Source organism: Capricornis sumatraensis, chromosome 8 (assembly GCF_032405125.1).
Source record: "Capricornis sumatraensis isolate serow.1 chromosome 8, serow.2, whole genome shotgun sequence".
Classification (NCBI taxonomy): Eukaryota; Metazoa; Chordata; class Mammalia; order Artiodactyla; family Bovidae; genus Capricornis; species Capricornis sumatraensis.
Window position 1 is genome coordinate 76,901,401 of NC_091076.1, and position 136,869 is coordinate 77,038,269.

The following is a 136,869-nucleotide window of genomic DNA, read 5'->3' on the forward strand; positions in this document are numbered from 1 at the left end:
CAAGAGCTACTGGACTGTTTAATGAGAATGTAAACATTTCCCTGACCGATAAACTTTCTTGTTCTGAAAAAATAGACTATTCTTTCAAGTTTTACATCTTGGGTATCCTAAATAGAAATGAATCTCATTGTGAAATACAAATGTATCCCCAGCAGGGTCCAGCCTGGCACAAAGTTGTCTGGCATTACTGCAGTGAATTTTCACTGTGCCCATCTGGCACATATGTGTCTGTCTCTACCCTACCTTTCCTCCCAGTCTTCTGCTTCTCCATGGAGATCAGAGACAACCCCCAAATTAAGGAGGCACAAAAGGAGAGGTATTTGAGTGGGGGATCCCCCACCCCTTCCCTCGTCCCTCTTCTCCCCCTTCCATCTCCTGGCGCCGATAATCACCAGGCGGTCTGAGGCTAAGTGGTAGTTTTGCCCACAGTGGAGGGCCTTGGAAACCACACCCCTCCTGGGGCCCTCCTGGCCATTCTCAGCATCTCCGTCTTCTCCACTGTTGAGATGGGTCTGAAGGGGGCATGGTGTTTCCCATGGTGTGGGTGCCGGAGACAGCGAAGGACTGACAGAGGAGCAGGTATGGGGGAGACAGAGGAAAAGGTGGGCAGACAGTCAGACAGACAGACTGTGCTGGAGAGAAAGGTAGATGCTCAGACCAGGGAAGGGAAAGGATGGTCTCTCTTCCTGGGTGGGAGGTGGATCTATCGCTTCACCACAGGACTGGCTAAACACTTTGCAGGCCCCATTATGAAGTGAAGAAGTGAGACCCCCCCCTTATTAAAAAAATTATCAAGAATTTCAAGACATTGATAGCAGAGCATGACACCAAGCACAGGAGCCCTTCTGAGTGTGGCCCCTTGTGCCAGCGCACAGGTCAAGGGCCAGGGAAGCCGACCCTGCCACCAGCTTCACCTCTCCCTTTTGCCATCTGATGCTGGTGACACTCACCCCTCAAGTCCCCAGCCATCTTCCCTGGCCGCTTTTCCTCCTCCTGATCCACTGTGCCCATCTTCCCCCTCCAATGTCCCTTTTAGGCCTGGATCCAGCTGCCCCTCCAGATCCAGACGGCAGCCCGGCTGTAGCCCCGATTGCCACCGAGGGAGGGATACCATCCCCAGGGTCTGGTGCCTACTTCAGCAGGAAGGCCCGGCTCTCCTTCCGCCACCAGCTGCATGATGTAGCGTCAGCCAATGACTCCACCATCTGATGCGGGGCACCGGGGGCTACACCTCCAGGCCTTGGCAACCTTCCTTCCCCACCTTCTCATCTGAGCCCAAGGCCCTTCCCACAGGACCCTCATGACCTTATTAAATACATTGAGAGTATTGCGTGCGCGTGTGTACGTGGTGTGTTTTGGAGAGGAGATGGGGACCACACCAGGCCTGTGTGATGGGGCTGAGGTGGGAAGTGCAGCAGGGTGGGAGTGAGGACACGGGAGTGGGAAACAGGAGGCGCCTGATCTCCAGCAGAGCCCAGGTATGCCCAGCGGGAAGTAGGTTTTCTGAAACCAAGCTTCAGAGCTAAAGGTGGTGAAACCAGTTTGGAGCGGTTAGTGGGTAGGCAGGACAGCAGATTGGGCCAGGGAGCATATTCATTTGATAAATATTAAATGTTCACTCCCTGCCAGGTATTGAAAATATATCAGTCACTCAAGCACAAGGAATCTTCTCATTGAATTTGCTTTCTGGTAGGAGGAGGCAGATAATAAATAAGCATGGTAATGAGACACTAAAATGTACTGCTGTGAAGAAAATAAACAGATAATGTGAGAAAAGGGTGGTGGTGTTTCTTAAAATTCAGGTTAGGAAAGGCCTTTCTGTGGAGGGATGGAGTTTGCAGGGTTGTGGAGTATAAGGGAAAGAGCAATCAAAGATGCTTTGAGACAGGGAAGACCGGGAGAACAGGTTTTACAGAAAATCAAAACTTCTGCAGTGGTTATTTTAAGCTTGAGATCAGAGATTCTTCACTTAATCCAGGACCTCACCACATCCTTAAGAAGATTCCTCTGTACCCCCTGAAATCTCCCAGGGCAGGACTGTGTTTTTTTTGTTTGCTTTTGTTTTTTTGGCCATGGCACTTGACTTAAGGGATCTTAGTTCCTAACCATGGGACCACTAGGGAATTCCCCAAGGCAGGATTATATTCTAGTACCAGGTTTCCAAATGTGGCTTTCACAGTTCCCTTAGCCACTGAGTGGAGAAACAGATGAGGGAAGACTGTCAGTCATTGTCAATGAGCACCACTGAGGTCTCTGGGTCCAGCCAGTCTTGCAGGGGCCAGAGTTCACTCCCGGTTTCCCATCCGAGGGACTGAAAGCTGACTTCCCATCACCCTCCCAAAGGAAAGGTGGTCGCTGGAGCTGACCCACAGCACTCCCAGTGGCCTTAAACTCCATTTGCATCAAGGTCCACCTTCCACCCAAGAGCTGCTTCTGATGAAGTGACAGAGGTGAGTGTGAACACAGGGGACCATGAGCCTGGGTCGGAGATCTGGACTCCTTCTGGCCTCACAGCCAGTAGCCTCCCAGGGGGCAGGCTGAGGGGAGGTGACTCCAGTCTCCGTCAGAATTTTGAGTCCCACCTTGGGCTTGAATAGCAAGGAGAGTGGAACACCTGTGGAAAGCCCCCACATCAACCACACTCCTGTCACAAGTGCCTGGATGTGGTAAAGAAAGTGTGGGGGCTGATGGCCTGGAGAAGGGTCCATTCCAGCTTGCTCAGGACAGTGATTTATACAAACAGGAATGGCCCAGACAGAGGTCAAGGAAAGAACCTCAAAGCACACAGATTCTCACTGATGAACTGTTTATTGACTTTTGAATGGGGTATGTATGGGGTGTCTCATTATATCTTAGGATCTCAGGATTCAGAGAGGTGGTAAAGTGGCAATGGTGAATTTGGGAATCTGGTCTCCCAGAAGTACCTGCCGCTCTACCCCTGGTTCTGCAATGGCTGCCAGGCGGATCACCCCTCCACTAGAGCCATCCCGCTCCATTGCCAAAGCGAGAGCTGTGGATAAAAGAAGAAAATTAGGTTAAGAGAAGAAAGTTAGGATCACAGTCAGATGCTGGGATCATGGCAAGGGAAGAGGAACGTTGACCTGGCTTGGCTAGGAAGATTTAGGCTCACAGACCCAGAAGCCCAAATTCTCACCATTGGCAGTGAACTGCAGGCATTCTTCCTTGGTCATGCCTTCCCGGTAGGTAGCATCCACATAGCCATAGATATAGGAGCTCCCAGAGCCCCCGATGGCAAAGGGCTGTCGTACCATCATACCCCCCATGGGCACCGAGTACACCTACCAGACAGAGAGAGAAGAATGTCATCATTTGTACATATACAATCACCTGTCCATTGTGGGAGTGGTCTGTGTAGAGTTAATAGTAAGTGATGTAGAGACTGGAAAAAGAACTAGAAAATGGCTGGGGTGGGGAGAGACTGAAAGGCATGGCTCCAGCGTTCTGAGGGTGGTGGTGTCTGACCTGTCCCCCTTCTTGGGGGTCCCAGCCGGCAATGATGATTCCTGCCATCAGGTCTTCTCGGTATCGGTAACACATCTCCTTAAAGAGACTGGCCGCTGTGTGCACCAGCGGAGGCTCATTCAGCTCAATGCTAGATGATGAAGAGAGTCATAGGGAAGACAGTGTCAGACCATTCAGGCCCTCAGGTCCCAATTCCTTTCAGATACTTGTTCTTCCCCTGCCCACAAGTACCTGTGGAAACCAAGCTGATAAGTGACCGCATCAGCTACTGCTTGGGTATCAGCTGCTGAGCCTGAGCGGCAGCAGAAAATACGGTCGTGAATAGGGGTCAGCTTGTCAGTCACTCGATTGGCAATGTACGACCTGCAGGATGGCAGAATAGTGAGGGAAGGAGCCCACCTGTCTCCCACTTCCATCTTTCACTATCCACTGCCTCAATAGGAATTCCAGTATTCCCAATCAGTCTTCATCTAAACTGAAACAGGCTGGAAAACAAACTTTTGCAAGTATTTCACCAAAAGGTTTAGAGAACTACAAAGTAGTAAAAGATGGCAAATCCTAATCTCCCAGGAGGGAGAAATCTCCGTTCCCACAGCAGCCCAAGGAGGATAAGGATGGGCTGGCAGGCAAGGAAGGAAGAAAGGGGAAGATGGGAAGAAGATCTTTCACATAGCTGTCCTGAGCTCACCCAGTGGTTGTTCTGGAGTCGGCTCCTAGAACCACGCCCCCATCAAATTGTACGGCCATGATAGTGGTCTGGAAAAAAGGATAAAGGGCGAGTCGGCCTCTCCATATTCTCCAGCACACACAAACCTCAATGATCCGTCTATCCAGTCCACAGAGTACGAGTTAAGTCCTGCACCACCAAAGAAAGTGACAGTGAAGTCGCTCAGTCGTGTCCAACTCTTTGCGACCCCATGGACTGTAGCCTACCAGGCTCCTCTGTCCATGGGATTTTCCAGGCAATAGTACTGGAGTGGATTGCCATTTCTTTCTCCAGGGGATCTTCCCAACCCAGGGATCGAACTTGGGTCTCCCTCATTGTAGACAGACGCTTTATCGTCTGAGCCACCAGGGAAGTACTAAACCATCATCAAATCTCATGGCGGGGGGGCGGGTCTCAATACCCCGCAGGGTATCATAATTCCAATCCTCAAATTCCCAAAGGGCCATCCTGGCCTTAAGCTTTCGTCCTGCGAGATTCCAGAATCCCACGCTCAGCCTACCTTCCACCTCCCACCACATCACTCCTGCATCCTTAGAATACCTTTCCCCCGGCCTGAGTGCATCGCACAGACCACCTCTCTCCTCCCGCCCCTTCAGTTCTCCCAACCCACTCCAGCGTTATCCTTCTATCTCTTCAAGCCTTGCGCATATCTCCTGAATCCCGAGTTCTTCCTTACCCCTGTGGAAACTTCCCGGTTCTCCCAGTCGGGGGCAATAGCCTCAGGCCCCCAAGCTGGTGCCGGCCTGGTTCCCCAAGCTGCTACTAGGGTGGCCGCCATCTTCCTCGAGGCTCCGGTATTGCCGCAAAGCAACTGTCGTAAAGCGCTCTGTCACTGTCTCGAGTCGTGATCTGAAGACTTCTGGTTGACGGCAGAAGGGAAAAAAATGCATAGGGAAAGTTCTTTTGCGACAGGGAGCGCTTGATGGCAGCGTGGCTGGCAAACCAAAAAAAATCAACAGAAAAACCTGCAAACCGTATGGAAAGACTACTTTCCTCTCGGTTCGGGCGGGACTGATAAATCTGATCGGAATTGCGGATCAAAGAACCTTCATGGTAGACTTGTGCATCTCCGGTTTAGAGTGACCGCACTATGTTTTCGTTTATCTTAGTTAGATCAGATCAGATCAGATCAGTCGCTCAGTCCTGTCCGACTCTTTGCGACCCCATGAATCGCAGCACGCCAGGCATCCCTGTCCATCACCATCTCCCGGAGTTCCACTCAAACTCACGTCCATCGCGTCGGTGATGCCATCCAGCCATCTCATCCTCTGTCGTCCCCTTCTCCTCCTGCCCCCAATCCCTCCCAGCATCAGAGTCTTTTCCAATGAGTCAACTCTTCGCATGAGGTGGCCAAAGTACTGGAGTTTCAGCTTTAGCATCATTCCTTCCAAAGAACACCCAGGGCTGATCTCCTTTAGAATGGACAGGTTGAATCTCCTTGCAGTCCAAGGGACTCTCAAGAGCCTTCTCCAACCACAGTTCAAAAGCATCAATTCTTTGGCGCTCAGCTCTCTTCACAGGCCAACTGTCGCATCCATACATGACCACTGGAAAAACCATAGCCTTGACTAGACGGACCTTTATTGGCAAATACCTAGGAGTATATAGTAGGAATGAAATTGCTGGGTCATGTAGTAAGTTTTTATTTAACATTTTAAGGAACTTACAGCTTTTGCACAGCAGCTGCCTCGTTTTACATTCCCATTAGCCGTGAATGAGGATTACGATTTCTCCACTTCCTAATCGTGACTGAGCATGTTTAACTTTAGCTCGTTTAGAGGGTGTGAAGTGATAGCTTGTGTAACATTGAGCATATTTTCATGTGCTGAATGACTATTTGCATATCTTTTTGGAAAGTGCTTTGTCCATTTTAAAGTTGAATTTTTTTTCCTGTTATTATTTTAAGACGGCTTTTGTTTCGTTTTGTTGTCTTCATAAGAAAAACATCAAACTTTTAAAAATAGGCTTTTTAATTTACTTATGTATTGGCTGCACCTCAGGATTTGCAGGATCTCAGTTCCCTGACTAGGGTTCACAGCAGTGGAAGCCCCAAATGCTAACCACTAAGCCACTAGGGAACTCCCAACATCAAACTTCTTAAAAATTTGAAGTATAGTTGATTTACAATATTGTTTTAGTTTCAGGTGTATAGCAAAGTGATTAAGTTTTATATATATATATATATATATATATATATATATATATATCCATCATAGACTATTACAAGATATTAAGGATACTTCCCTGTGCTATTTACTTGTATTTTGGCTGCACCGGGTCTTAGTTGTGGCATGCAGGATCTAGTTCCCTGATTAGGGATTGAAAGCAGCCCCCGCTGCACTGCAAGCACACTCTTAGCCACTGGACCACCAGGGAAGTTCCCTTCATTTTTCCCCCTTCATTTTTAATATAGGTATATATACCTACACATTTTCTTCTGAGCACTTTTTATGCTATATCCCAAGTTTTGGTGTGCTTTGTTTTCACTTTCCCTAGTCTCAAAGTATTTTTCTTGGAGTGGGGGAGAAAAAATATTTTTCTGGTGATTTCTTCTGTGACCTAGTGTTTGCCTAAAAGTATGCTTTTTTACTTTCCACATATTTGTGAATTTTTCAAATTTCCTTTTACTATTGATTTCTAATTTCATTTCAGCTTAGTTGGAGAAGGTTTCGTGACTTCAACCTTTAAAAATATTTTGAGACTCTTGTGGCCTACTCTGTGGTCTACTCTGGGGTTGCGTATGTGCTTGAGAAGAATATATATTTGACTGTTATTGTGTGGAGTGGTCCTCCTATGAACTTGCCATACTATTTCTACATACTTCAGCTGAGCTGGAGCTGGGGTTTGAATTGAAAATATGACCCTGACACACCCTTGCTTAAAATTAACTCTCAAGATACAGTCTCCCATCTCTGTAATAGTTTATAAGGGCCTTTGTGAACTTGCTCCTGCCCACCTGACTGTAATCACATCTTAGCATTTTAACCATTTTTGGTATACAATTTGATAGCATTAAGTACATTTACATTGTTGTGCAATCCCCTCTTCTTTTTGACACTCTTGACTGCAATTATCTGAACTATTTTTAGTGTTTCCTCATACATTCATTCATCAAAGAGCTGTTGAATGTCTGCTAGGTGCCAGACACCGTTTGAGGCACTGAAAGTACATCTGGGAACAAAGTAGACAAATCCTAGCCCCATGGAACTTTCTATTGGGGGAGACAAAAAAAAAGTACAATATATAGTATGTTAGATAGTGAATTACACTAAGAAGAAAAAGCAAGGAATGGAGATAGGAAGTGTGTGTGTGTTGAAATTTTAGAAAGAATAATCAAGGCAGGTTTCACTCAGGAGACATGTAAATGAAGACCAAAAGGAAGGAGGGAAGTCATTTGTATATATTGGAGAAAAGCATTCTGGACAGACAGATGAGCAAGTACAATGGTCCTGAGGCAGGATATTGCCTGACATATTGTTGTTTAGTCGCTAAGATGTATTTGACTTTAGCGATCCCCAAGGGCTACAGCATGCCAGGCTCCTCTGTCCATGGGATTTCCCAGACAAGAATACTGGAATGGGTTGCCATTTCCTTCTCCAGGGGATCTTCCCAGCCTAGGGATTGAACCCGAGAATCCTACATTGGTAGGCAGATTCTTTACTGCTGAGCCACCAGGGAAACCCCTGCCTGACACATTCAATGGATATTGAGGTCAGTTTGGCTAGTGCAATCAGTTCACAGAGGACTTTTGAGAAAATTTCCAACCTTCTCAACTGAAGATATGATCCAGAAAATCTTCTGCTTAAGTTTTTAAAAGTTTTAATCTAAGTTCAATAGGAAGCCATTGGAAAATGTTGAGCAGGGAAGTGACATGATATGCTCTACATTTTAAAGATCACTGTGGCTGTTTTATTGAAAATATGCTGTAGGAAAGCAAAGTATGGGAGAGAGAAACAGGAGGCTATTGAAACAATCCAAGTGATAGATAAAATTGACTTGATAGGTGGGTAGCAGTGGAGATAGTAAGAAATAGAATTTGACAGATTGGAGGTGGGTATGATGAAAGAGAAACCAGAGTCTGGATGACCACAAGGTTTTCTAGCTTAAGGACGTAGAAGAATGGAATTGTCATTTACTGAGGTAGTGAGGACTATGGAGCATTTTAGGAAGAGAGGATATCGGAAGCTCAGCTTTGGACTTAAGTTTGCTATGTTTAGTTGAAATCCACATGGAGATGTGGAATAAGGATGAGTATACATAGTATTCTGGAATCCAGGGGAAAGCGGGTTGGAGTTATAATTTGGGAGTTATCAGTGTATAACTTTGTTCACTGGAGTCAACAAACAAACATTATTGAGCTGGCACCTGCTTGACGTGAGTCAAGAAGCACAGGTTTTAGCCTTGGGTAGCTGACGGGAAAGGGTGTCATTTACTGAGACAGGAAACATAGGAAGAGGTGCGGTTCTGGGAGGAAGTGACTGGATCCGTGTAGGATGTGTTGCATTTGCGGTGTCTGTGGAGATGTCCGGGAAAGAGTTGGCTTTATGGGGGCTGGAGCTCAGGGGACAGGTTTGGACTGGAGACGTGGCATGTAGTGGACAAGTGAAGCTGTAGGAATGACTGAGACAGGTCAAGGGTAGCGAGTCTCTCGGCGGCGGGGGATAGGAATAGCACATCTTCATCTTCCCGCATCTATTTTTTCTATTTCCCTTAAGCGCCTGCCATCATCGCACAAAACGCCCTAAGTCGACGGCTATCAGAGAATAGCCCCACTGTTTTTATTCCCCACTGTTCCTCTCTCCTCCGGGAGATTGCAGATAGAGGAAGAGGCTAAACCCCCACCCACGCCTGGTTGGTGACGTCACCACGGAGGCGGGGTATGTGGTGACCACGCCCCTGGCGGCGAGAGGCCAGCCGAGGGCTCAACCCCAGCTGTACCGACGCCTCCTCGGTGTGCTTCCTTCCTTCCGTCAGCCAGCTCGAGCAAGCCGCGCTCAGCCAATAAGCCCTGGGTACGGTTGTAGACGTCCTCCAGGGTGCCCGCGGCCCGGGCCAGCGCGGCCCTCGCCTCCGTCTCTCTGGCTCCGGGACACATCAGCTGGAGTAAGCGGCCGCGACTCGGGAAAGCGAGGAATGCGAGGTGGACAGCCTGACGGACGAGCCAGGTGTGATGCGGGGCCAGGGCCGTACCATAAGCATCGCTGCACTGAACGCCGGCGTCCGGGCCTCCGAGCATCCCGGTCGCCACCCGGTGGAGGCAGAGCTGGGACCAGCGTAGCGCACGGTGCAGCAGGAGCATCGTTACCGAGCCCGAAGCCTTGGCCGAGGGCGGTGGAGCGATCTCGGGCCGCTCCCACGCCACCATCGTCCCCAGGGACGTGTAGTGCGCGGCTTGTGGGCCGTGCACCAGAGCTTCGAGGGCTGTCACTTTTGCGGAGGCCTCGCTTGTGGCGAAGGCGAAGATGGAGCCGAGGGGAGTTAGGAACCTGTGGGTGTGTGATGGTGGGAAGGGTAGGAAGGTTTGCGAGAGGGCGATGGAGCCACCAAGAGGCGGGGACTGGATGAGAGGAGAGAGCTCACTCACCTGACTAGCTCCCTCCATCCTGCCAGGTACTGTGATAATTCCACGTCCCCTTCCGTGTTCAGACTGGCGCGGAACGACCTCATCATATGGCCCAGCATCCCCTGGGGGCCCAGACACCGAGGTTCTTCCCATTCCGGGCTCTCTAGGGGTCCCGACTGTTGCTGGACCTGCAGGTTAGATTTGAGGGCATCGAGATGGGAGCAGAACCCCTAGCTTGCTGGGCTCGCCAAGCAGCCCAGTTGGTCTCTGAAGAAATTATTCCTTAGATCTAGCTGGTGTTTCTCTGGCTGGACTCTCAACTTCTGACGGGAGAGGGGAGAGTAGGAGGAGGGCCTGCTCTTCATCAGATCCTCAGACTGGTCCTCTCAGGACCACGCCAGGAGCTCCCAGTTCCAGCCCTGCCGGTAGCGTACCTGGAAAGGCGGCGGCCCCACTCCAATGCAGGACTGCGTCCCAGATCCGCAGCCTGAGGGGGGAGGCGGGACAGAGCACTGAGGGCCTAAGGTGAGGTCTTAGGTCCCCAGGGCCTGGATTCCCCGGTTCCTCCCAGAGCAGGTGAGAGAACGGGCTACTCACGAAGGTTCCGAGCCCAGAGATAAACAAGCAGTAGCGCGAAGACAGCAAGAGGAATTGCGCTGTGCAGCCACCGCCGCGGGATCTGCCCCGGCAGTGCGACCCCCATGGCTGCGGCAGGGACCACCACCCCCTTGCCAGCCGCTAGCCGGGCTTTGTCCCTCCGCCTCCAGGAGGGGAGGGAAGCCGCAGTGCCTGAGGTGCAAAGAGTTAATAATTAACCTACCAAGTCCCCTTCCCCTGTGCCCTTTGCCCCAGAGGGCAGCATCCGAGGGGTGAGGGACTGGAATGAGGAAGGCTGGGTGGTAGTAAGAGGCAGCCTGGGTACTGTGAAGAGAGGCTGAGGTCAGAAGCAGGTCCCCCAAGGAACAATGGTGGGCCTTAGGCTGACTCTGGGGCTTGAGTTCCTCCACTGTAAATTGAGGATAACAATAGGTTCTTTTGCAAGGCCTCATGTGAGGATTAAATGATATCACATGTGCAAACACTGTAAATGGAAAAGCTTACCACAACTGCTCCATAAATCTTACTTTTAAAGTTCAAGCATGGGGCACCTGGGACCCAGGGAACACCCACTTCTAAATTATCCTATCCTCGTGCATGTGTGCTAAGTCACTTCAGTCCTGTACGACTCTTTGTGACATGATGGACTGTAGCCCACCAGGCTCCTCTGTCCATGTGGATTCTCAAGGCAAGAATACTGGAGAGGGTTGCCAGGCCCTCCTCCACGGGATCTTCCCAACCCCCAGATCGAACCTGCCATTCTTATGTCTTCTGCATTGACAGGCAGGTTCTTTACCACTAGCATCACCTGGGAAGCCCCATCCTCTCCTCAGGGGAACTTGTCTTGAACTGGAAGCCTGATGTCTCAATTATATACTTTAGGCTGTCTCCTTTTACAGTTGTTTAATTCTTTAAACCTCCAAAATGATTCCTCAGTCAAACCAACCTTTATAAATACCTCCACATGCCAGGCCCTGTACTAGGCCCCAGGAATAGAAATGTGCCTTTACAGAGCTCAAGGTGCATTGAAGAATTTATCATCTGTCTCTCCAACTGGGATGTGAGCTCTGATGAAGACAGGGGCTTTTTCATGTTTGCTACTCTATTTACAGCATTTAGAATATTACCTGTGATACAACACATTGTTTCTAAATAAGTATGTATTGAATAAAGCACAGGAATATGCGTGAGGGGCAGGCCAATGAGGGTTGGTACTACTCCCCATTGGTGGCTTAGACTGTAAAGCCTCTGCCTGGGATTCAGGAGACCTGGGTTTGATCCCTGGGTCAGGAAGATCCCCTGGAGAAGGAAATGGCAACCCACTCCAGTACTTTTGCCTGGAAAATCCCATGGACGGAGGAGCCTAGTAGGCGACAGTCTATGGGGTCCCAAAGAGTTGGACACGACTGAGTGACTTCACTTTCTTTCATTTTTCATTACTCCCCGCAACAAACCTGAGCGGTTTTGTTGCTGTTGTTGTTGTTTCCAATTAGGAGTCCCCCTGGTGGTCATAGGTGGGAAAACATTGAGGGAAAGGATACAGGAAGAAATGGAATAAATGGCATCTCCTGTCTTCAGTCATCCATCCGTAAACTTATTAGACTTCTTCCCTGTCTCTGTGTACAGTTTCTTTTGAGAGAGAGAGGTGTCCCAGATTCTCAAGGAGTCAGGACTCCAACCACTCACACGATGCTTCCTAGCTCCCATACTCCATGGATTCTTTCTTACCCTGTCTCACTCTGATGCTATCTCACATCCTGGAGGTCCCTGGGGTCCCTGTCCCCTGGGATTCTGGAACCATCACTTCCATCCCTAGCCTTGGGTCCCCCATTTCCCAATGCTGGAACGTTCCCCGGTTTGCTGCCTGTGACCTTAGGCAAATTGTTTGCCATTTTGCAGCCCCAGTTCCCTCATCTGCAGAATAGGAAGGGTAATTTCCACCGCCTAAAATTGTTTTGTGGATTAAATAAAATATGCCTGCAAAACGCGAACCATGATTCTTGGTTTAAAGTTTGTTAACGTTGTGTAAGTGGGTAGTTTTTCAAACTCGTGGCTTCTTGCTGCCCCTCCTCCCCTGGCGCTGGGCTGAGAGTCAAATCTGTAGGACCGGATTAGTTTTGAATTTCACTTAATCTGGGTGGCCCTTCCGCAATCCAAGCCCTCTTAAAAGCAAAGGTTGCTTTTAAGCCTGCTAAGGAGCCTGGGCTCACGGAGGCTGCGGGATGGAGCTAGAAGCAGGAGCCAAGCTGCCGCTGCTGCTGCTGCTGCTGCAGGCCACTTGCTTGGGGTACGCAGGAGCAGATGGCTACATGTCGGTCATCGAGGTGACCAACGGGGGCCCCTGGGGCGACTGGGCCTGGCCCGAGATGTGTCCTGACGGATTCTTCGCCAGCGGGTTCTCGCTCAAGGTAGGGACTCATGCCTCGGTCTCGGAGGGGACCCCGGAACCGAGGGTGGCAGTCTTCTGACTCGTCGTCGGTCGCCCAGGTGGAGCCCCCACAAGGCATTCCTGACGACGACACGGCCCTGAATGGGATCCGGCTGCACTGCGCGGGCGGGCAAGCGGATCTCAACGCGCACGTGGTGGAGTCCCAGTCTGGAAGGTGGGGGGCAGGGGCCGAGGATCCCCTAGGGTCGGGGTATGCCCCTTACCCTCGGTTACACACATCCCCTCCCCTCCCGACGGGCAGGTTCCTCCAGGAGGTTTAGAAATGGGAAGCGGGTGGGGGACCGCCCCCTCCCACCCCACACCACCCGCCCGCATCTCTGTGGAGGTCAGGTGACTGAGCGCCTGGCGGGGAAGCCCCCGAGGCCTGGGTCGGGCTGGAGGTGGGTAGGGGGCGCCGCGGAGCCAGTGCGTCTTCCCTTCCACCCCAGGTGGGGATGGTGGAGTGAGCCGCTGTGGTGTCCCGTCGGCGGCTTCCTGGTGGCTTTCTCGCTTCGCGTGGAGGCACCCGTGACCTTTGGGGACAACACAGCTGCGAACAACGTGCGCTTCCTCTGCTCCGACGGCACGGAGCTGCAGGGGCCGGGCCTGACCTGGGGAGACTTCGGAGACTGGAGTGAGCGTTGTCCTAAAGGCGTATGCGGCTTGCAAACCAAGATCCAGCAGCCTCAAGGCCTCCGCGACGACACCGCCATCAACGACGCACGCTTTTTCTGCTGCCGCAATTGATACCATCGTCGTCCTCTCCCAGCCCCAAGCCTCATCCCACCTCCGCTATTAAAGCTTCTCTGTCTTGGCTTTTTGGTCTGGCTTGTTTTAGGGATGGGAAACTGCGTCGCCTCGTGTTCCTCTTAACCTGGCATTGGGCCAGGCCCAATTAGGGGTTGGTCTCAGAGGTCTGGGCTTCCCTGCTGGCTCAGACAGTAAAGAATCCGCCTTGCAGGCGGGAGACCTGGGTTCCAGCCCTGGGTTGGGAAGATCCCCTGGTGGAGGGCATGGCAACCCACTCCAGTATTCTTACCTGGAGAATTCCCATGGACAGAGGAGCCTGGTGGGCTACAGTCCATAGCGTTGCAAAGAGCCAGACACGAATGAGGGACTAAGCAAACTCAGAAGTCTAGGGCAAGCAACTGAAAGTTACCGACTCCATAGTTCAGGGGAAAAAAAAAGAAAGAAACAAACGCATTGAAACAGATTTTGCTTACAGGTTGAGGAAGTCCTTGCTTTTCTGCCAGCCTCGGCAAACACGTCATCCCCATTAAGAGCCCAGGTTGTTTCCTTTCTGAACCACCAGTGACCCCAGATTAAGAAACTTCTACCAAATTAGGTGACAATGCTATATTGTCTTAAGGCTTCATTATCTAGAATTTAGGAGACTAACATGTCTTTTCCACACGTGCCTGCTCAGTTACTCAGTGGAGTCCGACTCTATGACCCCATGGGCTGTAGCCCGCCAGGCTCCTCTGTCCAAGGGATTTCCCAGGCAAGAATACTGGAGTGGGTTGCTATTTCCTCCTCCAGGAGATCTTCCCAATCCAGGTATAGACCCTTATCTCCTGCTTTGGCAGGCGGATTCTTTACCACTGAGCCACCTGGGAAGCTCGTCTTTTCCATATGTTTCCTTTTCTTCCCCCTACAAAACTCAAACAGTGGCTTTTCTGTACATTGAGTCCTATGAAGTGTCCTTGTCCTTGCCTGGACTCTCCCAACAGTCCAGATGATTAGCCCATCCACCAGATTTCAGGTCCAATTTTTCTTTCTTGGACTTTGTCTTATGAAAAAGGCCATGCGTCAGTCAATATCTATCCCCATTACCTCCATGTTTTTAAAAAGTGCTTATCACCAACTGAAATAATCTACTGCCTCTTTTAAAAACTGTCCATCTTCTAACCCCTGGAATGTTAAATTCGTTAAGAGCACAGAACTTGCCTGTCTTGTTTATACAGTACTTTCAGCGCACCAACAGCTCAGTAACTATATATTAAGAAAATAGCAAGCAAGGTGTAAGAGCCCCAAGCAACAGTGTACCTGGAGGCCTTCCAACACTCTTTGTATAAGGGCACAGTCTGAGACGTCTGAGACGCGGAAGAGAACTCTAAACACTCTAGTTTATTCCAGGGTAGGGGCGGGCCAGGTGAGTATCCAGGAGCGAGGGACCAGGTGGATGGAGCCTCACTGAGAGGAGCCCTGCAGAAAAGATAAAGTGAGGACAGGACACAGCCAGGGAGCAAATAGGTTTCCTTGCCAGCTCCATCCCACACCGTCCCACCTGCTTCTTCCTGCAATCGCCACAGAGGACACCAATGGACGCGTTCACCAGCTGCACCCCACAGAGCAAGATCTCCAGGCAGGATGCGGCCACCAGCAGCGAGAAAAGCGTCAAGTTCCAGAGGACCACATTGGGGGGCTCCACGCACAAGTTCCATTGCGTGCGGTTGAGCAGGTAAGAGCCTCTGCGGGTGGGGCAGGGTCACGCAAGAGCAGGAGGTCACGCGGAGCGCGCCCCCCGCCCCCCGCCCCCCCGCCCCCAACCTGGGGCTTCCCGCCCCGCGCAGGCGCCGAGGGGGATATGCACAGAGCTCGTTTGGCCCACGTGGAGGAAGATGTCTCGAAGCCGAGTCCGGCCTAGGTTCCCTGGTCCACGTGGAAAAGGCAGGTGGGCAGAGACAGAGAATGGGGCAGGGCCGCGAATACAGGCTAAGCCTTACGCGGTGTCTTGGAAGTGGTAATCCCAGGAGCCGTTCATTAAGCACTGTGGTCCAATTCGGAGCCCGGTTCCCGAGACCGAGAGGCAGTAGATGGCACCAAGCAACCCGATAGCTGAGCAGAAGACTGAGCGCAGCATCTACAGGCACAGCGCGAGCAGAGTTGTGTTGGGCCGCCCTTCCTCCTCCTGGGCGAACCGCGCCTGGCCCCGTGGCCCCCATTTTTCCCAGTGTCGTTAAAAATACACTTCCCATCAAACCCCGGGGCTGGAGTTCTGCTTAATCCTAAGAGCCGGTGGCCACGGAGTTTCAAGGGGGTTGTAAGTCCCCTCTGGTAAGGCCCACTGAAGCCTAATATTTGTCGGTGCGAGGGAGGGGTGAGATGGAGCCTAGGACTCTGCAGAAGTGCTCATGAAGCTGGGAATTCAGTAGAGGGACCATGGCTTTAGATGTGGTTCTTCGAAAACCGGTTCAAAGACCGAAGCTGAATCCTGTCTTTATTATTTTTAAAATGTATTAATTTTTTAAAGTTGTGTCCTATGGCATGTGGGATCTTATTTTCCCCCCACCAGGAATCAAACCTGGGCCCCCTGCGTTAGGAGCACAGAGTCTTAGCCACTAGACCACCGAGAAAGTCCCTTGAGCCCCGTCTTAATTTGAATCTTACCCTGCAGCGATTCCCACAGCAGCCTGCACCGCAACAGCCTTTGCCCCCGGCCCGGACAGCAGAAATTCCAGGACAAAGTACCTATTGGAGGAGAGTTGATATAAAAACAAGGCCATGATAGAATGCCATTCTCCCAAATCATCCCACCTTCTCCCTCTCTCTCTGAGTCCAAAAGTCCGTTATACACCGCTGTGTCTTTTTTCCTGTCTTGCATACAGGGTCGTCTTTGCCATCTTTCTAAATTCCATATATATGTGTTAGTATACTGTATTGGTGTTTTTCTTTCTGGCTATGTCTGACGCAGGATACAGCATGCTTGGGGCTGGTGCATGGGGATGACCCACAGAGATGTTATGGGGAGGGAGGTGGGAGGGGGTTTCATGTTTGGGAACACATGTAAGAATTAAAGATTTTAAAATTAAAAAAAAATATTAAAAATAAAAAATTAAAAAAAATATTAAAATGAAGTTTGAGGTTCTGATATCTTCAGTTTAAAAAAAAATAAAATAAAATAAAAACAAGGCCAGCAGGTCCCCATCTTGCATCAATGCTTACCTCCTCCTGGAAATTTACTGTGATGCCTTCAGCCCTTTGAACTACAAGGAGACCTTATCTTTACTTTTCCTGCAACACTGTGGGGCTCTGCTTTAAGTTTATCTGTATTTATGTGCCTTCTTATCTCTGTCCAGATTGTAGCCTCCAGGAGGGTAGGGCCCCAATATCCTTATATCCCCCATAAGTCTCAGTATATAGTAGGTGCCCAAGTGAATGGGAATCTGGAAGCCTGGGTTTAATGCCAAACTTGTGCTCATTTCACACTCATGAATTGATTCATCTCTCTGGATCTCAGTTTTGTCCTCTGTAAAATGGGTCTGTGTACCTCCCATGGCTGTTGTCAGGATTTAATGAAATAACAGGTTGACTTGATGTGAAGACTAACTCAGAATAAATGGTCAGTAAGTATAAAGTCCCTCAGCAGCAGGAAGGAATAGTGGTGTTGGAGTGTCTGGTGAACTGGGATTATGATGGAGGGTGGAGGAGTATGTAAGTGAAGACTCTGATGGGAAGGATGGGAATCCTCAAGATACAACCCTGATCCTGTCTTTCTTTCTCCTGTGGTCGTCCACAGAGAGCCCACCCCCTCCCAGGGTGTCTGCTGCTGCTTCTAACAATAATCAATTGTTAGAATCAATTCTAAATCAATCCCTTCAAATTCAGATCTGACTGCCTGAAGGGTCTGTTCATTTGTCTGTCTTGGCTTTAACTCAAGTTCATCCAACCTACTGACTTCACAGTTTATTCCCCCCAAAATTTATCTCCCTTTGGCTTTCTTGTCTCCATCAGTGGAAATATCCTCCAGGTCACTCAGTCCTGAAAACTTGAATCCTCCATACCGAGCCAGACCTCAAGTCCTTCAGTAGCTCTTGAATCAGTCCTTTCTTCCACCCAGTCAGTCCCCAGTCACCTCCCATAAGAAGGATGTGCTCATTCTCCCTATTGGGTTTCCATGTCTCTTGCCCTGTGCCCATACGCAATCCTACATTGCTATTACCAGATTTTTTTTTTTTTTTTTTTACTGCAATGGGTATTAGTTTCAGCAAACGGATCTTTGATCTTTGCTGAGGCATGCAGAATCTTTAGTTTCAGCTTGATCCCATCAGGGATCAAACCCAGTTCCCCTGCATTGGGAGTGCAAAGTCTTAGCCACTGGACCACCAGGGAAGTCCTGCTACCACCAGATTGAACTTCGCTTTCAATTGATCTTTTCCCTGATCCAATCCCTTAGAGTCTCCTCAAAGAGTCTCCTGTCAAGACTGAACTCTATGAAGGTGTCTGAGGCACCCTCCCTTTGGGTTCAGCCTTAGCTTTGTTGCACCCAACCAGGTTCTTTGCTTATTTCCCATCTCTATAATTCTGCAGCTGTCTGGATCTTTGCCTCCCTGTCTTCCTTGTCTGTCTCACACCAATTAAGCAACATTTGGGTCTTCTCCAAGGGAGAAGCTGAGAGCTTTAGTTCCATTACGTCATTCACAGCAACCTTACAGAAACACCTGCAGAGTTCAGTGAACTTTTCTCTAGACGCTCTTCCCTCTTCCTTGTCTCGTGGGAGGTCTGGGGCCAGAGGTGGCCCCCTTGCTTAGCCTGTCTTGTTATATCACTTACTCAGAGGCTCTTGGACCCAGAGACACCTGGATTTATCTTTTGGATTTATCAACTTCAAATGACTTCCTTGTTTGTGATTTTTTAAAAGTTTGTGTATTTATTTATTTGGCTGTGAAGTCTTAGGCTTCCCAGGTGGCAGTAGTGGTAAAGAACCTGCCTGTCAATGCAGGAGACTATAAGAGACATGGGTTTAACCCCTGAGTCTGGAAGATCCCCTGGAGGAGGACCTGGCAACCCATTCCAGTTTTCTTGCCTGGAGAACCCCATGGACAGAGGAGCCTGGTGGGCTATAGTCCATAGGGTCACGAAGAGTCGGACATGACTGAATGACGGCATGCACGCCAGGTCCTAGTTGCAGCATGCAGGATCTTTTAGCTGCAGCATGTGAACTCTTTAGTTGTGGCGTATGGGATCTAGTTCCCTGACTGGGGATTGAACCTGGACCCCATGCATTGAGAACACAGAGTCTTAGTCACTGGACCACCAGAAAAGTCCCTAATTTTTGCTTTTTTAGCCAAAGTGTTTGTTTCCTTTTTTTCTCTGAGCTCCTCTGTCTCACTCTCTGCTCTTTCTTTGTCTCAATGGAAAGAGGTAATTGAAGAAGCTGGAGGAAGCACTGAGTTTATAGCTTGGGTCTGTTTACTTTTCTCCATCTCAGTGGCCACTGGACTTGTCCACGCCACTGTTATCTCTCCTGGACAACTGTAGTAACCTCAGTTGGTCTTCCTACAGCCACTGCTGACCTCCTACTGTCCACTGTCCACCCAGCAGCCAGCCATATCCAACTGGATATGGAGCAATTAGAACTCTCATACTTTACTGATGGGAATACAATTGTTATAAGTACTTCAGACAACTCTTTGGTGATATCTGTTAGCACTGAATATTTGCATACCTTAAGACTCAGCAGTTTTACTCTGTAGGTATCTATCCAATAGACATGCAAACATACATTCACCTAAAGACATTTATAGGAATGTTTAGAGAACGTTATTTGGAATAAATCCAAGTTTGAAACTATCCAAATATCCATCAACAGTAGAATGTTTAAATAAATTGTGGTAATATTTATACAATGGAATGCATAAGAAATAATAAACTACAGCATTGTATACTAATATGGATGAAACTCACAAACGTATGTAATTTTGATCTGAAGGAGTCAGAACAAAAGTGTCCATAATGTAGGATTCCATTTATATAAAGTGCTAAACAGACAAATCTAACCTCTGGGGTAGAAGTCAGGATAGTGGGGCCCTTGGCAGTGTGGAGTAGGGCCTGGTAGAAGGCCTGTCTGAGATTCTTGTAATGACCCAGATCTTGATCTAAGTACCCAGAACATAAGTGTGTCCCCTCTATAAAAATTCACCGAACTGTATATTAAGGATCTGGGAAGTTGTCTGTATGACTTTTGAAAAACTAAAAAGTCCTTCAGTAGTTTATTGTGCACTGATAATAAAATTCAAATTCCTCACTGTGCTTTTTCAGGGGTGTAGATGCTCTGGCCTCTGCCCATCGCTGATCTCACCTGCTTCCCAGAAGCAGGCTGGTGAGATTGTGAGGAGATGTTGTTGGTTTGGGCTGGCAAAGGGGTGTGATATGACAGAGAGTGAGTGAGTAGGGCTGGGAGGAGTGTGATGTCTTGAAGAGGGTTGAGGTCAGAGGTATGGAGTGGAGTCCAACTGCCATAAATCCATGCGAGAGGGAGAGCAGGAGAAAAGGCCCTGGGGTGGGGGGTGAGAGGGGTGCTTAGTTGCTCAGTGACATCCGACTCTTTGTGACCCCGTGGGTTGTAGCCCGCCTCACTCCTCTGTCCATAGGAATTCTCCAGGCAAGAGTACTGGAGTGGGTTGCCAGGCCCTTCTCCAGGGGATATTCCCAACCCAGGTCTCCCTCATTTCGGACAGATTCTTTATCATCTGTGCCACCAGGGAAGCCCTGGTAAGAGGAGATTGTTGTATAAAGGAAAAGCTCAGTTCGTTCCCCATTTAGCGAACAGAGCTGTGGTCAGCAAAAGAAACAAAGATGAAGCATTCCCCTAGAAGAATTTCATCAGTCAGCCCTCCTGAGAAGTGGGGAACAGTGCCGGGGGATAAATCTTTTGCCTTCAGGCCATAAGGATGTTAAACTCACTTGACAGTCCTAAAAGGTCCCCTTGGAACTTCCCCAGTGGCCCAGTGGCTAAGACTGTGCTTCCACCACAAGTAGCACGGGTTCAATCCCTGGTCAGGGAACTAAGATCCCGCATGCCATGCGGAGCACAAACGAAAACGTTCCCCTACACAGGGAGGGGTTGGCAAATAGGGGTTAAGAAGTCCGGGAAATCTGTGTCTCCCCTTCCCCCACTTCTCCTGACAGGTCCTGGTCTCCAGAAAGCAACGGGGACCCCTTCTCCACCACACTGACCTAGGTTCTGAGTTTAGCGTTAGTGCCCAGTGCGTGGTGGGCATCCAGAAATGTTGGACAGGGAGGTGGAGGAGGTGACACTGAGCTGATAGGTAGAATGACTGATCTGCGACATCGCTACCTGGCTCCAGACACTATACTATCACTGTAAACCACCTCCCCCCGCAACACACACGCACTGAGCCCATTATTATCTTAACCCGATAACCGCCCAGGGAACCAGCTGTTCCTTCTGTCTCAACCCTTGTCATGAGGTGTTCCCAGCATCTGCTCAGCAGTGGGGATGGGGAAGGGCTGGGAAGACAAACTCCCTACCCAGGAGGGAACAGTTGAGAGCAGTGAGGCTCCTTCCTTCTCGTTCCGCTCAGACATTCAGCTCAGGACCCTGGGGCTGAGCAGCAACCCTCTGCAGTGCTTAGCATTTGGGGGCAGGCTGGGTGGGCTCCCAGTCACCACCAAGCCACCACCATCCTTTCTCCCTCCCTCCACTCCCTCCCGCTCCTGGTCAGGACTCCAGCGAGTGGTGCCCCCTCCCATGGCCCATGCGCCCCAGCCAGTCCTCTCACCATCAGGCCCCCACCAACAAAGCCAGCCATGAGCCAGACTTGCAAGCTGAGGTGGTCCTTGGTCCAGGTGGTCTGCCCATTGGGCACCAGCAGGAGGGCGTTGGCCACGATGCAGACCAGGGAGAGGGGGATGAGAGACAGCCCCACAAAGCGGGCACACTTGCCGGTGCACATGGTGAGGCTCTCGCAAAGGACAGGCGGTGAGTGAAAGTGAACCTAAGGTTCCCGAGTCCAGAGGGAAAAACAAGCCAGGAGCAAAGGTCGGGGAGGAGGTGTGGTGAAGCTGGCAGCAGCTGATAATAAAGGACAGGGGCAGGAGACGTGGGGCTGCTGCAGAGACGCAGGCCAAGGGGAGGATGTGGTGGACGAGCTAGGGGAGGCTGACCCACAGAGGAAGTTGCATGGAGTCGGTGTGTTCCTCTTCTTCTGCACACACCTCTCCACAGACCCTCCGTCAGCTCCTTACCTGCTTTGTGACTTACCCAAGCCCCTTAATGTCTCTAAATCTCAGTTGCCTCATCTGTATAGAGGGCATAGTGATGCTCCTGGGCTCTTGGGCTGGTGGTGAGGATTAAATAGGGAATTCCCTGGTGGTCCAGTGGTTAGGATTCTGCACTCTCACTGCCAGGGGCTCGGGTTCAGTCCCTGGTTGGGGAACTATGATCCTACATGCCATGTGGTGCAGCCAAAAGAAAAAGGGGTGAGGGTGAGAAGAATTTTGTAACAAAGAACACACTAAGCCAATGTGTGGTAGCCTCATTGCTTCTTAGCCCCACAGAGAAGCTTCCTCCTGGAAAGAAACCAAGAAGATGGTGGTGTTTTTTCTGTTTCTTCTTGTCAGTTCACTTCAGTCCCACAGTGTCTAACTCTGTGACCCCATGGACTGCAGCATGCCAGGCCTCCCTGTCCATTACAAACTCCTGGAGCTTGCTCAAACTCATGTCCATTGAGTCAGTGATGCCATCCAACCATCTCATCTTTTGTCATCCCCTTCTCCTCCTGCCTTCAATCTTTCCCAGCATCAGGGTCTTTTCCAGTAAGTCAGTTCTCCACATCAGGTGGCCAAATTATCAGCTTCAGCTTCAGCATCAGTCCTTCCAATGAACATTCAGGACTGATTTCTTTAGGATTGACTGGTTTGATCTCCTTGCAGTCCAAGGGACTCTCAAGAGTCTTTTCCAACACAACAGTTCAAAAGCATCAATTCTTTGGCACTCAGCTTTCATTATAGTCCAACTCTCACATCTGTACCTGACTACTGGAAAAACCATAGCTTTGACTAGACGGACCTTTGTTGGCAAAGTAACGTCTCTGCTTTTTAATATGCTGTCTAGGTTGGTCATAGCTTTTCTTCCAAGGAGCAAGCGTCTTTTAATTTCATGGCTGCAATTGCCATCTGCAGTGATTTTGGAGCCCCCCAAAATGAAATCTCTCACTGTTTCCACTGTTTCCCCATCTATTTGCCATGAAGTGATAGGACCAGATGCCATGGTCTTAGTTTTCTGAATGTTGAGTTTTAAGCCAACTTTTTCACTCTCCTCTTTCACTTTCATCAAGAGGCTCTTTAGTTCTTCTTCACTTTCTGCCATAAGGGTGGTGTCATCTGCATATCTGAGATTATTGATATTTCTCCTGGCAATCTTGATTCCAGCTTGTGCTTCCTCCAGCCCAGCATTTCTCATGATGTACTCTGCATGTAAGTTAAATAAGCAGGGTGACAATCTACAGCCTTGACATACTCCTTTCCTGATTTGGAACCAGTCTGTTGTTCCATGACCAGTTCTAACTGTTGCTTCTTGACCTGCATCCAAATTTCTTAGGAGGCAGATAAGATGGTCTGGTATTCCCATCTCTTGAAGAATTTTCCACAGTTCATTGTGATCCACACAGTCAAAGGCTTTGGCATAGTCAATAAAGCAGAAGTAGATGTTTTCTTGGAACTCTCTTGCTTTTCTGATGATCCAGTGGGTGTTGGCAACTTGATTTTTGGTTCCTCTGCCTTTTCTAAATCCAGCTTGAACATCTGGAAGTTCATGGTTCACGTACTGTTGAAGCATGGCTTGAAGAATTTTGAGCATTACTTTGCTAGTACGTGAGATGAATGCAATTGTGTGGTAGTTTGAACTTTCTTTGGCACTGCCTTTCTTTGGGATTGGAATGAAAACTGACCTTTTCCAGTCCAATGGCCACTGCTGAGTTTTCCAAATTTGCTGGCATATTGAGTGCAGTACTTTCACAGCATCATCTTTGAGGATTTGAAATAGCTCAACTGGAGCTCCATGACCTCCACTAGCTTTGTTCATAGTGATGCTTCCTAAGGCCCACTTGACTTCACATTCCAGGATGTCTGGCTCTAGGTGAGTGATGACACCATCATGATTACCTGGGTCATGAAGATCTTTTTTGTATAGTTCTTCTGCGTATTCTTGCCACCTCTTCTTAATATCTTCTGCTTCTGTTAGGTCCATACAGTTTCTATCCTTTATTGCCCCTCTTTGCATGAAATATTTCCTTGGTATCTCTAATTTTCTTGAAGAGATCTCTAGTCTTTCCCAAACAAAACATTCTATTATTTTCCTGTTTCTTTGCCTTGATCACTGAGGAAGGCTTTCTTATCTCTCCTAGCTAATGACTGGAACTCTGCATTCAGATGAGTATATCTTTCTTTCCTTTTCTCCTTTGCCTTTAACCTCTCTTCTTTTCTCAGCTATTTGTAAGCCCTCCTCAGACAACCATTTTGCCTTTTTGTATTTCTTTTTCTTTGGAATGGTCTTGAACACTGCCTCCTGTACAACATCACAAACCTTTGTCCATAGTTCTTCAGGAACTCTATCAGGTCTAATCCCTTGAATCTGTTTGTCACTTCCACAGTATAATCGTGAGGGATTTGATTTAGGTCATACCTGAATGGTCTTTGGCATTCTTTGGCATTGTCCATTGCTGAAGAATGCTCAAACTACCACACAATTGCACTCATCTCACATACTAGCAAAGTAATGCTCAAAATTCTCCAAGCCAGGCTTTAATAGTATGTGAACCATGAACTTCCAGATGTTCAAGCTGGTTTTAGAAAAGGCAGAGGAACCAGAGATCAAATTGCCAACACCCACTGGATCATAAAAAAGCAAGAGAGTTCCAGAAAAACATCTATTTCTGCTTTATTGACTATGCCAAAGCCAAAGTTTATTGTAGATGACAATAAACTGTGGAAAATTCTTCAAGAGATGGGAATACCAGACCACCTGACCTGCCTCTTGAGAAATCTGTATGCAGGTCAAGGAGCAACAGTTAGAACTGGACATGGAACAACAGACTGGTTCCAAATAGGAAAAGGAGGCTGTATATTGTCACTCTGCTTATTTAACTTCTATGCAGAGTACATCATGAGAAATCCTGGGCTGGATGAAGCACAAGCTTCAAGCACAAGGAATCAAGATTGCTAGGAGAAATAGCAGTAACCTCAGATATGCAGATGATATCACCCTTATGGCAGAAAGTGAAGAAGAACTAAAGAGCCTCTTGATGAAAGTAAAAGAGGAGAGTGAAAAAGTTGGATTAATGCTTTTTCACTCAGAAAACATTCAGAAAACAAAGATCATGGCATTTGGTCCCAACACTTCATGGCAAATAGTGAGAGATTTTATTTTCTGGACTCCAAAATCACTGCAGATGATGACTGCAGCCATGAAATGAAAAGATGCTTACTCCTTAGAAGAAAAGTTATGACCAACCTAAACAGCATATTAGAAAGCAGAGACATTACTTTGCCATCAAAGGTCCATCTAGTCAAGGCTATGGTTTTACCAGTAGTCATATATGGATGTGAGAGTTGGACTATAAAGAAAGCTGAGCGCTGAAGAATTGATGCTTTTGAACTGTGGTGTTGGAGAAGACTCTTGAGAGTCCCTTGGACTGCAAGGAGATCCAATCAGTCCATCCTAAAGGAAATCAGTCCTGAATGTTCATTGGAAGGACTGATGTTGAAGCTGAAACTCCAATACTTTGGCCACCTGATGCGAAGAGCTGACTCATTGGAAAAGACCCTGATGCTGGAAAAGATTGAAGGCAGGAGGAGAAGGGGATGACAAAAGATGAGATGGTTGGATTGTATCTCCGACTCAATAGACGTGAGTTTGGGTAAACTCCAGAAGTTGGTGATGGACAGGGTGGCCTGGCGTGCTACAGTCGATGCGGTCGCAGAGTCAGACAAGACTGAGCGACCGAACTGAACTGAACTGAATGGTCTAGTGGTTTTCCCTACTTTCTTCAATTTCAGTCTGAATTTTGCAATAAAGAGTTCATGATCTGAGCCTCAGTCCACTCCCAGTCTTGTTTTTGCTGACTGTATAGAGCTTCTCTATTATTGACTGAAAAGAATATAATCAATCTGATTTTGGTATTGACCATCTGGTGATGTCCATGTATAGAGTCTTCTTGTCAGTGTCTGTTTATCAAACCCTCCTGTCGAAGCCATCACCTGTGTCTCCCAGGTGGGCTCTCCACTGAAGTCTCATTTTTTAAGCCTCCATCCCCCTGGTCTCCGTTGTTTGATTCAGTGATAGCCCCTTGATCTAGGCCAGTCCCATGGGAATCTATTTCTGGTTCTTCTTTTTGGAGATCTGAGGTCAAAGAATTCCTGATGTGGTTGTGCTGATGGAGTCGCCGGTGGCATATTGTTGCCTGCCTGCTGGAGAGTGAAGAAAATCCAGAGGAAAGAACAGTGAAGAGATGGAGAGACTAAGTCTCCTCCCCTCCCCTGTTCCTTGACTTGTGGGATTTTTTTTTTTTGCCAGTAAACAACTTAGTCTTTTATTTGCCCAAGGCCAGCTGTTGCGGGCACTGAGGGCCGAAGACTTCCAGGAGGGATGGAAGGAGTGGGGGCGAGCCATCCTGCTTCCCAGTCCTGCCTGCCCCATTCTGCTTCCTGCAGGAAATGGGAGAGTAGATAAAGTATACACTTGAGCCATCAAGTATCTCCTCAATTTTGTGTGTCAGTTGCTCAGTCATGTCTGACTCTGCGACTCCATGAACTGTAGCCCGCCAGCCTCTTCTATCCAAGGGATTCTCCAGGCAAGAGTAATGGAGTAGATTGCCATTTCCTTCTCCAGACTTGTGGGATTTTAGTTCTCATTCCAGGGATCAAGCCCATGCCCCTTGCAGTGGAAGTATAGAGTCTTAACCACTGGACTGCCAGGGAAGTCCTATTTGTGGATTTTTTGATGGTGGCCATTCTTACTGGTGTGAGGTGATACCTCACTGTAGTTTTGATTTGCATTTCTCTAATAATGATATTGAGCATCTTTTCATGTGCCTCTGGGCTATCTGTATATCTTCTTTCGGGAAATAACTGTTTAGGTCTTCTGCCCATTTTTTGATTGGGTTTTTTGTTTTTTGATATTTAGCCTCATGAGCTGTTCATAAATTTTGGAAGTTAGACTCTTGTTGGTCGTATTGTCTGCAATTTTTTCCCCCATTCTGTGGGTTGTCTTTTTGTTTTGTTTGTGGTTTCCTGTGCTGTGCAAAAGCTTTTGAGTTTAATTAGGTCCCATTTATTAATTTTTATTTTTATTTCCATTACTCTAGGAGAAGGTTTGGAAAAGTTATTGCTGTAATTTATGTCAGAGTGTTCTGCCTGTGTTTTCCTCTAAGAGTTTTACGTATTCCATCTTATATTTAGCTCTTTAATCCGTTTTGAGTTTATTTTTGTGTGTGGTGCTAACGAATGTTCTAATTTCGTTTTTTTTACATGGAGCTGTCCAATTTTCCCAGCAGCATTTACTGAAGAGACTGTCTTTCCTCCATTGTATAGTCTTTCCTGCTTAGTCATAGGTTAATTGACCATAGATGTATGGGTTTATTTCTAGGCTTTCTATCCTGTTCCATTGATCTATATTCCCATTTTTGTGTCAGTACCATAGTGTTTTGATGACTGTAGCTTTGTTGTAATGTCTGAAGTCAGGGAGCCTGATTCTTCCTCCTTCATTTTTCTTTCTCAAGATTACTTTGGCTATTCAGGGTCTTTTGTCTCTACATAGAAATTTTAAGATTTGTTTGTTCTAGTTCTGTGAAAAGTGCCATTGGTAATTTGATAGAGATTACATTGACTCTGTAGATTTTGGGGGTGAGGGGATATTGTGCAGCTTGCTAAATCTTAGTTTCCTGACCAAGGATTGAACCTGGGCCCTCGGCAGTGAAAGTTTGGAGTCCTAACCACTGAAATTCCCTAAAGAGTCTTTTTTGACACAGAATCCATTAAGCCCTAGCTGTGGATTCTCCCTTTAGAAGGACCTCCACTGGTCAAAGGAGGGTGTAAGATACAAAGAAAAAGCCCTGAACAGATCCCAGCCTACGTCAGCAGACCTCCAGTGCATCCATACATGAATGAGTAAAATAAATGCTTATATTTGTAGGCCACTAATACAGTGGAAACAGTGTCAGACTTTATTTTTGGGGCTCCAAAATCACTGCAGATGGTGATTGCAGCCATGAAATTAAAAGACGCTTACTCCTTGGAAGGAAAGTTATGATCAACCTAGACAGTATATTAAAAAGCAGAGACATTACTTTGCCAACAAAGGTCCGTCTAGTCAAGGCTATGATTTTTCCAGTGGTCATGTATGGATGTGAGAGTTGGACTGTGAAGAAAGCTGAGCACTGAAGAATTGATGCTTTTGAACTGTGGTGTTGGAGAAGACTCTTGAGAGTCCCTTGGACTGCAAGGAGATCCAACCAGTCCATTCTGAAGGAGATCAGTCCTGGGTGTTCATTGGAAGGACTGATGCTAAAGCTGAAACTCAAATACTTTGGCCACCTCATGCGAAGAGTTGACTCCTTGGAAAAGACTCTGATGCTGGGAGGGACTGGGAGCAGGAGGAGAAGGGGATGACAGAGGATGAGACGGCTGGATGGCATCACGGACTCGATGGACAAAGATTTGTTTGGGCTTGCAAGAGTTGGACACAACTGAGTGACTGAACTGACTGAACTGAACTGAAGACCTTGTGGGATTTTTTTGTAACACAGCAATAGCTGACTCACAGAGATCCTGTCATCTAGGCCACAGCTGATTGATCCAAGAAAATGTAGGCGACCCAAAATCAGACGTGAAACCAGAGACCTGTATGATTGCCGAAGGTAGGAACTCTGCCCAACAGAGAGAGGTACCCTCACTGAATGATGACTGATCAACAAGTTGGATCTTCATTCTTGAGAAAGTTGGCTACAGACAACCTGAGAGTCATCAGACAGAGGGGTGGCCCAGAACTAAGAAAAGTATAAAAGAAACTGAGGAAAGTATGAAAGCAGGGAGTGAACAGAAGCCACGAAGCAGCTGCATCCATAAATAAACAGAAACCATAGGAAGAAAAGGACTTCCTGGTGGTCCAGTGGCTAAGACTCCAGTCTCTCAATGCAGGGACTCTGGGTTCAATCCCTGATCAGGGAACAAGACCCTGCGTGCCACAGCATATCCAAATATATATATATATAACAGTACAGGAGGAAGAAGCACAAGCACTGAAAAGTAGAGGCAGATGAATGACCAGTGTTTCTGCTGAGTCACTGGAAGTGATGTTGAGCCACCAGAGAAGCTGTGACGCCCGCCTGGCAGGTGTTCCCACTGTAGCCATTGTTCCAGTGGACTGGGAACAGGGACGAGAGCAAGCTGAATATTTGTCTACGAGGTCATCAGTCCTGAGTCTGAGAGATGATTCTGCTTTTCAGGATAAGTAAAGAGAAAAAAAAGAAAAGTTGTGTGGTTTACAGGTATTTATTTATATTACATTTTGTGCAATTTTGTGTGCATGAAATAATGTTAAAAACATTATAGGGATTCTGAAAATTTTCATCAAAACGAAGGAAGGGCATGTTTTCCTGAAGACTGAAAGAAAGAAACAGAATTCTTGAGAAATATTTACTGTAGTATTTGAAAGGAATTTTCAGGAAGGTTTTCACTAAAAGTAGGAGCAGAGTACTTTAAGAAACAAAAGGCTGAGATGAAAAGGCATCAGTGGTTCTCTTTTGGGAGAGACAGAGAATTGCCTGGAAACTCAAAATGTACAAAGATAGCTAAAGTCCATGTGAGAAGCACTAAAGAACGGGACTGAAGGTGGGACAGAGCTGGTGAGGGATACTAAGGCTTAACTTGAGCAAAATGCACAAGTAAAGGACCGGAAGATTAGGAAAGAGGACCAGCAACAAAAACTGTAAGGGAACAGGAGTGAGAGAACAGAGGTGGAAGGTCAGGAAACCAGCTGCTCCCAAAGATAAGAACAGAACTGGTGGGAGTGACGTCACAAGTGACAGATCTGTGCTGGGAAGTCTCTCCAGGGTGTGGTGCCACTTAAGTTACTGGGCTGGAGGGTGTACTATATCCCAGGCGAAGTACTGAAAGTGAACAGGGGCTTCCCTGGTGGCTGAGTAATAAAGAATCTGCCTGTCAATGCCAGGAGACTCGGGGTTTGATCCCTGGTCTGGGAAGATGGCACAGGCTGCAGAGTAGCTAAGCCCGTGCACCACCACTATTGAGCCTGTGCTCTAGAGCCCAGGAACCGCAACTGCTGAAGCCTGAATCCCCTAGAGCCCATGCTCCGCAACAAGAGAAGCCACTGCAATGAGATGTCTGTGGACTGCAACTGGAAAGTAGCCCTGGATTGCCCCAACTAGAGAAAAGCCCTTGCAGGACCAAAGACTCAGCACAACTCAAAGTAAATAAATAAATATATAAAATTATATTCTTTTTAACGTGAACTGAACCCAGATTCATCCTGACTAAATATCTGAATTAAAGAATACATCTCAGCAAAGTTAAAAGGCTTGCTAGACTTACTTCAGTTCAGTTCAGTCGTTCAGTCACATCCGACTCTTTGCGACCCCATGAATTGCAGCATGCCAGGCCTCCCTGTCCATCACCAACTTCCCAGAGTTCACTCAGACTCACGTTCATCGAGTCCGTGATGCCATCCAGCCATCTCATCCTCTGTCGTCCCCTTCTCCTCCTGCCCCCAATCCCTCCCAGGATCAGAGTCTTTTCCAAGGAGTCAACACTTCCCATGAGGTGGCCAAAGTACTGGAGTTTCAGCTTCAGCATCATTCCCTCTGAAGAAATCCCAGGGGTGATCTCCTTCAGAATGGACTGGTTGGATCTCCTTGCAGTCCAAGGGACTCTCAAGAGTCTTCTCCAACACCACAGTTCAAAAGCATCAATTCTTCACTGCTCAGCCTTCTTCACAGTCCAACTCTCACATCCATACATGACCACTGGAAAAACCATAGCCTTGACTAGACGGACCTTTGTTGGCAAAGTAATGTCTCTGCTTTTGAATATACTATCTAGGTTGGTCATAACTTTCCTTCCAAGGAGTAAGCGTCTTTTAATTTCATGGCTGCAATCACCATCTGCAGTGATTTTGGAGCCCCTCAAAATAAAGTCTGACACTGTTTCCATTGTTTCCCCATCTATTTTCCATGGATTGATGGGACCGGATGCCATGATCTTTGTTTTCTGAATGTTGAGCTTGAAGCCAACTTTTTCACTCTCTTCTTTCACTTTCATCAAGAGGCTTTTTAGTTCCTCTTCACTTTCTGCCATAAGGGTGGTGTCATCTGCACATCTGAGGTTATTGATATTTCTCCCGGCAATCTTGATTCCAGCTTGTGTTTCTTCCAGCCCAGCGTTTCTCATGATGTACTCGCCATAGAAGTTAAATAAGCAGGGTGACAATATACAGCCTTGACGTACTCCTTTTCCCATTTGGAGCCAGTCTGTTGTTCCATGTCCAGTTCTAACTGTTGCTTCCTGGCCTGCATACAGATTTCTCAAGAGGCAGGTCAGGTGGTCTGGTATTCCCATCTCTTTCAGAACTTACTTCACTGCAAATATCGTGCTGTGATGTGCTCCGTTGCTTTAGCCCTGTCTGACTCTGTGATCCCATACACTGTAGCCCGCCAGGCTCCTGTGTCCATGGGGATTCTCCAGGCAAGAATACTGGAGTGGGTAGTGATGCCCTCCTCTAGGGGATCTTCCTGACCCAGGGATTGAACCGGCATCTCCTGCATTGGCAGGCAGATTCTTTACCGCTGAGCCACCGGAGATCTCAGATATAGCTGATTCTCGAATATAGCTGTATACACATAGCTGATTCACTTTGTTGTACAGAGAAACTAACCCAACATCGTAAAGCAACTATCCTGTGTGCTTAATCACTTAGTCGTGTCCAACTCTTTGTGGGCCTGTGGACTGTGTAGCCCGTCATGCTGCTCTGTCCATGGGATTCTCCAGGCAAAAATACTGAAATGGGTTGCAATTTCCATCCTCCAGGGGATCTCCACGCCCCAGGGATTGAACCTGCAGGGGGACTCTTTTACCTGCTGAGTCATAAGGGAAGCCTATACCCCAAATTAAAAAAAAAAAAAAAAAAAAAAGAAAAATCTTCCTAAAAAGTAACAAAAAGCAATCAAGCCTGAGACTTCTCTGTGCCACTCAATGCCCAGGAGACAAAGGAACAACGTCTACATTTATGTCACAAGTTGTGAGTCAATTATTTTATATGTATCCAAGTTTCTTTTTGCATGTGAGGGGCAACAGAATTTCTGAGAATGTCTGGGTTTGGAAATACCATTGTGACTCCTTCTTCTCCTTTTTAAAAAAGATATTTTAACTTACCGAGACATGAAGTGAAATGAAAACTCCAAAATGGGGAAATCTTGACATAACTAAATACTTTTTATAAACCTAGTTAGAACACAAAATAAAAGTTTCAGAAATCATTTTAAAGAGAAAATATATAGAGTGAATTCTAAAAATTATATTAACAACAGTATAGATGTCAATCACATATTGCCTGCCATGACCAGAGCCCATTTTAAAGAAATGTATCAGGTCACAGAAACTCAACTCTACTGAAACAGAAAGCATTTATTGGTTCAGGTGGCTGTATAGTAGGACCTTATTGTTTATCCCTCCACCCCCCCCATATATAATAGTTTGCCTGTGCTAATCCCAAACTCCCAGTCCTTCCCTCCCCTACTCCCCCTCCCTCTTGGCAACCACACATCTGTTCTCAAGATCTGTAAGAATGTGAATCTTAGAAATTCTCATAATGAGAAAAGAGATTATAACTATGTGAGGTAGTGGATGTTAACTAAACTTACAGTAGTAATCATTTTGTAGTATATACATATGTATATATATGGAATCACTCTGTTGTGTCCAACTCTTTGCGACCCCATGGACTGTAGGCCTCCAGGCTCCTCTGTCCATGGAATTCTCCAGGCAAGAATACTAGAGTGGTTTGCTATTTATTTCCTCCTTCAGGCGATCTTTGCGACACAGGGATGGAACCGGAGTTACCTGAATCGCAGGCAGTTTTTTTACTGTCTGAGCGACCAGGGAAGCCATCTATACTGGAGTGGGTTGCTGTTCCCTTCTCCAGGGGAATCTTCACAAGCCAGGGATCGAACCCAGGTCTTCCACATTGCAGCCAGATTCTTTACCAGCTGAGCCACCAGGGAAGCCTTATACATATATACAGGAAATCATTATGTTGTAAACTTAAAATATATTAGTAAAATACAATTAATACAATGTTATATGTCAACTATGTTTCAATTTCGAAGTCTCAAAAAAGGTTGCACTGTGTTTTAAAGCAGAGACAAATAAGCTAATGATATATTTAGAAAGTCATGGAAACAAAGTAGCAGAACACAAATTGAACTGAGTAAAGGTGTTGATTCTGCAGATACCATGTGGTAAAACAAGAAACCACAGGTCTTCCCTGGTGATCCAGTGGATTAGAATCCACCTATGGGGGATGCAGGGGACCCCAGGGGACCCCAGTTCTATCCCTGGTCTGGGAAGATCCCATATGCCACAGGGCAAATAAGCCTGTGCTCCACAAGAGATGCCACCGCAGTCAGAAACTTGCAACCAGGGTAAGTCTGCAGGCAGCAACAGAGACCCAGCACAGCCAAAAATAAATAAATAACAACTTTTAAAAAAGAAAGCACCAGGACTTTGGGAGAAAATCTTGGTGACAGTAGGGGAGCACTCTTGAGAAAAGCTGCATCACCTTGCCCTTGAGGGCACAACAGTCAGTTTTGTGTGTGAAAACAGTTATCTATGACTCAGCCAGGAAACAAATCAGAAGAGTCAGATTTTGAAGAACTTTGGGGAATATTTTAACCAATTTACTTTACTTGCAGTTTCCTTTTCTTGTATGCATCAACATGATTTTTTTGGAAGAACTTTTAATTAGCATACAACAAACATTTCAAGTGCTAGGAAAGCATTGTTCTATCACATACCAGGCAGCATTCTTTCTTAGCAATACATAAAATAATAGTGTGTGTCACCAAGAAATTTTCTTGGTAGGCCCAGTTCTGGACCCAGTGGATCTGGCACTAAACTTGCCAGACAAGGTCCCTCCCCGTAGCTTATGTTATACTCTGGGAGACAGGCAGTAAACTAAAAGTTAGAGACTATTCCAAAAAAAATTTTTTTAAGTCTTCATTTATTTGGCTGCGTCTGGTCTTAGTTGTGGCATGTGGGATCTCTTTTAAAAGAATTTTATTTATTTATTTTTGGCCGTGCTGGGTCTTTCTTGCTGTGCAGGCTTTTCTCCAGCTGTAGTGAGTGGGGGCTACTCTCTAGTCGAGGTACCCAGGCTTCTCATGGAGGTGGCTTCTCTTGTTGGGGAGCATCGACTCTAGGGCACAGGCTTCAGTAGTTGCGGCGTGTGGGCTCAGTAGTTGTGTTTGCTGGGCTCTTGAACACAGGCTCAATAGCTGTGGTGCCTGGGCTGTTGCTCTGGGGCACATGGGATCTTCCTGGACTGGGGATTGATTTCCTGCATTGGCAGGCAGATTCTCTACCACTGAGCCACTAGGGAAGCCCTCTTTGTGGGATCTTTCATTGCAGCTCACAGACTCTAGCTGTGGCTCGAGGGCTTAGTTGCTCTGCAGCATGTGGGGTCTCAGTGCCTCGATCAGGGATTGAACCTGTTTCTGCATTTCAAGGCATATTCTTATCCACTGGACCACCAGGGAAGTCCCAAGACTTTGCTGAATTTTATGAGGGAAATCAGGAATGTGATGTGATGGGGAGCAACTTGGGCCGGTGGCTACTCTAGATCCTGTGGCTACAGAGCCAGAACCACACTGAGACCTTGGCAAGAGGGGCTCCTCCATGGCTCTCAGCTTAACTTTATACAGACCTCCAGGGGATCTTGTTAAAACGCAGATTCTGACTCATCAGGGCTGAGGGAGCCCTGAGAGTCTGCATTTTTTTTTAAAATTAATTTTTATTGGAGTAGGTGCTAGTGGTAAAGAACCCACCGGCCAATGAAGGAGCCTTAACAGAACTCCTGGGTTTGATCTCTCCTGGGTTTGATCAAACCCAGGGTTTGACCCCTGGGTCTGGAAGGGCCCCTGGAAAAGGAATTGGCAACACACCCCTGTATTTTTGCCTGGAGAATCCCATAGACAGAGGAGCCTGGCAAGCTACAGTCCACGGGGTTGCAAAGAATCTCACACGACTGAGGAAACTTAGCATAGCGCATGGTTGCTTTACAATGTTGTATTAGTTTCTACTGGACAGCAAAATGAATCAGCTATAAGTATACATATATCGCTCTTTTCTTTGGATTTCCTTTCTATATAGGTCACCAAAGAGCATTGAGTAGAGTTCCCTGTGCTATACAATAGGTGCTTATTAGTTATCTGTTTCATACATAGTAGTGTATATATGTCAATCCCAATCTCCCAATTCTCCACGCGCCTCCCCCCACCTTCGTAACCAGAAGTTTGTTCTCTACATCTGTGTCTCTATTTCTGCTTTTCAAATGAGTTCATCTATACCATTTTTATAGATTCCACATATAAGAGATATATATTTGTTTTTTTCTTTCTGATTTTCTTCCCTCTGTGTAACAGTCTCTAGGTCTATCCATGTCTCTGCAACTGGCATTATTTCATTCCTTTTTATGGCTGAGCAATAGTCCATTGTATATAGGCACCACATCTTCTTTATCCGTTCCTCTGTTGATGGACGTTTAGGTTGCTTCTGTGTATGGCTGCTGTTAACAGTGCTATAGTGAACACTGGGGTGCATGCATTTTTTGAACCGTATTTTTCTCCAGATACATGTTCAGGCGTGGGATTGCTGGATCATATGGTGGTTCTATTTTTAGTATTTTGAGGAACCTCATACTGTTCTCCCTTCCTCATACTGTTCACTAATTTACATTCCCACCAACAGTGCAGGAGGGCTTCCTTTTCTCCTCACCCTCTCCAGGATTTATTGTTTGTAGATTTTTTAATTGAGGGTCTACATTTCTTAAAAGCAGCTGGGTGATGCTGAGGCTTCTGTTCCAAGGACCACAGTATGGTAGCAAGACTGCAGGGTGCCCTGTGTATCACAAATACTGAAACACAAGGCCCCTTTCCCTCCCTCTTGGCTTGTGAAAAGATTTTTGCAAGTTTGGTTGACAACTGAGCAAATGGGAGTTATGAGAGAGTAACGTGCCAGTTGGGCTTTCTGGTGGCTCAGTGGTAAAGAACCTGCCTACCAATGCAGGAGACATGGGTTCAGTCCCTTGTTTGGGAAGATCCCCTGGAGAAGGAAATGGCAGCCCATTCCAGTATTCTTGCCTGGAAAATCCCATGGAAAGAAGGAGCCTGGCAGGCTACAGTCCATGGGGTTGCAAAACAGTTGAACATAACTTAGCGACTAAACAGCAGTATGTTTTAAAAAGTTCCAAAGAAGATAAAAACAAAGAAAATTTAATCCATATAGCAGGAGATAAAGTTTCAAGAGGCATAAGAAAGAGAAAGCATACAATAAGATGACTGATTATACCAAATATGTGGATCAGAACAATTCATGAAACTATTTTAAACTCTTCTATGAAAAAAATTAATGTTTTCAAATTAAGCTAATCAACAAAATTCTGTTAACAGTAGTTATCTCAGAGGAGAGAAACAAGATATGGAAGACAAGAGGGAAAGGAAAATTGCTTTTCACCTTTATGAAAATGTATGATTGCATCTTTTTAAAACAATTATTTATTTGGCTGCACTGGGTCTTAGTTGTGGCATGCAGGATATAGTTCCCTGACCAGGGATCAAACCCAGACCCCCTACCTAGGAAGTGTGGAGTCTTAGCCAGTGGACCACCAGGGAAGGGTCTTATTGGGTATTTTGAATTTTATTATTATGTTTTGATTATTCAAAATAATAAGTGCATAATAAAATTAAAGCATATAGATAATGTTAAGTGTTCATTTTATACTGATATAGGGTATATTTACATTGATTATATAACAATGATAAAGCTTTAGGCACAAAATCATATTGTCCTGAAATATAAAAAGTCAAAACAGATACCCTGGGAAACCAAACATACATATATATATATAGCTATATGTAGCTATAAGGACTACATAATAGTAGCAAGAAACTGTGGCATAACTCAGCAGTCTGTAGTAGATGAAGTAAGAGAAATTACCCAAGGGTACAAAGGTATTGAGAATCTAAATGATAATAAGATGATTGATTAATTAGCCACTCATTCAGCAAATATTTATTAAATGTGTATGATGTGCACCATGCCCTTTGCTGGATACCAGGAAGGCAGCAATAAAGTCTCCATCTTGCCTTCGAATGATATTTATTGAACTTTGTATCTCATAAATGGAGAACACACCTTTTTTTTGACATTAATGAAACATTTATAAATATTGATAAAATATTAGGCTCTGAAGGAAATACCAGATAACTTCAAAGCTGAAACTGTACTGGCCACCTTTTCTGACCACAATACAGCAAACCAGAAATTTACAAGAGAGTTGGACTGTGAAGAAGGCTGAGCGCCGAAGAATTGATGCTTTTGAACTGTGGTGTTGGAGAAGACTCTTGAGAGTCCCTTGGACTGCAAGGAGATCCAACCAGTCCATTCTGAAGGAGATCAGCCCTGGGATTTCTTTGGAAGGAATGATGCTAAAGCTGAAACTCCAGTACTTTGGCCACCTCATGCGAAGAGTTGACTCCTTGGAAAAGACTCTGATGCTGGGAGGGATTGGGGGCAGGAGGAAAAGGGGATGACAGAGGATGAGATGGCTGGATGGCATCACCGACTCGATGGACGTGAGTCTGAGTGAACTCCGGGAGATAGTGATGGACAGGGAGGCCTGGTGTGCTGCAATTCATGGGGTCACAAAGACTCGGACATGACTGAGAGACTGAACTGAACTGAACTAAGTAAGAAAACCCAACCTAAAAACCCCCCAATAGTTCGAGGACTTCCCTGCTGGTCCAATGGTTATGGCTCCACAGTTCACTGGACGGGGCACAGGTTCAATCCCTGGCCAGGGAACTAAGATCTCATGCTGCATGGCATGGCCAAATAATAATAATAATAAAAACCCAAAGCAGCAAATCCAAATTGCAAACACTGAAGGTTGTAAATAGGTAATGAGAATGTATCATGGCAAAACTGGAAGAACTGGCGGAAATGACTCCCTTATGATTAGCACTTACAATTAATGCCAGAGAATTTTAATGTTATTTTATATATAATCCTCACAACAGATATGGTATAATGCCCCTGTTGTGATGTAGTCACCATAAAAATTTGCCAAAGCTGACACTGGTCAAGCTGGGACTTGTACTCCGGCCTGGCAGACTCTTCCGTTTGTAATTGTTATGCTACCATCAGTATGATTGATGGAATATGCAGAAAGGAGGAGCCGGTGATTTAAGCTGGCTTTAACCAAAACTTGTTTTCTCAGGCTTTTTGTTTCCCTGCCTATCCTTCCCCTCTTTCTTCCCTCTCTTCTTTCCCTCCCCACCCCCAAACCTTTTCTTTCTTTCATAGAACAAAGGTTTATGGAGCACTTACTGTGTACCAAGCATTGTTCAATATGCTGGGGACTGAATGACGAGAGGCAGACAATAAACAAGTAAACAATACTTATACAGCTTTAGAGAGCAATACTTATTATGAAGAAAAAGAAAACATGACAAGGAGGTGGATTGACAGGTGTTTAGAGCTATTTTCATTAGGGAGGTCGGGGGAGGTCTCTTGGAGGCAGTGACCTTCAGAAAGGAAGTGTGCTTTGGGAGGAAGACGGTTCCAGTGAAGGCAACACAAGTGCAATGTCCCTGGGGAGACAGGCTTAGCCTGCTACGGGTGCAGCGAAGAATGGCAGAATGGATAGAGCTCGGTGAGTAGGGAAAGAGCTGAAGAGGTGGCTTTGAAGGCCGTCATTGGAGTCGTGGGGCAGCCGTGGGGCAGCCTGGAGCAGGGGTTGACGTGTTACCCTTTGTTATGAGGAGAATGGATTGAAGGAGAGTAAGACTGGAAGAGGGGAGACAGGTGAGGAGGTTATTGCAGTGGTGCAGGTGAAGGATAGTGATGGCCTGAACTTTGTGGTAAAGGCAGAGGAGGGTGACGAGTGATCAGATTTGGGGTAGAGTTTTGTTTTTGTGTTTTATTTGGCTACACCAGGGCTTAGTTGCGACATGTAGTATTTTTAGTTGTGGCGTGGGGGATCTATTCCCTGACCAGGGATCGAACTTGGGGCATTGGGAGCCCAGAGTCTTAACCACTGGACCACCTGGAAAGTCCCCTGGGGCAAATTTTGAATGTAGAGCCATTGGAATCTACTGAGGGCTGTGGGCACTGATGAACCCTAAGACTTAGTGATGGGGTGGGAGGGGCCATTCGTAAACACGAAGAAGCACAGGATAGATAGGTGAAGGGATGGAAGAAGGAGTGTAATCAGAGAAAGGAAAAGATAGGAAAACAGGCTGGAGGAGGAGCCAGCAAAAGGATCCTCCAGTAAGGAGGGAGGAAAACCAGGAGAGTGTGCTATCCCAGAGGCCAACACAGGGGTTCAAAGAGTGAGTGCATTTAACAGCTCTGTTAAATGCTGCTAAGAGGCTGAGTAATGACCATTGGGTTTGGCCTTATCTCAGCAGGAGTACTTTCATCGAAACGGTTTGGGATGTGAATGGAGAAGAAAGGATGACCAGACATTTAACACGAATGAATTTAACACGGAGGACCAAAATAGAAAAAAGGAAATTGTAAGAAATTGCTATCATAAGAAGCACTGGTGGGATGATGAGGAAGTTCTTTTCTGATTGCTTCTCTTTCCTCTGGAAAACAAGTTTTCATATCACTAATGGAGGTTGGAGGGTGCAGTGTCGTCACTCGAGGCAAGAAGGGGAATTTCGGAGAGCAGAAGAAAGTACAGTATTGAGCAGGGAAGCCATAGGATTGCCAGGCGTGCTAAGAACCTGCTTGTGATTCATCATGACAGATTCAAAGTGAGATTTGTCAACACAGTCGTTTATCCTCAGCCTTACTCAGTAGCTCAGGGAAAGTCTCACTGTTGGTAGAGTTTGGTTTGATCCTTCTTGCAGTATTGTGTAGAAGATGGTGGGAGAAGGACAAGAGAATTAAGAGTGTGTACACAAAGAGGATTTCCTTGGTGGTCCAGTGGTTAAGACTCCGAGCTCCCAATGCAGGCGGCCTGGGTTTAGTCCCTGGTCAGAGAACTAGAAAGACCTTGATGCTGGGGAAAATCAAATGCAAAAGGAGAAGAAGGCAGCAGAGGATGAGATGGTTCGATAGCATCGCCAACTCAATGGACATGAATCTGAGCAAACTCCAGGAGATACTGAAGGACAGAGGAGCCTGGCATGCTGCAGCCCACGGAGTTGAGAAGAGTGAGACACGGCTTAGCAACTGAACAGCAACAAATGCTGCAACTAAGACCTGGTGGAGCCAAATAAATAAATAAGATAAAAAAAGAATTTAAAGAAGAGTGTACACGAAGGAATCATTATAGTTATAGACAGTTGAACTTCAGCTGGGTGAAGTGGGATGTGAAGATGTGAAGAGGGTGATGGACAGTGAAAATGTGGACTGGACAATGGACAAGAGAAACCAAAGGCTGAAGGGTTGTTGAACTGAGGATATCAGAGAGTGGACTGGAAGGATGGATAGAGTGGAGTGCTGGGAATCCCAAGGTTTGAAGAGGTGCAGTTACCTCAGCTTGTGGCTGAGGTCGGGTGGCAGAGAAGAGGACAAGGAACTGAGATGTTGGGCTGCTGGACGTGTTATCTCAGAGGATGTCTCAGTTACATAAACAAAGATGATTTATGATAGAGAAGTAAATATAAGCCAAATGAACAAGCCTTTGATGAAACTGGTAGATGTTGCAAGATGATTGCCACAAGGCAGGGCGATGGCTGATCTAGGCTGCTGGCAGGTGCTTCTGAGAAGCTGGGATTTTGAAGGGAGGAGAAATTTTTTCAAAGCAAAAACAGATAAGGAAGACAACAGCCTCACCTCAGAATGTGTGGAATGTGGGAGGAAAAATACCTCTTCAAAGGGGGCTTTGGAGGATAACCAAACATCTGAGAGCAAGAAGGCAAAGGGATTAGGGTTCCATCCAGCTTTGAGATTTTTACCTTTTGAATTATATGCATTTTACCATATGAATATGAGCATTTTAAACTTAAATTTGATATCAACCTTTATTGCATGATATACAATAAATCTTTGTGTTTGTATTGGTATTGCAGCTTCTATTAAGCAACAGTTCTTTTTGTGGAAAACAATAAGAGTAACAACTATATTATTTCCAGTGGAAAACTTGGCATTAATCTCCAGTAACCTCTATACCAATATTCATTAAAGATCTGTACATTAGATTAAAGAAAAAAAAAAAGAACGCAAAGAGAAAAACAAGAGAAGAGGTGGACGCTTTGGAGGTTCTTGTTGACCTTAAATCTCAGAGGGTCCAGTGAGAGAATCTGGGGTAGGAAAGGGATGAGGTAAGAGACTGAACCCAAGAGGGGATGAACAGAGTTGTGTGGGGATAAGTCAATGAGTGTCTTGGCAAGTGTGGACTTCTGGCATGTTGCCAGGGAAAGCGTGTGCCGTGGATTCCTGGGCTTCAGACGCTGTGCTAGCCTCTTTGTGGCTTTACAGCAGCTCTTTGGCTTCTGCTGTGGTTCCTGTCTTCTGTGCCTCAGATCTGAGTCCACGAAGCTAGCTTGGGACTAGCACCCTACACAGACGATGCTGTCTTCTTCATCCTGTGCACCTGCCCCAGGCCCTGCACACTGACTTCCTCCTTCATTGGCCAGAAACTCTACGTGAAGTGTCTCAAGCATGTCAACTTCCCCGCCTTCCAGGGAGGCTGAGACAGTCTTGTGGTCGGTTTGATTCCCCGCTGGGACACTTCCTACATTCTCCTTCACTTATAATAGAGAAAAAAATTAAGAACTGACTAAATGTCCCACTAGACTGTGTCACATTCATAAAGTAAATTAATGTACATCTGTTGCAGGAGGGGACCCCTTCCAGGGCCCGAAACTGGGCTCTTGTCTGACACTCGGAAATGACTTGTCCGAGGAGACACATGTGCTGACAAATCAAGAGATTTTATTGGGAAAGGGCACCCGGGTGGAGAGCAGTAGGGTAAGGGAACGCAGGAGAACTGCTCTGCCGTGTGGCTTGCAGTCTCGGTTTTATGGTGATGGGACTAGTTTCCAGATGGTCTTTGGCCAATCATTCTAATTCAGCATCTTTCCTGGTGGCGCACGCATCGCTCAGCCAAAATGGATGCTAGCGAGAGGGATTCTGGGAAGTGGATGGACACCCGGTATCTCCTTTCCACCTTACCCAAACTCTTCCAGTTGGTGGTGGCTTATTAGTTCCATATTCCTTATCAGGATCTCCTGTCATAAAACAACTCATGCAAATGGTTACTATGGTGCCTGGGCAGGGTGGGCAGTTTCAATCAATGTGCTTCCCCTAACACATCCATCTATGAAAATAAACTGTCTAATGACATGTCATGTACAGAAGTGAGATTTGGACTACGAAGAAGGCTGAGCGTCAAAGAATTGATGCTTTCAAATTGTGGTGCTGGAGAAGACTCTTGAGAGTCCCTTGGATTGTAAGGAAATCCAACCAGTCAATCCTAAAGGAAATCAACCCTAAATATTCATTGGAAGGACTGATGCTAAAGCTGAAGCTCCAATGCTTTGGCCACTTGATGCAAAGAGCATTCATTCGAAAAGACCCTGATGCTGGGAAAGATTGAGGGCAGGAGGAGGAGTCGACAGAGGATGAGATGAGATGGTTGGATGGCATCACCAACTCAATGGACATGAGTTTGAACAGACTCTGGGAGATAGTGAAGGACAAGGAAGGCTGGCGTGCAGCAGTCCATGGGGTCAGAGTTGGACATGACCTAGAGGTTGAACAACAACAAGGACATGAGAAGTAATTCATAATGTATTGGTTTCTTAAAAAAGCAAGCTAGTTAACGTGATGTACAATATGATTGAAGTTTGTGAAAATGTGTGTGTTCTGGCCCAGTGGCTAAGACTCTGTGCTCCCAAGGCAGGGGGCCTAGGTTCAATCCCTGGTCAGGGAGCTAGATCCTGTATACCACAACTAAAAGATCGTGCATGTGGCAGTGAAGACCCAGCACAGCCAAATAATACACATTCTGATGAAAGGGATGGTGAACACACCGAAATGGCGACGATGGTCATCTCTGGGTGTTGAGGTTGAGGGTCATTTGAATTTTCTTTTCCGTGTTTTCTGTATCTTCTAAGTTGCCCGATTGTTGCTTCCAGTTCACCTCCATCTCACTATCTACCTTCTCAAGGTTGCCACCACTGGTCTGTTGAATACTCTCATGTCTTTGCTGTGAAGTACAGGGGACATTTCTTCACCTTGACATGACCTGGCCTCAGCAGTGTCTGGCACAACTGAGTACCATTTCTTTGTTTCTGAACCCTCCTGGTTTTCCTTTGCCCTCAGCACTTCTTTCTCTCAGGGCAGGCTCTTCTTCCTCTGGCCATCCTTCCCTCCACCAGGATTCTATTATGTGTATATATATGTGTGTGTGTGTGTGTGTATAGTATTCTATATTATATATAGAATATATATTGTATTCTATTGATTCTATTATATATATATATATATATTGTACTTGGTCACTCAGTCGTGTCCAACTCTTTGTGACCCCATGGACTATAGCTCACCAGGCTTCTCTGTCCATGGGGATTTCCCAGGTAAGAATACTGGAGTGGGTTGCCATGCCCTTCTCCAGGGGATCTTCCCAACCCAGGGATCGAACCCAGGTCTCCTGCATTGCAAACAGATTCTTTACCATCTGAGCCACCAGGGAAGCCCAAGAATACTGGAGTGGGTAGCCTATCCTTTTTCCAGGGAAACTTCCAGACCCAGGAATCGAACCAGGGTCTCCTGAATTGCAGGCAGATTCTTTACCAGCTGAGCTACCAGGGAAGCCAATAAATAAATGAATAAATATAACATATATATATATACACACACACACATATATGTACATATATGTTATATATATATAAAACACTTACCACCCACCTTCTACCACCCACCTATATACATGTGTATGTGTGTGTGTGCTAAGTCGTGTCCTACTCTTGGTGAGCCCATGGACTGTAGCCCGCCAGGTTCCTCTGTCCATGGGATTCTCTAGGCAAGAATACTGAAGTGGATTTTCATTCCCTTCTTCAGGGGATCTTCCTGACCCAGGGATCGAACCTACATCTCTTGTGTCTCTTGTGTCTTCTGCATTGGCAAGTGGATTCTTTATCACTGTGCAACCTGGGAAAACCCTTATGTATTACTTACTTAATTAATATTAATTTATTTAGCTGCATTGAGTCTTAGTTGTGACATGTGGGAACTTATTGCCTGACCAGGGATCGAACCCCGGCCCCCCTGCCTTGGGAACATGGAGTCTTAACTCCTGGACCATCTGGAAAGTCCCCAGGGTTCTGTTTTTAAGGCCACTTCTTCTCTCTCGGGCCCTCATCCTCTCTCCTCTTTGTGTGAGTTCCCTCTCTCACATGTTAACTGCCTACCAGAATTTCTACCATGAGTTTCCACGAGCATTTCAAACTTAACATGAATTCATTACCTTTGTCTCCTTCTCCTTCCAACCTCTCTAGCTCCACCCTTCCACCTCCTTCCATCTAGTTGCCCTGACTAGGAACCTACAGCTCTTTCTCTGCCCCCCACCTTGTTCCAATATGATTGCTCACCACCTGTTATTTCTACCTCCTCATTAGCCCCAGGATTTACCTGTCTCCAGCATCAAGGCGCTGCCAGCTCTTGCCTATATTATTACCAAAAACTCCTAGCTCATCTGTCTCAAGTCTTATTCTTTCATAGTCAATTTTCCCTCCAGTATAGCAGGAATAGCTTTCTAAAATTCCTCTGGAAGAACTTTCCAGTGGTCCAGTGGCTAAGACTCCACACTTCCAAGGCAGGGAGACCAGGTTCTATCCCTGGTCAGGGAACTAGATTCCACATGCTGCAACTGAAAAGATCTGTGCCCCAGCCCAGCCAAGAAAAAAAATACTTTTAGTAAATGCTAAGTGTCTATTACGTCTCAGGCACTGTGCAAGGGCATAGTTACAATCAGACTGGCAAGGTTTCCCCTTTTATGGAATTTGGTTTTTAGTGTGTATTGGAGGAGGAGGGAGTAAACATAAATGAATGACACGATAAAATAACTGTGACACAAGCTCAAAGAAAATGCAAGAGTAGAGTGATGGGGGTAAGAGGTCCTTGTAAATTTCATGGAAGCAAGGACCAATCTTTTGTGTTTTTTCCCCTTTGCATCTCTAACACAAAACCGTGTGTGCATTCAATCAGTATTTAGTAAGTGAATTATCAAAGTAGGCAGTTTGTAATCTAAACATTTTTATTACAAAAGTACTGTGTGTTCATGCAAGAAAAATGAGCAGGACAGCAAAACAAAACATAATGCTACCGCTTGGAGATAACAATATGCTTTGGTACTTCTATGTAGGACAGCACAGGAACTTAGCGAGAGACTATTTTTCTGGCCAAGGGAGTGACGAAAGTTCTATTTCCCCTCAATCCATCAGGGACCTAGGCTGCCCTTTTATGGCATTAGGAGACACACAAGGTACTAGGGAAGGGGTTCTACCCTCATCTGGGGTCAAGGAAGGCTACCCTTCTAAGGAAGTGACCTTTAAGCCGTAAAGGAATTTGTTGTGCAAGAAAATAGGAAAGTTCACACTGAGAAATGTCTTCATTTAGAGCTTCTGGCTCCAGGGTAGAGATGGGGGCAGGAAGTGGAGTGAAATTGCCTTTGAAGGTTGGCAGGGACCACATTAAAAGAGCATTTTTATCTAGCTCTAACTGCCAGTTTTCAGGAACTAAAGAATACAGATGCACAGATTAAAAAAAATAAAACCTCCCAGAAGAAGTAATCAGCCCGATCGAGAATGAGGAACATTCTACAGGACAAATGATTTAGTTACTCATTTAGTCACTCATTGACTCAGCGTGAACGTAAAAAAAGGGAAGGAGGCTTGTTATAGGAAATAAAACAAAACACCCAAACTTAAGAGACATAACAACCAAAAGCCACCTGTAGATATTCTTTATTTCTTTGTTTTAAAATTTTAATTTATTTATTTATGGGTGTGGTGGGTCTTCATTGCAGAGCTCGGGCTTCTCATTGTGGTGGCTTCTCTTGCTGGGCTACAGGACACTAGAGCATGGGCTTCCGTAGTTGCAGTACATGGGCTAAATAGTTGAGGTTCCCAGGCTCTAGAGCACAGGCTCAATAGTTGCGGTGTGAGGAGCAACAAATCTGTTGCTCCATGGTATGTGGGGTCTTCCTGGACCAGGGATCGAATCCATGCCTCCTGCATCGGCAGGCGGATTCTTTACTGCTGAGCTACCCTTATTTATTTCTTGACTGTAACAAACCAACTGTAAAAGGCATGTTGGAGACAATTGAAGAAATGTGAACATGAACTGGGTACTATGATAAGATACTAAAGAATAATCATTAATTTTATTGGGTATGATAATGGCATGGTGGTTACACTTTTTTAAAAAGGCCTTATTTGTTGTAGATGCATGTGAGACCACTGATGTCTGTGGATGTGTTTTACAACACTCTGGGAAAAAGCTGGGGGTGTGTGATATTTTGATATAAACAATATATATTCGGGGGACCTCCTTGGTGGTCCAGTGGTTAAGGATCCACCTTCCAATGCAGGGGACTCAAATTCTATCCCTGGTTGGGGAACTACGATCCCACAAGCCTCTGGACAACTAAACCCGCTTGCGTTAACTACTGAGCCTGAATTTCCCAACAAAGACCCATCACACCCAAAAAGAAAGAAATACTTTTTGGCCTTTGTCCCACATTCCTAGCTCAAAATTGTATGAAACCCTTGAAATTTTCCTAAGTGATTGAGAGGAATGTCTTCTGCTATTCATTATAGGCCCCTTTCGACTATACCTGAGTTTATGCTAATGAGGTGACTCAATGGTTCCCTGGTTATTCCTCAGGAATAACCTCCTGTGTGTCTGGATGGCATAGAGCCATCTGTGATTGTTTAACAGGGACTTGTGGGTCCTATATCGACCCAAACATACTCTTCTGCACTGCTGCATTTACAGCCAATGATGTTGCCCCTAAATTAGTCACTCTCACAATCTATTTTAGTAAAGGTCCTTCAGGAAGCTGATGATACCAGTCTGAAAAATGAAGCAGCTAACTCCTTCACAACTATATTCCTGCTTTCAGGAGTTTCTTGGTTTTTGCCCTCCTCACCCATGCTAACTTCCCAGGTGGCTCAGTGGCAAAGAATCCGCTTGCCAATGCAAGAGATTTAGGGTTTGATCCCTAGGTTGGGAAGATCTCCTGGAGGAGGAAGTGGCAACCCACTCCCAATATTCTTGCCTGGAAAACCCCATGGACAGAGGAACCTGGCAGGCTACAGTCCATGTGGTTGCAAAGAGTCAGCACGCATGAGCATGCACACTAATTATCTTCTTGGTGACCAGGAGACTCAGAGGTACTTTCTGTTGTCCCAGCCTAATTTTTTACTTAGTGGATAACTTTGAGGCTAGCGGCCAAAATTCAGGCTGACCCAAATCTGAACTTAGTCTAGCATCAAAGTCCAAACCAGAACTCATGTTTAAGTTTCATTATAGCTATTGCAAATAATCACCAAGAGATGCGTACTTCACATTTTTTTTTCTTATTGGTTTGCACTTCTTTATGCTCTTCCCTGGTGGCTCAAACGGTAAAGAATCCACCTGCAATGCAGGAGACCTGGCTTCGATCCCTGGGTCGGGAAGATACCCTGGAGAAGGAAATGGCAACCGACTATAATGTTCTTGCCTGGAGAATTCCATGGACAGAAGAGCCTGGCAACCCCCAGTTCATGGGGTCGCAAAGAGCTGGACAGACTATGTGACTAACACACACACATGCCTCTAGTGAAACAACTTCCTGGGGTTGACTCCAACTCTAAATTCTATTTCCATTCGTAACTTTTGTTCACAGAACTCAGAATTAGTAATAATACTAATTATTACTGATTTACTATAAAGGATACAACTCACGTAGTTGGTTGCTCTGATATCTAACCTCCATCCTGAAGCTAAATACTCATCCAGAGTCACCTTATTAGAATAAACTCAGGTATGGTTGTAAAGGGCTTATTACGAATAACAGAAGAGGCTCCTCTCAGCTCTATCACTCAGGTCATAGAAGCTCTCCTGCCAAGAATGGAGGATGCAGACCAAATATATATTTCTTATATTATCACGTCATCACAAGGAATAATAATAAAACTGAAAAATGCTGGTGATTGTCCAAGCTGGGTGATGGGTACATAGAGATTCATTCTGCCAAGTCTTCCAGGGTTTTTGTGGATTTGGAAACTTAGATAATAAAATATTTAGAAAAAAAGAGGATAATGGAAAGAGAGGTACTTTATAAGCCATACTAAAGAGTCTGATCTTCTAAACATTTTATTTTGAAATAATTTTAGATTTATAGGTAGATTGCAAAGACACTCAGTAGTTCACTCGCTCAGTGGTATCCGACTCTTTACAACCCCATGGACTGCAGCACGCCAGGCTTCCCTGTCCATCATCAACTCCCTACTTTGAGCCTACTCAAACTCATGTCCATTGTGTTAGTGATGCCATCCAATCATCTCATCCTCTGTCATCCCCTTCTCCTCTCACCTTCAATCTTTCCCAGTGTCAGGGTCTTTTCCAATGAGTAGGTTTTTTTGCATCAGGTGGTCAAACTATTGGAGTTTCAGCTTCAGCATCAGTCCTTCCAATGAATATTTAGGACTGGTTTCCTTTAGGATTGACTGGTTGGATCTCCTTGCAGTCTAAGCGACTCTTAACAGTCTTCTCCAACACCACAGTTCAAAAGCATCAATTCTTCAGTGCTCAGCTTTCTTTATAGTCCAACTATCATATCCATACATGACCATGGGAAAAACCATAGCTTTGACTAGACGGACCTTTGTTGGTAGTGTCTCTGCTTTTTATATTCTGTCTAGGTTGGTCATAGCTTTTCTTCCAAGAAACAAGCGTCTTTTAATTTCATGGCTGCAGTCACCATCTGCAGTGATTTTGGCAAAGACACTAGCGTGTTCCCAAACACTGCTCATCCATCTTCCTTTAATGTTACTTCTTCTATGAGCATGATACGTTTACCATAACTAAGAAGTTAAAATTGATACAATTCCACTAGCTAAATAGCAGACTATTCAAATTTCTTGTTTTCCCATTCTTCTTTTTTTCCATTCAAGATCCAATCCAGGATACTATATCCTATTTAATTGTCATGTCTCCTTAGTCTCTTCAAATCTGTCGATCTTTCTTGGTCTTTCTTTGCTTTTTACGACTTATACTTTTGGAAATAGTGGTCATGTGTTTTGTAGACTGTCCCAGGAATTTTTTTTTTCCTGATGTGTTCTTGTGATTAGTCTAAAGTTATGGATTTGGGGGAAAATACTACAGAGGGGATGGGAGTGTGGCCTTGTCATTGCATCAGGTCAGGGAGCATGATGTCAGCATGACTTCTTATTTCTCATAAATATTAGTTGATTCAGGTGGTGTCTGCCAGGTTTCTCCACTATTTTTTCCTTTTTTATACTTTGTGACAAGCATCTTTAGGCCCAGCTTATGCTTATGGGGATTTTAAAATCAGAAGAAAGTCACTGATGGGATTTAAGCAGAGAATAATGTTTTGAATGTCTGTTTTGGAAGGAATAGGAGATACGGGGGGCATTTGCAGTGGGACTGGACATAAACTGCTGGAGGCTGAGTGACCAGCAGTCTCATTCAGTTGGTTCTTACGGGACATGAAAGATGAGAGAAGGTGGAGTCAAGGATGGCCATGAGGTTTCTAAGCGGGACAGGTGGGTGGCCTGGGGCTTTCACTGACTCTAAACCAAGGCTGTGCAGCCCCTAGGAGGCTGTATGCCTCCCCTGCCCCCGCACCCCCTCCCTCCCCCCCTTCCACAGAGAAGTCACTTTCCGTTTCTTGGTCTTATCTTGACTTGGATCCGGTCTCTGAATGTTCCTGGGGCCGGAAACTGTCTTATCAACACTTCTTCTTATTAGAAGTTTGGGGCCGGGAAAATCCGCTGCAGGAGGAAATGACAACCCACTCCAGTATCTTTGCCTGGAGAATCCCATGGACAGAGGAGCCTAGCGGGCTACAATCCACGGGGTAGCCAAGAGTCGGACAAGACTGAAGCGATTTAGCACGCACGCACGGGATTACCCAGGAAGGTTAGAATCCCAAGCAAAGAGAGAGGAGATAGCGGTCGAGGAACTGAAGAAAGCTGGAGGAAAATGTCGTCCTTAAATCCTTTTTCTCCTCTCTCCATTTAAGGACCCAACGATGAGCATTTGACTCAGTGGTTTCAAACAAGTTATTTTATTTAGCTTTTCGTGTTCCGCCAACCGGCCCCGCCCTCGGCCTCCCCTGTTTCGCGTTCCTTTCTGAGGCGTGTAGGGGGAGACGGTAGACTGCTATCTCTCGGCCCTCACCTGCGCCGGCGGGACCCCCGCCCAGGTTTCTTTTCTCCTCGGCGCCTACGGGCGGGGGCGGGAGGGGCTGTAGGAGTTGGGGCCGGAGTCACCGGCCCGGGCGCCGGGCGGGCCCCGCTTCCGTGCGAGGGCTTGTAGACCAAGTGGAAGATGAAAGCGTTGCAGTACCTGAGGGGGCGTGGCTCCATCAGGGGCGGGGCCAAGAGGCTGGGCTATCCCAAGGGGCGGGGCTTATAAATTCTGCGTTCCCGGGGGGTGGGGCTAGGCTTAGGGCTCCGTGGGTGAGCCAGGGTGTAATCAGGGCTATGTTTTGGTGGGTAGAGGACCAGGGGTTGGAGAGATTTTGTGAGCTGGTTCTATAGAGGGGTGTGTGGGCGTTGTCGAGACCCTCCAGTGGGGGTCGTGAGGAGTGCGGGCGGAGGAAGCAGAGGGTAGGGCTGGGCCAGGAGGGTCCCAGGACCATAGAGACGAGGGTTGAGGTGGGCTTTTCAGGATAAGCAGCCAGAGAGTACGAAGGCCTTACCAGGGCATGCAATTGTCTGCAGCTCTGAGGCGAAACGGGGAGCGGAAAGGGTTGGGCTGTGGAGGGCTGGTCCCCCCTCCTGTGGCCACCGCCATGGTCTGGTCGTCCATCACACAGCCATACTCGCTGCTCTCGGTGAAGAACGCCGGCACTCGGAGGGACTGGGGTGGGAGTGGGGCCTCAGACACTCACAGAAAAGCTCCCACCCCCATATACCTCCTGGGGACCCAGAGGACTGGGATGGGGAGAGGCATGAGGCAGACACAGGGGCCAGGAGGACCCGTGGGTGCACCCTCCGTCTGTGGAGTAGATGATGGGGAAGAAGACACTTTTAGAAAATGGGGGACCGGGAAGCAGGTTAGAGAAGGTCTCGTTTGCCCCATCCCCCACCTGTAACCGGGGCAGCGAGCTCAGCCAAGTGTCCTTTAGTCCAAAGCCAGAGTTAAATCCTGCGGAGGGAAGGAGAGCAGAGAGAAGCTAGCTTCCATGGCCTCCTCCCACCTTCTCCACCCTCCCACCCCCGGCTCTTACCGATGACCAAGTCAGGCTTGGGCCCCTGGAGCAGGTGGTAGGGCCTTGCAGACACCTTGATCTGCAGGTCTCTGCGGCCCTTCTCCTTAGTCCCAGAGCTGAGCCGTGCTGATATGCCAGAACCAGGGCGGACAGATACTTCAGGGCCATCCTGGAGAGTCAGAAGTGGGAGAGAGGCCAATGGAAGTGATGGTGCTGGAAGATGTGTCAGGTAAGACAGGGGAGAGAAGGTAGGGATCAGAAGGGCACTGCCCAACCAGGATGATAACAGAGAGACCAGGTCTGGAGATTAGGGTGGGGGACAGGGGGAGGGGGTACTCAACCCTCACCCTCTGCAGAGTAAAGTGCTGCTGGTCACTTTCAGGGGGCAGGCCATCACCCACAAACTGCAGCTCCAGGGCCACGTGGGGGAGCAAGACCAAGAGTTCCTGAAGGGCAGAGAGGACGAATCTGGATCCCACCCTGTGTTCACCTCCAGACCCAGATGCCCACCCTTCAGGCCTGGAGGGACTTACCCAAAACACCATGACAAGGTCAAACTCCTTCCCGGCCTCCACCACGTGGATTTTCAGTGACTGTTTGTTCTGGATATTGAGCTCAGGGACTGGGTGATAAGCTAGCCACTTAAGAATGTGGTCTCCTCCTCCCCTCCCTCCTGTCCCCTACCAGCCCCCTGGCCCCTCTGCTCCACGCAGTCCTCCCCCCTGCCTCAGCTCTCCTTACAGGATTGGGGCACCAGGTGGGTGATGACGTAGTACACAGTCAGTGGGTAGGTGAGGAGCACGGCCATGGGGGAGTCCAAGCTGAGGCCCCGCCAAATGTAGTAATCCTGCCACGAGCCTGGGGAGAGTGGGCTACTGGGGACCTGACCTCAGGCCCCCTCCAGTCTAACAGCCTCCTTTCTCAGCCACCCAAGACCTCTGGCCCTGCAGATCATATCCCCACCCCTAGCTCCCTCAGGGCCCCTCTGGCTCACCAAAGAGGCCCCTGGGTGAATCTGGGGGCACTGGAGGCATCAGAGCAGGCCCATCCCCCTGGAGAGGCTGGTAAGGATCTCCTGTGAGGATGAAAGATGATGAGCCTGGTGTCAGGGAGATCCCCACCTGGCTGCTTCCTTCTTCCAAAGGAGCTGTGTTCCCTGAGAGGACCTGGAGCTGCAGCAGGGGGCTGGGAAACTGCCTAGGGATGGGGCTTCTGGAGAGGGTGGGCAGGGGTGACTTTTCCGAGGACTGGGGAGGGGCAGGCAGTGCCCTGGTGCTGGGGGTGGGAGTGTCTGCTGTGTATGTGGAGGGGTTTTCTAGGATCTGGACAACTTTTTGATCTTCCCTCCTGCTCTCTAGTCTGAGCGACTCATGCCTGGAGAGAGGCCCCACGCACCATGGAGAAGAAGGCTGAGGGAGGGTGTGCTGCCCCTTGGGTGCCTGGGGGCGCCAGGGCCTGGAATCAGCATGCTGAGCTGGGTCCAGTAGCCACGAGTGAGGCCGTGGGAGGCCAGGAAGGCCTCCTTGTTAAAGGTTTCACTGGTCACCTCTGGAGAAGGATGAGGGGAGGGGTTGAGGGCCCAGTGGCCAGGATTCCAGTCTTGGGCTCACCTCAGCCTCTCCCCAGGACCCTGGGTCTGACTCTGCTTCTAGTCAGGCAGAGAACTAACATTCCTGAGTGGCTACAGCATAGTCCACAGAAGCCATGTAACAATTCCATGGGTTTTAACATTTGCTAATCTGCCTGTTTTACCGGTGAGGAAAAACTCTAAAAAGTAAAGTGATTTGTTTCAGGTTGCCAGCTTGTGAAACTGGGAAGCAAGTATTTGTATCTCTATTCCTGAATCCCCTAAGTTCTCTCAGGGACCTGAGAACTCAGTCCTCAGCTCCAGAGAGGCTATCTTCAGCCCCAGGGGTCTAGCTCCCAGCCCCAAACACCCAGTGCTCAGCTGTTACTCCAGGGATCAAGACTCTGAAATAACAGGCACTTAACCTTCAAGCCCAGGACCCTGTTCCAAAGACCTAGTTCTGCTTCCCCCATCCATCCTGACCTTATGGTACCTGCGGTGTAGGTAAAAGGCAGGGTTGCCAGTTCTCCAGCCCGCTCCATGAAGGCTGCAAGCCTTGGGCACCAAAATCGGTGGCTTACGTCATCTGGGCATCGCTTCCAGTCCGCACGGAGACAAGCCTCTCCACAGTACAAGACAGCACCACACTGGGGGCTGGGGTTATAGGAGGTGGTGGTGTATCCAGTGTTAGTGTATGTAGGTCCCCTGTCTGCTGTCCGTCTGTCCTGCAGCTGCCCATATGTCACTCAGTCTATGTGTACTCTCTTTGCCTATAACGGCATGGTATTTTTCCATCTTCTTGTTTCTCTGGTCCTCATTCTGTATGTCCACAGTGTCCCCCACTAGCCTGCTTCCTCTCTGTTTGCCAGACTTTCCTCCCCCTCACTCTGTCTTTGCAGGTTGCTCACCAGGGTGTCAGTTTCACTTCAAAGCTGTGCCTGTGACAAACATGGCAGGTTCGAGCCCGAAGGGAGGCAAAGGTGAAGCCTGGCCGGGGACCCCATGTCCGCATCGGGGTCTTGGATAACTTCACTCCCAGCCTTGGGACCAGACTCTCCAGCTCCCTGAATGAGGGTGGAGACAGCATCAGGTTGGGGGTGGAGCTCAGAAGCCCAGGCCCCCAGGCTTCCCCACCCTCTACCAGCTTTCTGTACCAATGCAGCTGGGCATCTCCCACAGTAAGCTGTCGGGGCTTTCGGGGGTCTCCGGAGCCCATGGGGCAGACCATGCTGTGGCAGAGGAGAGCATAGGCTCGAGGAGCCAGGTTCTCAGCCCCTGAGCCCCTGCTGGTGCTCCCCTGTGCTCCTTCCATCAGCAGGTCAATGCCCAGGATGATGCCATGTTCATCCGTCACCAGTAGGAGACAGGAAAGGTGCAAGGGGGCAGCACCTGCAGAAGACAGGAAAAGTCGGGGGTGGAGGGGGAAGATTGTTAGGGGCAGGGTACCAAATCAGATACTCCTGGGGCCAGGAGAGGGGACTAGGTAGAGAGGGCAGGCCTTTTTGGAAGGGGACAGCGGCTCCACAGAACGAGCATTTGCTGCCAGGCAGAAATGTGGGGGTGTGCTGTGGGAACTTCACATTTTTCTTGAGGTGTTAACTCTCGACTTCTGGAATTGTTTTTTTCTTTTACTATTTAAATGTTGGTGAAACTTAAAAAAAAATGTGGATCAATGAAAACACCTTTTCAGGCCAGCTTGGCCTGAGGCCCACCCATGTGTGACTCCTAACTGCGCTCTGAGGGGGCCAGCGGTGTCCCGGGTTCTTACCACCTCTCCGCCCCGTCCTCCTCTCAGGCCCCGGCCAGTCTTCTGCCCTGTCTTCTTTGCCATCCTCGCCACCTCCAGCCTCCTGCTCGGCCTCCTCTGGCTCCCCTGGAGGGGTGGCTTCCCGGGGGGGCTCCCTGCTGCCAGGGGCCGGCTCCCCATCCTTGTCCGTCTCTACCTTTTTGGTGTTGGCACCCTCCTCCTTTCCATTCTCTTCCTCCTCCTCCTCCTCCTCCTCCTCTCCTTGCTCCCCTTCCTCCAGGCTGACAAAGCTGACGTAGGGACTTAGGTCTCGCAGGTGGAGTGGGGGCTCATCTCCCAGCAGCTGGGCAGCCCCCAGGCCTGGTCCAGGGCCTGGCTCTGCCCCTTGCCCCAGGCTGATGCCCACACTGCGGTTGGGCAAGACGTGGAGCACCCAAAGGGCCGGGTCCTGGGGCAACCTTCTGATCTGAGCCTCCAGCTGCCGCCAGCGACCCTCAAGGCTGGTCCCTACAGCCCCGCGCTCTGCCACGAACTTGTGGAACCAGCCAAAGAGGAGGGCAGCAAAATCAAGGAATTCATCCCGGTATCCAGACACAAACTCCATGTCTTCAGGGACACAGGGCCTGAGCCAGACTGAGAAGAGGAAGGGATGTATGGTGAGGGAGAGGCACCGGGGACAGTGTGGGTTGGAGGGGTCCCTTAGGGTGGAATCTATGGATGGATGTTGGGAGCCAGAAAGGAGGTTTTAAGGCTGAGGATGCGAGTTCAGGATGAGAATGGGGGCCAGACTTGAAAGTGGGTGATTAGGGTTAAAAGTGAGTAGTCAGGAGGGAGATAGTATTTGGGGCTCCAAATCTGAGGCTCAAACCCTCAAACGTAGGGGTTGAATTAAATCGAGGATCGAAGTGGGAGAGGGTTAATCCTATGGGGAAGAGTTCTGGACTCTTCTGTGGGGTGTGGGAAGAGGGCATCAGAGGCAGGGCATCCCTTCGCCTTGGACGGGGTTAGGTTTGGCGGTGAACCCCAGTACACCTAGCCCCGCCCCGGCCGCTCCACGACTCCGGTACCTGCAGCCGCCACCACTTTTCGAAGGTAAATACCTCGGGGTGCGGTGTGACGTCAGGCTGCCCGAGCCCATGGCCGGCTGCTCGGGTGGCCACGCCCCAAAGTCTTGTGCCGCGCGGAGGCGCCCGGGTCAGTGTCTGCGCGGGCGGAGCGCGCGGACTGGTGCTGACAGTCACTTCGCCCACGTGACTGGAGCCGGGTCAAAACGTGAAAGCCTCTCTAAGGAGCAGGTCACAGAGACTGAGCTGCGGAGGGCAGGCGGGCGGTGCTGGCATCTCTGGGCCGGACGAATCGGCCCAGGGGGCAGGGCTGCCATCCAGCCGCGCCTAGCCGTGCACATTGGGCTTCCTTTCGCTTTCTCTCGCCTCCTTCCATCATTCCTGGTTATCCCTCGACGAGGCTCTGGGCTGGGTGCGGGGGTGCTGGCGGAGAAACTCCACCTCCCAGAGTTTCCCCGCCACCCGCAAGCCTGCGATCACGCGGTTGCGACGGTACTGACCCCACTGTCGATTTGAGACGGTGAGGACGCCGGGAGGGACGCGCCGCCCCCTCGCGACCTGCCTCGGCCGGCCGGGCCCCAGCGCCGACGACCGCCGTGTCCCTCGGAATCACAGGCGAAGCGGGAGAAGGAAGCGAAAGCCATTGAGAAACCGGCTGGTCGTCAGGCTCCGGAGAACGTCGGGGAGTCAGACAGAACGCGGCGGGCCGAGATGATGCTGGGCCGGGCATCCCGGTTACTCTTGGTCCTACTGTTTGTAGCTTGTCTCACTCCTTCAGGTTTGTCAGAGGCCCGGAGCCCCGAATCCGGGGAAGGAAACGGGCGGGAGGCACTAGCGCCGGGGGGTTGAGTTAAGTGGGGAGCCAGGGTCCCCAAGGCAGCTGGGGCAGGGGGAGGGCCAGCTGCTTGGGCTTGGGGATGGGCTGGGGAACACCTGGGTCCAGATGATTATGGACATATTTGGGGAGAGTGAAGCGTGGGTCGAGCCGGGGTCGGGGCTCAGATCCTGGGGTCTACGGGAGACACTGTAGCGAGGCTGTGGGTTGAAGTCTTAGTAGCAGCTGCATGAGCCCCTTGAACCGGGGCCTGTGCGAGCCACTTCCATCCCTCTCAGGCAATGGCAACGAAGGCAGCAAGGTTGGGAGGTGTCCCTGCAATCGTACAATCCCTTCCCGTTCCCCTCCAAACGAGAGTGAAATGAGTCATCTCCGAAAATACGTGACAGCATATCAGCGCTGTTTTTCCTACATCAGGTAATCTCACCACCCACCCCTGGGAGGGCTGCGCGGCGCCCCCCGCCCCCAGCCCTTCAGGATCCTCTGGTCAAACTCGATCTCCTTCTGGGAGGACGTCTAGCCCCTGCCCCATTCCTCCCGGTCACGTTCGCCCTAATTCGTTGCACCTTCAGTTTCCCTTTTCCCCTGTCCCACCTACCTGGAATTTCCCAGTCCCAGCAGAAACTGCCGAAGCTCGGGAGTGACCTCACTTCCTTGGAATCAGGAAAGAGCTGAGAATAGCGGGGGTGGGACAGAGAGTGGGGACACATCTGAAACCAGGTCGTTCCTCAGGTTCCAGCTACCCCGCGGAACTGTGTGTGGAGGCAGCACTGACCGCTGGGTTCAGGAACTGATGCGCTGCTTTGACAGCGGAGGTGAGAGCTTCCCCCTCCTCCCTAGGCCCTGTCCCCAGGGCTCCTGTGCGGCCACCTTACACCCTTCTTTGCCTCAGCCCTTTCTTCTTCAGTATACTTTGACTTAAGTTCCTCTTTACCATAAACCCTTCACCATTACTTTCATGATTTTTGCCAATACTTCCTATCACTGTGCATTTACTTAATGTTGTTCTTGAAATCAAGGCACTATTTTTATGTTCCGGTATTTTGTGGTGAAGGCTTCCCCAGTGGCTCAGGGGTAAAGAATCTACCTGCCAGTGGAGGAGATAGTGGGTTCTATCCTTGGGTTGGAAGGATCCCCTGGAGAAGGAGATGTCACTCTTGACTGGGAAATCCCATGGACAGAGGAGCCTTATGGGCTATAGTCCATGGAGCTGCAAAAGAGTCAGACATTACTTGATGACTAAACAACAACAAGAACAATTTTATTATGGAAATTTGAAGACATGTACAAAAGTTGAGAGATTTGTCCAGTGAACATCCATATAACCACCACCTAATTCTATAATGTTTGATTTTTATATTTGATGTATTTTATATACATCCATAATAAAGCAAATATATTTTATATTTTACAATATCGAGTTTAAGGCATTGTAACTATATTTGCTTTATTGCCCACCCATCTATCTATGCATCCCTCTATCCCTCATTGATCTGCCTAATATCTTTTTTGTACACTTCCAAGTAAGTTGCAGGTTTGACTATACTTTATTCCCAGACATTTCACCATGTATATTATTAAGGAGAGTTCTGTATTTTATTGTTCCTTTGAGGTGAAATTTTAAAACAATGAAATGAATAAATAAGTGTATACAGCTACTTTTGAAAAACTTAATGGCAACTTGTCCTAAGCAGGAACACCTGTGAAGTCACAAATTTGATATGCTGGTTGTATTTTACTCCTAAAATGAATACACAGCCATTAAGACACCAGGTGTTCTTCCAGGTCCCAGCACCTATCTGATTTCATCTACTCTTCCTTGCTACTCTGGCCTTTGTTAATAAAATTATCCCTAAGTTACAGCTAAAAGAAATGAACCCCAGAGAGGTTAGGCAACAAGGGGCAAGGTCACAGCTACTTTGTAGCAGAGTCTGGGTTCCAACCCCGGTGTCCTGACTTGCCAGGACATGATTGCCCCAGGGGTTCCATGTTGTAGTTGCTCACTTCCATCTCTTCATATTTTCCCTCTACCCTCCTTTCCTGGCCTTCAGCTGTTCCCTTGGTGTTTTCCTTGACCCACTACCCTGCCCTCTGTCTAGTTCTTCACCTTGTCACCTCGTAGCCCTGATTCCTCACTTCTTGCTTCTTCAGAATGTAGACATGCTCAACCTAGGGTGGTGACCCACCAGGCGGGTGCACCTCTTCACAGCACCCAGCTTCCTGAGCCCACAGAAGCAGCACCTTCAGACACAGCCACCACTTCCCAGATGTACCTGCCATCCACTTTGCAGCGTACCCAGCAACCCACTCCTCTGGAAGGAGCACTGTCCTTGGACAGCAAGCTCATCCCCACCCATGAAACTACCACTTACACTTCGGGCCACAGTCTGGGGGCAGAGCCTGAGGCTAGGGAGAACCAGAAGCAGCTGAAAGAAAACGTGGGTCCTGCGGCTGGGACATTAGCCATGGTGCCTGTGTTGTCCCTCTTGGCCATCGTTTTCATCCTCACTGGAGTCCTACTCTACGTTGTGTGCAAGCGGAGGAGGAAGCAGCCCCTACAGCATCCCCCAGGTAAACTGGGCTTCTGAACCCCTCCTCCAGGGACCCAGAGCCTCCCTGGCAGGGATTCTGCCAGCAGCAGCTCCCAGGCAGACCCAGAGACAAATACAGGCGATGAGTGAAGAGTCAGCTCGACTACAGAGTGGAGAGGGAGGGACGCCATCATAGGCCCAGGGACCAGCCCTCGAAGTCAGGCAGTGCTTGGAGCAACATCAAGGTGGCAGCTAGAGCAGACTAGTGGGAGATGAAGCTGTGGAGGAAGGTGGGAGCCCTTCATTCAATTCACAGATCTTTACTGTTGAGCACCTGCTGTGTACCTGGTCTACAGCTAATGTTTTGGACTCTGATTCCCCAGTTTAAGCTGTCACCCCTTGCCCCCCTGATACCCTGCCCAACTTCCCTTGATCTCAGAGCTCATCTGTTAATTTCTTTATCTTTTCCAGATCTTGCAGCTTCATTATATACCTGCAGCAGAAGAACCAGTGCACAGAATGGAATCTTGTGAGGGCAGATTGTGATTTATTCAGCATCAATTAATATACGAGAACAATCTCTGGCACATGGTAGACACTCTACTTCTTGGTCAGTGTTTAATTCACAACTAACCAGTCACTGACCTCCCTTAGACCTTTCCTCTTTTATTTTGGATTTCTCCTATACTGTGATATAAAATTTACTGTTTATTTTATGTCTTGTATAAATTCCATATTTTTTAACTACTAAAACTTATTTTTATAATTTTTGGCTCTTCTTTCTGCAGACGTGGGTCTTATGCCCTTGCCCCCTAATCATGCCTGGTTCTTGGCTTCAGCTTCTCTGCTGATGGCCACCTAGCATCTTCCCCCTCAACATCTCCTCCCAACCCCCACCAGCCTCCATGTCCCATGACCCGTATATTTTGCTCTTGTCACTTCACACCACACCAGTGTTCCTCCCTAGCTTCTACACTCTCCTGCTTCATGCCCTGAACCCACAGTAAAGGCCTGGGCTTTTCCACCCTCCCTCCTCAGCAGCTGCCATGCAGCCTGGTTTTACTTCCTCAACACCCTTACATCACCATATATGCCCCAATTAGAGTCTGAGCTCCTTGTTTTAGTGTTATTATTTTTATTAGCAAAACCCTTAGTTCTCATTTTGTCTTTTTCAGTGAACCAAAAATGTGTCTTCCTTGGTCCAAGTCTGCGGGAAGCCTAGGGCAGGGACATGAGGAAGCGGGTTGGGTGTCTAAGTCTCCACCTTCTGTCTGAGCTTGTCCGTACTCAGTGAAGTACATGGCAGGAGCAACCTGCTGGAGGAGCCAGGGCACAGCTATGCACAGGCTTGGTCTCTTTAGTGTCTTCCTTCCCACCTTCTGCACCCTTGTCCTCATGGACTCTGACCAGTACAGCAGGTACAGGGTAGCCCACACTCTCCAGATTCGGTTCTGGGGTATATGTGGAGCTCTCCCTCCAAGCTGTTCACCTGCTTGGCCTAGTTCTCCAGCATCTGCTCACAGGTTCGGGCCACCTCACTGAGCTTGAGGCGAGCATAGTCCACTCGCTTCAGGGCCATTTGACAGTCCTTCCTTGAAGAGTAGCTGGAGCCCTCGTGGGGCTGCCCTGTGGCCACCTATAGGACATTCAGATTGATCAGTGAAGCACCCCTTCCCTCACCCATCTCCCCAACAAGTCATCAGGTCTTTTGGCTCATTTCTTCCCTGAGTTTGAATTTGCTATGCCAGATGGTTAGCTGGATTACCTAGAGCACATCAATGAACTTCTATTAAACACCTCTGTAAAGTGGGGATGACTGTAACTACTTCCTAGAGTTGTTATGGGCTTCCCTGATGGCTCACATGGTAAAGAATCTGCTTGCAATGCAGGAGACCCGGGTTCAATCCCTGGGTCAGGAAGATCCCCTGGAGAATGGAATGGCTACCCATTCCAGTATTCTTGCCTGAGAAATTCCATGGACAGAGGAGCCTGGTGGGCTACAGTCCACAGGGTCACAGAGAGTCGGACACGGCTGAGAGACTAACAGTTTCACTTTTCAGAGTTGTTATAGGATTAGATAATGCAGGATGTCTAGCACACTGTACACGTTTAGTAAATGGTGCTTCCTGTTGTAATAACCTCAGAGCCCTTTCAGTCCTGTTCCTTTTCTCGTGAGGTAGCTGTCTGGAGCGCTGTACACTTGAGGTCAGGTCAAATGTCTACGGGCAAATCCTATAGCTTTCCTATTGTTTAGATGCCCTCTCCCAGGACTTTCCCACCCACTGGCTCATGTGATGCAACTCAGTGACACAGGAAACCTGTCCTGGATGGGAAGGATGCTGCCAGGATCGACGGGCTTGCTGGGTAGGGCTGGTTTTGCTTGGCTCCGGGGGTCCAAAGCTGTGCCCCGGACTCTTGAAGAATAAGGCTAAGGCAGAGAGCTGGGGTGGGAGCGTAGCACGTTCCACCACACACACCTGAGTGAGATAGCGAATCTGAGCCGACAGCTCTGCTTCCACGTGCTGCACCGACGCGGTGAAGGCCGCTGCCTGTCGGTCTAAGAGCCTCTCGTTGGTTTTTTCCTTGGACAGTTCCAAGATCACGGTACCTGCCGGAGCGGAGAGCGGGCGGGGCTATCCGAAGACCGCCTGTATAGCCCCGCCCCAGGGCCAGCCCCACCCACCCCTAAACCCAGTTAGGATCCCTTCCAACCCAACTTGGTCCGCGCATGTGCAAGCGGTCGCGCCCCTCTGGTCATCGTATCCCGAACCTGCATTCTGAAGAATGGCTCCAATTTCTCTTTCGATGTCTTCCAGGGCGCGTAGTCGCTCGTTCGCCAGGCTGTAGGTAGCCATCGTTACCCTCGGGTTTTCTTTTGCGAAATACTACGGAAAAACGCCCGGAAGTAACTGTCGGTTTGCGCCTGCGCAGAGGGCGCACCTTAGCCAACACCACAGTTCCCAGGATGCTCAGCGTGGTCTTTCCCTTCCGGTTTCACCGGGTGAACTACAACTCCCAGGGTCTCGTGCGCATGCCCGCTGCGAGACCCCACAGCGTGACCACCTGTGGTAAGACGGAGTGTCGAAAATTTCTCCAGTCTAAGGCCATTCAGACCTGTCCACCTTCACGACACTGTTGTGGTCTGTTTAATTTCTTCTACAAGAATTTCTTGAGCGTCTTCGGGGTGCGGGGTGATGATGGTAGGACCTTTGGGGTATTACAGACTGGACAGCCATGGACCCTCTGTCTGCCTATCCCACTCCGCCACCTATCGGGGCCCTGGGAAAACGACTTGGTGAGTGTGACATTATTCGCCGTAGCGCTTCCCTCTGACCGAGGGCTGCGCTAAAACACGGACTGTCAATATATTCTGAGGCGCTTGCTCCTGTCAGCCGTTTCCCTCTCTGATTGCTTATTATGTGGTTGCCTCTGGGGATACAAAGGTGAGTGAGGTGGACTCTCACGTGAGAGTGGATAGGTGCTTTATTAGGGATACGCCCAGGGTGTATCTCTAGGAATAGAGAAAGGATTCTAGGAGGAAATGTTGCTTGAACTGAATCTGGGGGTTAACCAGGTGACTGAGAGGTTGGAGTGGAAAAGGGAAGGGCACAGCAAACGCGTAGTGCTGTGGGGGGCTGACACATTGGAAGTCCAATAAGTTTGACTGGAGTGAACGCAGTGTGGTTGGTGGCTAGGTGTGACTGGGGAGACAGCAGTGGGGAGCCAGACCAGAAAATGGCTTGCAAGCTAAGGAATTTGAACTTTATTTTGAAGGCATTTGGGAACGGTTGAAAGGTTTTCAAGAAGTGGATTCTGACCAGCTATATCTTTCAGGAAAGATCAATCTTGACAGTTTATGGAAGGTTGAGAATGAAGCCAGTTTGCCCAGGGTTAGCAAGCGAGTGGAGGGTTTTAGTTAAATTTGAGGTATCTAGTATTTAACTTCACTCTTTTTCTAAATCCTAAGAAGATAACAATAAGGGGATTTAAGGAAGGGGTCAAGGAAAGGAGTTATTAATAATAGCAAAACTTTCAATAGAAACTGGAAAACAGAAGGTCATATGGTTAACTAAACCAGCAGTGAAGAAAGCTTAGAAGCAACTTAATTTACCCCTAAATCAATGGGATTACAGTACAGCTGGGCTGTCAGTCAGTTCAGTTGCTCAGTCCTGTCCAACTTTTCCACCCTATCGACTGCAGTGCGCCAGGCCTCTCTGTCCATCACCAACTCCCGGAGTTTACTCAAACTCATGTCTGTTTAGTCAGTGATGCCATCCAACCATCTCATCTTCTATCGTCCCCTTCTTCTGCCTTCAGTCTTTCCCAGTGTCAGGGTCTTTTCCAATGAGTCAGTTCTTCACATCAGGCGGCCAGAGTATTGGAGTTTCAGCTTCAGCATCAGTGCTTCCAATGAATATTCAGTACTGATTTCCTTTAGGATGGACTGGTTGGATCTCCTTGGTGTCCAAGGGACTCTCAAGAGTCTTCTCTGACACCACAGTTCAAAAGCATCAATTCTGTATTCAGCTTTCTTTATAGTCCAACTCTCACATCCATAGATGACTATTGGAAAAACCATAGCTTTGACTAGACAGACCTTCGTTGGCAAAGTAATGTCTCTGCTTTTTAATAAGCTATTAAGGCTGGTCATACTTTTTTTTCCCAAGGAGCAAGTGTCTTTTAATTTCATGGCTTCAGTCACCATCTGCAGTGATTTTGGAGCCCCAAAAAATAAAGTCTGCGACTGTATCCATTGTTTTCCCATCTATTTGCCATGGAGTGATGGGACCAGATGCCATTATCTTAGTTTTCTGAATGTTGAGTTTTAAGCCAACTTTTTCACTCTTCTCTTTCACTTTCATCAAGAGGCTCTTTAGTTCTTTTTTGCTTTCTGCCATCAGTGTGGTGTCATCTGCATATCTGCGGTTATTGATATTTCTCCCAGCAATCTTGATTCTAGCTTGGGCTTCATCCAGTCCAGCATTTCTCATGATGTACTCTGCATATAAGTTAAATAAACAGGGTGACAATATACAGCCTTGACTTACTGCTTTCCCAATTTGGAACCAGTCTGTTGTTCCATGACCAGTTGTAACTCATTTCTTGACCTGCATACAGATTTTTCAGGAGGCAGATAAGGTGGTCTGATATTCCCATCTCTTGAAGAATTTTTCACAGTTCGTTGTGATCCACAATAAACTTTGGCTTTGGCATAATCAGTAAAGCAGAAATAGATTTTTTTCTGGAACTGTCTTGCTTTTTGATGATCCAGTGGATGTTGGCAATTTGATCTCTGGTTCCTCTTGCCTTTTTAAAATCCAGCTTGAACATCTGGAAGTTCACGGTTCATGTATTGTTGAAGCCTGGCTTGGAGAATTTTGAACATTACTTTGCCAGCGTGTGAGATGAGTGCAATTGTTCGGTAGTCTGAGTATTCTTTGGCATTGCCTTTCTTTGGGATTGGAATGAAAACTGACCTTTTCCAGTCCTGTGGCCACTGCTGAGTTTTCCAAATTTGCTGGCATATTGAATGCAGCACTTTCACAGCATCATCTTTTAGGATTTGAAATAGCTCAACTGGAATTCCATCACCTTCACTAGCTTTGTTCATAGTGATTCTTCCTAAGGCCCACTTGACTTCACATTCTAGGATGTCTGGCTCTAGGTGAATGATGACACCATTGTGGTTATCTGGGTCATGAAGATCTTTTTTGTACAGTTCTTCTGTGCATTCTTGCCACCTCTTCTTAATATTGTCTGCTTCTGTTAGGTCCATACTGGTTCTGTCCTTTATTGTGCCCATCTTTGCATGAAATATCCCCTTGGGATCTCTGATTTTCTTGAAGACATCTCTAGTTTTTCCCATTCTATTGTCTTCCTCTATTTTTTTTTGCCTTGATCACTGAGGAAGGCTTTCTTATCTTTCCTTGCTGTTCTTTGGAACTCTGCATTCAAATGAGTATATCTTTCCTTTTCTCCTTTGCCTTTCTCCTCTCTCCTTGTCATAGCTGTTTGTAAGGCCTCCTTAGACAACCATTTTGCCTTTTTGCATTTGTTTTTCTTGGGGATGGTCTTGCTTCTTGCACAGTGTCACAAACCTCCATCCATAGTTCTTCAGGCAGTCTGTCTATTAGATCTAATCCCTTGAATCTATTCGTCACTTCCACTATATAGTTGTAAGGGATTTGATTTAGGTCATACCTGAATGGTCTACTGGTTTTCTGTACTTTCTTCAATTTAAGTCTGAATTTGTCAATAGGCGTTCATGATCTGAGCCATAGTCAGCTCCCAGTCTTGTTTTTGCTGAGTGTATAGAGTGTCTCCATCTTTGGCTGCAAAGAATATAATCAATCTGATTTTAGTATTGACCATCTGCTGATGTCCATGTGTAGAGTCTTCTCTTGTGATGTTGAAATAGAGTGTTTGCTATGACCAGTGTGTTTTCTTTGCAAAAGTCTGTTAGCCTTTGCCCTGCTTCATTCTGTACTCCAAGGCCAAATTTGCCCTTTACTCCAGGTCTCTCTTGACTTCCTACTTTTGCCTTCCAGTCCCCTGTAATGAAAAGACATCTTTTTTGGGTGTTAGTTCTAGAAGGTCTTGAACTGTTCAACTTCAGCTTCTTCAGCATTATCGGTCAGGGCATAGACTTGGATTACTGTGATATTGAATGGCTTGCTTTGGAAACGAAGAGAGATCATTCTGTTGTTTTTGAGATTGTGTCCAAGTACTGCATTTCGGACTTTTTTGTTGACTATGATGGCTACTCTATTTCTTCTAAGGGATTCTTGCCTACAGTAGTAGATATAATAGTCATCTGAGTTAAATTCACCCATTCCAGTCCATTTTAGCTGGAATGTAGGTAATACTAAAATTAGGAGGATTATTTGAACTAACAAGGCTGTATATTGTCACCCTGCTTATTTAACTTCTATGCAGAGTACATCATGAGAAGCGCTGGGCTGGAAGAAGCACAAGCTGGAATCAAGATTGCCGGGAGAAATATCAATAACCTCAGATATGCAGATGACACCACCCTTATGGCAGAAAGTGAAGAGGAACTAAAAAGCCTCTTGATGAAAGTGAAAGAGGAGAGTGAAAAAGTTGGCTTAAAGCTCAACATTCAGAAAATGAAGATCATGGCATCTGGTCCCATCACTTCATGGGAAATAGATGGGGAAACAGTGGAAACAGTGGCAGACTATTTTTCTGGGCTCCAAAATCACTGCAGATGGTGATTGCAGCCATGAAATTAAAAGATGCTTACTCCTTGAAAGAAAAGTTATGACCAACCTAGATAGCATATTCAAAAGCAGAGACATTACTTTGCCAACAAAGGTCCATCTAGTCAAGGCTATGGTTTTTCCAGTGGTCACGTATGGATGTGAGAGTTAGACTGTGAAGAAAGCTGAGCGCCGAAGAATTGATGCTTTTGAACTGTGGTGTTGGCGAAGACTCTTGAGAGTCCCTTGGACTGCAAGGAGATCCAACCAGTCCATTCTAAAGATCAATCCTGGGTGTTCTTTGGAAGGAATGATGCTAAAGCTGAAACTCCCAATACTTTGGCCACCTCATGCGAAGAGTTGACTCATTTGAAAAGACTGATGCTGTCAGGGATTGGGGGCAGGAGGAGAAGGAGACGACAGAGGATGAGATGGCTGGATGACATCACCAACTCAATGGACATGAGTTTGAGTGAACTCCGGGAGTTGGTGATGGACAGGGAGGCCTGGCGTGCTGCGATTCATGGGGTCGCAAAGAGTTGGACACGACTGAGCGACTGAACGACTGAATTGAACTGAACTGACCCCCCCATCTCCTTCTTTACTTAATGTGTCTCAGCAACTACTTACCCTCAACTCATCAGATTGCTGGAGATTTCTTTGTTAGTGATGGAAAACAGAGTCTTTCTCATGGAGGGTATTGAAGACAGAGATTGAGTGAAAGTTATTTACTGGGTGGTGGTTTCTAGAACTCTGGCAACTAGGCTTATACCTTCAAGGTCAGAGACTGGAAGACTCTTACCTGGGGAATTTGACTATTCAGAGAGAAGACCTAAGGGTATTGTCAGGGGTTCTTCAACAGAGCAGTTAGCTGGATCACCCACCAGTAAAACCCACAGTTGTAAGTCCCAACTGTATCCTCAGATCTTCTAGTCATCTTCTTAGTATGTCCCCCTGAAAGATGAGCAGACAGGGACTTCCCTGGTGGTCCAGTGGTGAAGAATCACCCTTCTGGTACTGAGGACGTGGGTTCAATTCCTGATCTGGAACTAAGAGCCCACGTGTCATGGGGCAACTAAGCCTGTGTGCTGCAACTCCTGAGCCCATGAGCTCTGTAGCTCCATGCTGCAATGAAATGCCCATGCACCATGATGAACTATCCCATATGCCCAACTCAGTAAGGCCTGATGCAGCCAGATAAATACTAAAACAAGAATATGCATTTTTAAAAAAGAAAGATGAAAGATCTAAAACAAAGGATTTCCAGATGTTTGCTGAAATTTTCTAACTTCAGGTTAGAGAGAGACCAAATATACTGGGGGGAAAAAAAAGCACCTTAGATAACAAAGAGTAAAACTTAAGGAAAAAAACATTGATCCTATTAGGTAAGAGATTGGGGCTTCCCATGTGGTGCTAGTGGTAAAGAATCTGCCTGCCAATTTGGGAGATTTAAGAAACTCAGGTTCCATCTCCTGGAGGAGGGCATGGCAACCAGTATTCTTGTCCTGGAGAAACCCATGGACAGACGAGCCTGTCAGGCTGCAGTCCATAGGGTCACAAAGAGTCGGACAGGACTGAAGCAACTTGCAACTTAGCACAGACACATTATAATAGAGGATTGAATGGAAGAAAACGCAGTTTAAAATAAAACCACAAGGGAAGGAATACATTGAGCAAAAGGGTTGAAGAGTAAGTGACAAAATTAGAGAATCAGTCCAGGGACTTAAATTCTGTAAGAGAACAAGGTAAAGGGGAGGAACAGACGTGTGTTTCCAGATGAAAAGCGCTCATTAAGTGACTAGCATCAAGGCACATCATAAAATGTCAGATCACTAGTCTCAGAAAAGGAGGTCTTGCAAAAGCTTCCAGAGAAAAAACAGATCAGCAATCAGAATGGCGCTGAGCCTCTGAATAGTAACAGTCTGCACCAGTGGAGTAGTGCCTTCAACATTTTAGGGGAAAGTGGTTTCCAGCCTGCAGTTCTCTACTGAAGCTGTGCTTTAAAGGGCAGGCTACAAATGCAGTGGTTCAACCAAACAGAACTTAATTTTTTCTCAGAAAACAGTTCATTGTGGGTAGTTCAGTATTTTCCACAAATCTGACAGAGACCAAGGCTAGCAGTGCAGCTCTGCCATCCTTTAGGCTCTTATGCTCAAAAGTATGGTCTTCATGGAACTTTCCTGGTGGTCTAGTAGCTAAGTAGTCCTTACTCCCAATTTAGGGGGCCAGGGTTTGATCCCTGGTCAGGGAACTAGATCCCACATGCCTCAACTAAGAGTTCACATGCCACAACTAAAGAGCCCACATGCTGCAACTAAGACACGGCATAGTCAAATAAATATATTAATTAAAAAATCTTTTTTCAGGCCATAGGATTGGCATTACCTAGATGCCTGTTAGAAAAGCAGACTCTCAGGCCCTGCTAAGACCCACTGCATCAGCATCTGTTTGAAGATCCCCAGATGCTCTGTGTGCACAGTGAACATTGAGAAGCACTGCTCTGGGGCATTGCTGTCTGCAGTGTCATAACTGGATTGCTGCCATCCATGGGTCGCAGCTGGCAGGAAGGCAGAAGAGAAAGTATGGAGGAGGCACACCTGTCTCTCTGGCTAGGGAGAGGCCCATGTAATTTTTACTCACATTCCTTCGAAGAAAACTCAGTCATGTGGTCTCACATCAGCTCCAGGGTTTGGAGAAATCCAGTCCTTACTTAGGTGGTTGACTATCAATATTTTTCTAGCACCATGGGAGAATAGATTAGATTTTGGGGGATATCTAGACTGTCACAACAGCTCAACTGTCAATAACAAAGACAGAATAAGGACATTTTGATATGTACAGGGTCTCAAGTTTGTCTCCCAAGTATGCTTCTCAGGAGGTGATTAGAGTTAGACCCAAGTTAGATGGCTCTTGGAGAGATTTTTTTTTCAAGGAGACAGAGATCACATCTGTTTTGTTTTGAATTAATTGAGAGGATACATAGATTCTTTTTGGAGAAGAATATAGTGCAGAATTAATGATAAATTCAGAGAATAAGCAACTTTTAAAAATGACAGTTGTTCAGGGGAAACAGTTGCACAAGTAGAGAAGGGTAATCAGAATATACCACATAGTGCAGCTCAAGGTAACATTTGTAATAAATCCTGAATGTTGACAAGAGTGCTCTTGAGAGAGTATCCCATGCTGGAGCAGCGGGGATGGTAAAAGGGACTCAGACTTCACCTTACATGGCAGGAAGCATGAAGAAGTAGCAAAATAAACTTGTTTGGAGATACAGAGTAAATACCAAAAGAAACATCTAGATGAGGTGAGAGTGGTTGCCTGTGAGAAGAAGGAAATTGTAGAGAGGGTAGGGGCTTACCTTTTATTGTGATAGGCCTCGTAGTTATATCTGACTCCTTCCACTGTGTGGGTATACACCTTTGAAAGTAAAAATTAAATCAACATGAAAAGTGAGAGAGGGATGTCCCATCTTCCCTTTCGATCCTTGCAGTTAGAGGAGCAAGGTCGTGAGGCAAGGAGCCGTAGGTTTGTAGCCGCCATTTCTTCCGCCTCCGGTCTCTGGATCTTTTGTAGAGCGTCCAACAGCGCTATGGTGGGACAGAGCAGCCGGAGGTTCACAACCTCTGTGGTTTGTCGGAGCCACTATGAGGAGGGTCCAGGGAAGAATATACCATTTTCAGTGGAAAACAAGTGGAGGTTACTAGCTGTGATGATTTTGTACTTTGGGTCTCGATTTGCTGCACCTTTCTTTATAGTAAGACACCAACTGCTTAAAAAGTAGTCCATGAGACAGATAGGAAGAGGAGCATAGTAAGAGGTGCAGTCTCTTAAAAGGATCAGTCCCTTGAACTCAGCATCCTAGATATGTTTGTAAATAAACTTATGGCATAAATCCTTAATGCCTCTTCTCTGAAATATGGAACATGATAATTGAACATGTGCTTACATTTTGTTTGGGTAATATTGCATTATTAGTTTCTTAATTAAATATGTATTTGATTTAAAAAAAAAAAGAAAAGTGAGAGAGGAAAAACTTGAGAAATACTTTACTGTGAAAGAGCCCCAAGTGTGGAGGAATGCTTTTTTCTTTGGTTTTCTTTCTTTCTCTCCCTTCTTTCCGTCCTTCCTTCTTCTCTCCCTTTCTTCCTTTAGTGGAAGAGACCTGTGCGGGTTTATTTACCATGGAGGAAGAATCAGTAGAGAGAGAGAGGCAGAGGTTGAAGAGCTGGGGCCGTTTTGCTGAATCAGTGTCTCAGAGGAGTTGGGAGGGGAGTGATCTGAGCACAGATGGAGGGATTAGCCTGGCCCGGGAAGAGGCATCTGGTGTAGGAGAAACAGTGTCCGTGCTTGTTGGTAGGAGATGGGATTCATTTATCCCTTAGAGTCTAATCTCTGTGAAGAGTGGGGGAGAAATCGCTCTGAACGTGAGAAAGGTTTGGAAAATTAGTGAGTAGGGTGGGAGAAGGAGAAAGGAGGTGACCAGGGACATGGAGGGGAGGGGGACTGGTAGTTATCAGGTATTGAGGGTCCCAGCTGAGGTTAGAAGCTATAAGTTTGTAGTGGCCCAGATCCATACCCATTGCTTAGCATGGTGTTGGCACCTAGGATGTGTTAAAAATATTTCTTGAGGGACTTGTGGTTCAGTCCCCGGTCCAGTGGTTAAGACTCTGGGCTTCCAGCACAGGGGGCTCTGGTGAGAAGAACTAAGATCCCACATGCCGCTCAGCATGGCCAAAAAAATGTGATGAATGAACAAGTAACTGGTTGTGCGATTTTTCTCTGGCAGTGCCTCAGCAACCCTGTGCTGGAGCGGAGAAGGGTGAGGTGTTGCTTAGGCAGAGCCAAGGGTGGGGTTTGAGAGTAGGTTTTGTGAAAGGAGGAACATTTGAAGCTGCTGAGATGGTGGTTGATATGATGATCTTGAGTTTCATCTGGAAAGAAAAGGAAGTGTTAAACTGTGAGAAAGCCAAAGGGGCAAGTTTTGTGACAAAAAACCAAGAAGCTATTTTAAAAAAATGATTGTACCTGACTACATATTACAATGTAAAATTCATGGGTTTTTAAACTGTAATGTGTAGTCAACAGTTTTGTTGTTGTTCTTTAGTTGGTAAAGTTGTGTCTGACTCCTTGCGACCCCAGGGACTGTAGCCCACCAGGCTCCTCTGTCCATGGGATTCTCCAGGCACGAATACTGGACCTGGTTGCCATTTCCTTCTCCAGGGGAGCTTCTTGACCCAGGGATCGAAAAGATGCTCACCCTTTTTTCTCTCCTTTAAAAAAAATTTTTTTTATAGGAGTGTAGTTGATTTATAATGTGTTAGTTTCAGGTGTACAGAAAAGTGATTCAATTATATATATATATATATATATACTTTAAATACATATATACTTTTTTGTATGTATACTTTTGGGGGGCTACTTCCTGCACCACAAGAGAAGTTCTTATATCCTTGTTGTTTAGTTGCTAAGTCATGTCTGACTTTTTTTGCAACCCCATGGAGTATAATGCTCCAGGCTCCTCTGTCCGTGGGATTTTCCAGGCAAGAGTGCTGGAGCAGGTTGCTGTTTCCTTCTCCAGGGGATCTTCCCAACCTAGGGATTGAACCTATATCTCCTGCATTGGCAGGTGGATTCTTTACCACTGTGTCACCTACGAAGCCTCTATATACTTGTTCAGATTCTTTGCCTTTATGTTAGGTTATTACAAAATACTGAATGTGTTCCTTGTGCTATACATTAGGTCCTTGTTGGTTATCTCTTTTATATATAGTATAGATGCTCACCCTCTTTGACCCAGCAACTCTACTTTTTCTTTTTGGTCGTGTTTTGCGGCTTGTGGGATCTTAGTTCCCCCACCAGGGATTGAAAGCGGACCCTTAGCAGTGAAAGCGCGAGGAGTCTTAACCACTGGACACCCAGGGAATTCCCCCACCAATTCTACTTTTAACAGTTTGTTCTACATATGCACTTTGCATGTGAAAAAAGACATATCTTCAAGGATAATTATTGTAATAGTGTTTGAATTAGTAAGAGTGGACATCCTTCATGTTCATTGATAGACAACTGAAAAGTAAATGACAAGGCAATGGAAGCCAGGCGACTCTTTAAAGCAATGAGGGAGATCTAGGGACTTCCATGGTGGCCCAATGGTTAATAATCTGTTTTCCAGTGTAGGGGGCGCAAGTTTGATCTCTGGTCAGGGAACTAAGATCTCACATACTACAGGGCAACTAAACCCCATGTATTGCAACTAAGAGCCCATGTGCCACAACTAAGGCTTGATGGCAACCAAACTATAAAGAAATGAGATAAAGAATGAGATAGGTGTATATGGGTTGCTAAAGGAATGTTCTTCTAGTTGCATGATTAAGGGAAAAAAGCCAGGTGTAGAAGAGTGCATAGTATGCTGTTCAGTTCAGTTCAGTCACTCAGTCATGTCCGACTCTTTGAGACCCCATGAACCGCAGCACGCCAGGCCTCCCTGTCCATCACCAACTCCCAGAATTCAACCAAACTCATGGCCATTGAGTCGGTGATGCCATCCAGCCATCTCATCCTCTGTCATCCCTTTCTCCTCCTGCCCTCAATCTTTCCCAGCATCAGGGTCTTTTCAAATGAGTCAGCTCTTCACATCAGGTGGCCAAAGTATTGGAGTCTCAGCTTCAACATCAGTCCTTCCAATGAACACCCAGGACTGATCTCCTTTAGGATGGACTGATTGGATCTCCTAGCAGTCCAAGGGACTCTCAAGAGTCTTCTCCAACACCACAATTCAAAAGCATCAATTCTTCTGTGCTCAGCTTTCTTTATAGTCCAACTCTCACATCCATACATGACCACTGGAAAAACCATAACCTTGACTAGATGGATCTTTGTTGGCAAAGTAATGTCTCTGCTTTTTAATATGCTGTCTAGGTTGGTCATAACTTTCCTTCCAAGGAGTAAGCATCTTTTAATTTCATGGCTGCAATCACCATCTGCAGTGATTTTGGAGCCCCCCAAAATAAAGTCAGCCGCTGTTTCCACTGTTTCCCCATCTATTTGCCATGAAGTGATGGGACCGGATGCCATGATCTTCGTTTTCTGAATGTTGAGCTTGAAGCCAACTTTTTCACTCTCCTCTTTCACTTTCATCAGAGGCTCTTTAGTTCTTCTTCACTTTCTGCCATAAGGGTGGTGTCATCTGCATATCTGAGGTTATTGATATTTCTCCCGGCAATCTTGATTCCAGCTTGTGCTTCCTCCAGCCCAGCGTTTCTCATGATGTACTCTGAATAGAAGTTAAATAAGCAGGGTGACAATATACAGCCTTGACATACTCCTTTTCCTATTTGGAGCCAGTCTGTTGTTCCATGTCCAGTTCTAACTGTTTGCTGTTATCTGTATTTAAAATAAGGGAGAAATATAGGTTATATGGGTATGACTGTGTCTGAAGAAATGTCTTTGGAAGAATAATCAAGGAACTGGTGATACTGGCTGCCTCTGGGAATGAGGAATGGGAGGCTGGGGGTCAAGGGCAGGAGGGAAGCTTCTCTTCCCTGTGGATTTTTTTTTTAACTATGTGCATGTTTCATTTTCTTAAAAGCATTAGAAATGTTTTTAAGCTAAAAGAAAAAAGGCCTTGTTTCTCAAACTGTGTTCTAATTCAAAATCCTGATTCATGGATTCTTCCTGGGACCAAATGAATCAGAATCGGGAAAGGTGGAAGCCTAGGACTCTGTGTCTTTATCGTGCACCCCAGAGGATTTGGATTCACCTGAAAAGCTGTGAGGTCCACAGGCCAAGAGCTCCGAGGTCAAGGAGCAGGTTTCTGGAGTCAGAGGGATGATGGCGGTTCCTCCATGTGAAGAAGACCAGGGTGTGCAAATAGACTGCTACTGTGGAGAGGTAAGCAAGGTCACTGGCATTCTGGGGGCACGAAAAGCCTGTGGGTAAATTATGATTTAATTAGGTTTCATGAGCCATGTGCATGCCTGTATGCTTTGTCGTTGTCTGACTCTGTGACTGACTGTGACCCCATGAGCTGCAGCCCGCAAGGCTCCTCTGTCCATGGAATTTTCCAGGCAAGAGTACTGGAATGGGTTGCCATTTCCTCCTCCAGGGGGATCATCCCAACCCAGGGATTGAACCCGCATCTCCTGCATTGGCAGGCGGATTCTTTACCACTGAGCCACTAAAGGCTGGTAGGAGGGGCCCCATTGCCTCACCGGCCTCATCTGGAACTGCTTTGCCCCCGGATGTCTCTGTCCCAGTCCCCTCTGGCCTCTTTCAGCCTCTGAAATGTGCTCTGTTCCCGCTGCCCTCACACATGGTGTTGCTGTTGCCTGGGATACTGGCTTCCTCCTCATCTTCCAGGGCTCTGTTCCAAGGTCACCACCACCTCCAGGGAGATCAGTCTCCAGCCCTCGCCTCAGTCAGAGCTCCCTAGCTGCTGTGTTTCTCCTTTGGAGCAGATACTGTAATGATTTCAAGTTTGTTTTGATCACTGCCATCCCTGTGCTATGCTTAGCACCTGATGGGGATTTAAATCAAGATGGTTCATGGCACGAATGAATGAGCCTTAAGAGAAAAAGGTTGGACTGCAGGAGTGGGAGTGGGTGGTGGGGGTGAGGGATGTCAGGAGTATCACTGCCTCCTTCCAGGCCAGCCAGGGCCTTGGGCCCAGCCTCTGGGAGTCCCCGACGAGCGTCAGAGGGACAGTGGTGGGCTGTAGCTTCTTGGGACTTGTCCACAGCAGCACGACTGCCTTTGGCTGCCTGAAGCCTCGGCTTCTGTGTGACAGTGTAAGTACCAGGCTCCACGGAGATGTCAGTCGTGTGGCTTCTGCCTGCAGCTGTGGCCCCGCCAAGCCCCAGGAACAGACAGTGGGAGCAGCCACACGGAGCAGTGGAAAGAGCTGTCACAACAGGTCACGCCGTGGTCGCGTATGTTAGCCCCAACAGGTACGGGGCTGCCCTGCCCACCTCCCACAAGCATCTAGTCTGCGGGAAAGTGAGTTGTTATTCCCTCTGTAAATGAGAGAGTTTGCTCTGTGGTTTTATCAAACTGCCTTTGAGTCGGGACTGACCAAATCAAGTTTCTGTGTTCACCTTGGGGCACAGGTACAGTTCAGCCATTCCATAAATGTTTATTGACAGCCTGTGGGCCAGGTGCCACGTGGGTGCAGAGAAGGGACTGAGTCTCACCCACAGCTGACAGTCACGGATGAGCACACGATGCGCTCCTTAAACGCTGCTCAGAAAACACACGCACTCCGGCCTATTAAAAGGTTTATTTTCTTCTTTATGCTCAGAAACAATGAAGTGGTCTTGCCCCCCAAAGGGTCTCATCCTGAAGGAATGGGAGGCAGAGAGAGTGACAGGAGGGGGTGTAGGTGTGAGGTTGAATGTGGGAGTGCTTTCCCCCTCTTTTCCTATTATCACTCCTCTTCGGCTCCCCCTCCAAAAAATTGAGGTGTGAACACAGCTTGCCACCCACTGGGGGATTGGGGAAGCACAGCTGAAGTCAAAAAATTAATGCCCATGTTCCACAAGAGCTGGGTCCAGTGCGTATCCCGTGGGGGTGGGGGAGTGGGGGAGGCGTTGGTCGAGGAAGCCGCTGGGTGGAGGGGAAGGGAAGAGGGACTGGGATCCCCCTCAGTGACAGTGGGGGTCTTGGTCCTGCCTCCACCTGCCCCCCCGCCCCTGCCATCCACTCCCTTCTTCCAGCCTCCCTTCCTAGCAGAACTGGTCATCGTAGTCCTCGTCCTTCAGCCCCTTGAGCCGCAGGCGGGCAAAGTCCTCAAACACAATGTCGTCGTCTGTGGCATAGCTTGGTGGTAGAGAGGAGGGGGTGAGGTGGGGGCCCCAGGCCTCCTCCACCTCCCAGTCCCCTCCCCTCCCAGAGACAGAGGCGCCGGCCAGAGCAGCCTTGGGACTGGAGATGTTTGCAGAAGGGACAGAGAAAGGGTGGTAGTTGGCAGCTCATTAGCCTAAGTCCTCTCAACTGGATGCTTCAACCATCCCGCCTCCCAAAGGGAAAAATAGGGTAGATCTGAATGTTACAGGAATCTGTCCAGAGAGTCAAAGCTTGAAGGGGTGGGGCACTCTTACTTGGTATCGAATTCAATGAGGTTGGTGTCCACAGGGGCATCTGTTTCAGGAGCAGCTGAGGGGAGGAGAGCCGGGGGGTGGGTGGGTACTAAAAGGACCAGCTTTCCTCTCTGCTGGCCTTGCTTCAGACCCTCCCTTTGTGGGCTTGGGTGGGTGGCAGGCTCACCTGACTGGGGCCTGGGAAGGGCGATGTGATCATGGGGCTTGGGGTGCATGAGAACAAAAGGCAGCTCCACTGAGACGTCCCTGGGATTGGGGGAGAGGTGGCAAGGAGAGATGATAGTGCAGAGCCAGAGGAAACCCCTGCGCCCCACCCCACCCCCAGGCTCCCCCCAGCCCAGCACTCACCCGCCTCGAGATACCACCAGCTTCACCTTGACCCTGTAGGACACCAGGATCCCCAGCACCTCCTTGTTGGCACCCTCCTTCACGCTGCAATTGGGGGAAGGGGTTGGACCAGAGCCCACTGCTCTGCCCACTGCCCACCCCGGGGCCCTCATGAGGAGGCAGGACTACAGATACCAGCATGCTCATGTCACGTAAAGTACCCTGTTGTGGTCCTTCTCATCGCTCTCTCAGTAAAAGCCCAAGTCCTTACAGCCCAGCCACCCTGCACTGTCTTGCTCTCCATCAGCCCTCTGACCCCACTTCCAGCTCCCAGGCTGGCCTCCAAGGCTTGCTGTGTGTGGTCGTGTACAGAGGGGTGGGGAGGGGTGAAATCCAGCCCCTACTTTATGAAGCTGTTGCCCCTAGAGGGCCTGCCTCAGACACCCGGGTGGTCCACCTCAGGGTCTTTGTGCCTGTGGTACCCTCTGCCTGGAGCGCTCCTGCCCTGCACATCCACATTACATACTCCCTTGGCGTCTTCACCCAGAATCCACCTCTGGATCAGGCCTCCCCATCCCTCCTACCACCCTCCCCTTTATATCTGCCATGTCGGCCTTGCTTTTTCTCCTTAACACCTGTCACTAAACACACTACACATTCTGTCCTGTATCTGATTTGTCTGGCCTCCCTCTGAGAACGGGAGAGGTGTTTAGGATCTGTTCAGTAATAGAGCCCTGGCCCCGGGGACAGAACCTGGCACATAGCCGCACAGAATGGGTGTCTAGTTTCCTGCGCTGCAGCCAGCCCCCCGCCCCACCGACTCCCCCTCACATGGTGCTGGACGCCAGGTTGGTGTCCTCGTGCTTGAGCTTCCCATCCAGGGCGAGGCCACGCTTCTCCCGGTTGTTGCTGAGCAGGGGGGTTATGGTGTACACCTTACAGAACGTGGAACTGGGTGACACCTGGTCACTGCGGGGTGGGGACAAGAGAGGGAGACTCTGAGGGGGCAGGCGGGGCAAGGGGGCAGCTCCCACCCCCAGCGGCTTCTCCTGCATCACCAGCCCCTCCTCTCTGTGGGCACGGGTCACAAGGAGTAGGTTTTGGCTCAAGCTGCTCAAGAAAACGGGCAGCTCAGAGCCACCCTCAGACTGGAGGGAATGCCCTTGTAAGTTGAGACAGTTTGAGAAGAACCACCCACGTCCCCATGTTCTCAGGGCCCACCCTTCCCAGGGCTGTTCTGCTACTCACTCTTGTTCGACCTGAGCCACGGGACACTTGTACTGGGCAGTGCTGAAGAGGCAGATGTCGGCGTACTGTCTCACTGTGGGGGGAAGGGGCCGGGTGCCAAGCCGGGGCATGGGGTACAGACAACCCCCTACTTAGCTCCAGACCCAGGCCCCAGGCCATCACTGCCCCGGCCCCTCTGAGGACCCTCACTGCCCCTCCATCACATCCCGGGACAGACGGCCTGAGGTCTTTGAGCCCTGTGGGTCTCCCAAACTGGGCTCTGTCCTGGGGCTGAGCTGATGCTTGAGGCCACGTTGGCAGAAACTGCCCACCCCACCGCCTCCCCGACCACCGTAAGGCCCCCTTCCAACCCCCACCTCCTACCAGAGACTTTGATCTTCTTGACAGTCTTGGTGGAGTTATTGGTGACGTGGACATTGACATTGAGGGGCTCCCCATGGTAGTACAGCTTTTGAGGGGAGGGGGTCAGGTTAATTGGGTGTTTTCACTGGTCCTGTTATTAGCATGCCCCCCTCCTCACCCCGGCCACACACACACAGGGTTGGGCCTCCTCCCAGCCTGTACCCACGCCCACCCTCAGCTAAGGTGGCCTCCTTTGAAAACATCATCCTGCCCTGTGGTTCCAGCCCTCTCCCCAGGGCTTGCACTGCAGCACGTGCATCGCCACCCCACCTCCTTGTCCAGCGAAGCCTCAAGGTGCAGGGACCGGTCAGACATGAGGAAGTGGCGTGTGGTTTCGGCTGAAGGCTGGGGGCCGGGTTTCTCTGGGGCAAACTGCACCTTTCGGATCACCAGACGCACAGAGTTCCTGGGGGCAGGGGGTGAGCGGTGAGAGGGTCAGTCTTCAGAGGGTCAGACACTGGTTCCCACCTTCCACAGGGGTCCGGGTCAGGCCCAAGGGGAGGTTGCTTCCCTCACCGTTTGTGGCTTTTCTCTTCTAGTGATTTGGCGCAGAAGGCTCGAATCTCAAAGTCTACCCCGCAGGCCTCAAGGGGGTAGAAAAGGTCACATCTTACACAAGGTCCCTGCCACCACTCCCTTCCTTCCTGCTTCCCTGGCCTTGGGCAAGGACTCTTGGTCTGAGGAGCCTAGGGCCTGGGTCTCCTGCCTCTGCCTCCCTGAGGCCTGGCTCCTGCCTGGGCTCGGTCTTGGCTGTGGAAGGTGAGCCCTTCTACCCTTATGAGCAGGTCAAGAGCAGGAGGCAGTATTGCACGGGGACAGGGGACAGCACCCATTCCATAGGGCCACCACCACGGGGCATATTTCCCTGCCCTGAGTCCCACCCTGATGTCTCCTCAGCACCCCAGCCCGCCTCAGGTGTGCCCCTGGCTCCTGCCGGACTCTTCCTCCCGTACCTTCCCCGTGTCCTCTGGGCCTGGCTGCAGGGTGACGGAGCAGGGCAGGTTCTGGGGGATCTGTGGCAGAGGAAAAGAGTTCAGTTCTTCCAGAAAGTCCCCAGATCTTCCCCTCAACTTAAGAGGCTGGAGGACTCCTGGGGATGAGAAAGGAAAACAGAGGGGGCCCCAGGGAGGAGGCAGAGAGGCTAGGAGTGCAGGGTGACCCTGAAGGGATCTGGGGGTCCCACAGTGTTACTCCCAGACCTTCTTGTAACAGGTGCCTCACCCCTGCCCCCAACACAGTCCCGGACCCCTTGCTCTGCAGAGGGTGGGGGCATCCTCACTGTGAAAAAAAAGGGGTGGGCATGCTGGCCCAGCTTCCTCAGCAGCCGCTCCTGCAGGCGGGTGGGGGGCCGGGGTGGGTTTGGCGTTGGGGGGAAGGCCTGGTAGTTGGCGATGAACAGGTCTTTGCGGAAGGACAAGCCCAGCACGTCCAGGTCTTCGCGGCCATAGCGAAAGGCGCAGGTGAGGGTCACAAACACTAGCAAGGGAGGGCAAAGCGGGGTGGTCAGGAGCCCCCCTCCCAAAGTCCCCCCAGTTTGTAGCAGCAGCTGCTCCTTTCTCAGCAGCAAAACACCAGCCTGAATCTCACCCCGCTCCTGGCTTTTGCCTCAGCTCCCCACCTGTCTCCTTGGGGCCCATCTCAGTGCCAACCCCACCTTCCTGACTCCCTTCCCTCAGGCCCTTGGCCTCAGGGCCGGTACCTTTGCGGTCCTTCAAGTAGTCCGGGTCCACTAGCACCACGCCATCTGGGGAAGGGGACACAGGAGTGCAGTTCCTGTCAGGGCCTCCTCCATTCCTGGGCCCAGGAACTGCCTCCCATCTCGGGGAACATGATGCTCCCTTCTGGGCACTCTTACCTACAGGATCCACTTTGTCCAGGTGGTCCACAAAGTCCCGCTTGCCCAGGTACACCGTGAGCTGAGGACGCAGAAGGGTCACAGGAAGACTGGGTAGGGGGCTGGCAGGGCTTCAGAGCCCTCAAAAGTGGCTGACCTGCCCCTGGGCCTCCCAGGCTAGGGGTCTCTGAAGAAGTGTCTCTGGGTTTTTATAGGGTTGCAAGAGGAGAGTGGTGGGCTTTCCCCTGACTAGCTGAACTTGAGGCTTTTAAACTGCTCCCTAATACAGGTTCCAGGTGGGTGGGTGTGTTTGTGTGTCCAGGAGAACCTGGCCCTAGGCAGGCGGTTAGAGAGCCTTACCAGATGCCTCCAGGCCTGGGCTTCTGGCCCCTCCCCCTGAGTCTCACTTAGGACCCCAGCCTGTCCCCACCCAGCCCTGTGGCTGGCTTAGGCCTTTGCGGCCAGGGGCTTCAGGAGGGAAGGAAGTCGGCTCTTAGCTGTCACAGGAAGTGGGGAGCTTGGGGTTGGGGATCGTCTAGGGGCAGGCCCGGCCTTGTGAGGGCCCAGGGAGGGTCGGGAGGGGAAGCGCTGTGGGAGACTCACCTTGCAGTTAGGACTCGACTTCTTGAAGACCCTAACAAAACAGAAAGGGAAACCCACTGCCTGCCTCAGACTCAGCAGGGACCCCGGTGCCAGGACCTCGTCCCTCCCTTGCCCGAGAAGGCAGAGCTCACCCGAGATTCCCACCTGTAGGCTTTGGGGCTTTACCCAGCCCTACCCCGTCCCACTTCTCCCCAGAAGGACAGGTAACCACAAGTCCTTAATACTCCCAGCATGGCAGCCCCCTTGCTCCACCCTCAGTAGTTTCCCTTCTCCCCTGGTAATGGCCTCCGGTTGCCAGAGGAACTGCTCAGGCTCTTCCCAGAGGATCTCCTCCAGGGGGACCTGAATGGGCAGGTTGCAGGTTGTCTGTATAAGACCTCTCCCTCTTTCCATCTCTGGTCTCCACCTCCCACAAGAGCTGGAATACTGGAAAGAGCAGTGGCTCTAAATTGGTTTCTATTATGGGAGGTTTCTAAGTGTGACCCTACTCTCCATTAACCTCCAACTGTCCCTGTCTCTGATCTCAGCAGCTTAAAATGTTATTTGTCTTTCAAGGCCCAGCTCAGATGTCACCTCCTTTAGAAAGTAGATCCAGCCCCACTCTAGTCACTCCCTCTTTTGGGGTTTCTGTCACACCTTGTTTATGCTTTACCTGTAGTGTGATAGGGCTTCCCAAGTGGTGCTAGTGGTCAAGAACCCGCCTGCCAATGCAGGAGATGTAAGAGACAAGGGTTCGATCCCTGGGCCGGGAAGATCCCCTGGAGGAGGGCATGGCAACCCATTCCAGTATTCTTACTTGGAGAATCCCATGGACAGAGGAGCCAGGTGGGCTGCAGTCCATGGGGTCACAAAGAACTGGACTTAGCACACATGTAGTGTGATAATGTGCAGTTAGCTGTGTATCATCTATTTCACTAGACTGTGAGCAACAGAGGCCTTACTGATTCAGGCATCCCCAGCATAGTTGCAGCCATAAGCCAGACGCCGTGATGCTTCCTAACATTTATTGGGTGAATGGTTCATGCCCTGTAGTGTGCCAAGTGTTTCAGGTGTGTGATTGCATTTAATGCTCTCAGCAACCCAGTGATGGAGGTCCTAATATTCCTATTTTACAGGTGAGGAAACTGAAGCCCAGGAGAGGTCAAGTATTTTGCCTGAGGTCACGGAGAGTGTAAATGGTGGAATTCGGGTACAGAGGTACTCTGGCTCTTCATCACTAAATGACTGTACTATCCTGCCTCTGTTCTTGGCATTATGTTTGTTGGAGTGAAGGAGATTCCGCTTTCTGGTTGCTGAAATGGTCTAAGCCTGGACTCCACCCACTGCTGGGAGGATAGGGAGATGTCTGGCAACCCCTGTGCCCTGGGCACTTGTGGGCCTGTTCTTTGCTGCCCCACCTTATTCCTACCAATCCACTCTGCCTCAGCAGTGATACTCGGGAAGGGTCCCCAGGTAGTAGAAACTGAAATCCTGCCACCTGGCCCATCCACTGTAACAAAGTCACATGCCCCTTCTTCCCAGAAGGCCAAGCTATCCAAAGACCATAAGGCATAGGGTACAGAGGCCCCCAGGTACCCCCATCGAGGAAAGGAGGGCAGACACTGGTATGGTGGGAACTAGGATAAGCACCCTATCTCTTGTCCCCACCTGGGGGCTGACTGCTGTGGCAGCCTTCAGCTCTCCCTCCCCTTTGCTTCTGGTTTTCCTCTCTGTCCCAGTGTTTCTTCCTATTAGGAGTCCTTGGCAGAGGGTTGGGACAGCCACAGTCTGTTGGACAACTGGAGTGTGGTTCTGGAGTAATTGCCCTGAAGCAGCTGCAGGGCACCTGCCCTTTGGATCCTAACCCAGCCAACCTCCTGCCTGCTAGGGAGGAGCAAGCATGTGTATAGTGAGGCTGGCCAAGAAGGCGGAGTTGTGGGGTGACCTGAGAGGTGCCGAGTGGGTGGGGGGGGCAGCAGAAGCAGATGCCCCTTCACACTTCCTGCTATTCTCTCCATTTCCTGTGGCCCAGAATTTGATGGAGGTGGGAGGAATTGTGCCAAGTCAGCAGTCCCTGTGTGGTCCATCTGTCCCCCTCCCTGAACCACATAACGGAAATCTGGGGCCTCCCTCAAGTCAGCGACTTCCCCTTTTGCTGTGTTTAACCCCTAATCCAGGACACCAGTCCTCCTGATCACCTCTCCAGTATCAATCGACTGGGTGTTCGGGAACCTGTGATTTCCTATTCTATGGGTGGGGAGCTGTGGGGCTGGTAAAATGTTTTGCAGAACAAGTGACAGCTCAGAACCAGGCCCCCATTCCTGATCCTCTCTGGAGAGAAGCAAATAGCCCCCATCTTTTCCCTCTTTTGCTCCTGCTCCCCAGAGACTCAGGCATTCACCCCCGGAGGTGTTGGGTCACAACAGGAAGTGGATTTTGCTAGAGACCAAAAAAGAGAACTCGGGGTGTCAGTGGAAGGAAGGAGCCTCGATTGCACAGAAAACATCCGGGGAGTGGATGGCGTGCCCTGGGCAGATACAGCCTCCCCTCATTCACGGGAAGAGGGATAAGGCCCAGAATTGGGGAGGGTCGCCAAGCACTCTTTGCTCCCCCAAAACGAAGCTGTTGCTCCTAGCAACCCGGGGGAAAGCAGAAGTTTGGAAGCAGAGCCACCCGGCCCTTGGGGCCGGTGGGGGCAGCCTGACTGCCTGTGGGGTACTGGATAGGAGGCTTTCAAGTGGCTGGGCACGAGTCTTCGGGGGATCCCGCCCCTGGCATCTAGTCTGCCCACACCCGTCCCCTCCGGGCCGGCCACCTGCTCCTTCCTCCGCCCCTGCAACGCAGGCTGCACCGGAGAACCCAGTCGTCCGGCCCCCTACATCTCTGCGAGAAGCCCGATGCAGGTTTCTTGATCTTCAGCCCTCGCTTTCTGCAGGGACTGTGGCATGCCTTCCCCTCAATTATCCTCGAGGACCTAGGCGTGCGGCCCCGGATGGCTGTCCCCTAGGGACCCAGGCGTCCGGCCCCCGAATTTTCTCCCTGGTGTTCCTGTCTGAGGACCGTCCCGGCACCCGCCCGGTGCCGCCGTCCACGTCCCGCCGAATGGCCCCACCTCTCTTACCTGGTCCCGGGTTTCTCCCCCATGGTGCGCGCGCCCGCCGCCCGCCCGGTTCGCGGATAGCTCACAGCCTCCTAGCCCGCTGCCAGGTCCCTGCTCCTCCCCGCGCCACTGCGCACGCGCGCCCCCGCGCTCCCTCCACTGCCCCCGCCTCTCCTTCCCCCCTCCCAACTTGGATCTGGAGAACGGAGTCCAGATGCGTCAGCCCGGATCGCGCGCGCCACGGCACTGCCCTCCCTCTCCTTACAGGCACGCGCGGTGATTGGCTCCGCCCGCCCCCCTCCGCCCTCCACCCCGACCCCTGCCGAGGGATCCCTCCCCGCGCGCGGTCTCTACACCCTGCTACTCCCGCCCATCTCTCCGCCCCTCCGCACCCGTTTAGGAACTGACTGGGCCGCCTCAAAAGGAGGCGCCCGCCTTCCAGGAGATTAAAGCATTCTGATTGGCTCCCTGCATCAAGCACCCTGCAGGGGTTCCCTCCCCTTTGTTTGCTTTCTCGGTGGCGTTGGAGGCTACGGGGGTGGTGGCGGCGGTGGGTGAGCTCGAACACAGTCTAGGAAGGAGGATAAGGGGATGCACAGGTGGTGAGCGGTTCCAGTTGCGAGATGCTCGCCTATTGCGCGCCGCTAACCCCAGAGCCTGTAGCCGTCTTTGGCCCTCCCTCCCACTTCTTTATTGTGGTGTGTCAGCTCCCTCTGGTGTCTCTCTTTGATCTTCGCAGGGTTACTTCTAAATTCTCTTACTACTCTTCTCCATCCATTCATCGAAGTTAACATCCATTCATGCATACATCCGTCCATACATCTATCCATGTCTATTTTGTGCTAATCACTATACTAGGCAATGGGAACTCAGACATGAATTAACATCACCCCTGCCTTCCTCGTATGGTTGAGGAGACATAAGAAGAGATATTATGATTCCAGGAATGCTATAATAGAGGTATGACTCAGAAGACAAAGTGACTCCCAGAGCTTGGCTGGGGAGGGATGGAGGCAGAGCAGGCTGTCCAGAGGAGGGCACGTTTGAGGATAATCTTTCTGAAGTGTGGGCAGAAGTTAAGAAAGGGTATTCCAAAGACAGAGAAAAGCAAGGCACATCCTATAATGAGGTGTTTGTGGGAGTAGAGGGCAGGAGAGAGAAGGCTGAAGAGGATGACTGGAACAAGGTGTGAAGGATTTTGTATAGCGGGTAAAGGAATGAGGCTTCCCAGGTGATGGAGTGGTAAAGAATCCACTTACCAATGCAGGAGATGTGGGTTCGATCCCTGGGTCAGGAAGATCCCCTGGAGTAGGAAATGACAACCCACTCCGGTATTCTTGCCTGGAAAATCCCATGGACAGAGGAGCCTGGCAGGCTACAGTCCATGAGGTCGTAAAAGAGTCGGACATGACTGAGCAGGAGCAGCTCAGCAGCTAAAGAAATGAGCCAGGAGCCTCCCCTGGAGGAGGACACGTGGATCCAGTAGTGGATCCGCTCTTTAAGGCAAGGAGTGGAGTGGCATGATGAGACTTCTCCTTTAGGAAGACAATTCTGGGCAGTGTGGAGGGTGAAGGGAGTGGGGCACACTGTCATAGACTGAAACTAATCAAGGAGAGAAGATGAACAATAGAATGGAAGGGAGAAGGGGAACCAGGCTGAAGAGTCATTTCTAGGGCAAAATTGAGCAGACTGGGGGAGGATGATGAATGATGGACATTTTGGACTTAAGAAGCTAAGGTATTCTCCTCCTTCCATCTGTTTTCCCATATTCCCTCATCTTCCCCAGATGAACTGACTTCATTCTTCTCCACTTTTATGTGCAACAAAAAGTAATGTACACAAGTCTCTGAGATCATCTTTAAGGTCAAATGCAGGCCTTACCCGGAGAAGGCAATGGCACCCCACTCCAGTGTTCTTGCCTGGAGAATCCCAGGGACAGAGGAGCCTGGTGGGCTTCCGTCGATGGGGTCACACAGAGTCTGACACGACTGATGCGACTTAGCAGCAGCAGCAGCAGCAGGCCTTATCAGCTGCCACCTCCCACCTCCAGTTCTCCTACCCTTCTAAGCTCACCCTTCACCCTTTTCAAGCTTTAGCTGGTACATTTCTTTTGGACTCATGAATCATTTATGTCAAAGGGTCATGACCAGAAGGTAATGAGATCTATATTGCTACATATCTAAAGTGATTTTGGAACTGAAAGGCTGTGACTTGCATGGCATTACAGCTACTGTATTAAAAAAAATACTAATGTAAAGACAACTTTCAGTTCAGTTCAGTCGCTCAGTCATGTCCGACTCTGCGATGCAGTGGACTGTAGCTCACCAGGCTTCCCTGTCCATCACCAACTCCCAGAGTTTACTCAAACTCATGTCCATTGAGTCAGTGATGCCATCCAACTATCTCATACTCTGTTATCCCTTTCTCCTCCTGCCTTCAATCTTTCCCAGCATCAGGGTCTTTTCAAATGAGTCAGCTCTTCACATCAGGTGGCCAAAGTATTGGAGTCTCAGCTTCAACATCAGTCCTTCCAGTGAATATTCAGGACTGATTTCCTTTAGGATGGACTGGTTGGATCTCCTTGCAGTCCAAGGGACTCTCAAGAGTCTTCTCCAACACCACAATTCAAAAGCATCAATTCTTTGGCACTCAGCTTTCTTTATAGTCCAACTCTCACATCCATACATGACCACAGGAAAAACCATAGCCTTGACTAGACGGACCTTAGTCGGCAAAGTAATGTCTCTGCTTTTTAATATGCTGTCTAGGTTGGTCATAACTTTTCTCCCAAGGAGTAAGCATATTTTAATTTTATGGCTTCAGTCACCATCTTCAGTGATTTTGGAGCCCCCCAAAATAAAGTCTGCTACTGTTTCCACTGCTTCTCCATCTATTTGCCATGAAGTGATGGGACCGGATGCCATGATCTTCGTTTTCTGAATGTTGAGCTTTAAGCCAACTTTTTCACTCTTCTCTTTTACTTTCATCAAGAGGCTCTTTAGTTCCTCTTCACTTTCTGCCATAAGGGTGGTGTCATCTGCATATCTGAGGTTATTGATATTTCTCCCAGCAATCTTGATTCCAGCTTGTGCTTCCTCCAGCCCAGCGTTTCTCATGATGTACTCTCCATAGAAGTTAAATAAGCAGGGTGACAGTATACAGCCTTGACGTACTCCTTTTCCTATTTGGAACCAGTCTGTTGTTCCATGTGCAGTTCTAACTGTTGCTTCCTGATCTGCATACAGATTTCTCAAGAGGCAGGTCACGTGGTCTGGTATTCCCATCTCTTGAAGAATTTTCCACAGTTTATTGTGATCCACAATAAACTTTGGCTTTGGCATAGTCAATAAAGCAGAAATAGATATTTTCCTGGAACTCTCTTGCTTTTTCGATGATCCAACGGTTGTTGGCAATTTGATCTCTGGTTGCTCCGCCTTTTCTAAATCCAGCTTGAACATCTGGAAGTTCATGGTTCACATACTGCTGAAGCCCAGCTTGGAGAATTTTGAGCATTACTTTACTAGCCTGTAAGATAAGTGCAGTTGTGCGGTAGTTTGAGCATTCTTTGGCATTGCCTCTCTTTGGGATTGGAATGAAAACTGACGTTTTTCAGTCCTGTGGCCACTGCTGAGTTTTCCAAATTTGCTGCCACATTGAGTGCAGTACTTTCACAGCATCATCTTTCAGGATTTGAAATAGCTCAACTGGAATGCCATCACCTCCACTAGCTTTGTTCGTAGTGATGCTTCCTAAGGCCCACTTGACTTCACATTCCAGGATGTCTGGCTCTAGGTGAGTGATCACACCTTTGTGATTATCTAGGTCATGAAGATCTTTTTTGTACAATTCTTCTGTGTATTCTTGCCACCTCTTCTTAATATTGTCTGCTTCTGTTAGGTCCATACCATTTCTGTCTTTTACTGAGCCCATCTTTGCATGACATGTTCCCTTTAGGAGGATATTAAAGAAGGCCAGAAAGAATGAAAGAGTTATACCATATAATGGTGGTGGGAAAAACCATCATTTTATAAAGACATCATTTCTCCTCATATTGTCTGTAAGTTTAATGCCATATCGAAATAACAATGAGACTTTTTTGGAAGAGAACCGAATTTTAAACATAATAAAAAGAATCAACTTTCAAGTGTAGTGAGGAAAATTCTGAAAAACTGGAGTAGAGTGGCATTTATCTTACCAGTTTATTATGTTATGATAATGAAAATAGTGTTATAGGTGCAACCATAGTAAATGTAGCAGTGAAACAGAATCGTGTCCAGATACAGACCCACGTGGGGGCTTCCTCCACTGCTCAGGGGTAAAGAACCCGCCTGCAGTGCAGGGACTCAGGTTGTATCCTTGGGTGGGGAAGATCCCCTGGAGGAGAGCATGGCAATCTATCCAGTATTCTTGCTGGGAAAATTCCATGGATAGAGGAGCCTGGCTGGCTGTGGTCCCTGGGGTCACAAAGAGTGCACGACTGGAAGGACTGAAGCGACTGAGCATGCACACGCAGTCTAACGTGGTGTTACTTCAAGCCCATGGAGAACTAATGGCAGATTCACTAGATAAGAGTTGGGACAATTGGCTATCCATTTAGGGAAAAAAGTTACATACTTCACATACCTTAAATTCTAAGCAGCTTAAGGCCTAAATGCACGGAATGAAAATAAACTCTGTATTTATGTGTTTGTGCGTAGGCTAATATTAGGAAAGTATGCCCATTACTGGGGTAAAGACTTAGGTGGAGGGTTCAGTTCAGTTCAGTTCAGTTCAGTCGCTCAGTCGTGTCAGACTCTGCGACCCCATGAACCACAGCACGCCAGGCCTCCCTGTCCATCACCAACTCCTGGAGTCCACCCAAACCCATGTCCATCGAGTCGGTGATGCCATCCAATTATCTTATCCTCTGTCGTCCCCTTCTCCTGCCCTCAATCTTTCCCAGCATCAGAGTCTTTTCAAATGAGTCAGTTCTTTGCATCAGGTGGCCAAAGTGGTCCACTGGAGAAGGGAATGGCACACCACTTAGTATTCTTGCCTTGAGAACCCCATGAACAGTATGAAATGGTGGAGGGTGAGTTCCTATTTTTTAACTTTATGCCCTCTTTGTTTGAATTTGTTTTGCAAGGCGAGTGTATTGTATCATTTCTCTCGTTGTAAATGTAGTTAACAATGTCTATGATTTCAGACAAGGAGAGTAGTTCCTTAGGTAGCAGTGATGTCTGGATGGAAAGTGTCCAGAAGCTCCGTTACATTAAAGGTTAGCTTTTGGATTCTGGCGCCTTTAGTCCTGACCACGTGTTCTTTAAGCCCCACGGGGCCCGCCCCCAGCCGGTCCTCGACTCGGCCCATCAGCCCGGCCTTGAGTCCCGGCATTTCCACGCCGCGCATGCTCACTCTCAGCAGGCGCGCGGAGTCCAATGCGCAGGACCAGGGCCCCCTCCTCACGACCCGTCCCCTCGAGACATCCGTCGCGGTGTGTTTGCGTCATCGCGCCACGCCACCACTAGAGCCCAATTGAAGATGGCGGCAGCCGTTCTCAGTGGGCCCTCTGCGGGTTCCGCGGCTGCGGTTCCCGGCGGGGCCGGCGGTCTCTCGGCGGTGGGCTCCGGTCCCCGTCTCCGCCTGATGCTGCTGGAGAGCGTGTCGGGGTTGCTGCAGCCGCGAACGGGGTCCGCTGTTGCTCCCGTGCATCCCCCAGCCCGCTCGGCCCCACATTTGCCGGGGCTCATGTGCTTATTGCGGCTACATGGGACGGTGGGCGGGGCCCAGGTGAGTCTGTAGCCCGCAGGTCTGCGGCCCTGTTGGTAGGTTGGCTCAGCTTGTTTTGCGCCGGGGTATTATAGCTGCATGCAGTGGCGGGTAGAGGGAAGGAGAGCTGCGGTTAGAAGGCGGATCCAGGTATCTGGACGAGATTCACTCACTTCTTTATCAGCCGTGAGTAGAAGAAACTCAAGGAAGAGGAAGGACCTCGTTTTCTCTGTTGCTAGGCTATCGGTAGACGCTTATGAATGGGCTCGATCCCAGGCCCGCTCACGTACCAGATGTATAATCTTTAGCTTCTTTTTCCTTCGGCAGTATCTGTTTTGGGGATTGTTTCGGCTGAGTGAATGGATGTATTCAGCAAATATTTACTGAGCTCTTACTGAGGGCCACATCCTGGGCGCTCCAGTTATAGATGCGATGGCGATGAACAAAATGTTATGAAACACTGTGAGAATTGTATAGTGGTATACAATAATTCCATACAATTGTATAGAATTGTATAGCCCTCTAATCTAATCTGGAACACCGAGAGATTTTTCTGAGGTACCGGAGTTTAAGCTGAGATCCGCAAGGATGAGTAGGGGTTTGGTAGGGGAAGAAAATGGAAGAGGCAGTTCGATCAGCGTAAAGCTTCCGTGGGAAGGTTCTCTGGTAGGAACTGAAAAGAAGGGCGTGGTGCTTGGGGTTAGAGATGGAGAGGAAGAGAGTGGGTGCGATGAGGTGGGTAGGCTGTGGACAAGTCATGCAGCACTTTGTAGACTAGCTTAGAAGGGTTCTTTGGATTGTACAGAGTAGAATCTAACATCCATTCAGTCCTGTAAGCTTGAAACCCAGATGTCATTCTAGACACTTTCGTCTTGCTCACACACCTCTTTATGCAGTCTGTTAAGTCCTTTTGATTTTATCTTTTATGTAGCTTTCCATATCCTTTCCATATTTTTCCCATTGCCCCCATACTGGCTTAACCCCCCATTATCTGACCGAGATACTAATAAGACGTAACTGTCTAACCTATGATAGGTTCACTTTTAATATTATCTGCTGTGCTTCATCTTTCTCCCCCTTACCCTCCCCCAAATTCTACCCATCCTTTAAGACCCAGGTACACGAGGTCCTCCTTGTCCCACCTTTGTTACTTGGACCTTCCCAGCTCTGTGCTTCCTTCCACGAAGAGGGTTGTCACAGCCTCTGGGTGTTTCAATAATCTCTGAAATAATAATCTAGCCCCAGATTTATCAGCGATGACCTCATTTATTTATATTAACATTAGTCCTCTTTGAGGGTGACAGGACTGTGCCTCTGGTAGCTCAGCCCAGTGATTCATGTGGTTCCTAAGTGTTCCTGAAATATTATCATCTCTTCTGCCTGTAAATGTGTGATTTCCTTCATCATCTCTTTCAAGTCTTCCCCTTCTCTCTCAGGGTGAGCTACATGAACTTAATGTCTTGCTTATATTCTTTTAAGTGTCTGAAGTCTAGAAACATTGATTTTTTAATTGAAGTATAGTTGATTTACAATGTATCAATTTATGCTGTACAGCAGAGTGACTCAGTTACATATACATGCTTTTTTATATTCTTTTCCATTATGATTTATCCCAGAATGTTCAATATGGTTTCCCATGCTACACAGTGGTGGGTGGTGGGTTAGTCACCTAGTCGTGTCTGACTCTTTGCAACCCCACGAACTGTAGCCCGTCAGGCTCCTCTGTCCATGGGATTCTCCAGGCAAGAATACTGGAGTGGATTGCCAGTCCCTTCTCCAGAGGATCTTCCTGACCCAGGGATCGAACCCAGGTCTCCTGCATTGCAGGCAGATTCTTTACCATCTGAGCTACAGGGACCTTGTCTATCCAGCCTATATGTAATAGTTTGCATCTACTAGTCCCAAACTCCTGGCCCATCCCGTCCCTACCCTCCGTTCCCTTAGAAGTATTTTGAGTGAAGAAGCTAAGGGTGTTGTTGAACACCTCTTTATTATTGCCTGTATTATATTTTTGGGTATATCTTGCCTTGAATTTTTTTATACTTGTGTTGTGTTATATTGCATTCTCAGTACGGGGAACCATGTGGTGGGTTTTCTTCACTTCCCTGTAGATTTTCATTCAACAGACATTTACTGTTATGTAGCTGCTTATCCGGGTAGATAAGTAAGATACTGTTGTTTTCCTTGGAGAATTTCTAGTTGAGATGAGAATTGAGGGTAAGTAAATAGGCCTGGAGCTTGAGAGACAAAGAGATCCATTGATTGCCGCCTCGTCTAAGTTTAAATCACCAACTTTGCTTTCCCACAGGTACTGTAAACTCAGTAGTTCCAGAATGGAACTAACCTTAGAACAGTTCACAATTTCTGGCTTGCGTCCTAGCAACTGGTCTCCTAACTGGTCTTGCTCTGTCTTGTTCTTTTAATCCATTTCCAACAGCTGATCCTGTTTTCTTGCCTCTTAAAATCTTTAAGCACCTGGACTTTTCTGACTCCACCTTTGCACTTACTGTCCTCTGCTTTGAAACCCTCCCTGAGCTGCTGCTCCATTTCCCCCACCCCCACCCCCCACCCCCACATCTTTTCAACTTAATGTTTGTCACTGCCTTTGGGAAACCTTTCCAAACTACCTATGATTGGCTATTCTTTATTACACCATATTGAAATTATATATTCATTTTTCATATACACTTAGTGCCCACACAGCTGGGCTTTGATTTGTTTTTGTGGTGGTGTTTTTTTAAAAAGAAATTTTATATCGACAGATGAATGGATAAAGAAGTTGTACATATGCACAATGGAGTATTATTCAGCCATAAAAAGGAACGCATTTGAGTCAATTCTAATGAGGTGGATGAACCTAAAACCTATTATACTGGGTGAAGTAAGTCAGAAAGAGAAAAATATTGCATTCTAATGCATATATATGGAATCTAGAAAAATGGTACTGAAGAATTTATTTACAAGGGAGCAATGAAGAAGCAAACAGAGAATAGACTTATGGACAGGAGGCGAGGGAAGGGGAAGGAGAGGTGTATGGAAACTTACATTACCATATGTAAAATAGATAGCCTACGGGGAATTTGCTGCAGGGCTCAGGAAACTCGACCCAGGCCCAGAACCGGAATCAACCTAGAGGAGTGGGGTGGGGAGGGAGATGGGAGGGAGTGTCACTCACTGTTACCTCTTGACTGTTTCACTCCCTTGTCAGCTTTTCTTACGAAGTTCAAAAGGGACGGGATATATGTAATAGCTACGGCTGATTCATGTTGAGGTTTGACAGAAAACAAAATTCTGTAAAGCAGTTGTCCTTCAATTTAAAAATAAGTTAATTTAAAAAACAATTTATGGAAAATTTCAGATGATACAAAAATAGAGAAAACGGTGTTTTAAAAACTTAATTATTTTTGGCTTCACTGGGTCTTCTCTGGGTCTTTGTTGCTGCGTTCGTGCTTTCTCTAGCTATGGCAAACAGACTACTCTCTGGTTGTGATGAGCAGGCTTCTTTTATTGCGGAGCATGGGCTCTACAGCTCACGGGCTTAGTTGCCCTGTGGCACGTCGGGACATGTGAAATCTTGCCGGAGCAGGTATCAAACCCATGTCCCCTACATTGATTGGCAGATTCTTAATCACTGGACCACCGTAGAAGTTCAAGAAAATTGTATCTTGAACCACCCCTACCTTTGCTGTCTCTGTCACCCAGATCTAACAGCGAACATTTTGCTCATCTTGTTTCATTCTCACTTTCCCAGCTCTGCCTCCAACCTCCCCTTCCCTTGGAGCATTTTAAAGCACATCCCACATCTCGTTTTCCTTGCAATTGCACATACTTCAAAGGATAGAGTGTCTGGTTCCACCTTGTATCCCTGGGCCTTTGTATTGTCCCATTCTCTAGCCAGTAGCCAATGATCTTTTTAAAAATATCGCCAAGATTATAGCATTGTCCTGCTTAAAACCATGCAGTTACTTACTGCACCAAGCCTGTTGACCTCCTTTCACATGACTCCTGGTCTGTCTTCACTAGACTTCAGCCACTGAGGCCGACCTTATTTCTGTAGCAGCTGAGGCCTGGCTCCTCACATCCTTCACCCTGCTGGGAATCTCCTGGGGAAGTGAGTTGCGTGTTTAGGTCCCAGCTTCCCTGCCACCATTTCAGAGGAGTCATTCCTTCTTATTTCCATCATTTTCTGTCACATTGTTCTGTTTTGATTATTTTGTAGTGTTTATCACTATTTTAAATAATTTATTATCTGCCATGTTCTCTCTTCTCACCCTGTTCAAATTCCGTTGTACTTATTTCCTTGCCCTTCTCCCTTCATTGTACTTGCCTGACAACACCCCGACTGTGTTAGATCCAACTCTGTTTATTTGGTGCCTGCACTGCACAGCTCAGTGTAGCTGAAAAAGAGCACATATCCTGATTGGCTGGTCTCATTTTAAATTCAAGGCCACCATCATCTCAAGTAAACTCTTGCTGTTGTCTAGCAGTCCTGTTACATTTCTTTCCTCTGCAACCTCTGATGACTTCTCTCCATCCTCACGCTTAGCTGATGATGTCACTTCCTGTTTCACTGAGAAAAGAACAGCAGGATGGGAATTTGCATAGGTGCTGCCACCACATCTGCCAGCTTACCGATGTCTGTGCCCTGTGCTCGGCTGTCCCTGCCGTTATTAGGGGTGAGCTGGTCCATGCCCGTACTAAGGCCAGGCCTCTGCTTGTACACGACGTCTATCCCCTCTCCACTTAGGCAAGTTCACTTCTTCATCATCAGCTTTTCCCTTTGTTAGGTTGTTTTCATCAGCGTATAGCTCAAAACTGCTTTTAAAAAAGTCCCTCTCCAGCTCCTGCCCCATTTCTTTACTTCTGTTTATGGCAAAACTCCTCAGAAGAGTTGTTTGTACTTGTACTTTCTCCCATTCTTTTCTTTAAAAAAAAAAAATTGCTTTGAAAATGACTTGCGATTTTTAGAGAATTTGAGGGAATATACACTTCACCCAGATCCCTTGAATGTCAACATTTTAAATGCATGTTTGTTTTATCATTCTCTGTGCATATTTTTTTCTAGGACCATAAAGGAGGAAGTTGGAGATTGGATGCCCTTCTATTTCCTTAAAAACAACATTCCCTTACCTGACCACATTCCATCATGAAACTCAGAAAATCAACGTTGATACAATCTTATTCCAGTTTTTTCAGTTGTGCTAAATGTGTCCTTTATAGTAAGAGAAACATTTCTTACAATCTTAACATTTAGAATTTTAGTTATTTTATAGGATGTCCCTCAGGTTGGTTCGTGTGCTGTTTTCTGATGATTTTTGGCAGGAATACTGCAGAAATGATATGTGACATTCCTGTTACATTTTATCAGGCAGCACATAATGTCTCTTTGTCCTGTTACTGGTGGTGTTAACTTTGATCATGGTTTAAGGTGATAGTTGCCATGTATCTTCATTATGAAGTTATGATTTATTCCTGTGGGAAGATTATATATTTTTGTGGCTTGTTACCCTTTCACCCGCTTGTCCATTAAAGGTAGTTGCTCCCTGTTTCCCCCCACCAAACACCTCGATGCCCTTCAGCCCTGCTGCTGCTGCTGCTAAGTCGCTTCAGTAGTGTCCGACTCTGTGCGACCCCATAGACAGCAGCCCACCAGGCTCTACTGTCCCTGGGATTCTCCAGGCAAGAATACTGGAGAGGGTTGCCATTTCCTTCTCCAGTGCGTGAAAGTGAAGTCACTCAGTTGTGTCCAACTCTTTGCAACCCCATGGACTGCAGCCTACCAGGCTCCTCCACCCATGGGATTTTCCAGGCAAGAGTACTGGGGTGGGCTGCTATTGCCTTCTCTGGCCCTTCAGCCCTAGGCAACTGCAAATCTACTTTTTTTTTTTTTTTCTATAGAAACCTATAGAAAAGGCCTACTCTGACCATTTCATAGATGTGAATCATAGAACATGTGGCTTTTGGGGTCTGACTTCTTTCCCTTAGCATAATGTTTTTAAGGTTCATTCCTGTCTCAGAACTTCATTCCTTTTTATGACCAAGTAATATTCCATTGTGCCGATATAGTTCATTTTGTTTATCTAATCATGGTTGATGGACATTTGGGTTTTTTCCATTTTCTGGCTGTTACGAGTAATGCTGCTGTGAATGTTCATGTATGAGTTCTTTTTTTTTTAAATTATTTATTTATTTAATTTAGGCTGTGCTAGGTCTTTGCTGTGTGGGCTTTCTTTTTAGTTGCAGAAAGCAGGGGCTACTCTTGAGTTAGGGTGTGCAGGCTTCTCCTTGCAGGGGTTTCTTTTGTTGAAGAGCACAGGCTCTAGGGTGGGTGGGCTTCGGTAGTCGCTGTTTCTGGGCTTTAAAACGCAGGCTCAATACTTTTGGCACATGGGCTTAGTTGCTCCGAGGCGTGTGCGATCTTCCTGGATCAGGGATTGAACCTGTGTCCCCTGCCCTGGCAGGTGGTTTCTTTACCATTGAGCCACCAGGGAAGCCCCATGTATGAGTTCTGATGAGAATATATGTTTTCGTTTCTCTTGGGCATATACTTCAGAGTGGAATTGTTGGGTCATACGTAAAAGATGTTTAACCTTTGAGGAGCTGCTTGACTGTTTTCTGAAGTGGCTACACCATTTTCTATTCCCATCAGTGCTTGTGAGTATATCAGTACATCTTGCTCTCAACTTTCCTCTGCGCCACATGGAGCGCCGTCTGCCTGCCATGCTCCAGGCTTTCCTTTCCTTCCTCAGTCGACTTTATTTTCCTCTTAGCAACTAGAATATAAGCTCACTAGCACCTCAAGCAATGTCTCACATGAAATAGGTAAATAAATATTGTTAAGTGAATCAACACTTGCCCTTCATGAGAACCAGGGACATTATTTCTTTTACTCAGCTCTGGATTCCTTCATCTGACTCAGTGTATAAGATGTGTTTGTTGAGAGAATGAAGATAACGGTTAGGAAGATAGCAGGCCCTCAGAGGAGGCTGGCCCTTCAGAGGGTGGAGAGGTTACTTGTGGGGGCCCTGAAGAGGGGACCTCTTTCAGGGCTCCTAGAATGTGCGGGAAGGAAGTTGCGGCTGACTTGTCTGTGTGGGCATTAGCAGCTTGAAGGAAGCCAGACCAGGAGGATGATTTGGAGTGAAGGAGTGAGGGGTTGTGAGTTCCTTGTCCAGTCAGCGCGCACTTAGGGATGCCCCTTTGAGCTCAGCACTGTCCCGGGAGACACAGGAGTAGGAGCCTGTCTTTGAAGTCTGGCCGACGGGCTGAGTCAGACTGACTAGCCCTCTGCATAGCCCTGATTTGCTGGGTGGGCAGTGGGAGCGGCCTGGTGAGATGTGACTTGAGGAAAGCCCACGGGACAGGCTGCTGTGTGCCCCCTCCTGAAAATAGGGCAGAGGCTGAAGGTGTCGAGGGGAATGGTCTCAGGGCCTCACTGAAGGCGTGGCTTAGAACAGGCTCTGGAAGGGCCGGGGCAGGGACGGGCTTAGAGAAATCCTATGTCTTTAGCATCCTGTTCCTGACTGTTTTCTTTCCTCCAGAACCTTTCTGCTGTTGGGGCGTTGGTGGGTCTCAGTAATGCTCGTCTCGGTTCTATCAAAACTCGGTAAGTCTCTAGCCGTGTTTTTTCTCCAGGGGGCATGTTTCTTTAGGAAGAGGGCCATCCATCTGTCCATCCATCATCACCACCCCGTGGAGCCAGGAGGTTTCTCCATGCCCAGGGTGGAGAGTTTGATTCTTTTCACGAGCTCACTTGTGTTGAACCCCACCTATGGCGGCTTCCAAGAGTCCCTCGCCCCGCCTTCTGTCCCCTTCTTCCCTTGCTGCCCATGCCTCACTCCAAGTCCTCGAGTATCTCGGGAATGAGAAGCGGTTGTGCGTCTGGAGTCAGGTTTCACTCTGGCCAGTGAGAGTAAGAGGGCGTTGAATTGCTTTCTCTGCAGTCTAGCCACCTCTCCTGTGTCGTCACTCACCTCTGTCTTACCAGGTTTGAGGGCCTGTGTCTGCTGTCGCTGCTGGTGGGGGAGAGCCCCACGGAGATGTTCCAGCAGCACTGTGTCTCCTGGCTTCGCAGCATCCAGCAGATCTTGCAGGTGAGTCTACCGCCTGCCACTCCCCACCTCCGCCCCAGCCACGACCTGGTCTCCATTCAGACGCAGCTTGACATCTTTGTGGGGGAGACTTTGAGTTCCGAGGGCAGTTTCTTTCTAGCAGGATAAGCTGCAAATAGATACATGCTTTTAAAGATTTTGTTATTTTTATCCACTGGGTTATTTTAATTCACCTGACCTTACACACGCTTACTGTGACCTCTGACTGTTTCACTTCCTTGTGAGCTCTTCTAATGAGTGACATCTCTGAAGCTCCTTTCTCCAGGTGTTGGATTTTTAGAATTTGTTTGTTCAAATTATTTTTATTTTTTTGGCTGTGCACCATGTGGCTCACGGGAATCTTAGTTCCCCAGGCAGGGACTGAACCCACACCTCGGTGGTGAAAGCTCAGAGTCCTAAACACTGGACTGCCAGAGAATTTCCCAATTTTTTTCCTCTACTTCTCTCTTCCTCTTTTTTAAAAAATTAATTAATTAATTTTAATTGGAAGCTAATTACTTTACAATATTATGGTGGTTTTTGCCATATGTCGACATGAATCAGCCATGGATCTCTTCCTCTTTTAAGATTTAAATTTGTTTCTACTTTTACATCCTTTGATGACATCCCCACTTAGTTCTTCCACGAGTGTGTTCTGGGCACACATGGCAGGCTGTGTGCTGAGTTCTGGAGAGATGGTAGGGAGATGCAGTTGGACCCTGCTTTCATGGTGTTTAGAGTCTCCTGCAGGGGTTGGGAAACTTTGTAGGTGTTTCCAGACAGTGAAATGTTGTAGGTTTTACAAACCATGTATGGTTTCTGGTTGGTTTTTTTTTTTTTGGGTGTGCTGCATAGGCTGTGAGATCTTAGTTCCCTGACCTGGGGTCAAACCTGAGCCCCCTACAGCAGAAGTGAGCAGTCCTTCCACTGGACAGCCAGAAATTCCCATGGTTTCTGTTGCTGAGTGTTTCTCTGTTGGTTTGTTTTACAACCCTTTAAAAAATGTAATAACCATTCTTAGCCTGTGGGCTGTGCAAAAACAGGCACCCACAGACCAGAGTTTGCTGACCTGTGTTCTAGTGGAAGAGAATAATTATACAATGAGTGTGAAGAACTAAACTGTGGTAGATGCTCTGGAGGTAAAAAATATATATATATAGTTCTCTGAAAGCATGTTAACGAGAGACTCTGAGCCAGACCAGGGTGGTGTGCGTATAGCGATCAGGGTCAGTGGTTCAGGGAGGGCTTTTCTGCTCTGACGAGTAGGAGTACATTGGGCTGAGAAAGCTTTCGAAGTGTTCTACGTGTGCAAAAGCCTTGAGCGAAAAGGCGTTTGACTCATTTGAAAAATTGTAAGCAAGTGGGTGTGGCAGGGGTTGCTGAGATGCAACTCGGGACGTAGGTAGATGGGGCCTAGGCCGTGGGTGGTGGTGCAGGCATATTCAGAAGCTCGGCGTTTATTTTTGGAACAGCAGGGATTCATGGAAGGTTTTGAGCAGGGGGAAGGAGGTGGTGTTGGTGGTGGTAGTGATGTGAGCAAATTTTCATTTGGAAATGCCACTCTGGCCACTGTGTGGAGACAGGATTAGAACTGACCCAGAATGGCAGCAGAAAGCGGAGCAGTGGACACTGAAGCCTGGGGTGAGCAGTGAGCGGGAAAAGGCATGGGATTGGGGAAGATGAGACAGTCCTGTCAAGACCTCTGGCTTCACTGGTAGGGCAGGGAAGCTCGGTAACACCTGAAATCGGGCACATGGAGTACAGGCTCAGGCAAGGATTTTCAGGGTGGGAGAGATGTTTAGGATGGGAGCAGGCACAAATGCCAGCAAGAGGAATCCTTTTCAGGGGGCTGGAGACAGGGGCTAGTTAACAGTGTGAGGTGGTTCTGAGAGGAAGGGGTGGGGGGGATTGTCCTCAGATGGAGGACTGAGATGGAGTTTTCAGTTTGGTGGTGGGAAGCTGAGAGAGTTCCCATCTTTGGGCTGCAGGCTTCTCTGAAATCGTAGGTCAGGTTACACAGAAGTGACGGTGCCGGAGAAGAGCTGAGCAGCAGAGGGAGCTAACCAGTGAGAGACGCAGTAGGAGTGCCAGATGGTGTTGAGGCCCATTTGTGGCTGGTAGACCCACCGAGTCTGATTTCTCACAAGGATTCTGGTTTGTTTCATTGACATGTGGCCACTGGTCTAGCAGGAGGTAATGCACTGAACGCTTTTTCCTTAGGTATATATTAATTTGTTAGGAAAAGTCCTCAGACTTCAAACCATTTATCCTGCATGAGTTAGGGTAGGTTTGAGCCAGCCACATGCAAGCTTAGTGAGATGGGTAGCTCTGTTGTGGCTGAGACTTTGGGGTGGGAAGTGCTCCTCTCCATCCTAGCAGAGGATTGCAGTGTGGGAGCAGCAAGAAACTCTTGAGATTGTTTAGTGAGATCGTTAAGGTGTGGCTTCATTATTCCCCTGCCCGCCTCCCCCCCTGCCCCCTGCCGAACATTCCTAGGACCGAGACACCACAATACTAAAGTGTGCACACACATCCTTTCTCTGGATGAATGTGCGACTTGGTTGCTCCGTGTCGCTGATACACTCGTCCCCAGGGGATTTGACAGGAATGGGGCGGTCGCTATGGAGTTTGTCGGAAGCTGCACGTTGTCATGCGGGTCGCTCCTCCTCTTGGTGACCTTGAGGGCTAGGTAGGAGCATGGGCTGTTGTGCTGTTTAGTCCCAGGACCCGCCCCCTACCATGGAGCTGGCTGTGACCGTGCTGAAGGACCTACTCCGCTACGCGGCCCAGCTTCCTGCAGTCTTCCGGGACATCTCCATGAACCACCTCCCCGGCCTCCTCACCTCCCTGCTGGGCCTCAGACCGGAGGTGAGCCGCCTCTCAGCTCCATTGACCCTGGGCCCCTCCAGTGCTTGCTCTCATTCACACCCACTGGATTAGAGAACTTGATGGGAAGTGATTGGGGAATGGGATTGAAGAAGTGAGAAGAGGGAGGGGCTGAAAAAAAGTGTAAGGAGAAGAGACCCTGAGGGGTGGTGGGGTGGAGATGGATGGGTTCTGGGGGGCTGGGCTCTTCCTGACCATCTGTTCTTCCCACAGTGCGAGCTCTCCGCGCTAGAAGGAATGAAGGCATGTATGACCCATTTTCCTCGAGCGTGTGGGTCTCTCAAAGTAAGTATTCATAGAAACTCCTCTTCCTACCAACACGGTCTCTGTCTTACTTCAGGTTCCATCGTTGAGATTTATAAGCGTCTGTCTCCACAGCTCTAATTCGTTTTCTAATGATTTCATTCATTCATTCTAGGCTGTGCTGGGTCTTCATTGCTGTGCACAGGCTTCTCATTGCAGTGGCTTCTCTTGCTGTGGAGCACGGGCTGTAGGGTGTTTGGTCTTCAGTAGCTGTGGCACGTGGGCTCAGTAGTTTGGGCTCCCAGGTTGTGAGAACAGACAGGCCTAGCCATTCCGTGGCCTGTGGGGTCTTCCCAGTGTAGGGATCAAACCTGTGTCTCTTGCATTGGCAGGCAGATTCTTCACCACTGAGCCACCAGGGAAGCCCTCACCTCGTAGCTTTAAGTGCATTCTCATTGACTCTCACAGGTGAAGACACCAAAATTAGATAACTTGCCTGAGGTCTGAGGCCAGCCCAGGCTCTCCCTGGCCTCCTCTCTGCCTGGCCCTCTCTGCGCCTCTTGGGCGCTCTGCCCGTTTTCCTACCGTCCTGGTTACCCTGTTCCCAACACTCTGTAACTGCCTCCAGGAAGCCTTCCTGCCTTATATTTTCCCTCCATTAGCCTCCCCAGCACTTTCCTCTCCTGTTGACCGTGTGAGGGGGGGCACTGAGCAGCAGGGCCGCGCTTGGTCAAATAGGCAGGGTGGACGTGGGTCAGGGCAGGAGGAAGGAGGCCAGTGAAAGAATTACAGTTTTATTTTTAAGGAGATAACAAAAACAAATACAAATGGTCATCCGATTTGGCCAAAGCAGTAACAGTTAAAGGGCCTCTGGAATTGGTACACTTGTCTGCAGAATAATTCTGATGCCAACTCGTACCTAAGAACAAATAGGTGTTCCTCTCCTGATTAAACGCTCTCTCTTGCTTTGGTATACTCACCATTGCTCGCCAAACCACTGGGTTATCTCAGATGGAAGCACAGGTCTGTGGAGAACTGGAATTAGTGGCAAATTAATAACATTTTTGTGTAACTCATGTGATTAATCACAGTAATTTGTATTACTATACTCGGTATTGCTAGTTAAGGGGGAGTTTGCCATTCAGCTTTTCTTGAAAGTCAAATCACATAGTTCTATGACCAAGTCAAAAAAGTAAAAAGAAACAGAAAGGGGACTGGTATCCACTACATGCCAGGCTGTCTGCTGTGTGTCTGCCATGTGTCATCTCATTTTACAGTAATTCTGTGGAGTTGCTGTCATGAAATGAAACAGGAGATGGGCCCAGAATGGTTTGACTAACCCAAGCCTATGTATCTGTAGTTGTCAAACCAGGGTGTGAGCAGGAATTGCTTGCCCTTCAAGCCTGTTTTTTTTTTCACCAAACTGAGCTCCACAGGTGGTTTTAAGAATGTGGACAGGATTGGCAGCTAGGCTTCTACACTGATGGCAGCTCTGCTCCATCGTTGGTGGCATGGGAAGGATTGTGAGCGTGTCACGGGCACCTGTGCTATGGTCTGGGAGTGTCCTTACTGAGGCTTTACTGACTGGTTACTTGCAGTATTTGAAAAGCCCCAGAGCACATGGTATTTCTCAGGGAACGTGGGGTCATGTCCTTATTGATGTTTTGTTTTCACAGGAATGCCACTCCTGGCAGGTGATAGAATCTTTGGTTAGCAGGGCAGGACTTTGTCAAGGCATTTGGAGTAACTCAGGGATTTTACTGAATTTGTTTTGTTTTTTCACTAGAGTTTACTAAGTTTAGTAAAAACTGCCCATCTTCTAAAACTGTAAATTAACTTCTCAAGTTACACAGGCTACCTCTGTGTCTTTGACTCTTACTGGTGACAGTTTGTGAGATTTTACTGCATAAGCCTGTTTCTGTTGAGCTTGGTTTGGGGTTATCTGTGTTTCCCTGCTGGAGAAGGAAATGGTGACCCACTCCAGTATTCTTGCATGGAGAATCCCAGGGACAGAGGAGCCTGGTGAGCTGCCGTCTATGGGGTCGCACACGGCTGAAGTGACTTAGCAGCAGCATCAGTGTCTCTCTGCATCCCCCACAGAAAGTGGAAGGAGAACTGAGTGTTACCTGTGGGATCAGGATTTGAGTAGTCATACTAGACTGTCTGTGAGTCCTCTGCTTGTTGTTGTTGAGTCACTCAGTCGTGTCTGACTCTTTTGCAACCTGTGGACTGTAGCCCACCAGGCTCCTCTGTCCATAGGTTTTCCAGGCAAGAACACTGGAGTGGGTTTCCATTTCATTCTCCAAGGGATCTTCCCGACCCAGGGATCGAACCCAAGTTTCCTGCCTTGGCAGATGGATTCTTTACCACTGAGCCACCAGGGAAGCCAGGGCCTTTAATTTTCATTGTGAGTGGTCAGGAGAAGTGATCTAGAACTCACAGCCTCTTGTCAGATGGCATTTTTGAAGGCATGGCCTTTTGAGTGCCCTCTGCAAACTGAGCGACAGAACCCACACTGTTGCAGTGTGTGTACGCCTGTACTTCTCTGAGGAGACAGCGTCGTCCGGAGAATGCTCTCTGGTAGGAGTTTGGCTTTGTCTGTTGCCAGTGTGGCAGACATGAGTCTGTCGTGCACAGATGCACCAGGGGCAGTTTCTACTGGAACATCTTGCAGACCAGTGCTTTGGAAGTGGATAGCCAGAGTGTGTATCTGCTCTCTGTTCCACCCCCTAGAAGCTCCCAGGGCAGCTGCTGTCTCCAAGTTCAGGACTCCTCCCAAATGAGGCATCTCAGCATTCTGGGTCCATGAAGTCAGTCTGTCCAGGCTTCACCTCTCCTCCTCGGGAAAACTCACCCCCGTCTTGAGGGACACCATGTACGCACACATGCTTTCGTTCCTGATGAAATGTCCCAAGTGAGCCATTATTTTGGTTTGCACTGCAGGTCATTTCAGGTGGAACTGTGTAATCAGGGCTGTGTCCCTGCACTCTGCTTGACTGCAGTCACATAAGCAGACCTCTGTTGGCCTCAGCAACCTGGCTTCCTGGGTCTCAGGGAAAGAGTAAGCAAGAAGTTGGTCCAAAGGGCTGAGCGCCAGTGTGGATAAGGCTTTGGCCACTCTAAGAAATAACATCCCTGGAGAAGCTGGTCAGGAACCCAGAGGGTGGTTGGTGCTTTTGGTTTGAAGTGTTCAGAGCCCTGCCCCACCAGACGTGAAAGTGCTGTCCCGGTCGTTCTAGGCCTTCTACCCTGGGATCAGCCATCACAGTGCTGTCTCTCTCCCACTGAGAGTCCTGCTCTGGACCCTGGGAAACCAGGGCAGCAGCAGGGAGGCAGCCCTGAAGGGCTCCTGATTCACTCTGATGGGCTCTGCACCTGCTTTCCCTTGCTGTCTGCCTTGTTTTCTGGAAGTTGACTTTTGACCCCGGTGGGGTCCATACACACTCGCCTGGGATTTAAGGCCCAGCCTACTTCTCCATGGGCCCTGTGGGAGACTGTCGCTCTCCTCACTGTTTTGGCTCCCCCGTCTCCTTACCTGGCTCCTCCAATTTCTCCCAAGCCCGGCTCAGTCCTGCCTCCCAGCTCAGTCCCTCCAGAGCCACCATCTTTGGTTCCAGGTCATGATTTTTCATACATTTGTCTTCCTGTTACACCCACTGAAGGTGGAAATCTTTTTCTGCTTTAGTGTTCTTTTTGTGCCATGGATCTCTTCTCCGGGTGTTTTTCAATTAGTAAAATCATGGAATTGCAGGGAGAGTGTGATAGAATGCACATCTTTGTTAACATATCAAGTAACAGAATCCAGCAGCAGGTCTGATGAGTCCTGAAGTTTCATGATAGTGATGCCCATGAATGAGATGCCTGTTGACAGCTGTAATGTGAAGTGAAAGTGAATGATCTCTGCTGGTGACAAAGGGACTGCTAATACTACTGTGGCTTTTTGTCTCCATTTCTAGTTGAAATAAAAATTTACATTTTATTTACAGGCAAGTGAAAATGACTTTTTAAAAAAACTTCCCGTCCATGTTCACAGGTCCCTTTGATTCTGCCCCCAGATGTGTGGGGCCCCAGTTACGTGTTGTCTCATGGGTGCTGCCCGGCAGCAGGCGGGTCCTGGTGACTGACTGATCAGTCACTGCTCTCAGCTCACTGCGCCTGTCTTGCTGGTCTACCTTCCCTTCTCTGTCGACTTCATGCTACTCTCACCGCTCCCAGCCGGGGCCCTGTGCTCCTGGTCTGAGCTGGCAGGCAGCTGGGGTTGGAGGCGCCTGCTGTTCAGTGCTGTGTCCTTTTGGCCTGAGGGTGCTGTCACTCTGCAAACATTGGAGGAGGGGCCCCGTGGTCTGTGGGACACAGCCCCAGAGCAGGGAGGCTGAGGACAGGGGCGTCTGCCCCTAGGCACAGCACCCCTGAGGGTGCGCTGCTTCCTCGTCTGCAGGAAAGAGAAGGGCCTGAGATCCTGGGCCTGGACCCTGATGCTGGGATGGCCGGGGCTCTGTCTCTGGCCCTGGAAGCTGACTCCCCAGCCTCCTGCTCTCTCTCCCCATGATCCAGGGCAAGCTGGCCTCGTTTTTCCTCTCGCGGGTGGATGCCTTGAGCCCTCAACTCCAACAGGTAAGGAGGAGGGAGACAGCGGGGAGCCTGGGCTCTGAGCTGGTGCTTCCCCCACCTCTGTTTTCTATTGCCGCTTTTCTCTGCATTCTCATTCCCCTCCCTGTCAATGCGCAGTACACACCAGTAGGGGCTCCTGCCTCTTCTTCCATTGCATCTCCCCTCCGACCGCACTGACCTCCATCTTCCTGGACGCTGGTGGGGTTGGGATCCACAGCTGGGCTGATTGCCACCTGATCGGGTGCCCCCTCTCTCCGGCAGTTGGCCTGCGAGTGTTACTCCCGGCTGCCGTCTCTGGGGGCCGGCTTCTCCCAGGGCCTGAAGCACACGGACAGCTGGGAGCAGGAGCTGCGCAGCCTGCTGGCCTCTCTGCACAGCCTGCTCGGGGGCCTATACGAGGGCGCGGAAGCGGGTAGGGTCCGCCCGGCTGACGCTCTTGGGCAGGGGGTGAGGGAGCCCTGGGGGGCAGTGAGGGGACCAGGGGACTGGTCCAGAGAAGTGGGGCCACTGATTTCTAGGCAAAAGCCAGTAGGTAGAATATGGGTGGGTCCTCCACCTAAATGGATGCAGGGCTGAAGAGTAAAGGTAGTTGTGTCTGTCTAGCGCCCATGCAGTATGAGAGCCCTGGGGCAGAAACATTGCTGTCCCCCTCAGAAGACGCGGACGCCCACACCCTTCTCCGGCTTCGGCAGAGGTTTTCGGGGCTGGCCCGCTGCCTGGGGCTCATGCTCAGGTGAGTGAGGGAGTGAGGAGGGAGGCGGAGAACTACACTGGGGACCCCGCACTGAGGGCCTCCCTGCTGATCCTCTCCAGCTCCGAGTTCGGGGCGCCCGTGTCCGTCCCCGTGCAGGACATCTTGGATCTCATCTGCCGGACCCTCAGCGTCAGCGCCAAGAATGTTGTGAGTGGAGCCGGCCCTGTTGGCGGCCCCTTCCAGGGACCCTTGGCAGCCGGGCAGGCAGGCAGGGGCTCCCACAGCGCGTGCTCCTGACCTGCGCCTGCCAGCGTGGATGGGCTCCCGTGCTGTGGGAGTGCTTGGAGCAGGTGCTTCCCCAGCCGACAGTGAGCTGGGCGTCCACTGAGTCACCGCCGAGGGGTTCAGCTCCTTCCCCACTCTGTTGAGGGCGGTGGTTTCATCCTGTCGGAGGAGCTGGGCCGGGGCAGCTTCCTTCCTTGTGTGTATGCAGGCTTTCGCCTCCACCCTGTCTCCGCTTCCAAACTCGCAGTCTCTCTCTCTTCCTCCACTCCTTATTTGCTGGTTTTTTCGCACAGAGTCTGCTGGGAGATGGTCCCCTGCGGTTGCTGCTGCTGCCCTCTCTCCACCTTGAAGCCCTGGACCTGCTCTCAGCTCTCATCCTCGCGTGAGTTGGGTGAGAGGAAGTGGTGCAGGCTTTGGGACATGCTGGGAGCGGGGGTCACCATTCTGTCTTCGCCCCCAGGTGTGGAGCACGGCTCTTGCGCTTCGGGGCCCTGATCAGCCGCCTGCTTCCCCAGGTCCTCAGTGCCTGGAGCATTGGGAGGGAGAACCTCGGACCGGGCCAGGAGAGGCCCTACAGGTGACCATCCAGGAAGAGAGTAAAGAGGAGGGGGTGGTGGTGGTGACTCGTGCTGCCGGGCTGGGAATGGGGACGTGGCCTCCCTCTCACAGGCACCCTCTGCACTCCCTGCAGCACCGTGCGGACCAAGGTATATGCCGTCCTGGAGCTCTGGGTGCAGGTGTGCGGGGCCTCAGCGGGGGTGCTGCAGGGGGGCGCCTCGGGGGAAGCCCTCCTCTCCCACCTGCTCAGCGACATCTCCCCGCCGGCAGACGCCCTCAGGGTGAGAGAGGCCTCCCAGCACCCCTGGTCCTCACCCGATCCAGCCTCCCAACCATTCTGCCTTCCTGCTGGCTGGTGTGTGATCTGTGTTCCCTCCCCCGCCAGCTGCGCAGCCCCCGGGGGAGCCCTGACGCGGGTTTGCAGACTGGGAAGCCCAGTGCCCCCAAGAAGCTGAAGCTGGACGTGGGGGAGGCCATTGCTCCGCCCAGCCACCGGAAAGGGGACAGCAATGCCAACAGCGACGTGTGTGCAGCTGCGCTGAGAGGTGGGTGAGGCCTGTGCCCTGCACCTCGGGGCTGGGAGGGTCTGGGGACTCCTGGAGGGACTGGGTGTCCTGGTGGAGGGGGTAGGAAACACGCAGAGCTAGCTAAGAGCCTGCCAAAGGGCTGCGCTCCCCCCAGGGCTGCAGGTGGGGCCTTGGGTCCTACTGTTGGATGGGGTGCTGGTGTTGACCCACCCCTCCGGGTCTCAGGCGTCGTCTTTGCACATCCTTTGTCCATGGTGAGTGCTCGTGTGTCCTGGAGGGCAGGGGAGGAAGAGGATGAGACCCCTGCCCTGCGGAGCTTGCACGCCCCAGCCCCACTGCTGGAAGCAGAAGTGACTTCCCGTTGGGGCCCACGTGTGCACTGCCCTCCAGCCTCCTGTGTGGGACAGCGTCAGCGCTCCCATGTATAAATGCACGTTTATAATATATCTCCATCTGAATTACATAACTTTCACAGCTTTGTGTAGTAGAGGTCCACTCATGAGCCCCATTTTATAGTTGAGAAAACAGGAGTCACGTGACTTGCCCGAGGTGGGCCGGCCAGAGCGGGCGCTCCCCTGGGCCGCCCATCGTGTCAGCCTCTCACACTCATCTCCTTCCCCAGGCCTCAGCCGGACCATCCTGATGTGCGGGCCTCTCATCAAGGAGGAGACTCACAGGGTGAGGGGAGCCTGGTCCCCACTGGAAGGGGTACTGGTGGGGGTTCATTTGGACCTGGGCACAGGCCCTGGAGGACGGCCGGGTCGTCTGGCGGTATCTCCAGGTGTGTGCTCTGTCCTTCCAGCGACTGCACGAGCTGGTGCTCCCCCTGGTCATGGGTGTTCAGCAGGGTGAGGCGCTCTGCAGCTCCCCGTACACCAGCTCCCACTGCCGCCGGGAGCTCTACCGCCTGCTGCTGGCCCTGCTGCTGGCCCCCTCTCCTCGCTGCCCGCCGCCCCTCGCCTGTGCACTGCGGGCCTTCTCCATGGGCCAGCGGGAGGACAGCCTGGAGGTAACTGCTGCGCGGGCCGCGTGTCCACTGCTGTGTTCCCCGCCCAGTACCGTGACAGCCCGTGTCCTGATCCTTTCTCGCCCCTTCTTCCCCCAGGTCTCCTCTTTCTGCTCAGAAGCGCTGGTGACCTGTGCGGCTCTGACCCACCCCCGAGTTCCTCCCTTGCAGTCTGTGGGCCCCACCTGCCCTGCCCCGGCCCCAGTCCCGCCTCCCGAGGCTCCAGCTCCCTTCAGGGCTCCAGCCTTCCATGCCCCGGGCCCCCTGCCCTCAGCGGGCCCGATGCCTTCTGCAGGCCCCATGCCCCCGGCGGGCCCCTTGCCCACCGCACGCCCTGGACCTCCAGCCACAGCCAACCACTTGGGCCTGTCTGTGCCAGGCCTGGTGTCTGTACCCCCCCGGCTCCTTCCTGGCCCTGAAAACCACCGGGCAGGCTCCAGTGAGGACCCTGTCCTGGCCCCTAGTGGCAGTCCCCCACCTACCGTCCCCCCAGATGAGACTTTTGGGGGGCGAGTGCCCAGACCAGCCTTTGTCCACTATGACAAGGAGGAGGCGTCAGACGTGGAAATCTCCTTGGAGAGCGACTCTGATGACAGTGTGGTAATTGTGCCTGAGGGGCTGCCGCCCCCGCCCCCGCCCCCCTCAGGCACCACACCCCCTCCAGTAGCCCCTGCTGGGCCACCTGCAGCTTCCCCTCCTGTGCCAGCCAAGGATGAGCCAGAAGAGCTGCCTGCAGCCCCGGGGCCGCTCCCGCCCCCTCCCCCGCCTCCTGTTCCCGGCCCGGTGACGCTGCCGCCACCCCAGCTGGTGCCGGAAGGGACGCCTGGTGGGGGAGGCCCCCCAGCCCTGGAAGAAGACCTGACGGTCATTAACATCAACAGCAGTGATGAGGAGGAGGAGGAAGAGGAGGAGGAAGAGGAAGACGAAGAGGACGACGAGGAGGAGGATTTTGAGGAGGACGAGGAGGAGGAAGAGTACTTTGAGGAGGAGGAAGAGGAGGAGGAAGAGTTTGAGGAGGAGTTTGAGGAGGAGGAAGGTGAGCTGGAGGATGAGGAGGACGAGGAGGAAGACGAGGAGCTGGAAGAGCTGGAAGAGGTGGAGTTCGGCCCGGCAGGTGGGGAGGTGGAAGGAGGAGGGCCTGCGCCCCCGAGCCTGCCTCCGGTGCTGCCCCCTACCGAGTCTCCCAAGGGGCCTCCAGAGCCAGGACTGGAACCCGGGCTGCTGTTGGAAGTGGAGGAGCCGGGGACCGAGGAGGCGCCTGGGCCTGAGATGGCCCCCATGCTGGCCCCCGAGGTGCTCCCCTCCCAGGGGGAGGTGGAGAGGGAAGGGGGGAGCCCCCCTGCAGGGCCACCACCTCAGGAGCTTATGGAGGAGGAGCCCTCTGGGCCACCAACTCTGCTGGAAGAGGGGGCTGAGGGTGGGGGTGACAAGCTGTCACCCCCCCCAGAGGCATCTGCGGTGGAAGAGACGGAGGTGGAGGCGGCAGCTCTCCCCCCGGAAAAGGTGAGGGGGCCCAGCGGGGAGGAGGGGCGGGAGCGACATGCATCCTGACCTGGTCTGTGTCTGCGACTGTTCTGAACTTTTTGTTTGTCCCTGGAAGGAGCAGGGTGACACTGCTGCCATGCTGGCCGACTTCATTGACTGCCCCCCGGACGACGAGAAGCCGCCCCCTGCCTCAGAGCCTGACTCCTAGGCCGCCCCACTTCCCCCATCTTTTCCAATAAATTCACATCCTTCGATAGCAACGGCTGCTTCTGCCTTTTGCCACCATGCTGTCCCCAGGCAGAAGCCCAGGTGTCTGCTGGGCTTGGCCTGTACCCACAGTGTTTCCCAGGCAGCCTGTGAGCCCCGCTGTCCATAGAGGAGCCAATGACCTACAGGGGTCGCTCTGCAAGCCAGTGTCAGAAGTTCAGCGCATTGGCCCGCTGCTCCTGCTACACTAAGCGTGTGCTCGGTTGCCTGGAGAAGCAAGCAGCCCTGCTTCTGTTAGTCTGGGGGGTGCTGTGATGGGATGTATGGGACTGAGTATCCTAGTGAGTGAACCTGTTATAGCACACACACTGCCTTGGTCTAAAAGTGCAGGCTGAGTGATAGAAGTGTAGAAAGTTATGTTAAGGTACAGAGTTTAGTCAGGGGCTCCTGTGAATTGGAACCTAGGGCATCCTAAGTTAACAGGGGCATCCACCATGGGTATGGATGATGCATTCTAGGGCTGGTCCTTGCAGTGACAGTACCCCTGGCAGGAATCTGACAAACTCACTGTCGGCCTTCCTACCTGCTCTTGAGGTTTGGACGTTTCCCAGCCAGGATCTGATCCCTTTGAGCATTGGGAGACTACAGATCCTAGGACTTGGGGTGCCTATGTGAGCATCAATGCAGCGTTGTGTATGTGAGATGGTTTTGAGGCTTAGGTGCTTGAGGTAGGTGTTTCATGGGTTTTTTCAGTCTGTGAACATAAGTGCCTTGGAAGTGCAGAAAACGGAGTGACTTCCTAGCTGCACGTATCCTGAACAGCCTCTCTGAGAAGTGACATCTGAGCTAATTTGTGGAAGATTAAGTAGATGTTTAAAAAATATTCATGCCCTCCCTCCCTTAACCTCCCAGAAGGGAGGAGATACGATGGCATAGAAGGCCTGGAGCTCACTTCCTTTCATGAAAACAACAAAATTACTGCTCACTGTTGAACAACGATTGACAAACTTAAAAACAATGCCATATATGCAAAGAAGAAAACAAGGTGGTGGGCGGGGTGCTTTCATGACACCAAATCTTGTGTATGCTGGGTGGATGACCCACAAACTGGAAGATGATTATACATCTCAGACCCAGAGGAGAGTTCTGAGCCCCATGTCAGGCTCCCCAGCCTGGGGGTCTGGTATTATGAGGAGGAGCCCCCAGAGCATTTGGCTTTGAAGGCCAGCGGGGCTTGAGTGCAGGAGCTGCACGGGACTTAGGGAGCACACAAGTTCTCACGTGCACTGCGACCCAGGGCACAGGCTGTAACTCCATAGGAGCCTGGGCAAGACCTACCTGTGGGTCTTGGAGGATCTCCTGGGGAGATTGGGGTTGGCTGTGGCTCACTGTGGGGACAAGGACATGGGTAGCGGAGGCCCTAGGGAATGTTCATTGATGGGAGCTCTCTCAGGATCAATGGAAAAGGATAGAAAGCCTGGAAATAAACCCACACACCTATAGTCAGTTAATCTATGACAATGGAAGCAAGAATATACAATGGAGAAAAGACAGTTCTCTTCAAAAAGTGGTGCTGGGAAGACTGGACAGCTAGATGTCAAAGAATGAAACTAGAACATTAATGTCACACACTAAAATGGATTAAAGACCTAAATGTAACATCAGATGCTGTAAAACGGCTCCCCAACCTCCAGGATCTAATGCCTGATGATCTGAGGTGGAGCCAATGTAATAGTAGAAATAAAGTGCACAATAAACGTAATATGCTTGAATCATTCTGAAACTGCTCCCCACCCCCAGTCCGTGGAAAAACTGTCTTCCACAAAACTGGTCCCTGGTGCCAAGAAGGTTGGGGGCCGCTGCTGTGAAACTGAGAAAAGCAGAGGCAGAACAATCTTTGACATAAATCACAGCAAGATCTTTTTGGATCTGACTCCTAGAGTAATGGAAATAGAAACCAATGGGACCCAATGAAACTTAAAAGCTTTTGCACAGCAAAGGAAATCATAAACAGAAAATGCTTGCCATGGGAGAAAATATTTGCAAACGAAACAACTGACAAAGGATAAATCTTCACAATATTCAAACAACTCAATGTAGCTCAATATCAAAAACAAAAAAACCCCAAACCAACCCAGTCAGAAAATGGGCAGAGGACCTAAACAGACATTTCTCCCAGGGAGACATACAGATGGCCAAGAGGTACGTGAAAGTAATGTCTTGCCACATTTGTTACATTCTGAATTCCTGTATGTTTTTATTTGGGTCTATTTCTTGACCTTGTGTTCTATTCCATTGATCGCCCTGTGCATGCTTATTTATTGTGGCTTTATGAGATGTTCCAATATCTGGTAGAAAGGGTAGGTTATTAAATTGGTGTCAAGCAGGGTAGCAATGCCAAAAACTGTCAAACTGCTGCACAACTGCACCCATCTCACACGTTAGCAAAGTAATGCTAAAAATTCTCCAATCCAGGCTTCAACAGTACGTGAACCAAGAACTTCCAGATGTTCAAGCTGGATTTAGAAAAGGCAGAGGAGCCAGAGATCAAATTGCCAACATCCCAGAAAAACATCTACTGCTTTATTGACTACACCAAAGCCTTTGACTGTGTGGATCACCACAAACTGGAAAATTCTTAAAGAGATGGCAATACCAGACTACCTAACACCTGCCTCCTGAGAAATCTGTATGCAGGTCAAGAAGCAGCAGAACTGGACACAGACTGGTTCCAAATTGGGAAAGGAGTATGTCAAGGCTGTATATTGTCACCCTTATGTTATGCTTATTTAACTTATATGCAAAGTACATCATGCAAAATGCCAGGCTCGATGAAGCACAAGCTGGAATCAAGATTGCCAGGAGAAATATCCATAACCTCAGATATGCAGATGACACTACCCTTGTGGCAGAAAGCCAAGAAGAACTAAAGAGCCTCTTGATGAAAGTGAAAGGAGAGTGAAAAAGCTGGATTAAAACTCAACATTCAAAAAAAACAAAGATCAAGGCATCCAGTCCCATCACTTCACGGGGAATAGATGGGGAAATAATGCAAACAGACTTTATTTTCTTGGGCTCCAAAATCACTGCGGATGGTGACTGCAGCCATGAAATTAAAAGACGCTTACTCCTTGGAAGAAAAGCTATGACCAACCTAGAAAGCATATTAAAAAGCAGAGACATTACTTTGCCAACAAAGGTCCGTCTAGTCAAAGCTGTGGTTTTTCCAGTAGTCATGTGTGGATGTGAAAGTTGGACTATAAAGAAGTCTGAGCGCCGAAGAATTGGTGTTTTTGAACCGTGCTGTTGGAGAAGACTCTTGAGAGTCCCTTGGACAGCAAGGAGATCAAACCAGTCAATCCTAAAGGAAATCAGTCCTGAATATTCTTTGGAAGGACTGATACTGAAGCTCCAATACTTTGGCCACCTGATGTGAAGAGCTGACTTACTAGAAAAGACCCTGATGCTGGGAAAGATTAAAGACAGGAGAAGGGGATGACAGAGGATGAGATGGTTGGATGGCATCACCGACTTGATGGACATGAGTTTGAGCAAGCTCCAGGAGTTGGTGATGGACAGGGAAGTCTGGCGTGCTGCAGTCCATGGGGTTGCAAAGAGTCAGACACAACTGAGTGACTGAACTGAACTAAGCAGGGTAGCAGGCACTGGAGAAATCAATAGTACATTATTCAAGATCTTTCTCTAAAGGGATTCACAATCTGGCAATAATCAGAACACTCTGAATAAGGGTTCCTCTAGGATAGCCAGCAGCTGGATATGTGGGGTTTGGAGCTGAGGAGGGGGGTGGGGGCTGCTGAGAGATTTGGGGGGCAAGTCACCCTGGGGACACAACTGGAGGGGAAAAAGTGGGCTGCATATGGAACTCAGAACACCAACATTTTAGGAGCAAGAGGAGACTTGAAGGGAACTTGGAGAGGGTGATGTCCCAGAAAATAAGAGAAGAGCTTCAAACAGGAGGGGGAAAACATCAGAGTCCATGGGACTTTTCAGTCAGCAGGTTTGGGCAAAGCAGTCTCAGAAGCGTGGTGGGGGTGGTTCTCAGGGATAGTTGGGAGGTGAAAAAAAGGGACAGCGAGATTCTGCTGGGAAGGAGATGAGAGAAAATAGGGCAGTGGGGGCCCTGGGGCGGGCATACTCCATGACACCTCCCTCCACCCAGGGACTGTCCACTGTGCAGCCCACTGCCTGCCCCGCCCCGCTCCTGTTCTGTCCTCTGCACCGTTCCATGTCTTGGGACAGCACTCCTCAACCCAGCCCGTGGTTCCTGCCACAACCTCCAGGGAGAGACACAGCTCCCCAGACAGGTCTCAGGCTCTGGCCTCCCCTAACCGAGGCGGCAAGCCGACATGTTCTGAGGGGCTTTGGACATGCCTCGTAAAGTCACCGCTCCAGGGAGTCCCTTGGCAGTCCAGTGACCAGTGCTGCACTTCCGCTCTAGGGAGTGCGGGTTCAGTCCCTGATCAGGGCACTAAGATCCCTCATACCATGTGGTGCAACCAAAAAGTTAAATAAAACCATCCCACATGTCCCCATCTCCCATCACCCAGCCCTCCCCCTGCTTCCCTACTCTCCACTCTAGCACTTAACCACCGTGTGACATATATGATCTATACGAATTTATATGGCCTTGTCTGCTCCCAATAGAAAGTAAGCACCATCAGAGCAGAGACTGTTTCGTTTCAGTCTGTCCACTGAAGTAACTCTGTCTCAGATTCCTGGTCTGAGGGGTTTGGCAACCACTGAACGAGTGAAGACAAGTGAATGAGTCACGGAGGCAGAATCTCTGCAGGGCCCTGGGAGTATCATGACACGGGTCACTGAGGTCCTGTCGGAGCTGAAAGTGCGGTCCGAGCCAGCCTCACCCACAACTTGATATGCTCTGCAGGGGCCCATGAGGCTCCCTCCCCACTGATGGGTATGTTTGTAGAGAGAGAGTTTAGCAGAGTTTATCCTGTCAAGCTGAGGTTGCCAAGCTGTTCTTCCCTCGCTCGTCTGAAGAGGTCACCCCGTATTCAGCTCACACAGTGATTGTTCCTCTTAAAAGGCTGAAGGCAATGTTGAACAAAGCCTGGGCTGGGCTATAGGGCCCCTGGGACCGCTCTGCCCCTGCCAGCCAAGGGGACCTTTCTAGAGGCAGCTCTCAGAGCACCGGTCCTGCAGATCCCTCCTGGGGTCACACTGATCTCCTGACCGTGGGCCTGGTGCAGTCTCCCCGGGCTCATGTGGAGCTGCTTGCTGATGCTGGATGCTACACCTGCCCTGGTGTGTGTGTGAGTCAGCTGCTCCGCTGGTGGCCAACTCTTTGCCACCCCATGGACTGTAGACCACCAGGCTCCTCTGCCTGTGGGGTTTCCCAGGCGAAAATACTGGAGTGAGTTGCCATGCCCTCCTCCAGGGGATGTTCCCCACCCAGGGATCTGCTGGGAGCCAGCACGGGCTGATCCCACCCATGACAAGGGCATGTGGAGACACCTGACGAGCAAGGTGGATCAGGACTTGAAGGACCCCCTGGACCTGCTTGCGCATCTACCCCAAAACCAGAATCTGTCTGTCTTACTATTTTATGCCTTTCACCAACTCTTCTGACATTAACAGGGGCTATCCCCAACCACCTTTCTCTGGGAAGAAAAATCAACTTAGGGCTCTAGTTGATAAATCTCTTGGGCATGAAAGGAGTATTTCAAACCCCCTGTTAGCATTCTAGCTTACTTGGCAGGTTTATCCAGACTCTTGCAACACTGTTGAGCCAATGCTTGCTGCCAAGTTCTCATATCCCTTATCCATTGTGTTCCTGGAAGTACATATAGTTAGGATGTAGAAACAACATGCAGTGGCCTTAGCATTAGCAACATTAGACTTTGAGTTAATAAGTTCTTTCTTTGCCGTAACCCACTAGATCTTTGCTCCATAAAAATGTAACTCTATGTTTTAAGGTTGATGCAGGCTAGGAATTTAAGAAAACACTTCAAGGGAAAATTATTGTTCTGGCTGACCAACCTTTATCAAAAAGAGGTCATAAAATATCAACAGGCCTCCGAGCCAGAAGATAATGTGCAAAAAAATAAGACTTTTGCAGGAAGGAACCTGGTATCGATAAAAGTTAATACTGATGGAATGTTGAGTTGACTCTGCATTTTTCACTTTGCTCAATGTACAACTCAGGGTATAAAAGCCCTCTCTGAAAATAAAGTGACGGGCCTCACTCACTGAAGCTTGGTCACTCTGTGTCATTCATTCATTCATTCGCCAATGTCGTCCATCCTGAGGGTATCCCTGGACTCTGCTGAGGCTGGACCCCGGCAGGGATCGAACTGGGGTTTCCTGCATTGCAGGCAGATTCTTTACCGTCTGAGCCACCAAGGCATGGTATCTTAATTCCCAGATCAGGGATTGAACCCATGCTCCCTGCAGTGGAAACTTGGAATCTTAACCACTGGATCACCAGGGAAGTCCGTTGATCCACATTTTTGAGCCTCAAGACACCAAGAATCTACATCCATTTACATGTTGATCATTTAGTCGCTATCAACCTGCCTGGAGGTTACTTGCTTTCATGTGTCACACTCCACCTACCTTTCTCTCTCCATCCCTCGAGTCGTTCTCTCCCTCACTGCTTCCACAGCAGCAGTACACCTGTAACGTACCTCCTGGAGGCCACACATGATGCCACGTGCTGCGGGAACACACATGAGAACTACTCAGGCACTGCCTCAAGGACAGCTCAGACTCCTGGGGAAGAGGCAGCTAAACAGAGGAGTGCAGGAAGAGGATCTGTGTGATGACAGAGCACAGTGGGAGCCCTGGAGGAGAGACGCTGGGTCCACGAAGGGGCAGGGAGGGAGGGGAGAACTACGAGTATCAGGGCGTTGGAGAGCAGTGCCCCTTGTCTGGGGACATTCAGGATAGAAGGTTGGGGAACTCCAGCAATCCTAAGTGACTAGAGCCAAGAGGAAGGACATTTCACAGTAAAATTTTAAAAAATTCATAACTGTAGAAAAGTAAACAATAGCAATACAACAGTCCCCCATATAGCTTTCACTTAGATTAATAAAATATTAACATTTTGTCTCATTTACTTTTTCTGTATCTTGAACCCTTTGAGAGTAAGTTGTAATATCGTGATACTTTCAATACTCCCACACCTGTAAATATTGATACAGTATTTCGTAAGATTAAGGATGTTCTCTGACACAGTCATGATATGATTATCAGTCAAGATATTTAACAGTTCAGTTCAGTCACTCAGTCATGTCCAACTCTTTGCCACCCCATGAACTGCAGCACACCAGGCTTCCTTGTCCAACATCAACTCCTAGAGCTTGCTCAAACTCATGTCCTTCAAGTCAGTGATGCCATCCAACCATTGACAATTACATTTAACAATTGAGAGAGTACTATTACCTAATGCATGAGTGAGTGAGTGCGTGTTAAGTCACTTCAGTCATGTCTGACTCTTGGCGACCCCATGGACTGTAGCCTGCCAGGCTCTTCTGTCCATGGGATTCTCTAGGCAAGAATACTGGAGTGGGTTGCCATGCCCTCCTCCAGGGGATTGTCCCAACCCAAGAATCAAACCCTCGTCTCATGTCTCCTGCACTGGCACTGGTCCTTTACCCAATAATATGCTGTGCATATTCAAAATTCAATTGTCCCAGTAGTTTCCATTATAGCTGTTTGTGAATTTCAGCTTTTTATGTCACTAAGTCATGGCACCCTTGCCCCATCTGTGAACTGAACTCTCTACCTCATCCTGTTCCTGAGTCTCCTCCCTTCCCTGACCTATATCCATACACATATAGGTCACCTATATCATTCACAGCCCTTAGTTGAATCTCTGTAGCATGGGCCACCTCTGCTAACCCCTGCTTTGTTGTTAAAGCATTCGAGCCTAGAATTAGGATTTACTTCTCCCTTTCTCTCTGATCAAAAGCCTAAATAATCCCAACTAACAAGAGAGTCATAACTTTCTACTAAAAAGAAGCCTGTCAAACAAAAATGCCATACGTGTCAGACAAAGGTAAGGTCCAGGTTGTGGGCAGGACTGACAGACCATCAAGCTCCTGCCAACCATCTCTCTTTCATCTGCTCACACAGTCATGAAAGGCGAGGCTCCTGACTGCTGGGATGAGACACACACAAACATCAAACCTAGACTCACCACTTGCATCACTTCTTCAGTTTTCCCAGAACACGGAGGTTGGTGCTCAAAAACCCCTCTGAATTTGGCTGTCAGGCTGATTAGGTGATACAACTGCTCTTGTGATAACACAGGAGGCATTCATATTTTGGTGGGACAAATGAAACATAAAACGGAAGGGATGGGGGAGCCAGGAATTGACTGGACAACAGGCGGCAGGAAAAGGAAGCCTGGGATTGGTGTGAGCCATTCCATTATTTTATTTCCCTTCCTTCCAGTTTTGTTGAGATGTAACTGACATACAGCACTGGATAAATTTCAGGTGGAGAGCATAGTGATTTGACTTTCATATATCATGAAATGATTATCACAGTAAGTTTAGTGAACACCGGTCATCTCATGTAGTTACAAAATTAAAGAAATGGAAACTATCTTTCCTTGTGATGAGAACACTTAGGATTTACTCTTGAAAGTGAAAGTCACCTAGTCATGTCAGACTCTTTGGGACCCCATGGACTATACAGTCTGTGGAATTCTCCAGGCCAGAATACTGGAGTGGGTAGCCCTTCCCTTCTCCAGGGGATCTTCCCAACCCAGGGATCAAACCCACGTCTCCCACATTGCAGGCGGATTCTTTACCAGCTGAGCTACGAGGGAGATTTACTCTTAACTTTCATATATAATATACAGCAATATTACTTATCATGTATGTCACATTCCTATTATTAAATCTTATAACTGGAAGTTTGTACTCTGATTGCCTTCATCCAGTTCCCACCTGCCTCAGTGACCACAAATTTTATCTTTTTTTCCTGTAAATTATTTTTGAAGTACAGTTGCTCTACAATACTATGATAGTTCCTGTTATACAACATCAGTTCAGTTCAGTCGCTCAGTCGTGTCCAACTCTTTGCGACTCCATGAATCGTAGCACGCCAGGCCTCCCTGTCCATCACCAACTCCTGGAGTTCACTCAGAGTTGTGTCAATCGAGTCCATGATGCTATCCAGCCATCTCATCCTCTGTCATCCCCTTTTCCTCCTGCCCCCAATTCCTCCCAGCATCAAAGTCTTCTCCAATGAGTCAACTCTTCGCATGAGGTGGCCAAAGTACTGGAGTTTCAGCTTTAGCATCATTCCTTCCAAAGAAATCCCAGGACTGATCTCCTTCAGAATGGACTGGTTGGATCTCCTTGCAATCCAAGGGTCTTCTCCAATACCACAGTTCAAAAGCATCAATACTTCGGTGCTCAGCCTTCTTCACAGTCCAACTCTCACATCCATACATGACCACAGGAAAAACCATAGCCTTGACTAGACGGACCTTAGTCGGCAAAGTAATGTCTCTGCTTTTGAATATGCTGTCTAGGTTGGTCATAACTTTCCTTCCAAGGAGTAAGTGTCTTTTAATTTCATGGCTGCAGTCACCATCTGCAGTGATTTTGGAGCCCCCCAAAATAATGTCTGACACTGTTTCCACTGTTTCTCCATCTATTTCCCATGGAGTGATGGGACCAGATGCCATGATCTTCGTTTTCTGAATGTTGAGCTTTAAGCCAACTTTTTCACTCTCCTCTTTCACTTTCATCAAGAGGCTTTTTAGCTTCTCTTCACTTTCTGCCATAAGGGTGGTGTCATCTGCACATCTGAGGTTATTGATATTTCTCCTGGCAATCTTGATTCCAGCTTGTGTTTCTTCCAGTCCAGCGTTTCTCATGATGTACTCTGCATAGAAGTTAAATAAGCAGGGTGACAATATACAGCCTTGACGTACTCCTTTTCCTGTTTGGAACCAGTCTGTTGTTCCATGTCCAGTTCTAACTGTTGCTTTCTGACCTGCATATAAGTTTCTCAAGAGGCAGGTCAGGTGCTCTGATATGCTCATCTCTTTCAGAATTTTCCACAGCTTATTGTTATCCACACAGTCAAAACATAGTTATTTGATATTTCTATACATTTCAAACAGATCACCATGATAAGACTAGTTCTAATATGTCACCATACAAAGATATTATATAGATGTTGAGTGTATTTCCCATGCTGTACATTTCATACCTGTTATCATTTTACTTTGCACCTGGAATTTGTACCTCTAAATCTCCCTCACTTATTTCTTTCCTTCCCTCACCCCTCTCCCCTCCAGTAACCACCTGTTCATTCTCTGCATTTACAACTGTCTCTGCTTTGTTATAGATGTTATATATGAAGTGTGGGCTTAATAGTCATGGTGTACAGGCTCAGCTGCCCCATGGCATGTGGGATCTTCATATCTGGATCAGGGATCAAACCCATGTCCCCTGCATTCGCAGCTGGATTCTTAACCACTGGACCACCAGGGAAGTTCCTGTTTTGCTTTCGTTAATCTTATCTCTTAGAGTCTTACAGCTCAAGTTACCTATATTGAATCTGAGATGTTTCTAAAATTTCACAGTCATATATTCATGACGCATAGATGGGTTTGGGTGGTCCAAGCTTCTTAATCCTTCACTTTTAAATCTACATCCTAAATTACTTCCAAAGTAAACCAACTGAACAACAACCAACATCTGATTTCTTTGAAAATTGTTCGCAAGATTTCACTGGAAAAAGTATCATTTTTCCAGTGACACCATACCACTTGGAATTTCACTAGAAATATTTCCAGCTGCCATTTCTTCTTCTGGGTCCTGGAGTTCATGAAAAATGACATCTCCTTTTCCAAGTCCTTGACCTAAGTCTCTCAGAAACGTCCTTTGTTTCTTAATACACTGTAGCCAAGTTTAAACTTATTATATTATCACTTTCAAATGACAAAAACACCAATAACCTCATTCTGAGAACATCCATAGTTTGAGCCAATTTTACAAATAATTCTTGCTTCCAATGGTTTGGATTATACCCAGAATATAACTGATCACACACATACACACATAGATTTTATCCATTAGATAGAGCCAGATAGAAATCTTGGAGAAGGCAATGGCACTCCACTCCAGTACTTTTGCCTGGGAAATCCCATGGATGGAGCCTGGTGGGCTGCAGTCCATGGGATTGCTGGGAGTCGGACATGACTGAAGGAACTTAGCAGCAGCAGCAGCAGATAGAAATCTAATTTATTGAATTCTCTATATTTAGCTGTTCCATTTAAAGACAAAATTAGGAAGACAAAACCAAAATAAAATGAATCTGTCTCACTTGCTGCTCTCCTTCTTTGTGGAATTTAATGTTTTATTCAATCTATTTCCATAATGTGAAGTACTACTGCTTATTGATTTAGCCAATCCATCTATTGGTGCTTTTAATTTAAAATCATCTAAGGGTTTTCTACAAGGCATTTTTCTTTTATAATCACCTCTTAGACTTTACTCCCATATAAACACTTGGGATTTAAAATTCCCAAGTGGGCGTTCTTGCTGGAGTCTAGCCCCCGCAGGATCCAGGGGAACCCTCAGGAGAAACGGTGTTGGAGAATGATTTAGAGAGAGATAAAGAAAGAATGTTGTAGATAAGAAAATAAAGGAAAGAAAGAGGCTGATATTCCTTGGTTTACACAGAAAGCCAATAAAGCCCCAAGACAAGGAGCTTGCCCTGTTCACAGAGGCCGCAGGTGCCCTCCCGGTCTGCCAAGGGAGTAAAGATGCAGAACGCTTTTCCACTGAGGTCTTAGAAACCCAGGCAGATAATGAACGCAGAGAGCCTCTATGCTCCAAGGGATCAACCTGAAAGAGAGAGTGAGAGAGAGAAAGAAAGACAAAAAAAAAGAAGAAAGACATGGAGTGACCAAGCTTCGGTGAGTGAGGCCCCTAACTTTATTTGCAAAAGGGACTTTTATACTTTGACTTGTACACAGAGGGAAATGAAAGATGCAAGGTCACGTAGAATCAGCCCAAACACTCCAGCAGTTTTGCCCTTATCAAAGCCAGGATTTTTTTTGCATACCTTTCCCACAAATGATGTTGTGTACATTATCTTCTGGCCTTGGAGGCCTGTGGACATTTTATGGCCCTCTTTTGATAAAGGCTGTTCAACCAGAAAACTTATTTTCCCTCAAAGTGCTTTTTCTTTACATTTCTAATCTATGTCAGCCTCAGAAAATGCTAAACAGAGTTACATTTCTCATGGAGCAAAGGTGCAGTGAGTTACAAGAAAGAACCAATTAGCTCAAAGGTCTGATGTGGTTAATTTCAAAGCTACATTTGTTTTTCTTACATTCCAACTATGTTAGCTAATGCACTCCCAGGTGCACAGTGGATAAGAGATATGGGAACTTGGCAGCAAGCATCGGCCCAATAATGAAATCCTACACCAGCACTACTCTAATAACTTTTTAACTCTTTGAAAGGCTCTATGTTTTAGGCTTCCCATGCCTCTCACAGTTGGGAGGCTGTGAATAATCACATGCGTAGCTGCAACAGTCTGGATAAACCTGCCAAGCAAGCTAGAATGCTAACAGAGGGGGTTTGATTGGAAATATTCCTCTCATGTCCAGGAGACTTATTAGTTAGAGCCCTAGGTTGATTTTCTCCAGAGAAAGGTGGTCGGGGATAGCCCCCTGTTAATGTCAGGAGAGTTGGTGAAAGGCACAAAATAATAAGACAGACAGATTCTGGTTTTGGTGTAGATGCTCGAGCTGGTCTAGGGAGCCCCTCGAGTCCTGAAGCCTTGCTTATCAGGTCTCTTCCGCATGACCTTGTCATGGGTAGGATGGCCCGTGCTGGCTCCCAGCATGTTCTGACATTTAAAATGTCGTTTTCCTCAGCCACATCATCAGCTGGGTCCACATACACATGGAGGAGCAACTAGACCCCACCATTCAATCAATGAGAGGAATATCTATTACAAAAAACACTGCAGATGTTTTTATAATTGTGGGGCTTCCTAGGGAGCTGGCTCCTTATTGCCAAATTCAAGAAAGTAGGGAAAACCACTAGACCATTCAGGTATGACCTAAATCAAATCAAATGACTATACAGTAGAAGTGAGAAATAGATTAAAGGGACTAGATCTGATAGACAAAGTGCCTGATGAACTATGGATGGAGGTTAGTGACATCGTACAGGAGACAGGAATCAAGACCATCCCCAAGAAAAAAGAAATGCAAAAAAGCAAAATGGCTGTCTGAGGAGGCCTTATAAATAGCTGAGAAAAGAAGGGAAAAGAAAAGCAAAGGAGAAAAGGAAAGATATACCCATTTGCATGCAGAGTTCCAAAGAATAGCAAGGAGAGATAAGAAAGCCTTCCTCAGTGATCAATGCAAAGAAATAGAAGAAAACAATAGAATGGGAAAGATTAGAGATCTCTTCAAGAAAATTAGAGATACCAAGGGAACATTTCATGCAAAGATGGGCTCGATAAAGGACAGAAATAAGCAGAAGACATTAAGAGGTGGCAAGAATACACTGAAGAACTGTACAAAAAAGATCTTCATGACCAAGATAATCACAATGGTGTGATCATTCACCTAGAGCCAGACATCCTGGAATGTGAAGTCAAGTGGGCCTTAGGAAGCATCACTACAAACAAAGCTAGTGCAGGTGATGGAATTCCAGTTGAGTTATTTCAAATCCTGAAAGATGATGCTGTGAAAGTGCTGCACTCAATGTGCCAGCAAATTTGGAAAACTCAGCAGTGGCCACAGGACTGGAAAAGGTCAGTTTTCATTCCAATCCCAAAGAAAGGCAATGCCAAAGAATGCTCAAACTACCGCACAATTGCACTCATCTCACACACTAGTAAAGTAATGCTTAAGCCAGGCTTCAGCAATACATGAACTGTGAACTTCCAGATGTTCAAGCTGGTTTTAGAAAAGGCAGAGGAACCTGAGATCAAATTGCCAACATCTGCTGGATCATCGAAATAGCAAGAGAGTTCCAGGAAAACATCTATTTCTGCTTTCTTGACTATGCCAAAGCCTTTGACTGTGTGGATCACAATCAACTGTCGAAAATTCTGAAAGAGATGGGAACGCCAGACCACTTGATCTACCTCTTGAGAAACCTGTATGCAGATCAGGAAACAACAGTTAGAACTGGGCATGGAACAATAGACTAGTTCCAAATAGGAAAAGGAGTATGTTAAGGCTGTATATTGTCACCCTGCTTATTTAACTTATATGCAGAGTACATAATGAGAAATGCTGGGCTGGAGGAAGCACAAGCTGGAATCAAGATTGCCAGGAGAAATATCAATAACCTCAGATGTGCAGATGACACCACCTTTATGGCAGAAAGTGAAGAGGAACTAAAAAGCCTCTTGATGAAAGTGAAAGAGGAGAGTGGAAAAGTTGGCTTAAAGCTCAACATTCAGAAAATAAGATCATGGCATCCAGTCCCATCACTTCATGGCAAATAGATGGGGAAACAGTGACTGACTTTATTTTTCTGGGTTCCAAAATCACTGCAGATGGTGACTGCAGCCATGAAATTAAAAGATGCTTACTCCTTGGAAGGAAAGTTATGACCAACCTAGACAGTATATTAAAAAGCAGAGACATTACTTTGCCAACAAAGGTCCATCTAGTCAAGGCTATGGTTTTTCCAATGGTCATGTATGGATGTGAGAGTTGGACTATAAAGAAAGCTGAGCACAGAAGAATTGATGCTTTTGAACTGTGGTGTTGGAGAAGACTCTTGAAAGTCCCTTGGACTGCAAGGAGATCCAACCAGTCCATCCTAAAGGAGATCAGTCCTGGGTGATCATTGGAAAGACTGATGTTGAACCTGAAACTCCAATACTTTGGCCACCTGATGTAAAGAGCTGACTCATTTGAAAAGATCCTGATGCTGGGAAAGATTGAGGGCAGGAGGTGAAGGGAGGATGAGATGATTGGATTGGGCATCACTGATTTGATGGACATGGGTTTGGGTGAACTCCAGGAGCTGGTGATGGACAGGGAGGCCTGGCGTGCTGCGGTTCACGGGGTCGCAAAGAGTCGGACACGACTGAGCAACTAAACTGAACTGAACTAGGTGGCACTAGTAAAGAACCTGCCTGCCAACGCAGGAGACATAAGAAAGTCAGGTTGGATCCCTGGGTTGGGAAGATCTCCTGGAGGAGGATATTTGAAAAACACAATTGGTCACAGTCCACCCTCTGACCACAAGTCACATCCCTTCCATGTGCAGGTGAAACCATGTAACTCAAATTGGGGTTTCAACCCATGAGCTGGGACTTGAACTCAGCCAAAACCCAGAGTGGGATTTGAATGTACAGTCTTTTAACTAAGATCACACCTGATCTCAGGACTTAATGCAGCTGAGGTTCTTAATGTCTCATTGCAGAAAGAATTCAGTGAGAGACAAAGTGATAGGTAAGAAGTGGATTTATTTAAAGAAAAACACACTCCACAGACACAGTGTGAGTCATCTCACAAGGCAAGAGCAGGAGCCCCATGGTATGGGGTTATCAGTTTTTATAGGAGTGGGTTGTTTCATAGGCTAATGAGTTGTAGTATTCTAGCTATTTTGGTGGGGTGGGGATTTCCAGGAATTAGGCCAGACCCATTTTTTTTATCTTTATGGTTGGCCTGGGCTTCTCTGGTGGCTCCAGATGGTAAAGAATCTGCCTGCAATGCAGGAGTACTGGGTTCAGTCCTTGGGTTGGGAAGATCCCCTGGAGAAGGGAATGACAACCCACTCCAGCATTCTTGCCTGGAGGATTCCATGGACAAAGGAGCCTGGAGGACTACAGTCCATGGGGGTCAAAAAGAGCCAGACACGACTGAGCAACTTTCACTTCACTCACTTGGAACTGTCATGGCACCTGTGGGTGTGTCATTTAGCTTGCTGATGTGTTACAATGAGCGTATACCGAGGCTCACGGTCTACTGGAAATCAACTCATCCGCCATCTTGGACCTCTTTGGTTCTATCAGTTTCTGTTGTGTCCTTGGCTTTGTCGTTCTTTTAAAGGTTGTGCCCTGCCCCCTTCCCTCCTGTTTCACAGGTACACTCAGTACCTCCCTCAAGTTGCATCTCATTTATGGTGTGTAAGCTATGGTTTTTCCAGTAGTCATGTATAGATGTGAGAGTTGGACCGTAAAGAAGGCTGAGAGCTGAAAAACTGATGCTTTTGAATTGTGGTGCTGGAGAAGATTCTTGAGAGTCCCTTGGATGGCAAGGAGATCAAACCAGTCAATCCTAAAGGAAATCAACCCTGAATACTCATTGGAAGGACTGATGCTGAAGCTCCAATACTTTGGCCACCTGATGTGAAGAGCCAACTCATTGGAAAAGACCCTGATGGTTGGAAAGGTTGAAGACTGAAGGCAGGAGAAGAAGGGGATGACAGAGGATGAGATGAGTTTGAACAAAGTCTGAGAGTTAGTGAAAGACAGGGAACCCTGGCATGCTGCAGTCCATGGGGTTGCAGAGTCAGACACGACTGAGCAACTGAACAACAACAATGGCCTCAGCTTACAGCCCAGGGTCTCACCCAGATGTGGATGAAGGGTTTGGGTGTGGTTTCTCAGGTATAGGTACTTAATCAGGGCTCAGTTCTATTTCCTGCAAGTCCGCTGTGGCTCTAGGCATTGCCCCTAGGATCTTTGTTTCTTCTTCTAAGTCCTCCTTCCTTTTCTGTACAGTAGCCTCTGTTTGCAGGTGAGTAGTTTTCTTAGCCTAATCCTAGCCTATAGAATTTCTGGGTCCAAATCATTTTTCTGTTTGTATTGTTCCTTTCAGTTCTAATGCATATAATTTTTTTAAAAAAAACAAAACTTGTGGGTATTGCATGCAATTATAATCCAATTTGTCAGACAAAAACCATACACAAATCTCTTCCTGATAATTCCTGCTCTAGTATTTGCCCTTACAATTTTTAGAAACCTATTGTCCTATTAGAGAAAATTTTCCAGGCATACCCTTAGTATCCGTAAAAGGCCTTTATTTGAAACACCACCTTAAATCTTTCTGAGGCTTTAACAAAAGTCTTCTATTACATTTTTGGCTTAATCTTTAGAACATGTTTTCCTGAGAAATACCCTGGATTTGACCTCTGCCTATGAGCCATTTCTTAATTTTGGCATTGCTAATTATCTAGAGTGGCTAAGAAACAGCTTTATTTCTGAGCTCAGCAAATCCTGAATCATTCACATGTAATATTTGATCTTTTAACTTCACTCTCTTATTTTTAATCTCAGGTAGCGAGAAGTCAAGTGGTACTTTCAGCATTTTGCCTAGAAATTTCCTCAGCTACTTAGCTACATTTTCCACTTTTCATCTAATACAGGGGACAAGATTCCACTATTTCATAAAGATACTACACATATAACAAAGTTTCCCTTGCATACATCATTCTTTTCTTCTAGTTTCCAGTAACATTTTTATTTTCTTTATGTCCTTACCAATATCCTCCTTAAAGTACTTTAGACTTCGGCTCAGCATCTGATCCTAAAGCCAGCGCCACACATTTCAGGCTTTTGTTTCAGCAGCACCCTACTCACAGTCCCACAGTCTGTTCTGGGTGCCTCCTGCTAGTAACAAATCACTCCAAAACTTGGAGGCTTAAAAGACAGACAATTTCATCATCTCTAATGGTTCTGAGGGTCACCAGAGCTAGGTGGGTCTCACTTGGAATCCCAGGTGACTACACTCAGGCTGTGACTGGAAGTGAAGTTGTCTTGAAGGATTCCTTAGGCAGACATTCGTCTCTGATGCTTGGTATCAGTTGGGACACCTACATGTGGTCTCGCCGAGTAGCTTGGGCTTCCTCACAACATGGTAGCTGGGCTCCAAGAGAATAAGGTGGAGGGGATGCATAAATTTTTGTGACCTAGCCTTGGGAGTCAGAACACCATTCCTATCGTACTCTCTTGGTCAAGGCTGTCACCAGGGTCCACTCAAAAGCAAGGTGACTGAACATAAAAAGCATCTCTCAATGGGAAGAAAGCAGTAAGGCAGCCATGTTTGGAAAATACAATCCATCTTAATGTCCCAGGTTAAGTTTTAATCACAAGTGCCATTTTTGCTACAATAGAAACGGGGGTAGCTGTATACCTAGCTTATTTGATACCCAAAACTGATAAGCATATTAAAAATTATGTTTTAGTAGTCATATGTGAAAATAATTATAATAATTATGGCTAGAAAATGGAAGATAATGAAGCATTTCTTTTATTGAACTTAAGCCTGTATCATGTAAGGGTTTTAAGTGAATTTAAAATTATAAAAATAAAATTATATCACTTATGAATATAAATTTTATTATTTAATTATATAATGTAAATTATATATTAAAATTATATAAATAGTAGAAAAGTTATGGATCTCTACTTCTTAAAAAAATTCATTACTTCTTTGCCATTTGGTTTTTTACTATGTAAATACCTATTTTCTTAACATTTTGCTGTTGGATAGTTAATGACCTCCACAATTTCTGTGGCCTGTCTTCAAAGAACAGTTTAGAGCTTGGTGCTTCACCATGAGTTGCTTAAGGTTAATTTCAGTTGATTGCAACTATTTTTGCACTTGGTTAATTACATTAACTACACAGCAGAAAAAAGGTACTCAGGATAGAAAAACTGCATACAGCCAAGGGCACCATCCCGGCCAATTCTCTTTAAAAAATTCATTCATTTGGCCACGCTGGATCTTAGTTGTAGGCAGCATGAGGGATCTTTAGTTGTGACATTGATCTAGTTCCCTGATCAGGGATCAAACCTTGCCCCCACTCCTGCCCTGGGAGTGGGGAGTCTTAGCTGCTGGATCACCAGGAAAGTCCCAGCACTGACCGTCTTGTATCTGCATTTTTAAAAAATGCAAGTGTACTTCAGAGATTTAAGTTGGAAAAAAAATCATCTTTGCTGTTTGCACAGCTTCACTATAGACTCTACTCATTAAAAGACTAATAAGGGAATATTACAAACAGTTCCACCACATATCTGACAGCGCAGATGAAATGGACTAACTACTTGAAAGACGTGTGTGTTAAGTTGGTTTAGTCATGTCTGACTCTTTGCAACTCCATGGACTGTAGCCTGAGAGGCTCCTCTGTCCACGGGGATTCTCCAGACAAGAATACTGGAGTGGGTTGCCTTTCCCTTCTCCAGGGGATCTTTCCAATCCAGGGACTGAACCCAGGTCTCCAGCACTGCAGGCAGATTCTTTACTGTCTGAGCCACCAGGGAAGCCCTGTGCTGCTGCTGCTGCTGCTAAGTCACTTCAGTCGTGTCCGACTCTGTGCAACCCCAGAGACGGAAGCCCACCAGGCTCCCCTGTCCCTGAGATTCTCCAGGCAAGAACACTGGAATGGGTTGCCGTTTCCTTCTCCAATGCATGAAAGTGAAACGTGAAAGTGAAGTCGCTTAGTCGTGTCTGACTCTTCGTGACCCCATGGACTGCAGCCTACCAGGCTCCTCCGTCCACAGGCTTTTCCAGGCAAGAGTACTAGAGTGGGTTGCCATTGCCTTCTCTGGGGAAGCCCTATAATTCAACACAATTCTCACTCTTATGTACCTGGAGATAGCACCAGATCTCATATGTTAAGAGTTCAGTCTTGGACTTTCTGGGTGGTACAATGGGTAAGAATCTGCCTGCTAATGCAGGGTTCAATCCCTAGTCCAGGAAGATCCTACATGCATGCCTCAGAGCAACTAGGCCCATGCAGCACAGATTCTGAGCATGCATGCCACAACTACCGAAGCCGATGAACCCTAAGGTCCGCGAGCTACAACTACTGAGCCTGTGCTCTCAACAAGAGAAGCCACCGCAGTGAGAAGCCTGAGCATCACAACAAAGAGTAATTCCTGCTCGCTGCAACTAAAAGTAAACATTGAAAAAGAAAGCTTCAGTTTTTTTCTTTTTTGGCCACATTGCACGGCTTGTGGGATCTTAATTTCCTGACCAGGGACTGAACCCAGATGCCCCATAGCAGTGAAAACACAGAGTCCTAACCACTGGACCACCAGGGAAGTCCCCAAAGTTCAGTCTTAGAAGACTGCCTCTCCCTTCCTTGGCCCCCATGCACGCACACACGAGCGTGTGTGCACACATGTCAGATGCCAACTGTGAGTCCAAGTTATCAATTGTGCTTCTAACCAACTGGCTATAGATGGGAGGTTCCAGCAAACCACTGCCCACCCACCCCCCCAAACTGGGTTCAATTAACTTGCTAGAAAGCCTCATAGAACTCAGAGCAACATTTTACTTACTAGACCACTGGTCTGCTGTAAAAGGACCTAACTCAGGAATAGCTAGAGAGAAGAGATGCATAGGGGAAGGTATGAGGAAGGGCTCAGAGCTCCCAGGTTCGCTCTGAGGCTAACACTCTCCCTAAATCTTCATGTGCTTACTAATGCAGACACTCAATCATTTTGGGTTTTTGTGGAGGCTTCATACATTGTCATGGGGCTTCCAAGGTGGCACTAGCAGTAAAGAGACCACCTGACAATGCAGGAGATATAAGCGACGCAGGTTCGATCCCTGGGTTGGGAAGATCTCCTGGAGGAAGAAATGGCAACCCACTTCAGTATTCTTGCCTGGAGAATCCCATGGATGGAGGAGCCTGGTGGGCTGTGGTCCATGGGGTCACAGAGTCAGACATGACTGAGTGATTAACACACATACACATTGTTATGAAGCAGAGTTCCTCAAAAAACCAAGTTCCTCACTCAAATTTATGATTAACCTTTCTATCGAAAGCTTTACTCATTTTCTTGTCCCATACACGATCCCCCTCAAGACTGAGAAGGATCAGAGAAAAGGGGGGATTGTGACTAAGCAGGACCCTATGAGGGCTTCCCAGGACAGATCCCCACTCTCCTGCCCGCCACCTGCCTTGTTTGTCGAAAGCCTTCAGCCTCTGAGGCCTTCTCAGAGCTTGCAAGAACAAATTTAATGGGAAGAGAGAAAAATGCAGAAACAAAGGAAAACAGTTAAGCAAAACGAAGTGATAGTAGCTTACCCATTAAACAAAGCCAAAGGCCTTTAGTACCTCCTCAAGGGCTACAGAAAACATTCTGAGTCATATCCCTTGAGCTGTTTTGCAGATACTGAAATCCCCACCAGGTGAAAGTAGTTACCTGGATGCTGACCACAAGCACGTAGACCCCAGATAGGTTGGAACCAGAAATCTGATGCTGCTGACCCCCAGTTCCCTCACCACCAACCAGTCAGAAGAATGTCCATGAGCTGACCATGCACCCCACAGCCCTCTCCACTGCATCTTCAAAAACCGTTCTTTTGAGTACTAGCTGCCTAGAGAACTTGCTTGGCTTTAGAGCAAACGCTGCACTTCCCTTCACTACAACCTTGTGTCAGTAGATTGACTTTATTGCACCCAGGTGAGCAGACCCAAGTTTGGTTTGGTAACGGTCGCAATTGATTAAATCATTGGTGATTGATCCAACCTCCAGCTGCTCTCCTCTCCCCAAAAGTCAGGTCAATTGGATGGAAATTCCAACCATCTAATTACTTAGTCGCCTTCTCTAGCGCCCAGCTCCCATCCTTAGGGCTTTTCCCAAAAGTCACTTTATTGACAATAAAAACACCTTATTGCTCTTATCATTTAGGAAATTCCAAGCATTCTAGGAGCTCTGTGCCAGAAATGGGGATGAAGACCAAATACATATTTATTAAAATCACAACATTAATATATCTATTAAATAAATTGAATTTATAGTTAAAAACCTTCCAACAATAAAAACTCCAGGTCCAGAGAGCTTTGCTACCAGACGTTTGGGGGTGAAATAATACCAGTTCTACACAAAATCTTCTGGGAACCACAAGAGAGAAGACTCCCCAGTTCATTTGATGAAGCCAGTCTTACCGAATCACTGAAGCCAGGTAAAACTGCTGAACCAGGTTCGTTTATCCGATGCACAGCCAGCCAAACACAGAGATGCCGAGGTTTGTGGTAGAGGAAGGATTTATTCACAGAGCAGCCAAATGAAGAGAACAAATCTCAGCTCTACCTCCCCCAACGCGAGAGGCTTGAGGTGTTTATAAGATGCAGCTGGGAGTGGGGAGCATGGGGAGCATAAGGAGCATGGAGAAAGGGGATGGAGATAAGCAAATATTCAACAAGCACCGTTCTGCACAACTAACCTCAGGCTTCCTCATGGGATGCACGTCCAGAGAGCGGCAGCAGAGCACACTCTGAGGCTGAGGCTCCCGGCCTTCTGACCTCAGAAGGTTGCTGGACATGCGCATATGCCCAGTTGGTCTGTAGGTAGTTCCTACCAGCTCTAGCTTGAACTGGGAACAGCTGACTCCAAGTTTCTGAAAAAACAACTTGGGCAAACACCTTATTGTTTAGGCTACATGATGCTTGGAGGACATGCAAGTTTTTGCAGAACCGAAGCAAGCCTACTGTATAGCACAGGGAACTCTAGTCAAAGCTCTTTGGTGACCTAAATGGAAAGGAAATCCATAAAAGAGGGGATATATGTATATGTATAGCTGAGTCACCTTGCTGTACAGCAGAAACTAACACAACGTTGTAAAACAACTATACTCCAATAACAATGAATAATAAGAAGAAGATGTGCTGGAACACCATTTCCATGTGCAATCACATGCAAAAAAAAAAAAATCAGCCTTGGCCAATTCCTCACACTTCATACAAAAATTAACTTGGAATGGGTCACAGACCTAAATGCAAAATGTGAATAAATGGGAATTCCCTGGTAGTCCAGTGGTTAGGACTCAATGCTTTCCCCATCATGATCCCTGGTCAAGGAAATAAGATCCTGCAAGCTGTGCAGCCAAAAACAAAAAAAGGGAAAAAGTAAAACTTCGAGAAGAAAGCACAGTAGAGAGACTTTGTGCAACCTCATAGACGGCAGCCCACCAGGCTCCCCCGTCCCTGGGATTCTCCAGGCAAGAACACTGGAGTGGGTTGCCATTTCCTTTTCCAATGCATGAAGGCATAGGAAAACATAATTCATAAAAGAGAAGTGTATCTCATTATAATTGAAAACTTCTGCTCTGCTGAAAACACCGATAAGAGATGAAAAGATATCCTCACTTCCTGAGGCCTTGCTTGTTGAGAAAAAGTATTTGCAAATCACATATCTTACAAAGGTCTTATATATAGAATATATAAAACACTTTCAAAACAACGAGAAGTAACACAATAAAAAAAAGTGGGCAAAAGATACTTCCCCAAGAAAGATATACAAGGGTCAAAGAAGGACATGAACAGATGCTCATAGTCATTAGCAAAGTGTAAACTAAAACCATGACGGTATATACTTTTATATACCTACTAGGATGGCCAATACTCCCTGCCACCAGTCACTCCATCTCTGCCAGCTGTACTGGCGAGGATGCATCGAAACTGGAACCCTCCTCAAAAAAAACAAAAAAAAAATCAGGAACTGGAACTGCTTGTGAGAGACTGCTGCTGCTGCTAAGTCGCTTCAGTCGTGTCCAACTCGGTGCGACCCCATAGGCGGCAGCCCACCAGGCTCCCCCATCCCTGGGATTCTCCAGGCAAGAACACTGGAGTGGGTTGCCATTTCCTTCTCCAATGCATGAAAATGAAAAGGGAAAGTGAATTCGCTCAGTCGTGTCCGACTCTGCGACCCCATGGACTACAGCCCATCAGGTTCCTCCATCCATGGGATTTTTCCAGGCAAGAGTACTGGAGTGGGGTGCCATTGCCTTCTCCGAGTGAGAGACTGAATCAACACAAAGGCAATGACCAGAATTGTATAAAGAAACAGAGCCATGACCTACAAGCTCTGAAGCAACCAGTCAGAGAAGTCAAACCACAACCTCTGTAGCAACTGGACCCAAACGGTCAAGACTTGGTCAGTAACTGCCAGCTTCCCTATTTTGCCCCTGTTTCCAATTTCAGATGAACCAGAGAAAGACATACTTGCTCCCCTAACCAATCACATAGGATGCCCCACTTCTTTTCAACTGGCCTACAATCTGTCCATGCTAACAGCTTCCAATCAGGAAATATCTAAAATCTTCCCTTTTTTCCTACCGTAAAGCTTTTGAACTACCCTGCTTGCCAAACGCGAGTGATAACGGCTGGTTCCCCTGCTATATAGTAGAGTAAACAGCCTGTTTGTTCTCATTTGGGCAATCTTTGTTTATTTCCTCATTGGTGGCAATGCAAAATGATAACCACTATTTGTAACTGTTGGGGGGGTTTCTTATAAACACACACTTACGGGACTTCCCTGGTGGTCCAGTGGCTAAAACTCTGAGCTCCCAATGCAGGGGGTTCAGGTTCCATCCCTGGTCAGGGAACTAGATTCCATATGCCACAACTAAGAATGGTGCAGGCAAATAAATGATCTTTAAAAAATAAATAAATAAACACACACTTACCGTATGATCCAGCAATCTCACTCCTAGGTATTTATCCATGAGGAAACAAGTTCCTGTGTGCAAATCTTTATAGTAGTCTTATTTATAATCACCCAGAATATAAACAACCCAATGTTCTTCAAGTAGATAATGGAACCCTGTTTCAGCAAAGAAACAGGATAGAGGATGATAATTTCAAGCATGTCATAAGTTTCCTGAAAAAAACCGACTCTCCTAAGGAATGGGATGTCTACAGAGGCTGGTGAACACCAGTTGCTGAGGTGTTCTGCCACTACTTATTTCACCAGAGCATTTCTTAGGCCCCGGTGGGTCTAAGTTCACATAAAGCTTCCTGTCGAAACATCCAATTCGAGATTGTACATTCATTCTCTGAAAACTATATGGGTGATTTTAAAGTAACACAACTTCCCTTTATCTTTGAAGTGGATTCCCTGGGACCATAGAGGGTTCTGTGGAATTAGCATCAGTATCCTGGCATCAACCATCTAAGAGCTGGCAGTAGTGGGGAGGGTGTACTCTTTGCTCAGGATCAACGTATAGCTGGCTATATGCACCACCTTAGTTCACTGTGTTGCGTGTGTGTGTGTGTGTTTACACCACCTTAGTTCAAACTATCCTGGATAGGTCCTCAAAATGCAGCATGATGATCAATTAGGAACACCCCTGTTCCTTATATTCTAGAGGAAATCTCCTTATACTCCTCAAACTTTAAAGGCCTAGAGAAATCCAAAAGGTCCCCTAAATTTCTGTGGACATCTTCCACAGAAGACTCGGTTTCGTCTCAGTATAACTCTGGTGTCTGACCCCAACTCCCAACACGGGGATGGCTCCTGAACAAACTTAGATGCAAAATTCAGTTCACATCAGATCACATCACACCAAGTATTTCAGAACATTTATGGAAGGTCTGGAAGGTTTACTGGAGGAACCACACCACGCAGCACAGAATACTCAGCAATCTCTTTGACCTCTGCCCCCTCCTACCTTTCTCCCATGACTGTTAGGAGCAATATTGATAATCAGTTAAGTTACATAGCTGGGTTCCACTTTGATGTAATAATACTTGTGAAATACAATGGAAACATAGGTTAAGGTCCTGATACTTTCTTCCACAATTTCAGCTGGCCCTACTCTACTTGAGCCTTAGTTTTGGATTTCTGAGCTGCAAAGCCTGGGATTGGAAAAGACTCCCGTGCGTAGATAATGGCTGTGGGAAAAGACAAGCCATGCCTGTCCCTTTCATTGTGGCCAATGTGTCACCTGTTGACTGTTTGCCCTAAAACCCTGCTTAGCCCCTGTCTGAATTAGCTCAGGTGGGTGACCCTTCTTACTGTGTATGTGTGTTAGTTGTTCAGTTGTGTCCGAATCTGAGACCCCATGGACAATAGCTCACCAGGCTCCTCTGTCCATGGAATTCTCCAGGCAAGAATACTAGATAGGATGGCTGTTTCCTTCTCCAGGGGATCTTCCCAACACAGGGACTGAACCCAGGTCTCCCTCATTGCAGGCAGATTCTTTACCGTCTGAGCCACCAGAGAAGCCCATCCTTCTTACTACATCCATGTTATTTGTTAACGCTTCGCTGATTGATCAGTTTTCTAATAGCACTTCCATGGACTTGGTTCAGTCTTCTCTTTTTCAACATTTGGAGTTTCATTCTGCAACCAAAGAAATAAGCAAGGTTGGTAACTGGTACCAATAAGGGAGAAATAGCTGAGTGAGGGGCTTCCCGGGTAGCTCAACTGGTAAAGAACCCATCTGCAATGCAGGACATGCAGAAGACATCTTTTAGGACCTAGCTTCAGAGTCATATGCCATCACTGCTGCCATACTCTATTGGTTACAAAGACCAACTCTGATACAGTTTGGGAGGAGACTATGCAAAGGCACGAATACCATGAGGTATGGGTCCCTGGGGGCTGCTCTGGAACCTGGCTACCACTGTATGCCCTCTGGCCCCCGATAATTCATATTCTTCCCACATGCCAAATACACCCATCCCCTCTCAAGGCACCCCAAAATCTAATCCCATGATTGTATCAGCCTGAAGCCCAGTGACGTGGAAGTCACTCGGTTGTGTCCGACTCTTTGCAACCCCATGGACTATACAGTCCATGGAATTCTCCAGGCCAGAATACTGGAGCAGGTACCATTTCCTTTCTCCAGGGGATTTTTCCAACCCAGGGACTGAACCCAGGTCTCCCACATTGTAGGCGGATCTTTTACCAGCTGGGCCACAAGGGAAGCTCAAGAATCCTGGAGTGG

At 48.2% G+C, this 136,869-nt stretch overlaps 10 protein-coding genes across 21 annotated transcripts; 4 read left to right on the forward strand and 6 right to left on the reverse strand.

Annotated features, from left to right (window-relative positions):
* The first annotated feature begins 506 nt into the window (after nt 1–506).
* C8H17orf114 (chromosome 8 C17orf114 homolog) lies at nt 507–1,209 on the forward strand. The gene is made up of 2 exons (XM_068976253.1): nt 507–579; nt 1,037–1,209. The coding sequence occupies exons 1-2, from the start codon at nt 507–509 to the stop codon at nt 1,207–1,209; spliced, it is 246 nt and encodes an 81-aa protein (XP_068832354.1).
* Nucleotides 1,210–2,807: 1,598 nt separating this feature from the next.
* On the reverse strand, nt 2,808–5,020 carry PSMB6 (proteasome 20S subunit beta 6). 2 transcript variants are annotated; one of them, XM_068978023.1, is made up of 6 exons: nt 4,887–5,020; nt 4,172–4,239; nt 3,715–3,846; nt 3,484–3,613; nt 3,155–3,299; nt 2,808–3,010 (listed from the first exon to the last, which is right to left on the reverse strand). In XM_068978023.1, exons 1-6 carry the CDS (start codon nt 4,986–4,988, stop codon nt 2,868–2,870), a joined length of 720 nt encoding a protein of 239 aa, XP_068834124.1. In that variant the 5' UTR covers nt 4,989–5,020; the 3' UTR covers nt 2,808–2,867. The 2 variants fall into 2 exon arrangements, with proteins under 2 accessions (XP_068834124.1, XP_068834125.1); XM_068978024.1 differs by having other exon boundaries at nt 2,841–3,030.
* Nucleotides 5,021–9,008: 3,988 nt separating this feature from the next.
* Nucleotides 9,009–10,505, reverse strand: GLTPD2 (glycolipid transfer protein domain containing 2). Its single transcript, XM_068978668.1, has 4 exons — nt 10,371–10,505; nt 10,208–10,260; nt 9,795–9,961; nt 9,009–9,696 (listed from the first exon to the last, which is right to left on the reverse strand). Exons 1-4 carry the CDS (start codon nt 10,474–10,476, stop codon nt 9,072–9,074), a joined length of 951 nt encoding a protein of 316 aa, XP_068834769.1. The 5' UTR covers nt 10,477–10,505; the 3' UTR covers nt 9,009–9,071.
* Nucleotides 10,506–12,405: 1,900 nt separating this feature from the next.
* Nucleotides 12,406–13,545, forward strand: VMO1 (vitelline membrane outer layer 1 homolog). Its single transcript, XM_068978737.1, has 3 exons — nt 12,406–12,778; nt 12,858–12,973; nt 13,248–13,545. The coding sequence occupies exons 1-3, from the start codon at nt 12,593–12,595 to the stop codon at nt 13,543–13,545; spliced, it is 600 nt and encodes a 199-aa protein (XP_068834838.1). The 5' UTR covers nt 12,406–12,592.
* Nucleotides 13,546–14,881: 1,336 nt separating this feature from the next.
* Nucleotides 14,882–21,513, reverse strand: TM4SF5 (transmembrane 4 L six family member 5). The gene is made up of 5 exons (XM_068978865.1): nt 21,324–21,513; nt 16,189–16,269; nt 15,525–15,661; nt 15,086–15,269; nt 14,882–15,003 (listed from the first exon to the last, which is right to left on the reverse strand). The coding sequence occupies exons 1-5, from the start codon at nt 21,495–21,497 to the stop codon at nt 14,989–14,991; spliced, it is 591 nt and encodes a 196-aa protein (XP_068834966.1). The 5' UTR covers nt 21,498–21,513; the 3' UTR covers nt 14,882–14,988.
* Nucleotides 21,514–50,255: 28,742 nt separating this feature from the next.
* On the reverse strand, nt 50,256–55,798 carry ZMYND15 (zinc finger MYND-type containing 15). Of its 2 annotated transcripts, XM_068976180.1 has the most exons (13): nt 54,631–55,798; nt 54,017–54,251; nt 53,771–53,926; nt 53,356–53,516; nt 52,691–52,843; nt 52,290–52,370; nt 52,037–52,153; nt 51,829–51,917; nt 51,643–51,741; nt 51,314–51,464; nt 51,173–51,231; nt 50,783–50,943; nt 50,256–50,427 (listed from the first exon to the last, which is right to left on the reverse strand). In XM_068976180.1, the coding sequence occupies exons 1-13, from the start codon at nt 55,211–55,213 to the stop codon at nt 50,256–50,258; spliced, it is 2,217 nt and encodes a 738-aa protein (XP_068832281.1). In that variant the 5' UTR covers nt 55,214–55,798. The 2 variants fall into 2 exon arrangements, with proteins under 2 accessions (XP_068832281.1, XP_068832282.1); XM_068976181.1 differs by lacking the exon at nt 52,037–52,153.
* A 77-nt stretch (nt 55,799–55,875) lies between these two features.
* Nucleotides 55,876–59,768, forward strand: CXCL16 (C-X-C motif chemokine ligand 16). The gene is made up of 5 exons (XM_068976182.1): nt 55,876–56,451; nt 56,787–56,925; nt 57,241–57,323; nt 58,660–59,079; nt 59,511–59,768. The coding sequence occupies exons 1-5, from the start codon at nt 56,385–56,387 to the stop codon at nt 59,570–59,572; spliced, it is 771 nt and encodes a 256-aa protein (XP_068832283.1). The 5' UTR covers nt 55,876–56,384; the 3' UTR covers nt 59,573–59,768.
* A 420-nt stretch (nt 59,769–60,188) lies between these two features.
* Nucleotides 60,189–61,921, reverse strand: MED11 (mediator complex subunit 11). 2 transcript variants are annotated; one of them, XM_068978554.1, is made up of 3 exons: nt 61,810–61,921; nt 61,517–61,647; nt 60,189–60,675 (listed from the first exon to the last, which is right to left on the reverse strand). In XM_068978554.1, the coding sequence occupies exons 1-3, from the start codon at nt 61,892–61,894 to the stop codon at nt 60,538–60,540; spliced, it is 354 nt and encodes a 117-aa protein (XP_068834655.1). In that variant the 5' UTR covers nt 61,895–61,921; the 3' UTR covers nt 60,189–60,537. The 2 variants fall into 2 exon arrangements, with proteins under 2 accessions (XP_068834655.1, XP_068834656.1); XM_068978555.1 differs by lacking the exon at nt 60,189–60,675 and adding an exon at nt 60,792–60,795 and having other exon boundaries at nt 61,515–61,647.
* A 13,645-nt stretch (nt 61,922–75,566) lies between these two features.
* ARRB2 (arrestin beta 2) lies at nt 75,567–83,959 on the reverse strand. Of its 7 annotated transcripts, none has more exons than XM_068978513.1 (15): nt 83,868–83,959; nt 80,768–80,798; nt 80,186–80,246; nt 80,030–80,074; nt 79,610–79,806; nt 79,284–79,343; nt 78,847–78,914; nt 78,601–78,736; nt 78,292–78,376; nt 77,929–78,001; nt 77,512–77,649; nt 76,702–76,785; nt 76,520–76,599; nt 76,354–76,408; nt 75,567–76,072 (listed from the first exon to the last, which is right to left on the reverse strand). In XM_068978513.1, exons 1-15 carry the CDS (start codon nt 83,888–83,890, stop codon nt 75,979–75,981), a joined length of 1,230 nt encoding a protein of 409 aa, XP_068834614.1. In that variant the 5' UTR covers nt 83,891–83,959; the 3' UTR covers nt 75,567–75,978. The 7 variants fall into 7 exon arrangements, with proteins under 7 accessions (XP_068834614.1, XP_068834613.1, XP_068834616.1 ...); XM_068978512.1 differs by having other exon boundaries at nt 76,354–76,441; XM_068978515.1 differs by lacking the exon at nt 80,030–80,074.
* Nucleotides 83,960–89,366: 5,407 nt separating this feature from the next.
* PELP1 (proline, glutamate and leucine rich protein 1) lies at nt 89,367–110,218 on the forward strand. 3 transcript variants are annotated; one of them, XM_068976920.1, is made up of 17 exons: nt 89,367–89,615; nt 97,136–97,200; nt 97,582–97,687; nt 100,403–100,552; nt 100,784–100,855; nt 105,368–105,427; nt 105,686–105,836; nt 106,028–106,157; nt 106,238–106,325; nt 106,697–106,785; nt 106,864–106,980; nt 107,095–107,242; nt 107,347–107,506; nt 108,111–108,166; nt 108,291–108,497; nt 108,594–109,997; nt 110,095–110,218. In XM_068976920.1, exons 1-17 carry the CDS (start codon nt 89,367–89,369, stop codon nt 110,185–110,187), a joined length of 3,345 nt encoding a protein of 1,114 aa, XP_068833021.1. In that variant the 3' UTR covers nt 110,188–110,218. The 3 variants fall into 3 exon arrangements, with proteins under 3 accessions (XP_068833021.1, XP_068833022.1, XP_068833024.1); XM_068976921.1 differs by having other exon boundaries at nt 89,375–89,615; nt 106,079–106,157; XM_068976923.1 differs by lacking the exons at nt 97,136–97,200; nt 97,582–97,687 and having other exon boundaries at nt 89,375–89,615.
* The last annotated feature ends 26,651 nt before the right edge of the window (nt 110,219–136,869 follow it).

Excerpts from the sequence above, each read along its gene's own strand:
- CXCL16 (XM_068976182.1), top strand. The coding sequence starts at position 56,385 with ATGATGCTGGGCCGGGCATCCCGGTTACTCTTGGTCCTACTGTTTGTA. Across the intron at positions 56,452-56,786 it reads AGCTTGTCTCACTCCTTCAG|GCAATGGCAACGAAGGCAGC; the intron begins GTTTGTCAGAGG and ends CATCCCTCTCAG. Across the intron at positions 59,080-59,510 it reads GCCCCTACAGCATCCCCCAG|ATCTTGCAGCTTCATTATAT; the intron begins GTAAACTGGGCT and ends TATCTTTTCCAG.
- VMO1 (XM_068978737.1), top strand. The coding sequence starts at position 12,593 with ATGGAGCTAGAAGCAGGAGCCAAGCTGCCGCTGCTGCTGCTGCTGCTG. Across the intron at positions 12,779-12,857 it reads CCAGCGGGTTCTCGCTCAAG|GTGGAGCCCCCACAAGGCAT; the intron begins GTAGGGACTCAT and ends TCGGTCGCCCAG. Across the intron at positions 12,974-13,247 it reads GTGGAGTCCCAGTCTGGAAG|GTGGGGATGGTGGAGTGAGC; the intron begins GTGGGGGGCAGG and ends CTTCCACCCCAG.
- TM4SF5 (XM_068978865.1), bottom strand. The coding sequence starts at position 21,497 with ATGTGCACCGGCAAGTGTGCCCGCTTTGTGGGGCTGTCTCTCATCCCC. Across the intron at positions 16,270-21,323 it reads TTGTTGGTGGGGGCCTGATG|GTACTTTGTCCTGGAATTTC; the intron begins GTGAGAGGACTG and ends CTCCTCCAATAG. Across the intron at positions 15,662-16,188 it reads GCTGTGGGAATCGCTGCAGG|ATGCTGCGCTCAGTCTTCTG; the intron begins GTAAGATTCAAA and ends CTGTGCCTGTAG.
- C8H17orf114 (XM_068976253.1), top strand. The coding sequence starts at position 507 with ATGGGTCTGAAGGGGGCATGGTGTTTCCCATGGTGTGGGTGCCGGAGA. Across the intron at positions 580-1,036 it reads AAGGACTGACAGAGGAGCAG|GCCTGGATCCAGCTGCCCCT; the intron begins GTATGGGGGAGA and ends TGTCCCTTTTAG.
- PELP1 (XM_068976920.1), top strand. The coding sequence starts at position 89,367 with ATGGCGGCAGCCGTTCTCAGTGGGCCCTCTGCGGGTTCCGCGGCTGCG. Across the intron at positions 97,688-100,402 it reads GCATCCAGCAGATCTTGCAG|TCCCAGGACCCGCCCCCTAC; the intron begins GTGAGTCTACCG and ends TGTGCTGTTTAG. Across the intron at positions 107,507-108,110 it reads GTGTGCAGCTGCGCTGAGAG|GCCTCAGCCGGACCATCCTG; the intron begins GTGGGTGAGGCC and ends CTCCTTCCCCAG.
- ARRB2 (XM_068978511.1), bottom strand. The coding sequence starts at position 83,890 with ATGGGGGAGAAACCCGGGACCAG. Across the intron at positions 77,650-77,928 it reads GTGGCTCAGGTCGAACAAGA|TGACCAGGTGTCACCCAGTT; the intron begins GTGAGTAGCAGA and ends CCCACCCCGCAG. Across the intron at positions 76,786-77,511 it reads AACCTGGCGTCCAGCACCAT|CGTGAAGGAGGGTGCCAACA; the intron begins GTGAGGGGGAGT and ends CCCCAATTGCAG.
- GLTPD2 (XM_068978668.1), bottom strand. The coding sequence starts at position 10,476 with ATGGGGGTCGCACTGCCGGGGCAGATCCCGCGGCGGTGGCTGCACAGC. Across the intron at positions 10,261-10,370 it reads TCTCTGGGCTCGGAACCTTC|GCTGCGGATCTGGGACGCAG; the intron begins GTGAGTAGCCCG and ends CTCCCCCCTCAG. Across the intron at positions 9,962-10,207 it reads TGGGGCCGCCGCCTTTCCAG|GTCCAGCAACAGTCGGGACC; the intron begins GTACGCTACCGG and ends TCTAACCTGCAG.
- PSMB6 (XM_068978023.1), bottom strand. The coding sequence starts at position 4,988 with ATGGCGGCCACCCTAGTAGCAGCTTGGGGAACCAGGCCGGCACCAGCT. Across the intron at positions 3,614-3,714 it reads TATCAGCTTGGTTTCCACAG|CATTGAGCTGAATGAGCCTC; the intron begins GTACTTGTGGGC and ends TTCATCATCTAG. Across the intron at positions 3,011-3,154 it reads CCTGCAGTTCACTGCCAATG|CTCTCGCTTTGGCAATGGAG; the intron begins GTGAGAATTTGG and ends TTTTATCCACAG.
- ZMYND15 (XM_068976180.1), bottom strand. The coding sequence starts at position 55,213 with ATGGAGTTTGTGTCTGGATACCGGGATGAATTCCTTGATTTTGCTGCC. Across the intron at positions 53,927-54,016 it reads GGAGATGCCCAGCTGCATTG|GGAGCTGGAGAGTCTGGTCC; the intron begins GTACAGAAAGCT and ends ACCCTCATTCAG. Across the intron at positions 52,154-52,289 it reads TTCACCCAGGGGCCTCTTTG|GCTCGTGGCAGGATTACTAC; the intron begins GTGAGCCAGAGG and ends CACTCTCCCCAG.
- MED11 (XM_068978554.1), bottom strand. The coding sequence starts at position 61,894 with ATGGCTACCTACAGCCTGGCGAACGAGCGACTACGCGCCCTGGAAGAC. Across the intron at positions 61,648-61,809 it reads AGCCATTCTTCAGAATGCAG|GTACCGTGATCTTGGAACTG; the intron begins GTTCGGGATACG and ends CCGCTCCGGCAG. Across the intron at positions 60,676-61,516 it reads AGATTCGCTATCTCACTCAG|GTGGCCACAGGGCAGCCCCA; the intron begins GTGTGTGTGGTG and ends AATGTCCTATAG.